Below are 144179 nucleotides of genomic sequence, written 5' to 3' on the forward strand. Positions count from 1 at the left end.
GGTGTGCCTCAGGCTGGCCACTCTAAAATGTTCAGTTTTATCACACAGCACAATGCCACAGATGTCGCTAGTTTGGAGGGAGCGTGAAATTGGCATGCTGACTGCAGGAATGTCCACCAGAGCTGTTGCCTGTGAATTGAATGTTCATTTCTCTACCATAAGCCTTCTCCAAAGGCCTTTCAGAGAATTTGGCAGTACATCCAACTGGCCTCACAACCGCAGACCACGTGTAACCACACCAGCCCAAGACCACCACATCCAGCATGTTCACCTCCAAGATCATCTGAGACCAGCCATCCAGACGGCAGATGCTCGTCGTCCTCATCGGGGTCTCGACCTGATTGCAGTTCGACTTGAGTGGACAAATGCTCACATTTGATGGCATCTGGCACTTGGAGAGATGTTCTCTTCACGGATGAATCCCAGTTTTCACTGTTCACACAGGGCAGATGGCTGACAGCGTGTATGGTGTTGTGTGGGTAAGCAGTTTGCTGATGTCATCGTTGTGGATCGAGTGGCCCATGGTGGCAGTGGGGTTATGGTATGAGCAGGCGTATGTTATGGACAACGAGCACAGGTGCATTTTATTGATGGCATTTTGAATGCACAGAGATACCGTGACGAGATCCTGAGGCCCATTGTTGTGCCATTCATCCACGACCATCACCTCATGTTGCAGCATGATAATGCACGGCCCCATGTTGCAAGGATCTGTACACAATTCCTGGAAGCTGAAAACATCCCAGTTCTTGCGTGGCCAACATACTTACCGGACACGTCACCCATTGAGCGTGTTTGGGATGCTGTGGATCGGCGTATATGACAGCGTGTTCCAGTTCCTGCCAATATCCAGCAACTTCGCAGCCATTGAAGAGGAGTGGAGCAACACTCCACAGGCCTCAATCAACAACCTGATCAGCTCTGTGTGAAGGAGATGTGTTGCAAATGGTCACACCAGATACTGACTGGTTTTCTGACCCCCCCCAAACGCACCCAATACAGGAAAACTGCACATTTTAGAGTGGTCTTTTATTGTGGCCAGCCTAAGGAACACCTGTGCAATAATCACGCTGTCTAATCAGCATCTTGATATGCCACACCTGTGAGGTGGATGGATTATCTGCTCACTAACACAGATTTAGACAGATTTGTGAACAATATTTGAGAGAAATAGACCTTTTGTGTACATAGAAAAAGTTTTAGATCCTTGAGTTCAGCTCATGAAAAATGGGAGCAAAAACAAAAGTCTTGCGTTTATATTTTTGTTCAGTGTAATAAGGTCAGTGACCTTTGGTGACCTCCCCAGTCATGAGGTCTGAATGATCACCTTTGGTTTGTATCACTCACAGGTTTTGACACAGATTTTGCTTCTGTCGGAACACAAGCCTTCTACTAGTACAGTATCAATTTTACGTTATTGTATTAAAACTTTTACCTTTCGGCAAGTGAATACTTGAGCACTGATTTTCTGTTAGAGGTCTCTCCCCCACTGACTGTGACTGCCTTTGACTGTTGCACAGTCAGGAAATGAACCCTGGTTTGGTTTCTGCCTGCACGGCTGGCAGCAGGAGACCCACTTCACCACTTCTGCTGACTGTTGCTGCAGCTGTTGCCAAACAGAGGTTATGTGAATAAACTCTGGTTTCAGCGGACAAGGCTCTTGTTTATTTTTGCGGAGCGCAGAAATGTGTCGTGGACAAGTCAGCCATGAACAGAAAGTACTGCTTTTCTCACCAAACAATACATCATGAGAAGGTTTGGCAGCTGCTGCAAACATACCCCTCCTCTCCCAGAATATGTGAGTTATCGTTTGAAGCAACTCAGTGACTCTAAACTCTTCTTGATTCTGAATGGAGATGGTATTAACAATATGTAGATACATTTAGAGCTTGATAATCATCCAAAGAACCACCTGTATAATACATTTACCAGTTTTATTCTTCATAGTTACAATTTAGTACTTAATTGAATGCTTTTGTTTCCATATGAAGTTGACAAAAAAACAAAAACAAATAGTATTTAGTAGCTTTCAGCTAAACCTTGACAAACCAGCTACTGGTGAAGGTGGTAAAAGACTGTTTTCTTTTGACCATGATTTGAGTAGCATAGTCCCCACAGCTAAAAACAAAGATAAACACCCACATGACATCACTGTCTGGCAACCATAGGTTGTGAAGTTTGTTGACATGTAGTACTGCACAGCGCAGCACAGCGCTACCAGCTCAACTGTTAATATAACAAAACAAATGACAAAATTTGAAACTGGGTTTTTGGACTACCGTTGTTCAAAAAATCACTAGAGATTACCAGTCTATTGTTACCTGTGTCCTCATCTTGGCTGTCGCTGGCCTCTGTGTGGGTGATGGAGTCCAGGTTGCTCTCCTGTTGACCCAACATAATTGGCTGTCTCATCGTTGATGCAGCCATTGCAAATGGCTGGAATGCCGGGTTCACATATTGAGAAACAGGACTACAGAGCCTGGGTCCGTTTGACTGGCAAAACCACACTGAGCAAGCCAACAGTCATTTATTTAAAGATTTGCATACTATTGCCGGTGTCAGTAGAAGGGCACATTCAAGATCAGTAGGCTATGTTTACAACAGTTCAACATCCCCGCTTGTTCTGATATACTGACAGCAAGATCTGACATAAATACACCCATTTTCAACACTTTACCCCAAACATTAAAAACACAAATTTATCCATCCTGACTCTTGTTACAGGTTTAGTTAACACATCTGCCACCATATCAGCGGTTGGGCAATATTTAATACAAATTTTTACATCACAGAGAGCAGATCAGACATACATGACAAACTGGTGCATTTGATAGGGACTAACCACAGATAACTATCCATGCAACCTATTGATAATGTAGGTCAGCAGGATGTTGTATGTAGGACTGAGTAAAAATAAACTGCAGCTTGTGTCTTTATGGCAATGAATGAACTGTCACCAAGTGCAACAGTGTGGATGCTTATGTTTTTAATAGTTTAACAGAGCTCTATAGCACAGAGGGATAAACTAAATCATACTTAACACACACAATAGAATCTTTTCATGTGACTAAAAAAATAATTTATATAAAGAGTTATCATTTAAAGACAAATTGATCAAGTCATGAATTGATCAAATAGCATAGCTAAAGGATCTTGGCATGCTGTTTGGATAGATATCATTCACTCACAACATATGAGTCTCCGATGCAGTTAGAGAAGTTGTTGCTGTCAACTAATGAGGGATCGACTAAATTTGGTATTGTTCAATGAAACTTACTCTTTCACATTTAAAACCTCTCAGCTGCATTCTGCTTTTAGAAAGCTCAGATGTTATCACAGTCATGCCCAGGTCCCCATCTGAGAGGTAACTCTTAGAGTTTAGTGAAAGAAAGTCAGAATTACATTAAGTGATGCAGATCAAAATTTACAGAAGCACATGCACTATAAAAATGAAAAATTATCTTGTCTATTTTATTGCAAAAGGTTGATTTGCATGATCTCACGTTATAAAATAGGAAACTACTGATAAAGTGATGCTGGCAGCAAATAGACATATGAAACTGATCAAATGCATAGTTTGTCAAGGTTGAATGAAGATTTGACCAGAGACTACCTCCTAGCCCATAGTGAAGCAACGGTGAAGCCAATACTGAATATATTTTACAAGAAAACTCCAAGATAGTATTTGTTACACCATCCAGATGGAAAGATAAGGTTTTAAATGTGGTAATACACTACATAAATCTGAAATGTACAAAGTATTTATCTGCTGACTGATCAGCAGCAGCTGGTCCTCCTGAACTCATACCTTTTGTTATGTCATCTAACTGCAAGTTGATGGTCAAGTACGACTGGTTAAATAACTATAAATAGACTGTAGCATGTCAACAATGTCAACAATGCTGGTCAAACTTATGCTGATGCATTAGATGAGCCAAACCTCTTAAAATCACTGACACGCTCAGCACATTCAGCTGCTTCAGTATGGTTCTTTGAGCTTTTCTCCCTAAAATGGTGCATATAAAATACAAATAATTCTAGGCTATCTGTTATTCCCTTATTCATGAATAATATCAAAGAATACAAATGATCAAAAAGAAATTTGCAGCAAGGCAAACTGGCTCTGATCTCTCTGCTCAGCAGGATCCAGAACAGAAAGTCAGAAGTGTCATTCAGGTTAATCTCTCCGTTTCTGTTTCTGTGGTTTTATCCCACATCATCATAGTCTTCTTCAGCCTCGTTTTCATCTTCGGCTCCAATGTCATCGTAATCCTCTGCATCGTCCTCCGATGTATCTAGATTATTGTCTGGTGGCAAAGTCAGGAGGACCTTCTCCTCATCGTCCATCTTCACATAGTCGGGCTGTACTTCCTCAGGTTGCTCATAATCCTGGGTTTCCTCTTCATTATCTGGGGTTGCCTCCACATAGTCCCCGAGGGCATCCTCATAATCCTGGGTTGCTTCTTCATAATCTGGGGTTGCCTCCACATAGTCTCCGAGAGCTTCCTCATAATCCTGGGTTGCCTCTTCATAATCTGGGGTTGCCTCCACATAGTCCCCGAGTGCTTCCTCATAATCTGGGAGTTTCTCTTCATTTTTCAGGAGTGGCCCTGTGTAGTTGGGGAAAGCCTCCTCATAGGATGAAACAGCCTGCTTATATCCAGGCTGGGGTTCCTTACATCCAGGCACAGCCTCTTCATAGTCGTGAATGTCCTGTTCATCGTTGTCACAGCTCTGTCGATAATCATCGATGTTCTCCTCGTAGTTGACTCCCTCAGCCAGGTTTTCGTAACTCTGGGCCTCTGCAACAACGAATTTCACACTCAGAGTTCTGTATAACGTTTAAGATGATAACAGAATGGCTTACTGGTGATATATTGATGCAACAATGAATGATAGCAATTTATTTGATTTATTGAGCAGATCTATTATGACCGAAAAATCTCGATTCGCTTTGGTTGTCTGATCCTGATAGGTTGGGTTGGCTTTTAATGCGGAGCCTTTTATTTTGGCAGGATTTGCAGAAGACACTTGGCAGCCGAGATAGATGACACTGTATCCAATACGACAACTGAAGTGTTTTCTAAGCTTATGGGCTGATTTGATGAAGGATGTGTAAGTGAATTAGTTAATCAATTACACATTATACTGCAATTTAGGAGGGAAATTTTTCTTTTTAATTATGTTATTAGTAATTTTGAGGTTCCAACAGTTTGCATAAAAAGCACAAATAAGGAACATTTCTCACTCTTTTCTGAAGTTTTACAAATCAATCAATTGATTAATTAAAAAATAGCCAGGGAAAATGTAAAATGCTGCTTAGACGTCAGTACGCAAAAATATCACAGGAGTATTTTTCTGCACTGAGCAATTTCACTTTTACATATTCCAAGTTAAATAGAGGGCTTTTATTTGCAATAATGTTTTAAAAAGCGGTACTTTTTTACTGGAGTAAAGGAAGTACCTCTTGATTGATTTGAATATGTGGTTTGTGTTTTGGATCTGAGTCCAGTTCACAGAGGGTTGATTTTCATTACCCTTTATGTAGTCTAATTGTACTGTCATCAGTGGTCATGTTTGTTTGGTTTGTCAAGCCAAATCTTTAGATTTTGGGTTATTGTCAAATGGCAGATTGAATGAGGTTTTGTATCCAGTTCTTGTGATAATGTGGTATGAATGACTGGAAGATATGTGGTTAAGTTAGAACAAGAGGGGGGATTTTAGAGGGAAGTGTTGCATCATATGATCCATTCAAAGATCCAAAATATTCTTGCCTGCTGTGAGAAACTGTGTCTGAGGAGGTAGTGGAGGAATGACGGTGTCAAGTTTTCTCTCCTGGTATTTGTTGCTCCTGAGAAATTGAGAAGAGAAACGTGGTAGTGAATATTTTTTGTTGTCAGGATCCAAGTGGAAACTCTGACTCAAAGGCACAGCTCCATATTTAGGGAGAGATGGATATTTTCTTTCTTGCCAAGTGTTAGATAAGAAGATCGATACTACAGCCAACAGCTGATTACCGCCTGAGCATAAGATAGTGCAGATGGAGATGGAAATTACCTCTAAAATGACTAAACAGTAGCCAAACTGTAAAATACATGATGGTAACACGTTTAATCTCATGCATGTGTCCTTATAAATAAAATAGCCAGGTTCTCTCTTTGACTAGATTTCATAAAAATGCAGATAAATACTCTACAACTGTGACTTTAACTGTTCAGTCAGGTTTATTGATTGATTATGGTGACAAATGGCTTTTTTTTTTTGGCAGACTACACTAAAATGAAAATAAACACTAGCTGAGTTAGCACAACTTCTTTTCAGCTAAACTGTCAGCACGTTTACAGCAGCTGAGTGTGTGGTATTTAAGTGCTCTACAAAGCAAAGGAAAAAAAAACACATCTGGTCAAAACTAAGTTTTTGTTTTGCATGTAAATAAAACAGCTAAATCCAACAATGATGTAAAAAAGAAACAAACATCTGAATTAATCAAGCCAAAAACACACTCTCCTAGCTTAACAGACACAACCACCATCTCTGTACTATTATCATTATTTTTTAAATACTGTTTTTATTAAGAGTGCCAAAACAGACACCTTTCCTTTCATTATAAATTATGTAATAACTGAGAAATGAATTGTATGTTGAACTGACCAGGCAAAGCTGAAGTGAAACCAGGTTTTCAGAAGTAAGAAAACCTAAATCAGAATGACATTTGCAAATAACCTAACATCAAACCTTTATGAGTCTTTCTCAGCTCTATGTTGTGTTTCCTGCTTCATTAAGCTTAACAAGACTTTTGATGAAATGAGACCATAAAGTAATTGAACACTGTCATAAAATGAATAGAAAATTGTTGTTTTATTATGGTTGCTGCATTTTCTTCTTCACTCAAAAGTCACTGTCCTGTTGAGGTGGCCTTTAGCTCACTTGGTAGGCTTCATTCCTCACTGCAGGCGACCCCGGTTCGAATCCCGCATTGGGCAGCCCTTTCCTGCATGTCATTCCCCCTCTCTGCCGCCCCATTTCCTGTCTCTCTCTCGACTGTGCTATCGATTAAAGGCAATAAAAAGCCCCAAAAATCTAGCCTACTAAAAATGTAAATTGTTAGTAAGTTTTAGAGGTGCTGGTAATAGGTGGATTGTGTTGTCTTTGTTTCCTTCTGCTTTCAGACTTACAGTAATGCTGAGCTAAGCTAACAGTCTCCAGGCAGCATCTTCATATTTGATGGACAGGCATAAAAAAGGCATAGGCTACATGTTGTGATCTATATTTACAGGGTATTTCCCACAGAGTCATAGAATTACTTTTCCTATACTACAACAATAATACACAGCAAATCCATGTAGCCTATTCAATATTCGATATGAGAAATATACAGAATATAATTATACATTACTCGATATTGAAGACAGTTCCTCTCTGAAGCTGTGAGAGTTTGTGTTTTCCTGTGGAAAAACGAAAGAGAACAGTGAAAGAAAAACAAATGTTAATGTCACATTTCAAACATTATGAAAGACCAGAAGGTCTTTACTTCAGTGTGCTCATTAACAGTCGGGCAGGCCTGGTTTATGTTATTACAAATTAGGACAAAAATAAATGTAACTGGATTATTTAACACCATATAATGAGCTTCCTCAATTGTTTTCACTGTAAATAGGACACAACCATGAAAAAACCTATATACCAACAAACATTCACATATTAGCACACAGATCATCCATCTGTGTGACCATCACTTATGATGTACACACATGCTTTCAGATATACAATCTCCTTTTTATCTCTACATGCTCTGTTGCTTGTGATTATCAGCTGTGTCTTTATTTGCGACTTTATTTGCTGTATATTTATCCATGCTCTAAACCACGGCTAAGCCCCCCTGTCTTAGCCGCTGCAGCCCAGTTCCCCCAAAGGGATCATTAAAGTTTCATCTAAGCTAATCAATTCCAGAGGGTACCACTAATAATAGCAATTCATACAATTATAATAGTTTTTCCTCTGCTTTGCAGTTAAGCCCTAGGAGTGCTGATTCTTTTCACAGTCACAATGGCTGTCATGATTTGGTTTCCCTTCCTGTGGCGTATGTGCAATGAATTGGTTGTTCAGTTGACAAAAAACAGGTATTGAAAATGAAACTACATACAGGCCCGGTCTGGATTTAACCAGGTGAGATACTGGGAATGCCCCACATTGAGTGCTCTTATTTGATACTTGGATTATTTTAAGTGAGTGACATTTCTCGTTCAGAAGTAATTTATTTGGACTTGTTTTTTTATAAAGAGTCCACCAATGGGCTGAGATGCCAATTCCAACCAACATACAGTATTTCAGCCACGTCAGGCACCTGCTCCTGATGAGGACACCAGAGAGAAATAATTTAATGATGCATTCACTTAACAACTGGGGTTTCCTGTTTGTTTTTCAGATTAAATTTTCACACGAAAAAAAGGGACCATTATGACATACTGAGCCTGACCACTATAAAAAGGATGTGTCTTAAGTCACGCTTCAGACGTCTATTAGCTGTTATCAGTCCCTCTAAAATTACAACGGTTAAGATAAGCTTTATGCAATATCATATCATATCATAAAAAATATGCAGCTCAGCTAGTTCTTATTTTTCTTCCCTCTTTCATTTATCATCTGACAAACACTGCAGATTTATCTTATGACTGTATGTATGTATTGGTTTTATAAACACACACAAATAATAACACAATCAAAACTTGAAAGTGTACTTAAGTGCATTATTCATGTTTAATCTTCTTTTATGTACCATTACTTACAATTTCAGCAATAGTTGTGTTGTATTTTTTGTCATTATTGTCATATCATTATTGTACTATGACACTAAAACAGGAAGGGCTAGTCCATAGACCATATTTGCAGGAAGTGGTTTCTGCTCGTGGAACATTAGTAATATTCTGCTCATTAGTGCTTATCATCATTTAGTCACTGCTTGACAATAACAGCGGGTGTGTTTTATGGTGAAACTGTGGCTGTAGTTTAACATTGTAACAGTGTTATAGCTGTTAACAAAGTTGGCACAAAACCCACAAGAACTAGTCGTGTGATTCCACGCCCAAACACTGGGCTCATTTTTGAGGTTTAATCAGGTCAAGCTTACTGTAAGTCAAACTTAATTTACAGCTTTGAGTTTGTTAATTCACATCTGAAAAATCGTTGGTCAGTCTACAGCAGAGTTTTCTCTGTTTTCACTGGATCGGCTTCTCACCATCGACGTCGTTCCAGGAAAAATTGTTGAGAGTAAAAATCTGCGGACTTTCCAGAGTAATCACATCACGTGACATTGATCATGTTGCTCTAATTTATGAAGTCCAACTTCACAAATTGCCAGCTGTAGCCTCAGAGGGCTTTAAAGTCTATGCAGGGAAACAACGCCCTCTATTCTTACGCCTTATGTTCGGAGGAAGAAAATTCTTCTCATAAAACTTTAATGGGAAGAAAAAGAAATAAGAGGGAATCCCCATCCAGCTCAGACATACTGTACAATAGATGACCTATTTACAGAATGAGAAGAATCAACAATAGTCATCTTCCCACGTCAGACTGAGGATGACTGCACATCCTCCTGAGGTTGGTATTTCAAAGCATCCGTACGTAGACCACAAATAATCTGCACTCAGAGATAAAATGGAAAATGACAGGCAACTTTTAATTACAACGTGATTTCAAAATCTTGATGTTGCAAAAGTCTTTTCTACATTTTCCTTGAAGCCTCGATAAACAGAAATGGTCAGTGAATTCTGCCATTTTGAGGATGTGCTCCACTTGTCAGTTCACTGAAATCAAGTGGAGAAACCTTTGCTTGTTGTCCTTTTTTTGTTGGGCAGGTTTGTACAATGGGGACAAAAAAGCTGTGGCAGAGGAAGCAGGCACTTTATTTCACTAGAAATAGTCCCACACACAACCACACAGTTGACACACTCTGACCTGCATTCAAAGTTTCAGTTAATACTTAAAATATCTAAACTCAATGCACTTCTTGAGCAAATGTGTCATTTTAGAAACAATATAACTGTATATGATTAGAATACAGTTACTGATGCATAAACATTACTTTTATATTGCAGCTGGTAAATGTGAGGCTAGTATATGCTTGCCCACAAAGTTGAAATATATATATGTAATATCTCTTCTCATGAAATGATTGTCACAATGTGTTTATTCTTGGTAGATAAAGTGTACGTATATCTTCTCAAAACTATAGTAATTTATTTAATTAATTAAACCTCAAATAAGCTTTATAATGAATTAAAAGAGGAATGTGTGTGAAAACAAAAATTATTCCAATTTATGGGCAATCGTGTGTATATATATATATATGATATGTGGGGTGGGCCTTGTCAACACTTGCACGGTCCTAAAATGCTAATTGTAGACAATACAAGTTGGCATGAAGGGAAGATAACTCACTTACAGTAAGTGCTATTTATACATATTAAAGACATAATTTTGTCTGTGCGCAGTAATGCATTTCTTACTCATAGTATTAGTAAGAATAATCTTAATCTGAAAGTACAGTTCTTCTATGTAGTGGAGTGGAAGTACGAAGTGGTGTAATACAGAATACTCGAGTAAAGTACTTCACATTTTACTTTCTCTGTGCAACGCACGACCTGGAGGTGACAAGTTCAACATTTTCCTACTGACTGACTGTGTATCATGAAGCCGTTGTGTGTCTGGATACACTTAGAACTTGTAGAAGTTGCTGAATATGAGTTGAAAAACTGTAACAAAGCGCAGGATCCTGGTTTTAGGAAAACTGGTCATGATTCCAAGTTTCCCAAAGAAAAGGTCATAACCCGAAGAAATGTTTTCCACATTTTCTGTTCATTTCATGAAGGTGTTAATGACGTAACCACACTGGCTGAAATATCAGTCTGGTAGGAAAAAACGCTGGCCCTGGTGAGGTGGTAATTACACTCAGTAGGTGTGAAGTAAAAAATGTATTGCCTACTCGGCTGTGTAACATTAGCGACATGATATTTTGCTGTTCGGCTTCCTGATGGTTATCAAGGCGACAGACAGATGTGCTAATAAGAGATCATGCTCACCTCTTTTGGAGATGCACTTGTTGATGAGGAGGAAGATGAGGCTGATCACCACAGTCACAAAAATGATCCCACATATCACCCAGAGCCAGCGGTATTTATGTGAAAGATCCATGGGCTCTCTTCTCAACACCGCAGAAGATGAAGGACAGAAAAAAAAACCCCACATTAAAGCAGATAAATAAATAATAAAGACCTCACACTCTGCACACACAGGACACATCTGAGCTGCTGCTTTTCAGAGACAGCAATGTCTATCGGAAAGAAGACCATTCACCACTTCCCCTTTTAGTAACTATGTTGACTAAGTCCAGGGGTTATTTTGGTATTTACATTAGCATTCTGAGAACACGCTCTTTGACAGTCTCTAGAGACATTGACATCTCATGAGGAAGTCTTTCTTCTGCACTGGCAGCAACCAAAGTGTGGTAGTTTTTATTTCAAGCTGAGACGACACAGATAATTCTCTGCTCGGCTGTCCTTAACGGGATCTTGAAATGGAAAGGCGGCTCTAAAATGAATTCTTGGTGTTTATTTCCTTATCTCTATGAACAGAATGATATAAATACTGTTTGTTTTCTGTTTATCTGTACGCCCCACATCCTCTCTTTGCACCAGTTTCCTGCCATTTTCCAACAAGTCCCATAAATACTGCTGATTCAGAACTGAGTCCTGTTCTTTTTTTTTGACACATGTCGCACATAAAAGTTTAAAATCACTTACACTTTCTTTACTTTTTGTACTCATTTTGTTTATTCACTGCTCTTGAATAACACTATAATGTAACTGTGCTTTATTATAAACAATTTATGATAATAAAGTTAATTTTACATCAATGTCCTTCTTCCAAATACTCAGAATGGGCCTTACCTCTTCAGAAAAGTGCTGATGGAGTGATGGTCTCAGCAGGTGGAAGATGAAAATGAGAGGAGGGTGAGATGTGAGATGACAAGAACAAGACAAGTCATTTTGTACAATATTTGCATGACAGTTTCGAATTTTCTCAGTAAACTAAGGAAACTCAGGGGCTGAGACAGCACTATCCCCACCCTCTACCATGCTCCAGTGACTGCCTCTGTGTGTGTGTGTGTGTGTGTGTGTGTGTGTGTGTGTGTGTGTGTGTGCATGCGCACACATCTGAAACCGTCAAAAAAAGAATAAACCAAATCTTTACAATAGTGCATTAAGAATTGAAAGAAGAGATTGCATTTGTGTGGGTGGTGATGTTCCAGCAATGTAAAAGATATCAAATGAAATATTTTGTAGGCTACATAAATTTGTCAACTGAGTTAAAGTGTCATTTTGAGTAAATCTGTTTTGTCCCCTGCTTGGATTGTGGTCAGTGGGTTTTTATATAATAAGTCAATGAATGTGTCAACTTTTTTTTTTTTTTTTTTTTAGAAATAGGCTAATCTATGTCAAAAAAGAGAACTTAATTTTAAATGTGGAACTAGACACTTTCATTTTCACCATTCAATGTAAATTGATTTTATTTTGAAAGGTGACGCCGGAATTGTTAAAGTTAGTAAGCGTATGACAGGAAATCGGTTAGTCACCTTCAAAATACAAGCAGAAAAACGTCAAATTCTGGATAAATGTAGGCTATCTCAACGCTCTAATTTAATTTAATTTAAAATAAGTAATCTGTTTTTGACTCTGTCTGTATCAAGCTTGAGTGTGTTTTCAGATATTTGGATAATTTGACATCAATTTTTAAATAATTTTCTGTCTCTATGTGTCATCCCATTTCTGTTTGAGGTCTTATTGTGGGCCTAAAAGTCATTTTTAGCCATCTTTTTTTTTTTTTTTTTTTAAAAACTCTGTTCATTTTTTAGACATTATGCTCCTCTGTTTGATTGACCGTCCACCAACAAATATTCAGTCACTTCATATCCAGGGTTTAGGTCAGGTGGCCCTTGAACGTATAGAGCCCATGTCCCTTAATTGTGTCCAGAAAAAACAAAACAAAACAAAAAACCTGTCAGCGATCTTTCACGGTCATAAACCACCATGTGGCTTTTATTTTGAAAACCCCACCGGAAAGCGTCGCTCTCCCCCCTCGTTAGCTTCACACAGCAGTTGTGATGTTAGCCTGTTTTCTTGGACACTCCTAGCTTCTTATCCCACTGCCCTGCTAATTGCTTGAAGCCCCCCCTCAGGAAACCATGGCCGAGCAGGCCTCGGGATCCCCTCCGTCGTCCCAACCTGACGGTAAATGCCTCGTGTCCGTGGGGGTTTTGTGCAGCAGGGGGGTGTTGAGGGTCTGGGAGCCCCGGAGCCAGCGGCCTCTGCATCCTTGACAACATTAGCTTCAGCTAGCATCATCAGGGCGACGTGTCACTGTCTGTCACTGGCTCACACTGAGCGTTTAACACCAGGGCAGATCCAACACTAAAGCTTCACGCTGCCGATTTGTTTCATGTCGATGTGAGCCAGGTGGAGTTGTTGTTGTGTTTACCACTGGTGCCACTTAGCAGGCTAGCTCGTAGCTGAGCCTGCTGGGGACTAATGTGTTGTAAAGGTCGGCTCTGGCCTCTGCCCGCCTGGCCCAGCCTGGTCAGCCTCTAACACGGGTCATATGGGTTTTATCAGTCCATTACTACGTGTTGTGTGTGTGTGTGTGTGTGTGTGTGAGTGTGTGTGTGTGTGTGTGTGTGTGTGTGTGTGTGTGTGTGTGTGTGTGTGTGTGTGTGTGTGTGTGTGTGTGTGTGTGTGTGTGTGTGTGTGTGTGTGTGTGGCGGTGACCTGCACACTCACGCAGGGGCTGGACCATAATACAGGAGGTTGATCCGGCAGGAGGTCTCTCCCTCTGGTTCTCAAGCAGCGGTCCGTGGACCATCTTGGGGTCCTGGCTGCAGGGAGTGAGTGCAGATTTAATCATGGGAGAGATGACAAGAGCCTGATTACAGTTCTCATCTGTACCATAAAGCAAATGGAGGCAAAAGTGGAAAGTATGCAGTGAGAATAACTAAAGGATGTTTATGTGTACAGGACATGTTAGAGCTGAAACTGATCTAATATCTGGATTTTGGATCGCAGACCTCATGAAATATTATGTTGAGACTTAAGATAATAATGCATGTTATTACTGTTTTCATGATAAAAATTATGAAACAGCTAATTGAGAATATAATATAGGTGAGTGGGTAGCTGTAGCTGTATGTTGTTTATAGGTTTAACCTGACTATCTACATGCAGATTTACAGATGCTGGCACAGCAGTAAAGATCTTTACACATGCATCCCTGGGACTAAAGTCCTTTTCTTTCACCCTGCTGTCTCACTGCTGTGGAAATGAAGTAGAATCACAAAATAATGTTAATGGTGACTTTTCATGTAACCTGAAAAAAACAAACAAACTAGAAATCACAATTTCTGCGCTGTCACGTGCGCTCTTAATTCAGTGGCGCCTTGGGTGGTAAAACATTTTATGTCACGCACGGTTTCTCCTTGAAAACATTCAGGTGTCGTTCTAATGAATGATTCATCACAGTTTTATCATCACATAAACTTTGACAAACCTGAAGTGTCTGACCCTTGGCTTATTTTGCAATGGTTTACCTGTGGAGATAGGTGGATCGCTGCAATGAGAATGTATTGGATTTTTTGACAGAATCAGATCAATAAGGAACAGGAGCTTCTTGTAGTAGCCATAGCAGATTGTAATACAGGTTGTGAGGATGTGTGACTGTTATATTAGAACAAACAATTAGTCAGTTGCAAGTTATTTATCCAGAAATAAAAACTAAATATATTCTAGTTTTAGCATTTTAGGGGCACCACAGGCACCTTGTGTTTTTTTTATGTTAAATTCTTCCTTTCTTTCAATATTTTATTGTATTTTACATACTAACATATATTGTATGTATATATTCTGCAAGTGAATTAATGGCAAGTGATGTTAGTTTTGGTTTTGACATGATGCTGCAGTTCATCTCATGCTTCAGGTGACACTGCAGAAAACAGTTTGTGGTTTTATTGCATGTAAAACCAGTATTATCAGTTAAGGTCACACCTTTACACCGATCGATTATACGTATGTGTTACTTTCTATCTTTCTGAAGCTACTCTATTTGGTTTGCATATTGTCACTCAGCTTCAGCATATTGACTCAAGATGTTGCCACATTTGTGTAACTGCTGGAGAGAGAAGTGAGTTTGTGCTTCATCCATTTTTTTCATCCTGGTGTTGAAGCTTTATTGCTTTAAGACTGGCTTTGTTTACATAGTATTCATGTGATCTATTGTGCATTCCTAAACTGAATGACTGAACTGAGTCTTTTTTAAATTCCAGCGTGACACATCAACACGTTAACCATTATTATAAAACTATAGTGAAATATAAGAAAGTTGTGAGGGTGCAACACAGGAGCTTAACAAGCTGGATAGTGAAATTCATGTGGAACATATCTGAAAATGTGTCGAGCTTATGTGGTGGTGGAATTTGTGCTTTAGGGTCACATGACCGTGGTGGTGTTGTGCTGAACTGGCCTGTAAAAGTTTCCATGCATCTGTCTGTGTTTGAGGAAATCTTCACAGGGATGTTGGAAAAACCTGTGACTTCAGGCCAGTTGGGAAGAGCTGAGTGAATCAGTTTAAGCTTTGGAGGATAGGAAAACAAATGTATAAATATTCTTCTTTATGTCAGGTGAATTCATATTTCCTTCCTAATCTGAAGTTTTTATTTGGGAAGATTTATTTCCTCTGGTCTCTAACAAATGATGAACTGTGCTGCTGACGTGTGATTGGATGATCGTTGAAAACTGAGGTGTCAGGTGTCATTATATATCAGCTAGTCAACTATGTTATTTGCAAAACTAAATTGTAATTTTCATCTCTGTACTTTTCAATATGATATTTAACATTACACAATACTGTGTGTGTGTGTGTGTTGATCCAGAGGGATGTTTGTGTTCAGGCGGATGGGAAGTTGAAGCTGTCAGAGCCAAACAGGTGCGGAGTTTCACTGTTAATCACAGAAACTTGGACGAGGCCAAAGTAGTGGATTCCAACCTGGGGATTAGGACGCTTTGCAAAATATATTTCTGCAAGACAAACTAATGTTTTTTTAACACTTTTCTCATGAATTACTGAATAAATTCACATCCTCTAGAGTATAACAATTATTCAAATAAACTTTGTTTTTTTTCTGGGATTTGTGGGGGGAAAAAAAAGTTTTTTTTTTTAACATTTAGTTTGATAATTATGAGCATTAGAGAAAAAAAATGCACATTTTTGAAAGTTTTTTTTTTAACTAAATGATTCACAGAGGAGTTGAAAAGTTGAGTTTACACACACCTTCTTTGCTTGTTTTTAACAATATCTAATTAACAGTTGGTTAATTTGTGTCTTGTGTTGTTTTGATGGTCCAGAGGTGCTCCAGCAGCGAGTGGCCACCCTGGAGCAGGAGAGGGCCGAGTTCATGAAACTCAAGCAGCAGCTGGAGGCCGAGTTCAACCAGAAACGAGCCAAGTTCAAAGAGCTCTACATGACGAGAGAAGGTACGCATCCCATAACTGCACAAGATGAAGTCTTACGTAGTTTATCCTTACTACACTAAAAGGAAAATGTGATTTACACCCCCCCTCACCACACAAACACACATTATTCATATTGTCTCTGATCCGTCTTGTCCCTTTCCAGAGGAGCTGAAGAGGCAGACCGTGGCGCTGGACGGCGCCCAGGCCGAGCTGAGCTCCGTCCAGACGCAGCTGGCTCAGGCCCGGGCCGAGATAGAGACCATCAAAGAGGTGGCCACCGTGTCGGAGAACACCAAGCAGGAAGCCATCGACCAGGTCCGCAGCCAGTGGCAGGAGGAGGTGGCGTCACTCCAGGCCATCATGAAAGGTAAAACTGGCGGCTCCAGTGCTAATCCTACAGTATAGTATCAGTTACAACAGGGCATTATCAAGTTTTATAAAGCCACACTGTTGATTTAAATAGTCAAATCTGCCTAAACAACATTTATCATACTCATATAACCTGTATTGGGAACATGTGCTGCTGGCACTAACATTACACCTGTTTTATTTGTTTTTGTTTTACATGTATGTCCATTGCAAAACCTAATGGTATTTATGCAACACTGTGGGGGCTCTTTCAGTGATTCAGAGAGATGTTTTCTACGTGACATAACATGATACAGGATGACATCACATTACATAGCGGAGGCGGGGATGGAGGATTTTTATCACTCGTACATTATTCATGATGTGGCAGTTGAGAAGTGGCTGAGTGTAGGAAGTAATGGATAATGATACACAGACATGCATCACTGAAGACATATTTACTGTTGCTATAGTTGGAAAACAACAGTTGTTACTCATAACAACAACAACAACAACAACGACTGCTGCGCTCTATTCAAGCCAGACAGCCACGACACTAAGTGCATTTCCATTAAACTGCTTTCATGCTCATTACAGACACGACACTGAGGCTGCGTGTGTGTGTGTTACATTAACGTCACAACTGTGCAAGAGTCACAAAACTAAACGTGTATTGACTGAGCGCTCGCAGGTTGGAACATCTGCATGTTGTCACGTTGCTTCGTGTCTGGTGTGAGTATAGCTGCGAGATGGCCCTGAGTTTTGCAATCCATGCTTTAAAAAAAACAGAGAGGGAGCTGCAGGAATGTGGAGAAAATACAGCACAATACAACTTTATTAATCCTAAAGGCAACTGGTTTAGGGCAGAAAAGATACAGACATTCACAACAACAATGAAACAATGAGCTAGAAGGAGCAATTTGTGCAAAAAAATGCAAATGCCGGTACTTGAAAATAATATGGAAATGTAATAAGTCAGTGATGTACTTGTATATGCCAAGTTTAAGACAGAGGGACAGGGGATTTTTTTTTGTAGAGTTTAAAACTAATGAAAAGAATTTGCTAGAAACATTGTTAAAAAAAAAGAAGCGTCATAGAAAACAGGTTTAGCAAATAAAGTGTGACATCACCAAAAAGACAAAAAAAACTGCAGTAGGATTGTTGAGACATCATGTTTTGTGGAGCAATGATGATAAAAATACATGGAATAAATATAAATGACATATTGCCATCACTATTTCCACTGTGTTCCCATTATTTTACCGACAGTCTTTTACTTTTAATGTTCTGCCTCTGCAATATTTAAATGGCAGCTGACTGGAGAATTAAGGCCACCAGCTGTTAAATCCTAATATTGACATCACAACAGTGAGTAGACAAACAGATTAGTATATATTTTCTCTTACAGAAATATTGGTTACATTTTATTTTGCTTTAATTGTAGTGTTAGTGTGAAGCGGCCTGTTCAGTCCGTGTGCAGTTCGGTGCCGTGTCCCTGAAACCAAAGCAGCTACTTGAGTGTCAGCCATCATCTTATCACTTACAGCTGTGCTTCTCCTGCTGTGACGTGTCAGAAAGCCCCGCTAACTAACAAACACTGTCAGGACCAGTAACGTCGCCTGCCAACTGCCAAGGCTCCTCACCGCTGTGGCGTTTTACACCGTCCCCGATGGAAATTGACGATGACAGAAACGGTGGTTTTGGGGATTATTAGAATTCCACGGTGGTTGAAATGGAGCGTTGAGAGCCGAACACACGCTGTGTAGATGGTGCGACTGTGACAACTCTGCTTGCATCTGTTTCTTCCTTTTGCAGTGACTTCATACTGCTGCAATCTATGGAGGACCAGGGACGTCATGGATGTAAAAATCCACATATCAATAAATACTTCAAAAATGAATTTATAAAAACAACATAAAGCCCTCAAAATTTATTTAATTCAATCTTCATTTTAACTTGTGAAGTCCTCATTTAAAGATAATTAAATGGTCATAAACATAGGAAACTTCTGTGCTGAGTTTACACATAAATGTTGCTGGGATCAAAAACTCAATAAAATCAAAAAAGTGTCAAAAATAGAAATAGAACAACAGTAAAAGCCTTCGGTGTTGGTAAAACTCGGTATGACTGTTTAGGTCTTTATTTCGCAAGCGCATCCTCTCTCTGTGTTCTCCTGTGACCAAACTCATCAATCATATCGTGGTCTAAACCAATAAGAGACAGAGCTCAGGCGGGTCGGTCCCGCCCCGATTACCATTCAGAATACATTAATTTCAATTTATCAAATATGAATTAAGTTATATCAATTATTATATTAATTCTTAAGTGAAGAAATTGGCATCACAGGCTGGATACAGCTTTCTAAATGTAGAGATAGGCTAAATGAATTTTTACATGTAGATTACACTGTGTCTTCTTTGTTTTACTATATGCTTCATTTCTGCTGTCCAACAGAAACGGTGTGTGAGTACGAGGTCCAGTTCCACCAGCGCCTGGAGCAGGAGCGACTCCAGTGGAACCAGTACCGCGAGGCGATGGAGAGGGAGGTCGGTGACCTGAGACGACGCCTCACCGAGGGCCAGGAGGAGGAAAACCTGGAGGATGAAATGAAAAAAGTAGGCCTATTTTATTTATTTATTTATTTTAAATCTTACCAGGGGAATTTACTTGTATCCTTTCTGCTAAGTCTATGAAGCTGTCACATATACTCCTGCGCTCTATACAGGCAGATTCATTTTCTACGGTTTGGTTCAGCTTTTTGTTGTGAGGCTGAAGAGCTGATATTTCGTACTGATATGGAGTCTCAAATATCGAGCGTCGCCCCCTCGAATTTCCCCCCAAGAAACAAAATCAAGATGAATGCCAGAGACCAGCTCGCAATCTGCCAGATGATGAGACGGGAGCCAGCTGGACCGTATCCTAGTCACCGACCAATATTGAATTTAACAGGTTGATGCCAAAATTCATATTGGAGCTTTTAAGATTTAGGCTGAGATTCATATTATACTTATTTAAATAGCAATTTCCATGGCCAACAACAAGAATAAAATGGATTTAGGTTTCCTGGAGGATTGAAACCCTCAGACTGGATCCAGCCAAACTGGACTGGGGATGTGATGACTACTGTGAGCCGCCAGACAGCAGTCGAGTGTCTTTACCTTCTGTAATTGTAAATATGAAGTGATACAGCACTATAGAGGACTGCTGGCCTCCTCCTGCACCGGCTTCAGCTGTTTTATTACATCAAGATGTGGAGGACGATGACAAAGTGAATAAATCAGACAGTAATCCAAAACTTTTGCTGACTACCAGGAAGTGTTAGAGCCAGGTACTTTTCCTCAGAAACTAAAAAGGTTCCTGTGGTCCATTGTTGTCTGCACTTCCACTGCGGCATTAAGTCCCAGGAGGATTATTTAAAACATGCCGATGTCCTGTGGTCAAGATGAGGCTTCAGATCCAAACACACAACTCAGACTACACACAAACTCATGGTCAAGAGTGTTTTATATGATGAAGTACGTTTTTATCGAGGTGCAACGACTACATTGATAAGAGAAAACTATCTGATCATTATTTTCTTAACTTGCTCATTTTATAATCAAAACTACCAAATAAATTACCTGATTTGCCTCGGACATTTGGACATTTGATTCATGTTTTACAGGACAGATTTTGATGTATAAATCCTCAAACTGTTTTTACATTTTTTTTTTTTTTACACAAATCAAGAAATTAAAGGGACAACGAGGAGTTTTGGAAAAGCGAAGTGTTTTCACACTACATTTATGAGCCTCCGCGTGCACCGTGAAATTCTTTGACCGGCGCAAGACGGACTCATGGTTTCATTCATCAAGAATTAAAGTCAGAGGTTTGAAGATGATCACATACCGTCGTAGTTCCGACCATAAACAGCGATTCAGCGGCGTTATTCTCATGACTCGCCACAAAACCAAAAGTAAAGAAAGCTGGTCGGCTCGACCAGCATTTCCGCCACCACTAATAATAACAAAATAACAATAGAGACAAAACGATATATTTATCGAAAATGGGCCCATTAACAAGTGTGGGTAGCGTAGATTCATCCACATTAACGTGAGACTTTTTTATAACCAAATAGAAACTCCTCGTTGTCCTTTTAAATGATTATTGCAAGGAAATACATTTTGAAGACATACATAAAGGATAATTTAACACCCCCCAAAGATTGTGTCTAAAATGCAGGTTTTGAACAGCTGTAAGTTGTGCAGGTGTACTTCATTCTGCTGGGATAATGCTTCATGTTGTAACGTAGGGGATGATTTTTTCCTTGTGTCAGTCTGAATTATTTCTCATGTGAAGACTTGAGAAGAATTGTATCAGCACAAATCTGTTTTGCTCTGATACTATAAGACTAAAATGTCATGTCAGTTTCTGTAACAATGTCACATTATGTTTTTGCAGCAGTGAAAAGGCCATATGTTATCAGAGAACGGTAATCTGTGAATCTATACACGCGTATACATTTTTAATGAGGCTTGTTGAACTCTTTAAAGGCCCAGGAGGATGCAGAGAAGCTGCGCTCGGTGGTGATGCCAATGGAGCAGGAGATCGCGGCCTTGAAAGCCAAACTGACCACAGCTGAGGAGCGGGTCAAGGAACTGGAGGCCTCGAAGGTCAGTCGGCACCAAATCAATGATTCAATGTGGAAACTTAAAGCTTGAGACATCGTGATACTGACCCGACACCACAGCTGCTCCTTCTAAGTCAACTGAATGGTTCATTTTATAACGAGAAGAAAGCCTTTCTTTCTCTTCAAATCTTCCCACATTGTTAGACTGCACCGGCAGACAGAGAAAGTACCTCTTACAAAAGATACACACAGCCCTAGGTAAAACCATCAGGCACTTCTATGAAATATTTCTTTGTCTGTTTCATTTTTAATGTGCTGCTTCATTATTTTTTGAATGCAAGGTATACGCAGGTCTTAAAAACACTGTTATAGTGGAAGTTATTAAGAAAACTAACACATAATTAAAAAAAGATCGTTAATAGTTTTTCTTGCCTGTTGAGGGTCATGGTGTTGGCTGCAGACTCTGTGTCTCACATGTCAAAGATTGTGGATTGTGCAAGTGTATCCTCTTGTGTCCCATATAACATATTAATTATTACATTTTTACTGAACGTTGAGTTTTGCTTCTGTTTAATATCACACCTTATCTAACGTTCATGCTTTTGCTGTTTAGTTTGTGAAACAGATATTTAATTCAATGCCATGCGTTAATAAAATAGGGGAATTGGCGAATGCATCACAGTTTCATGTGGTGATGGGATGTTGTGTACACTCAAGACAAAAAAGTTATTATTATTCAGTACAAGTGCAAAAATAGATAGTTATCATGAACCTGACATATATTCACAAGTTGTGGGTGTGAAACAGACTTGACACTTTTCTCACAGATGATAGTGGTTGTGGTTTTAGCCAGACATACATTACTTCTTTGACTGATAGTTACAGCGTTAACCATATTTTGATAAAATGAGTGTAACATGAGCATGTCATGAGCAGAGGAGGAGAGTCTGAGATGTTCTCATAGATGCTCTATCGTTTTATCACCAGTGTTATCCATTGTAGCTGAGATGAGCTGAAAGTGACCACAGCCTACTACAAATTTCTCATCAGACTTTCTTCCTGCTACAAAAAAGCTCTGTCCTCCTAAAAGCTGTCGCCAGCTTGGTGCAAAATGAACAACACAGGAGAGGATTTACCTGCTGAAGTGTCAACAGTCGGAGGATCAAACCGTAGCTAAAAGAGGAATTAAAATCACCAACTTGCCTAATTCTTTTTGCTGGATGGACTTTCAGGCAAACCCAAATCAATGCTTTGCACCTTTATCACATTACATTCTGTGTTTATAACAGCAGATAGAATGAATAGGACTTTGATTGAAAAAGAGAAAGAAATAAAATTTCATCTTAGTTGTAATAACCTGAAATATCATTGGTTTTGTCTGGTATATCAGTAACAGCCTGTCCAACCTCATTGAGTCTGTCAGTTTTAATAATAACACTAATTGGAGAAGAGGAGGATGAAGTTTTTGGATGGTTTTAAAAAAACCCAGATGGTGCAAAAAATTAGCCAAAATTATTAGAAACTGCCAAAAACAATTTTTACCCTCTCAGTTGGATAAAAAGTATCTCAGCTGGACGGATAATCCCTCAGTCTGGCTACGCTGGATACAATTTGTCCTAATGTTCACAGATCACAGACATGGACTTGGTGCCGTCCCACAGGAGGACGCTGTCGGAGACATTTGGGGCCCTATTTTTTTTCCAAGTCCATTTTTGGGGGCATTTTATGACTTGACAGTGAAGCAGTGAGAAAGACTTGGGGAATGACATGCAGTAAAGATCGTCTCGATTGGAAGTCGAACCGGCAGTTTACTGCTATGGGGCACACTATGCCTTTATGGGATGTGCTCTACCCACTCAGCCACTAAGCACCTGACATTTTGGGTCTTTTATGCACACTCTCTGTACGCCAACTTGTCTGTAGAGGGAATTACCCAATGATCATAGTGTTGTGACATTAAAAACAAGTAAAGGGAGGTCCATTACTCCTTAGGCCACTTTGAGCCCCTGCAGCCTCTTGCACTTACTAGGTGGCGTCATTGAAGTGTGTAAGAGCTCAGGGCTCAGGGGGGGGCGGCAGTGGGAAGGTTAATGCCAGTTTTGTGTTTACAACTTGTTTCCCTACTCGCAGCTTTAAGAGGAAAGAAAAAACATCATCTCTGTGATCTTGTGTCGTAGGTCAAAGAGCTCAATCATGTTCTGGAGGCTGAGAAGTCGTGTCGTACGGACCTGGAGATGTATGTGGCTGTGTTGAACACCCAGAAGTCTGTCCTGCAGGAAGATGCTGAGAAGCTACGGAAAGAGCTGCATGATGGTACAGTGTTAGAGGATACAGGTTTTATACAGGTGGAGTTGTAGAGTCCAGTTTCTGAGGAACATGAACACATTTACTATTTGCTATATTTATTTGGTAAATCTTAATTGTTTTAACTTTGAGGTGTTTACATCACTAAAGGTACACAAAGTTGGCCACTTTAGATAATACACTGTGTACAGGCGGTGTAATAGTTTGGACCTTTGCTCTCTTTCTCACCTCAGTCTGTCACAAACTGGAGCTGGAGCGGCAGCAGCACAATCAGCTGAAACACACGTGGCAGAGAGCCAACGACCAGTTCCTGGAGTCCCAGCGTCTCCTGATGAGGGACATGCAGAGGATAGAGAGCGTGCTGTCGTCTGAACAGCTCCGCCAGGTGGAGGAGATGAAGAAGAAAGACCAGGTACGAACAGCCACATTAGTACAAGTCCTCAGTTCACTGTGTTTGTACTTTGATCATGTTTGGCTTCATTGCAGTTGACCGATATAATATCAAACACTCTTCAGTTCAACATGGCCAACAATTTTGTCCTATTTTGGTGACCTGTTGCACGGTGATGCAGTGAGCAAGGTGGGAGGTGAGACTGCACAGCACAGCACACAGCGTTTTCGCAGAGTATTAACTACAAGTGATCGTTTTTAACCCCCCTGTTGTCCTCCTGGGTCAAGGAAGGAAGGAAGGAAGGACAAAGGGAAAGATGGGAGGGAACAGATTGGGTTAATTGGGTCAAAAAGGAAGGAAGAAGTAAGGACAAAGGGAGGGAAGGAAGGAAGGAAGGAAGGAAGGAAGGAAGGGAAAAAGGATTGTGGAAAGAAGGAAGGAAAGAAAGACGGAGGGAGGGAACAGATTCGTTCAAGGAAGGGAGAAGAAGGAAGGAAGAAGGGAAAGAAGGCAGGGAATAGATCAGGTCAATTGGATCAAAAGAGGAAGAAAGTAAGGACAAAGGGATGGAAGGAAGGAAGGAAGGAAGGAAGGAATGAAGGAAGGGAATAAGGATTGTGGAAAGAAGGAAGGGAAAAAGGAAGGAAAGAAAGATGGAGGGAGGAAACGGATCAGGTCAATTGGATCAAAAGAGGAAGGAAGTAAGGACGAAGGGGAGAAAGGAAGGATGGAGGAAGGGGACAGATTGGGTCAATTTGACCCATAAGGACAACAGGAGGGTTGTGATCATCAGTGAGTAGATGTGGAACAAAAAGTGTATTTTTCCAGCTTTAATCATGTATCTCAATGTTTTTTGTTCACGTATCTCTTGATATTTGCCAAATTCATGTCCCAGTATTATATTTTTACATCTACATCAGTGCTTTTCTTTTCCTGTGAAATGATTTCAAACATTTGATGACTCATTCTGCACTCCAGGGTGTTCTCATTTCTGAGTCTAATTAAAATTGTTAATCGAATGGTTACATCCCTCCCCCAAACTATTAATCCTTCCAGTCACCGTTACAACCTCTGTGCTGGACCTATGAACTGTCTGTGAATAACCGTCAGCTCTGTTGTGTGGATGAGCCTGTGTCTCTCTCCTCTTATCACACAAGTGCCAACTTCGGCTCTATAATCAAACATATAGTCTCACTTCAAAAATGTTTTCAGCGTTTTCATCATCTCCCCCTGTTTCATCCCTGCCTCTTTCATCAATGAGGACTTCAGGGGGACGTGAAAATGATGGAGAGATGCCTTGTTTTTTTTATGGAAACACATAATCATCTGTTTCATGACACCTTTCATTCCAATAACATGTACTTTAATGAAAATTGTTCAGTGATGATTGGCGGCCCAAAAATTAAGGCATCACTAGTTGGTAATTTACATCCATGTTTTTCAACTGAAGCAATGGACAAGTGCTGGGAGGTAAAATTAACCCTCACTATTGGGGAAAAAAAGAAATCCACCAATCACAAGGACCAGCTGCTGTGTCTGATCTGGGTCCACCTCTCATCTGCTCATATTCGGCTACAGCAACAGAGACACAACGGACACGTGTCGGCAAAAAACAATGGAAAAAAAGAGCCAGAAATCACAAGACAAGGGAATTATGGTGGAGAAATATGTTTTGGAAAATGGTTCAGATCTCTACAGCTGGATAAACAGCTGACTGTTGTATGTGGCACAGATATGCAGGCATGAAAGGTTTTTATCACAATGATCACACAGCAAAAATCTGCAGCATTAGCAGCCAAACACATAATGCAGTTTATAAAAGTTAACACAATTTTGAGCATCAGTGTAGCTATCATGTTGATCTTTTGTGTGTTTTTAATATTTTTCTTGCTGTGTGTTCCATATTTTTAATGAAAGATGTGTGGGATGACTGAACCAAAACAAAGACCCTCCCCACAGTCGACCAGTTCAACAGTTATTGTATTGGATTGCATAAGATTTTACATGTCTTACTTCAAAAAGTGGCCTGGAAAAAATAATTATGTGAAGAAATAACTGGATGATTAAGCTTCTTTTTTTTGTTCTTTCTTTCTCCATCCAAGGAGGAGGATGAAAAAGAACGGCTGAGCCAAGTGAAGGAGCTGCATGAGGAGGATGGGGGAGACAACACAGAGCCTTTGGAGGATTTATTCCTGGGGCTGAGCGTCGAGGAGGTAAGAGCATCGTGTAATTCAATATGTCCCTCAGAGAGAATAGAGCAGGCTATTATCGCCTTGCATCATACTATATTCCCTTTGAGCGAAGTCATCTTCAAACGAGGAAACATGGCACCTTCACGTTTGTCCCAGTGTTTTTAAGTCCTAAACTGAGAACCAATGATCATTTTGAAATGTACAATTTTGTGACTTTCAATCATTCCTTTTTTAAATATTAAGATATTTAAATCCTTTGCCATTTTCTCTCCATCTCAAAGTAGCTGGGACTTTATTTTATTATACTTCTTGGTTGGAAACCGGAGAGTTTTTCCTTTTCTTTTTGCGATCAATTATTAATTACATAAAGAACTGGATATTACTGGAGGAACAAATGTCAACAAGATGTAGCAAGTCAAGTGTGTAAATATATCGAAAATAAACACTAGAAAGATATATACACACATACATAAAGTTGGAGAGGTTTTTGATATGAATTCAAGTCTTAATTTGTAAAAATGTAAGCATCCAGATATGATGTAAAAAGAGTGTGCTGGCATCCTGTTGTCTTCACCAAGACCTATTACACTTATTACTGTGTAAATGATCCCATCTTTTTATGACTTACAGTTACTTTAAACAGGCAGACACTGCACAGATTAAGCCCAGTGTTCCCCTTTGGTCCAGTTCGAGGGGGGTCACAGAGCCTGAGGAATTCACTTAATGATTGACGGTCTGGCTGCTGGACAATCAGTGATCGGTTGGGTTTCTGGCGTGTCAGAGATCTTGGCCGACTTTGAGCAGTTCCATGGTCCATGGCTGCTGTTTAAAGTGCTGTAACAAAATACAGTGAGCTGGTTTTAATATTGCAGTAATATTTTACACGTTGTGTCCTCCGTCAGTCTTGACTCTAGAAATAAAACTGCATTTTTTTGCCATTTTGCTGCAGGACACAGAGTCGGCATGTTCCAGCCATCTGTGCCTCCATACGTTTGTTTTCTTATATCACTTTGTAGGAGAGTTACACAGAGGGATGCTGAACTCTCTCTTTTTGTCAGCACACTGTCAGGACACTGTGCCTATTTGAATAGAAATGTATGTGATGGGTCAGTGTACAGAACATGTTTAATATCAGCATATTGTGATTAGTTAATTCAGAAGTACAGATAGATTATGCAAAAAAGCCTATCAAAGGAGCTTTTCTTATAAACAAACAAAAGTTATGATTTATGTTCAGTTTCATTCACCAAATCATATGCATATTTGGTATGATATATTGTGTGCAGATCCCTCCTCATGAAACATCTACAGTTTTCGTTTTTACCCATTGCTGAACAGCTTTCTCCCTCTCTGCTGTTCTTGCCACATTGCTGTGTTTCTTGGTGCGTTACCACCACCTGTAGATCAGTGGCTGTATGAAGAAAACGGGCTTCCAGCTCCATAGAGCTGCTAGGGATTAAAACATGCAGTTTAACTTGTAGAAGATTAATAAAACCACAGTGTCTGCTCAGCTTTTACAGAAAGCCTACTGGGTTTTTGCTCATCTCACTCTCAGCATGAATGAAATGTGAAACAGAAACAATAATGTCACGTCTCTTCCTCTCAGGATGTTATCTGCTCTTTCTCTCTTTCAGCCTCACGCCAACCACAGCGCCCACGGCTCCATGCACTCCTTAGACACGGACGTGGTGGCCGGGGGCCCCATGGACCCCTACAAAGACAACCTGCGGAGAGTGCAGTCGACAGACAGCCTCGGGTCCTCGCTGTCCGCCCAGCAGGGTCTCGGTGGTCAAAACCACAAGGCCAAGTCGGCCAGCAACCTGGACGAGTCGGACTTTGGGCCCTTGGTGGGCGCCGACTGCACGGGGACGGACAGTAGTTTCGGGGAATCCTCGTCCATCAGCTCGATCAAGCTGACGGCGAGCCACTTCCTGCTGACGAAAGACCAGGAGAAGGCCATCAAGGCCATGACGCCCGAGCAGGAGGAGACGGCGTCGCTGCTGTCCAGCATCTCCCACGCCCCCGACACCGCCTACCTGCCGCCGGCCGGCTACCGACTGGTCAGCGACAGCGAGTGGAACCTCCTGCAGCAAGAGGTGCATCCTCGATTTTTACTGTTTGACCTCCCTGCCAGGTCAAATGTAGCTCAGACCATTGAGTTGTTTTGCAGGATCCCTTTACATACACTGCTGCTAGAAAGTTTGTGAACCCTCCAAACAAACCCTGCTTGTGATTATGGCCAAATAATTCAATTTTGGACTCATCTGTCCAGAGAGTGGATGTCCAGGAGGCCTCTGGATTGTCTGGCAAAGTAACAGGGAACTTTGTCCTTCTTGGGAGCAGAGGCTTCCTTCTAGCAACTCTCCCATGAATGCCAAGTCCATTCATTTTTCCCTTGATTATTGACGCGTGTAGTTATCCCAGATGCTGCCAGAGAGGTCTGCTGCTCTCTGGAGTCGATGTGTGGGTCGGCCTTTACCTGATTTATTTTTCTTCTGGTGCGTCTTGGTGAAAGTTTTGATGGCAGTCCACTCCACTTCTGGGCAGAAGTGCGGTGATGCTGAGTGCCCTCTATGTGTAAATGACTTGTCTTACAGATCTTACAAAACCTTTCCTAAGGATGTCTCATTTGATTGGTCTGCTTAATTAATCACTGAGTCTATTACCCACTTGACTTAACCAGTGCATTTGGGGTTTACTTACTTGTGCACATACTCTGATTCCTTTTTTCTCTGCTGGCTACTCACACGGTTCCCTCAAAACAAGTACATGGAATTGATAAACATAAACCTGACATTTCATATATAAAAAACGGCGACAATAAAATTGGAAAATAATGGTAAAATAACAGAAAAAGTGGTGCTGAAGGTTTTTCAGTGATTTTAAGGTGATCAGTCTCCCCTGCTTCCTCAGCACGAACTAAATTGGATTTTAATAACAGACCTGTAGATGATTAATCATCATATGAGGTTTATTGTTCTCCAATGTTTGGATTCTCACTGTAATAATGGCAGAGCAACAATATTCCTTCAAGGTGCATTATCTTACAGAAGTATTGATCCTCTTGTTTTTCTGCATGCCCTCTCAGCGGTCTCCCTAACCCTTTACTGTTCTCAGCCCATTACTGCGGCGGTGGCAGGGGAGGGAAATCTATCACATGCAGCCATTTTCTGCACATTATTTGTAGATTGAGAAACGGGATCCTATTGTGAGATAAATCTCCAGCGCTTGATGCTTCACTCATTGATTTGTGTTTAAAAGGTCTGCGTGTCAGATTAAACCTCCTGGTAAATCGACTGCTTTTACAAACTCAATACCCTGCTGTGTTGATGTTATCTAAAAAATATTTTTTTTTAAACTGCCAATCTCGCTCTAAAATGAATAGCAAGAAAAATGTGCAAGTGAAAAGATGATCCAGGTCATTGCAAAACCAGATTCTTAAGTTTGGACTGTATCTTGTCTGTAGTGGAAGTAGCAATGAGGATTGGAAATGATGCCTTTGTGCCATTAAATGTCCCGAAATCCTGCAGGTATTTCTTCCAAGGAGACAAAACCAGGTTTTGGCAATAACTTCTAGGAAATGCTTACATGACAGTCCCTGGTATTTTAATCCCAGTACCAAAGGAATAATAATAATAAATATTTCATTTCATTCCTTTGTGATCTTTTTAAAAGTAAATTTAAAGTTAGAAAAACTGTATCATGTTAATTGACATGCAGTGACGCTGCTTTAGTTAGGTCTTTATGTGTGTTGAGAAGAAGTGTCATAAATCATAATATTTCACTATTTTAGGCATTAGCCAAATTTTTTCTCGCTTGTCTGTCACCAGGTGAAAAACGCTGGCAGGAAGCTTGGCCGTCGCTGCGACATGTGCTCCAACTATGAGAAGCAGCTGCAGGCGATCCAAGGACAAGAGGCCGAGACACGAGATCAGGTTTGTGCCTTTGCTGTTGTTACCATTTCTTTTTTTATTCATCGCAGGAATGTTTGTTAACATCAAACCATGGAAGTTTTTAGGAAGTTGGTACACACAGTTCATCGTAAAGATTCTTCCTTTCACGCTGTTCCAGGTGAAGAAACTGCAGGTGATGCTTCGTCAGGCCAACGACCAGCTGGAGAGGACGATGACCGAAAAACAGAATTTGGAGGATTCTGTCAAAGTGGGCAACGAGGAGACGGCTGCTAAGGTTTGAAAACACAGAATAATAGCTATAGAGGAAGGAATTGGTATATAGTCATTGTTAGGTTTAAAATCCATATTAATACAAGAACTGATGAAGACAGAGAAAAAAACCCCGATACTGTGAGCCTGTGTCTGATATAATCTACAGTAGGTGTCTGCAGTGTTGAACTGCAGTTGCTTTGGTTGCAGTGCTGTGGGGATGTACACAGGAAGTGCAATTGCCATGGGATCAGTAAGCTACAGTGTGAGCCACAACGTGATTGCCTGACTGATGTTGTTTTCACTTTGTGAGTCTGTGAGTGTGTTTTTCATTATGGCAGAAAGTGGTTTTGGAGATGCTCGTTGCTGCAGGAACTACCACATAGGGGGTTCAGTACTCTGACAGGTGTTTATTAGTTCCTGCTTGTTCATTATGCTGCTGTCTGCTGTGTCTTTTAAAAGTCTGTCTGCCTACGTTAGTGCACTGACTCAGTGGAAAGGACAAAGTGTCTACTGAGTTCAGTACTTTAGAAAAACAATATGTTGACAGTGCTGGCGTTGATGATATCCTGTCTGCAGGGAAATCGATGCACATTTGCATTTAGCTTAGGCTTAGACACTAGACAACTTTCTAATTTTAACCCAGACAACAGACAGGAGGCTGGTTTCAACCAGCTTTTGACATTTTAAACTTTTGACTGCACACACTAGACTGTTCAGTCAGGCTGCGAGGCCACACATCTGCCGTTTGTTGTAGCGATTGCACAGTGGAGATTCCCCCAGACACCAGATCTCACAGAAACTTGCCTGATCAAATGTGACTTTAGAAGAAAATCTTTTCCATGTTGGCCCGACTGTGGTTTGTCTTGCATGATGAGACATGGTGAAGTCACCGGTGTTGTTGCCATAATTCGGCCAGTTGCACTTCTTTCTCTGTTTTCCATTTAGTTCAGTCCACTGTTTGGGAACTTTAGGGAAATTAACAACTTCCTGTTGGTGATGCTTCCAGGTCTGCTCACTCTGATTGGCTGTTGGTGGTATTTCCATCAGAGGCAGTTTAATAAAGAATTGTGAATTTCAACGATTGGAGATCTAGGAAGCTATGACTCCATTCGGGATCAATGAAATAATCATACACAACACACTTTAGGACTATTTTGAAAATATACGTATATAATATATTATATATTTTCTATTTATTTCCAGGCCACACCCTCCCTGATAGTAGGGAGGATAATCAGAGTTCCAAAATTAGACTTCAATCATCCAGTGTGTATCCAGCCTGAGGTGCAGCTCTGCATCATGACCACTTCACTGTCTTTATGTTTCTACCCACCGCTGGTTTGGTATTTTGGTGCGCTGCTGCTGCAGCAGGGTGGCGTACTGAGAGGGAGTTAAACTGGTAATGGAGCAGTGCAAAGCAATTTGATGGTAACAAGATTCACAGTGTTTAGTGCATCTGACCATGCACCCACTTGAACCAGCTCAACAATGCGTCCTGCACAGAGCCTCCATTCTCTGTGCTATTTTTTTTTTTGTCAGTGCAGTTGGTGGAAATCTCCATCAGCCAACTCCAACTTCACACAAAAATCCTTTTTATGTTTGCTCTGCTCAGTTTCTCATTAACTCTTTAACCAGTTGGTGCATTTAATTCACACAATTTATGTTGTGTGATTCTCATTATGTAGGGCTTCGACTGGGAGTTAGTTACATAATATACGATATATCTACAGACAGTCTCCTTTGTTAATTGTTTGCTTAATTGTCTGAAATTAAAATAAAATGACAAATTCAAATTTGTCCAAAACACAAAGAAATTCAGTTTAGTATTGAAAATAAATTTGCTTGAGAAAGTTGCTTGTAAAATGGCTGAAATACCTGAGAGGTTGTGAAATGTGTCGCTGATTAATTTTCTGTCACTTGACTAACTGATTCAGCTCTTAAGTTATGGCGCTAAAGTGAAGATTTATGCTGCACGCCGACCCTCTCCATTCGCTGACGAGCTCCCTTTACAGCGTCTGAAAGCAGTGGGTTTGTGCTCCAGCTGCTGTCTCTACTTTCACTGATTCATTGCATTGTGAAAATGTTACTGCTCATACGAGACCCACTGGTTTAATCTTGAGCAACTAGACCCAAAATAATAGCAAACGTGTGTCTAGGTACAGAAATCCGACTTGGAGGGGGGGGGTTATAACTCAGGTCTCAGGGTAAAAAAGAAAGAAAAAGGGGTAATCCATAAATATCATTTTTTAACATTGTGTCTCACCATCTATTCCCATCGGTCCTGCCTACTTCCCCGACAACGGTAGGTTACCAGGGCAACAGCAGCGTGAATAATCCTCTTTCCAACAGATCTGAACTTTAACCTGAGACATCACATACATATTTTATTATTAGCTGTGCCGTGGGAGCCATGATGAGCAGAATCATGACGTCACTTCATCACCGTGCAGAGGTGGTTAACCCCTAACCCCAGTTTGACTAGTGATATTATTATAGCACAGCTGGATGCACAGCTGGGCCTGAGCTGACAGTTATTGGTGTGTCGTGTGGTTTCTTAAGTGGTTTGTCTGCTTCTTATTTTCTCAATTTAGATGATAAACAGGTGTTATAATTTCATATTCCGAGTTCAAAGTTCAGTTTAAAACCCAAAGATGTTTATCACAGAAGACAAAGAGATGTTAAAATCTCCATAATTCAGAAGCAGGAAACTGTTCATTCTTGGTATTTTCACTTGAAAAAAAATTGATTATCAAAATAGATGCATGCAAAATACATTCTGCAATAAGAGAATATTTTTCTCATACATGCCCCAGCTCAACACAGATGGAAGTGGGCTGCTTTGAAATAGGATGTGAGGAGACGATGTGATTTCCCCTCATTGTTGATAGTCCTCCTCACCAAACCACTACGGTAACTGTTAATGTGTGATAATGGATTCTCCTACGCCCCCACCCCTCAGGATGCACCACAGGCCTCTGATAAAGCAAAAAAGTGTGCTGCCGTACTTGAATGCACTTCCCGCTCTGCACCTTGAGTCGTGAGAGCAGATCCCAGTTTCTGCTTAGGCAGGACTTTTCTAGGTCTTGCATCTAAAATCCTGCACAGTGTGACACCGTGTAGAGGGAGGCAGCGTTCCCACCGGCAGCAGCAACAAATAAAATAATCCTTTGTCATGCTTTATGATCTGATGAGGACCTGCGGGGACGCTGCGGTGCACCTGAGAGGAATACGTCGGCTCCACAGTGTCACAACATGAGCTGAAGCTGTTGTTTCCTGCATTACATAGGTTGTCACGTTGAGGAGGGGGGGTGGCTTACCAAACATGTACAGTTTTCTTTTTTAAATATACAGTATGTTTATTGTTTTTCAGGTGAACAAAGAACACAGGACAAATAGATAATAGAAAAAAACCCTGCCCCCTTCTCCCCACCCTGAAAACTAACAAGTAAAAAAAAAAAAAACATGAACAGAATCAGCACAGCACAAGTAAAGAAATAACAGAAGCCACAGTCATGACAATAAAATAGACATACATATTCAAAAACTCAATTAGGTGTGCAGAGAGTGACATATTAGTCCTTTCCTTGAAACTGTTGCAGTACAGGGTCCCACATCTTCTCAAACATGTCTCCCCTGTCTTCATTATAAAGTCTCAGTCTCTGCAAGTGAAGCATATTTGCCATTTCTCTCAACCACAGATTGTACGTGGGTGCAATGTCCGACCTCCATGTCCAGAGCATTAATTTAAACATAACACTTTATCTATCATGTTTATGGTCATAAACAACAAGTGTGCAGAGAGTTAGTCCGTATCATCAGACCTACATGTGTCAGTGTCATAGGAATGTGCGCGTCAAGAGTCAAACAAAAGGGGGTTACAAGGTCTGGCAGGGACGAGTGGAGGTCTGAGGGGAGCTGGACGTGGACTTCGGTCCTCCAGGAGAACTTGGTCCAGGAGCTCCACTCCAGATGTGACCGGCTGCATACGTCTGTTACCTTTACCCCCACGTATAAGCAGGTTGGACAGCAGCTGTCACAGTTTGCCACAGTGTGTGCACAAACATGTGCTCGCTTTATGTAAATTGCAGTCCGTTGTATGTGTATGTATGTGTCTGAACAGCCGCCGCAGGGTCTCTCCTGTCTTGACGTTTTTTTTTTCCCCCTCTGTGTCGTGTTGCAGGTGTCTGGCCTCATGCAGAGGGTCCAGGAGTCAGAGACGCTGCTCGGCACACTACAACAAGCCTTCAGTGATGCTAAGAGGAACACACAGGAACAGATGGTGAGCAGCATATTCTGCCGTTAGCCTCGCGTAGCCTCTTCTCGACAGCTGTGTTTGGATCTCTAGTTCCCTCTAATGCTGCACAGCCTAATATCAAAAAGGATTTTAGTAGCACTGGCAAGAATGGAGTTCTTCAAATAAGCATATCAATTTTGTTTTGACAACAGACTCCAGCTCTGTTATCCGACGACATGCAGCCTGAAGTGCGGCTCAGGCATACTGCCTGGTAGTGTTTTGGTTCTGCTTTTCTTTGCCTCTACAGCAGTGCTATCACTGCTCCTCTCTTCTTGGCTCCAGAAGTTGTTACTGGTAAAACGTCAAGTTAAATATACCCAAAAGTTGCTCAACCGCCACAACAGAAATGCACAGATTTAAACTTTTAGACTTTTTTCAAAGTGTGCATGTTTCTATTGCATATTTAGGTATTTTCTATGATAATTCTTATTTTTTTATTGTTAATATTTGATCTTTTGATTGATATTGATATACTAAGCTAAAATATTCAGCTATCTGCAGTACTTGTTTCGTCTTTGTTTATAAAAAAGTCATATGTTGTAAATGAAATGGATTCTTTTTCTATTTCTGTAAATCACCATATTGTGAATTTGCAATATTTGAGACTGTTGCATTGTATTGAATTATATTGACAGGTGTTGCTAGTATTTTTGCCCATCTCGTTTATATCATTGAGGGAAGGCTAAATAACAGATGTCCTCCAAAATCAACATTAAGGTGAATCGACACTTTTTACGAGCAGTTTCATCCGGAGACTGAACATCATGATTTTGAACATGGAGGATTTTTTGCAGGACAGTTGTATTAGACTGCATTAGCTCGATTAACCTAATAAACTGACAGCTGAGTTCTTATATTAACTAAATACATTACTTTCGAGTAAGTTTCTGTTTGTTTACTAATTGAATATTTGCCTAATTTAATAATTAGACCTAGTTTAAATCGTCAACTTAAAAATCAGCTTTTAGGAGAGAAAATTGAAGTGTTGTGCAACATCACTGTTCCTCATTACCACAAATATGTGCTGACACAACTGAGCTCTTGGCGGCTTATAAGTTAAATATGTCCACAAGTTGCTCATCAGCCACGGCACAAATGTACAGTTCTGTGAATTGTACATTGCTGCAGCACATTGCTAATTACTTGGTCTTGCAGATAATTGAGGGAGTAGAACAGGAAGATGTGACACAGACGGTCCCAGTAATGAATGTGCAGCCCCAGACTCTATCAGCACATGCACCAGTGCGACTTTGCAGACAGCCTTGTCTGCCAGAGCAATGAGATATTCCTCTGGCTACATGTGGCTTTGATATAAAGAAGCATGAGTCTTCATGCTGTCATGAAATGAGTCACGTTGCTGCACCTAGAAAATTATTAGCTCCATGGGGAGAAATGGATGGAGTGTGGCTCGTGAGTCACTCTCCAACATGCTTGTTCCTCATGACGGGAGGTTAAAAAGGGAGGGGGAGGAGGGACCAACACGCGATGAGATGAAGTGATTCATTTTTAAAATAAATGTATTTATTTTCTCTTTCGTTTCAGGCGGTGCTCGTGAAGTCAAGGGAGCAGGTGGCGGATGAACTAAGTCGACTACAGAGAGACAACGAGAGCCTGCAGGGGAAACACAGGCTGCACGTGGAGCTACAGCAGCAAGAAGACTTCCTGATGCCCAACACTGTGCAAGTATGTCAGACCCGCGTCACCTCTTTTAACCTTTGCATTAAGGCTGGGCAATGAGCTTTAAAACTTTACTGCACATAATGATAATGATAATATAAACAATAATAATATCATCCCCTGATCTGCTGAGATTTAATTGGGTGGTGATGGGAAGCAATAATAGTACAGTAAGATAAGAAAATCAAGCCTGCGATCAAAATATGATAAAGTGCAGTAAGATCAGGATTTGCTTAGCCAAATGCAAATCTGATCACATGCCATGTATTCACCTCTGGTACACATAACACTCAAACATGAATAGAAATACTCTCTGTGAAGTAAATGCCATGCATTTAAGATTACATCATGCATTTATCTGTCTAAATAAATAAACAATGGATGTATTGTCTGGCGCATCCATTGGTTCTGAGTGTCTGACACTCTAGGGGACAAGTTGTACAGCAAACATTTATTCTTTTAAACGCTGCTAGGTTGTTTAATTGACTTTCATGTTTTCCTCAGTGTAAATTCTTGATGTACAAAGTACTGTAGATAGTTGCTAAAATTGGTAAAATGCATGTGGTGGATTAGACGTGCAAAGTGGCACATATTGATGCTCATGTAAAGTACAGGTCAACAAACTGTACTTGCAAATATAGCACTTAAGAAAATATACTTGTGCTGTTTACCCTGACCTTTAACAACCAGCCAGAAACATGGGTGACTCATATTTACTGTGATAGAGGTTAATATGACAAAAATAATTACAACTCAAGCTCCACTTACTTCCTCTTATGAATCTTTCGGCTGAAAATAAACAGTGGGAGTTGAGATTATTTTGTCACATGCATTGACCCTGAGGTCAAGCATGGACGTCCATGATCAAAACTACTTTAGTATAAGAGAGGTTCATTTTGGGAGATGCTTCTTCTGGGTGTCTGCATTTGTCTCTAAACGGCCTTTCTTCTCTGGGCAGGCACAGTCTGCTCTCCCATTTATAACCTGTCACAGCATGAGCAGTGGTCTCCCAATTCATGTCAAAAGGAGAGTGGGGAAACTGACACTAAATTATATAGAAAATAATCCCTGCAGTGTCATGGTCCGAAGCTAATTGCTCCAGTGGTAATGCCTCTGTGACTCCACCAGCTCATTTACAGTGATTAACGGCATCAGTGCCCATTCTGAGCTGCGTGACACGGTGAAAATCCTGTGGTTTTACAACTTTATACTGGCCGCTCTGCTCAGGAGGTTCCCACATCTCCTCCCACGCATTGTTAGTCATCGGCTCTCGCTGAAGTGCACTGCAGCAGAATGAAAAAGAAGTGGGAAGTGGGCCTGTGCTTGAGTGGAGGTTGAGCTAAATTTTATTACCTTTGTGGTGCAACATGCTGCACAGGTAACATTTATATCTGTATCAACACAGAATTTAAAAAATATATATATTTTGATGTGGAGAACAGGTGCAGTGTTGCCTCTCATTATCCATATTGCAGAAATATAGAAGAGATACCCATACAGTGAGGTCCGAAAGTCAACAACCACTTTTCCATTCTCACTATTTGATGGTGTAATATATAATAAGCAGGGATATAATGCTTAAATCATAAGCATTATATCCCACATAAAACCATAAATTACTATTTATTGTTTTTTTTATATCTTGGAAGCTTGTCTGTTTTTGGTTTGTTTTGTGTTTTCCTCCGTTCTATAAGCCCACGTGGACTGGGCACAAAAAGTGTGCATGACACTTAAATAAACAAAAGCAAATAAATCAATCAAACATATGTGTAACAAGCCTTTATTTTAGTTTCAGTAGTATCACCATACATATAGAAGTGTGTATCGTCAGCGTACAGTCAGTCGTTCACCAAATGTTTAAGTAAAGAAGGCCACAGCCCAGCCTGCAGACGGCTTCCATATTAATTGATGATGGTCCCCCACATTGATGTCGGTAATGTACACTGTTGGGTTCCTCCTCAGGAGCTCCAAGGCCTGGTGGTGCGGTTGCGTGAGGACATGGTGGCGTTGCGGACGTCTGCCGATCACATGGAGGAGAAGCTGAAAGCTGAGATTCTCTTCCTGAAGGAGCAGATCCAGGCGGAGCAGTGTCTGAAGGAAAACCTGGAGGACACGCTGCAGCTGGAGATCGAGGGCTGTAAGGAGGAGATAGGTGAGACTCCATGTGAACTGTCCAGTGTGGCCATTGACTAACCATCGATCAGCTGTGTGGTCAGTATCTAACCCAAGGGGTTTCCAACCTTTTCCAACTCGGGCCTGCTTGCAAATCTTAAAAAAATCTGTCGGCCCACATCCAAACCTGCAAACATGTGCAGGCCACATCATTTCCTCTCAGACCACTTTTTAATTCTCCAGATTCTGCCATGGATGTTTGAGAAAGCAAACAAGTATTTTGTGTAGACGTCCAGGCAGATACAACATAAAAATGTCTACCATTTGATTATCAAAGGCCTCATTAAAATAATAAACATTTTTGAGCATATTGATATTTTCACCGTAATTTTGTTTTTAAAATGTATTCATATTGTTTACCATTTACATATTTTCACCCAAATTGTTCTGATTGCAAATGATGTGTTGGCCGACAAACAGATTAGGAACCACTGACCTCACCCATCATTTTAGTAAATACTTGAGCAAACAAACTTTTCTCATGTGGGAAGGAACCCAGCAGACGTGTTCTTTATTTTTTTGACTTTTTTTTTTCATCCTGCTTTTGTTTCTTCTTTTGTTTTTCTTTCTCCATTGATCACTGCCATTCAGACATCCTCGAAGGTACGACAAAAGCTTTGAATGAACTCCCTTTCCCGCTTCTATGTGTGTGTGTTCATGGCATAGCTGTCAGACTAATAAAGTAGTGAGCCTACTGCGTACGTAGCGCTTTCCCTCACAACTGGAATGGCTAAAATGTGCATTAATAGATAACTCACCTCACCGTGTGTTGTGCCACACCACAGATCAGTTCTCACTTGTTTCACTTTGAGTTAAGAGACTATGGAGGATCCTGTCATCCAGGTCATGGTTATCTGAGAGGCGATTAATTGAGCAAAGCTGGACTTGGATAATTTGAAGATGTTTGACCTGTTGCTTACACTGAAGTACAACCCTGTTTCCAAAAAAGCTGAGAAGTTGTATGAAACGTAAAATACGATAAACAAGACCCCAACTATTGAAGCAGCTAAAATCATACAACAAGCAAGAGTGGGAAAACATCTGACTTTCTGAATTACAGCAATCGTTCTCCGCAGTTCCCAGATGCTGACAAAAGACGAAGTGATGCAACAGAGCGGTAAACATGACCTTGTCCAAACTTTTTTGAAACTTGTGGCTAGTATCAACTTCAAAATGGGCGGTCAGCATTTCATATTTATGCTTGTGCTATTTTCGATGAAATGTTTTGCAGATCATCACACTTTGCTTCTATGAATGTTTTAAGCAGCACTCCAGCTTTTTTGGAAACAGCAGGTTGTGTTTGTGGCCATGTGGATCGTATCATTTTGTCTCGACAGAGTGGTTAGCTTAGAAAAATAGAAAGGACTTCTGAGAACTTAAACCTTACAAATGTCTAACTGGTTACTAAAAGACTGTACTCACCTGTTTGCTGACTGGTCAGCTTCTCCAGTATGAGACAGACTTGGGCTACGTCCACACTACTACATTTTAATTTCCAAACGCATCTCTATTGCTACGTTTACACTTCCTGTCCACACACGACACTGGTGTTTTCAAGCACCAAAAACAGCTTTGGAGACTACAAGGTAGACATCTGTGGACCTTATTGGTTTTGCTAGCATCTGTCCAGCAGTTAAAAATCAGCATTTTAACTCTGCAGCTCTCAGCTGTTTCTTGTTCATGATATTTTTTGCAACTAATCAACTCCGGAGTCGACAATCTGCCTCCTGTTTTCACCGGTTTGTGCATGCACAGTGTACATGATATTGTTTCTGATACTCAGCTAGCTCATCTCATCATTTTGGTTAATGAAAACGTAGCAGGGTGGACGTAGCCGTGTTGTCCAGTTTGTCTGTTTTTACATAACAGTTTTGTCTGGTGTAACACTAACGTGACTTTTAAACTATGGCTACAGTTGTTGATTACTGTTGATGAATGGGGGATTTATTCATTTAGATCCCCATTAACCACCACCAAGGTAGCAGCTACTTTTCCTGGGGTCAAAATCTAATAACTTTGTTATATTTGATCTGTGAAATCTTTATCTGCCCAAAAAATAGTGAATATGCCAAACACATGTTCGGAGGCATGTTTAGACCAACCATATGCTCTGAAACATACAATAACAAAATGAAATTTAAAATAACAAATATGGAGACATTTTAGAAACTTGAGGTTTAGATAAACAGCTGTAACAGACAATAGGTCAAGTAACAAAACTACCAATTAATTTCTCGTTATAAACTACCAGGTAAACCAACATTGAATTTCGAAGGATTTTCCTTCCTGAAAAAGCAGTGTTACAACGAAAGGTGTAGCTTGTTTGTATGACTCTGCTTGCTACCAGTTCTCTTGTGTAATGTTGGATTGTTTCGTGGTTGCCAGTCTCATCTTAAAGTTCAACAACACTGGTTTGAAAACCGTCAGTCTGTTAGTTTTTAGAGTTTGTCGTTTAGACCTCTTACTGTCTCTCTCACACAAACCAAACACTCACAGCATCTCAAAAGCAGCTTTGCCTTCACTGAAGGTGCGGCTTTGTTGCATTATTCATAAATTGTCAAATAATTTTCAAGGTAGCACATTATCATTCCAGTGGGAATACGTGGGCTTTGAGATTCAGATGAGCACCGTGTGATCCTTTAATGATGTCTCCTTCCCACAGCTTCCTTCTCCAGTTTGAAGACGGAGCTGGAGCGAATAAAAGCTGAGAAGGAACAGGTACTTCCTCTTTGATATCATGCAGCATTACACCACAGTGAGGAATGGGGATTCAGATAGAGTGCTTTAAGACATGTATAAGATTATACTTACGTTACCAATGTACTCCTGCCTGTTGGTATACAATCATCTGTTGCCCCCATCAAGTCCTTGCTTCTTATCCAGAGTTTTAAAGCTCCACAAAGTAAAGTCAAATTATAACATGTGATGCCAAAGAGCTGCTCATAGTGATAAACTCAACTCTGCAGTTCCCCTGAGCTCCACTGAGCTTGTTAGCCTTGTTGACATTTTAAAGCCTGAACTTTGTTTCCAGCAGATAAAACCACTGGAAACTACCAACTGTGTCCAAACCCCCTCTTTTCATTCAGACGCTCACATTTCCCTGTATAATACACATTCAGTAGTTTACTCTTGTCTTAACTCATTGAGTGCCAGCCCTTTTATAAAATGGTCAGTGCCTGGTGCCAGTGTTTCGGGGCATTTTGAGTTATATTTCAAGACCCACAGAATATTTTGTACTATGACTCTGAAAACACCAAATAGCTCAAAGGAAAGCTGAGACTCTCTATTTAATTGAGGAGAAAACCATTTGTTTGTACTTTGTTCCATTCTTGATTTATCTTAAGTTGAATAGAGCCTGGTTGCACCAAAAAGACCACTTTTTTTCTAGAAAGCTGAGAAAAATGCATTTTTGTGAAAGAGAGTCTCTCAAGAAAAACATTGATTTATCCGTTTTAATTTTGGCTTCAAAAACATGCAAGACATCTGAAAATTTCATTTCACATATTTTTTCATTGTACAAAAAACAAAAAACAACTAAAATACAACAAATAGGAGTCCTACTCTGCAGAGTGATGCAAGATTGTTTGTTGAAAGGCTTTAATTCTGGAAATCTGTATCTATTGTTTTGATACTGTACCACCACTCATCTCTCAACAAAGTTAGAAACCTTCATGCACACCAAGGCTTTAAAAGCATTATGCAGACCGGTTCACCTTAGCACTGTCCTCTCTCCTGTAAAATTTAATGGTGTGTAATACTCGTAGTGTCTTTGTGTACTGATGTGTCACTTTGTTTGTGTAGCTGGAGAGCAGCCTCGCTGAGCGGACTGTGACACTGGAGAGCGTCCAGGGCCTGAGGACCAGCCTGGAGAGGCAGCTCAAAGAGCTCGCCACTGCAAAGGTCAGCGTGTGACACAGTCTCTGCATGGTGTGCCAACACATTACTTTACTGTGGCCAGTCATGTCTGAACCGAGCAGATACTATCGCAGGCTGTTTTACATCAGTCAAGAGGGAAGGATGTTGTCGTCTGTACCAACCAACGAATCACAGAGAGGAGCTGATGTCTGATCATCACTCCCTCTGTTGCATGGTTGCGTCCTGAACCCGTTTACTCATTAAACTGGCTCCTGGGCTTAATTGTTAAAGACATCCTGGTCTTGAAAAGCTAAGCCCAGGAGCCAGTTTAATGAGTAATAAGTAATTTAATAAAATGTGGCACTAAACCATCAATTCGATAGTGCAGCCTTTGCCCTTCAGTGTTAACCAGCAAAAGTGTTTCAGTTAGATATTTATTTGTGTTCTTTAAAGCTTGTATTGCAATTTACGGGCTCGATTGGACTTTTCTAAACAAATTTTCGTGTGTGTGCTGCAGAGTGCACTAGAGAGTCAGGTCCTTGACGAAAGAGGCAAAGCTCAGCGGCTGCAAACGGAGCTGGACGTCAGTGAACAGGTCCAGAAGGACTTTGTCAAACTTTCTCAGACTCTTCAGGTAAGAAACAGTCAAGTGTCAAAGTCCTGTGTCATCTTAATGTATCAAACCCAACCTGCTGTGTTCATGGGTGAACAGAAGCTTTGATGAACAGAAAACAGTCAAACATTTGTCTTGTGCTCGTTTAGTTTAAATGGAATGAGTTCTATTATTTGTTGTTATCAGATACCACTTTGATTATCAAGTAATTGTTAAAGCATTGTAGAAACGCTGCATAAATGTAACAGATTTTTTAATAATTTCAACAATTTAAACAACGAGTTAAACATTAATGACTGTGATGACATATTCCAAATAGACTTAATAGTGTGTGTTGTATATTTTGCTTTAATACCAATTTATAAAAACAGCTGCAAATTTTTTTTTAGAAATTCTCCTGTAATAATTATGAGATAAAGAAAACTTAAATTTACTTAAGGGAAAAACAACCGCAAACTTCAGAACAAGCATGAGGATTAAGCAAAGTAAAATATGTGTGGAATATGGTGTTTAATTGAAGGAAATTGATATGAACGAGATATTAAGCTGAATATCTTTTCTAACAGTATCATGTGGCTCCGTCCTCAGGTACAGTTGGAGCGAATACGACAGGCGGACTCCTTGGATCGAATCAGAGTGATCCTCAACGACACCAACTTGACTGACATCAACCAACTTCCAGAGACATGATGCCACCCAATGAAAACTGCCTTCAGTTTCATTCCCCCCTTTCTCTTTCACTGGCCCAATAACATTATTGATCTGACCCCGCCCTCCCCCGTCCTCCTACTACCTTAACCACCGTGGAAGAGCTCGGAAGGACATGGACAAGGACGGTCACGGCGCAAGGAGCTAGTGTCCTCTTGTGTACATTATAAGTCATTGAACACACCACGGATAGAGTAATGAAGAAGAACACTACTAAAAAAATGTAAATAACTAAATGTGTGACTGTGGACGGAGGCAGTGGAAGTCCATCTGTGTGTGGGTCTGTCTGTGTCTCGTTTCTACTGTAGATATGACTGTCTGTATTAGCTCAACCAAAAAGGTTTGTCATCCTCTGAAGCACTTTCCATCTGCGACTTCTCTTCTCCAGGTAAATAGAAAAACAAACGGATGCATAATGTTTCTCCCTCTGTTCTCAAAGCGGTTGATAATCGCTTCCTTGTTCCACTGACCCTGTGTTTCTAGTTTTTTTTTGTTTTGTTTTCCTTCCATTTCTGGCTGTGTTTTTTTTTTCTGTCGCATTTTCCACCTTGTTCTGGTCACTTCACCCTGTTGAACCTACGATTTAAGACACAATGAAGGATGGAAAATCATGCACGTAACTTAACTGGTTTAAAAAAAGAAAAAGGAACATAACACAACAAGCAATACTCTCCTCTTCTCTTGCTTTGGATTTTGCTCTAAACATGTGACAGAAGCTGCAGAAATACAGTGGAGAAACTTTAATCGTGTTCAAATTGTGGGTTTTACTTGTCGGGCGTCAAGAAACACTAGTTGAAACCCAGCTGATGTAAGAAAAGATTGAAGGATAATTGCTGCATCGACATTAAGGTGTAAATAGAAAATAGTAGATTTTAATACAAACACTCGGCTCCTTTTAACGATCGGCTTTTTGAATTGACTTTTTCTTAATGAAATTCAGAAGCTCTTAAATCATATTGGTCGGCTTTTAATTAACTATAATGGAAGAGCACACCATCACCCAGTACTGGCACAAGGGAGGTCAGAGGTCAGTGAGGGGTACAACAGAGAGAAGTCTTAGCCTGTTTAACTGGGAAGTGGCAACTGAAGCAGAACTGATTTCTCTGACCATCTGAGAGCCACAAAGTCATTCACTCCTCACTTTTTGTCAAAGAACCTAAAAGTGTTGTGGTCAGCGAGTTATTATACAAACAGACCACAAATGATCTATCTGATCTGTGGAGCTGAAAACACAGGAACAGCTAAATGATTTGTGGAAGACGAACTCCCCACTCCCCTTATGATTAAAGATGGTATTTTTGTGTAAAGAACTGACTCTGAGTGCCACTCTAATGGAGGCATTATCTCCAAATTAAAACTGTCACCTCCCTGTGAAGAGCAGATTTTTACTCACTAGTTGAGAGATTCAGACATCATCAGACAGGGCGTCGTACAAACTGGTTCTTATGGAGCATAATCCAGTGTTTTAGGACGGTTAATGTTCCACACAGGCCTCAGTTTGCTTTGGACTAATTTGGCTGCACGACTTCATCCTGCATGCCTACTGCTTTCACTTTGCCGGCCAGAAATGGGCCAAAGGTGAGCCCGAATTGGGCCAGAGATGAGCCAGAAGTGAGCCAGAATGATTGCCGTACCTTTTCGGAAAGTTACACAAATTGTTGGATGCAGATATAGAAGGAGTTTCAGACTCTGTGATGAGCTGAATACGGTTTTGTTTGGCTAATACTAAAAGTTTACAATTGTGCTGTCCCATTCCTTTTTTTTTTGTTAAACTAATCCATATTTAATTTGGGCAGTTGAAGACTAGGATCTAAACCACAGGAGACAGCAGGAATACACAGCAGCGACACTGGGATGTTTTTGGCGCATCATTTTTTTTATTGAATAGATAAATGCCAGAATATTAATAGAAATCAGAAATCAGAGTGTGTGGCTTCATGTTCTATGTCTGGGTTTATTACATATTCAACCAGTTTAGACAACCACAACTCGAGGTGGTTCAACCCGCATTTGTAAAGTTTCCACCGTAGATGCTAGAAATCGAGGAGTTCCACTAAATGAGCACAGACAAATATGATTTAAAATATTCACAGTTAGAAAAAAACACAAACTACTGAGTGAGAAATTAGCCAGAAATGGCAAAACAATAGCTCCAACTGTTGTGAAACTTTCCACTTTGCTTTCTAACATGCAGACAGAGGAAAATTTATGATTTTTTTGAGAAGCGCAATTAGCTGTTTCAGCGTTTCCAAAATGTTCTAAACATGTGAACCACTTCCAGAGCATCGTGTGCTCTGAATAATGACGGTGACTCAGTTCAGGGCTTGTTTGAGACTATTGGCCACACCAGGCTGCAAACATAGTTTTAATGGAAAATATGAGTCTGGATACATTTTCTCCTGTTGGAAAGAAAAAAAAATCCTCAAGTGGAGGGAGGGATTGTCTTTGCATTGCAATTAAAAACAATATACAACATTATATATATATATTTACTGCACATGCATACAGCAGCAATGTATGTTTTAAGGACATGTTGATCACTGTTTTTGTTTTTTGCATGTATTACATTTCGTTATGTTGTATATGTCAATACTGTAGATATCTTGAGTTGATATTTATGATAGTTTCATGCAATGTGTTATGAGATAGTGTGGATGTGTGGGCAAGCCAGCCTGAGTTGCACTGACAGAAAACTGTATGTCTTTTTTGGCTTGTGGTGATTGTGTTTGGCCACGGACTGAGAACTAGTGGGAACTCAATTTTACAGTGTGAATCCTGGAGGTTTTATTTTCTTGGATGGCCTTAAACCGCATCGGCTTGGTGTGTTGTTGTTTTTTTTTTTAATTTGCTGACATTATCGTCCCTTTAATTGAACGTCTGGTCCGTCATGGTAACAGAATTTGGGGCTTATCCTCTCTGAAGATTCTCGCCGGTCACCATGCCATTGCTTAAGAGTCAATTTATTTTTACTGAATAATTCCTAACATTGCTAGATTGTTGATTTCAAAAGGTATGATTCCCTAAAAATGATAGAAGATAGAGATGAATGTCTGAAAGCTCACACTGTGTACTACTTTGGGTTTTAAGCATAAATATGGATTCACTACAAAAAATAAAGCACATTCAAAGCCCAGATTTCTTTCTAACTAACTAGATATGAAGTTTTTTGTAATTTTTCTAAACACGTGTTTACTGGAAAAAAAACAACTGTCTCACCACAGTCTTTTTAGCATCTACACATCAAAGTACACAACCTTGAAATAATTTATGAAGCTGTAATAGTTGTTGCCTCAATATGCATTGACAATAAATTACTTTAAAAAAGTCGTTTCTGATAAATTGATATTAAAATTTCAACTCAAGTGTGACATTTCATCCTGCAATATGGGTTGCATTAAAAAAAAGAAATTAGGTTTAAGTACTATACTTTTAATTAATATTTTTGTTGTAATTGATACTGACTGTGCACAGTTTGAGCTTTCAGCAGCTTGTATCTTTTCATGTTACTGTTATGAACCAAAGCGTTGTGTGTTTTTCATTCGATCTACACCAGGACTAAACTGATGTTTTCATGTGCAATCAGTGATCTTTACAAGAAATTACAACATCCAGTTAAAATTACATATACTTAATATCCATCCAGTCTAAAGGAATTTCTACTTTTCAAGGATCAGGATATTTAAATATTCTAATTTTGAAAAAAAAGAAAAGAAAAAGTAATGATCATCTAGCTTGAATAGTTTTAAACTGTCAAACCAATTAGAGATAAAAAAAAATTTAGTTGTAAATAACTGTAATTTCAGGCTTTTAATTAAGACGCTGTTGTGTCAGCGTCAGCATTCAGAAACCAGTGGACTCCTGGTCATGTGGCGACATGAACTGGCAAATCCACCTGTCACATTTAAACTGTCCAAGAAGAAAAAGGAGTCGTAATTTTACTCATACATGAAAGAGAGGCATGAGCAGCACGCTGAATGATGAATACGATGACATTTAAATGATATGTGCTATGAAGTACAGCCCCACTGCATTGGTGTCCTGAGTTTGAATGAAAAAACAAACAAAAAAACATTTTTAACAAACCACTGGTTGGCCAACTGCACGTGCAGGAGCATTTTGAAAGATTTGTTAAGATGATTAAAATAAAACATACATTCAAACTTTGGTAACTTGGTCTTTGTTGGAATGAGGATAAGTTGGAAATGAAAAATAATTGTCAGATGTGTGGACAATGATAATAATTGGTGATGCAGTTTCCCTGTGTGTAGTAGGCCTATTGCTTGACAAAAAATGGAAGCAGTTTGATGCGACACACTTCATAATTAGGAATAAACTGTAAAATATATTTGGTGCAGGGATCCTCTGCAAGACAAATCTGCAAGGTGGAGGACGTCAGACCCATCACAGCTTATGGCTTTTCTTCTTCAATGGTGCAACTTGGACGGTTGCCCATATTGTCCAGCTGCCGGTAATCCAACCTTGCACCAATCATGTATTAATAGGCTAATTTATAATTAATAGCACCCACTTTGCCATTACTTTTATCTATGTTTAGAGCCTGTTGTGGTGCTGAAGTATCTGCAGCTCATATCATACTGTGAAATCATAGACCCATCCATAAGACAATGGATCTGTGTCCCTCCTCCCCATTGAAAAAGGAAAAGATAAGATAAGGCTTTATCATCCCTCCAAGGAGAAATTTATGAGTAACAGCAACTTCTCTAGGCAATTGAATCAAGTCAACTGGACTTAGTTTTTGTCTTTGAGACGTTTCACCCCTTATCCAAGTGACTTCATCATCGACCAGTCTAGTCTACACAAAATGATGAAGCCACTTGGATAAGGGGCGAAATGTCTCAAAGACAAAAACTAAAAAAGTCCAGTTGACTTGATTCAGTTGCAGAAGCTGCTGTTACTTATAGAGATTTATAGAGATGCCTTTGGCTTGGACAAATGAGAATTTGCACTAACAGCAGCACCAGGTCTGCTTGCCTGTCATATTTTTTATTAGTGTTTTGACTCTTTGATGTTACCTGTGTGAGTCTTTGGCTCTGCTCCGGGGTCTCCTGGCCGCTGGAGGCCCCCCTTTACTTCCCCTTTACTTGGCCTGAGTTCAGCGGTCCCGCCCTGTAGTACCCCTGTCCGCCTGCGGGGGGCAGCAGCCGCTCCGACTGCAGCGTCACCCACCGCTGCAACAGCCACGACGAAGAAAGCGCCTGAGACGAGAAAGGGGTGGAAAAAAAAGAGAGGCAGAGGAAACTACTCCTGTTTACAACAACATAATGGAGCCGAAACGGTCTAATACCGTCTGCAAGCGCGTTTTACTGACTGGATTTACGCTATGTGTTGTATTAGGTGAGTGTCGAAGCCCGACGCGGGTTGAATATCAATGTGGAAATGGTCGCTTTTTGGGCTCGTTATCTTAGGTGGGATATCAGTGTAACGTTAAGCTAAGTTAGCTCTCGATGTTATCTCCCATCTCCTGTCCGGGAGGAGACACCTCACTACACAACTACACAACAGACCCGGACCTCTGCTCACTACATACGACTCATTAATCCACCTTTGTTTGCTTGTTCGTCGTCCTCGGCAGCAGCAGCAGCAGCAGGCGTGTTTCAGCTACAGAGGACGGGGATGTTAGCTTGACCTCCTTTTGTACACACGTCGATACAAACAACGCTGCGGCGTTTAAAAAAGCTTAAATTGACCGAAATGTGTGTAAGGTTTGGTGAGTGGAGGTGGTGGTGGTGGCTGCCGCCCTGGGTCGTGCTGCTGCTGCTGCTGCTTGTGGTGGTGGTGGGGGTAGGTGGGACCAGCGGCGAGGCTAACCAGCTGGTACACGTACAAATGCAGCTGAAACGCGGACCGCTGGGTGTGTTAACTTACATGTGGGCCGATTTAAAGACGGACTCCTACAAACACCGAAACCCGTCAGCGGTGTTTTGCTGCCGTGTGTGTGCTCCGGCCTGCGGACAGATGGGTGTTGAAGTGCGAGGTTTTTAAACAGGTTTCGTCCGTCAGGCGCCTTGTTTCTACTACGTGTCGCCCCCGAAGCGACTAGTTATCTCTCTCTCTTTTTTTTGTTTGGTTTGTTTGTTTACAAATCTGGCTAAAACGCAACATAGCAGTAAATATCACACACATTGTATTTGTATTGCTAACCAACAGTGACTTTATTTAATCTGCACACAAAAAGCTTCAATCCGTGCCAACGCATCGGCTCTGCAGATAGACAGACTTCCTTCCCTGACGAGCTCAGCGTCCCCTCTGCTCAAAGACAACAGCTCACTTCCTCCGCCTAGCCTTTCCCTGACCCAGATTGTTGCCATCATACAGGGTAATAATGATTATGTACAGATACATTACCATCACAGCAACACCACTGCACGCACGTGATAACCAGATTTACACTTTTTATTTTGGGAGCGACCACAATAGTATTGGCCTTGTCTCTTATATGCCAGTGCCACCAACCTTATGGTAAATGCATGGCTGCTTTTAAAAAACACACTATAAACGTATAGATATCTACTATATATATTTACAATCAAGTGTCAGAGCAGCTGTGGTATTAGCTGTGTGCTTGTAATTGTAACAGGCTGTTGCCTTTATGAAATTCTGGGTGGCAATATCCTGAAGTTTGCAAGAATTGGACTGGACTAGTGTTGGTTTTTTTGTTTTGTTTTTTTTGCTTTGAATCTTAGACTTCAACATCAAACTGGAGGAAATGGATGACAAATGCTTCCTTCTGTTCCATGTTATGAAATTATCTTGACAACTGGCTGCCGTCATGCTGGTTTCCTTTTTGCTTTTAATGCACAGTTTGCTGGAAAACTACATTTCTGTCACTGTTCATTAGCAATAGAAGTCACAAGTTAGATAGGCGTGTTGTGTGTTTGCCATCGTTTCACTTGGATTTCAAAGAGGTCTTAGAGTTTAAAATTTAACTTTTATGTTGAGGCGTGCTGTCAAATATTCCCCACTCAGATATGTCAACTTACTTATCAGTAAGCTGAGCAGTTGGTGCTTTTATTTATAAGCCCAGACCATGAAATGTATTTTTTTTTCTGCAGTAAATCTGTACGATGACTTAGCTGATGATGTAATTTGAAGTAAACACAAACTGATTTGATTAAAACCATGAGCAGAGTCACCAATAATGGAAATAATCAACTGCAGCCTTGTTTGAAGTTGAATAAATGTGGACACCAGAGTAGTAGGCTATAAAAAGCAGTAATTCAAACCTGTCAAGAGTATGACACTGATTTGTTGTTCAGGATTGTCCAGAGCACATCAGGTGTCGTTTTGGAAAAGTTTCCCATAACTTTCATATTCCAAAAGAGAGCAGAAACAGATCAAATATCACAAGTTGGGCCTGTGTATGGGATGTTAAAGAGAGCACAGTGTTGTGTTAAGCAGCCAAAACTACAAAATACATCCATATCGCTGAGACCGAGATCAAACTAATGCTGCACCACACCCACTCTGTTTATTTAGATTTGTCCATGATTTGACCTCCGCTGGGTATTTTGACACACACAGATCTGGCACAAAGCTGACCAGCCAAGAGCAACGGAGAAATACTGAAATGAAACAAGATCAGAAACCGACCAACGTGTGATCAGAGTGTAAAATTTAGTAAAGACATAGTGGCGTGAATACTTCCTCAATTGCCAGCTGTCTGTCCGCACGTCTCCAGAAACATCCAAAGTAGCGATGAGAGACAAGGACATGACGGCGCAAATGCAATAAATTAAACATAAAAAACACTAGGAATGAATTCAGTCATTTGCAGGAACCTCAACATGGCTGCAATAACTTAACACTTTTTATTGGACCAAATGAATCCAGTCATCTCATTCTCACAGCACGTGTTAATAATTCAAGGACATCAATTATTAAACTGTGCAGACAGATATTACTTATGAACAGCTTTTTTTCCTTTATGCTTGCTGGTCACCATTAGACCTTATCAGACAGCTGTTCACTAGACCTGAAATGATTGTTTGATAAATTGAAGACCAATAGTTTTAGTCAGTTTTTAAGCAAGAACTGTGGAAAGATGCTTTTCTGTTGTGTAACGTTGCAAACACCTGGTCACAAGGTATCAGTTTTTTTATTGTAGAAGTTGCAAATACAATTTAAAGTTTTTGGTTTGGCTAAATTATCACACGATAGCCACGGTATCACGATTAGTAGTAATGTTGTAATGTTCGGCCTCTGGTGTTTCACACTCCTACTGTACAGGAGTTTTAAAGTCTAAAGACTTTTTTCACTGTAGTTTGAGTTCTTTATCTATAAATCTACAAGTCCATCACTTTTCTTGTACCATTAATTTCTCCAGCTTGGCAGTTTTATTTGTGCTGCTGCTCTCCAAAGACATTTACAGTCCTCTCTGACCTGCTGTCTGACATCTACCTGCCAGCACCTAGGGCTTATGGGAAACTGTGTTTTGTGAAGTCAGCTAAAAGCTTGCACCTCTGTGAAGTCAGCCACTGATTGGACGGAGATGCACGGCTGCAGAAAGGTTACAAACGTCAATCAGGTTTTTGAATCAGGTTTTCTTGGTCTGAACCATTATTTTTCATTCCAGTCACAAAACCCACGTGGGCCATCGACATATACGCCGACTCCGAGGTGATGATGCAGAACGGCACCACGGGGATCCTCCGATGCACCTTTAAATCAAGCGAAGTGGTCAGCAGCGTCACCTCGGTGACCTGGAGTTTCCAGTCGAATCAGCCCGACAACAAGTACGGCAAAGCCCCATATGTGGTAAGTCCTCGCTCGCCGGCTGCTTCTGCTGCAGGAAGGCAAGGCAAGGCGATTTTATTTGTATAGCCCATTTTCACAAACAAGGGAAGGATTCCCACAGCTCCAGGATGTTTTCCTGCGATTGTTTTATCTGCACCGACACATGAAGAAAAGGCCTGAGCTGCTGCTGCCGCTGCTCTTCAGGGTTTACTCCCAGTGCAGTGACGCTGTTTTCAATACAGTTGAAACAATCAGACATTTATACAGACTCAGAGAATTAGATTTTAAATTTCAGTTCCTCCTTCAACCTTATGCACTCTGGTTTATTTTGCCTCCACCTCATGTCACTACAGGATATTCGTGTTCTTGCCATGTTTGCTCTCATCTATTTATTTTGTGTGTCCATCTTGCCTGAACTTTGTAATCGTATCTCTTTAGGTGTTTTACTATGTGTTTATTTCTTACTCTTGTAGCCGACTGACAACGCACAACTCTGTGTAAACTTCACATGAGAGCTGCACAGTTTTCATACACAGTTTATATTTGGCTTTCGCCCCCTCGCAGCAGGGAAATCAATGTGTACAAAGCGGCTGATTATCACACATGAAGTTGTTCAAACAGTTATTATGATCCGTCCAGCACCCTGATTGTTTTTCTCTGTTAGCCTGTATCAGACTCGTGCCGACCGTACGCAACAACAGTAGGCGATCTAAAAGATTCACCCTCAAGGGGTGAGGCTACTGCTCCGCTGTAATCTGCTGTGATCTTCTATAAACATAAAAACAAGGCAGCAGGATTTATGAAGTGAATCTGACTGTGTGACTCTGTGACTGAGGTCTGAGCGCCAGACAAAGATCGAGACAGTTTATTTTATGCTGAATTTTCTTGATCGACTTTTCTTCTTTGATCTCCTTCCTCTTCCTCTTATTCTTTTCCTCTTCCTCCTCCGTCTTCTTTCTCTCATTCTTCTCCTCCTCCTCCTTCTCATGCTTCTCCTCGTTGTTGCATAATGCACACACTTACACGTACACAGTTTGCAAAAACACAGATGAACCAAAACACAACACAACCATTTAAGTTTATTTAATCATTTTTTTGGTGGTGAAAATGCAAATTCTGATTTTGAGCCCGGGGTCAGAGGTCATCTGTTGATACCAGTGGAGGCCTCTGGTCTTTCAAAGGGGAGAAGCTCATTTTTGTTGTTACATAACAAAATTTGCCCATTTATTTATACTGAAACAAACAAAAAAAGACCACAATTGTAGCATTTCCTTAACAGTTTATGATATTTACAATGGAAATGGATTATATCTAAGTAATGAGCTGCTCTATGTTTCAAAATCGCAGCGTTTATCCAGTGACTATCTAGTTTCACTGCAGTGAAAAAAACAATTCCCATGGACGCTGAGCTTCAACAGCTTTAACGTCAGTCGACCTGTGATAAGGAGCTGATTCTGAACAAACTCGTCTTGGAGTTGAACATGTTCTAACACATTTTTTTAGTCAATTAAAACAACACATATTTGACCATTTATTTTTTGACGTCTTGGAGCAGTCGCCTCTGTTTGATGATGTCAGCGTGTACTTTGTGTCACGTTGTGGAAAAAACCGACTCTCGTTGTTTCTCATGCTTACCGATGAGTCACTCAGCGTTAGGCCTCACTGCGCCACCGTTGACATTTTGACATGTCACAGCGTGCGTAATTATCATATTATACACAGCTGAATTGCTTTTAGCTTTAGGTTAGTTTCAGGGTCCCACGAGGACCTGCAACGTGAATAAAATGGGGCCAGTTAAATGTCGGTGTGAAAGAGTGTAACATTGGTAGAGGCATCTGTCATTGGCCGGCGAGGATAAGATTATTGATTATTGCAAAATAAAAAATTGGGCTGAGACTCAACATTAATTTGATTAACAATTCATTTGTCAACAATTTTCTTTTCACCTTTAGTGTCAAAATATCAGATAATATTGAAAAATGTTACAATTCCTAACAGCTTGAGGGGACAAATTTGTTTAGTGTGTTTTATTTGACCATTCAAAACAAGTATAAAACATCGAACATTCACATTTCAGCAGCAGGAACCAGCTGTAAATTATAAAATAGTTCAATTCAATTGTACTTATCTTCCTATTACACAGTAAAATCAGATTTTTTTTGTCTTCCTGTTTGGTGCAGATTTTCTATTTCTCCAACGGGAAAGGATTCCCAGGTCCAGAGGAGTTCAAAGACAGGGTGCAGTTTATCGGAGACGTCAACAAGAAGGACGTCTCCATACAGCTGAGCCTGGCTCAGTTCAGCGACAACGGTACCTTCTTCTGCGACGTGAAGAACCCACCGGATGTGATGGGAACACCGGCGCGGACAGAGCTCAGGGTCGTCCTGAAAGGTGAGTCAGAGAACAAATAGAAACACTTAATTCAACTTCCAGTTAATTTTCAATGATGAAACTCAGTCTTTGTGTGTGCTGAGAGGTGGAGGAATACCAAGATGCTTTTTAAAATGAAGCTGCTACTTGGCCTTGACTGGAGTCTTGTCAGTCGTTTTCATCCACCCACTGACTCTCTGTACACACACACACACACACACACACACACACACACACACACACACACACACACACACACACACACACACACACACACACACACACACAAACACACACACACACACTTGGATTGGATTGGATTGGATTGGATTGGACGGAGTAAGAAAACACTGGAGCAGTCAGAGCCCACAGTCTGTGTCTTTGTGCTGTTTCTAGGCGAAGAGGCAACTTCTCTCTGTCAATGTGCCTCTTTAACTCCAATTCAGATACATTATCACATATAAATTGACTCGGACACAGAGGGTGGGTGGCACCGTACGTGATAAATGAAAACCTTGGATTAAAAATATTGATTTATGTTCAGATGCTGCTGCACCACGCTGTAAATCTGTCTGTACCCAAAACAGAATTAAAATTAAACCTTCTCCAAATCTCAGTTTAGTCGTCTCTAATTCGAGCATCAACCGCAGAGAGCGACAGCACCACATCTCCCACAACTAGATACTGATATAAAAGACCTGTCCAGGGTGTACCCACTACCCACTACCCACCCTCGCTCTTTGTCGGCTGGGATTTACACAGCTGGTGGCGTAGCAGCACGATGAGATCTGGTTTACATAAAATAAAGAAAATAAAAAAACATCTCTGGAGCTGCGAGAGGTCACACAGGTACATTCCTGTCGTCTGTTTTCCAGTTACACGAAGCCCACGTTGTACAAGTGACGGCTTGTTATCTTTTGTCTGAGCGGCTGCAGCTCCGCCCACCAGGTGGGACTTTGTTTCTGTATCAAACATTTGTGTCTAAAAAGCACAGACGTACTGAAATAGAGCAGGTTTGTGTGTCTGTCAACATTTGTTTGAATCTGACTCTTTTCTTTTCTTTTGAGCTCTCACTGAGCTTTTCTTGGTGTTTTGCCTAAACACACACAGACCATTTGTTTGCTGCCAGACACCAGCGACACTCCCAGCTCGGCACTGTAATCACAGGGGCCGGCCGCCTCACACCTGACCAGGAATTTAGACGTTTTCCGTGGATTAAAATTGTATTTATACAGAATGTAGAGACGAGATGAGATTGAAAGTGCCGGGGTGGGGCTTTGACACAGTTTCTCATTCTCGTCCGTGGACCAATTATTGTCAATTATTCATATTGTCAATAATTCATAATGGCAGAAGTAATCTTTTAATGAAAAATGCATGTACACCATACAACATCTCAGACAAAGGAAGTGGGCCATGAATGGACTAATTCAATTATGACTATTCATTATTTATTATCACCTTTCATTGTCATTGTTGTTGTTGATGTTGTATTATTACCGATGGAGGACAAGTGAATTTGGCCTATGGAAAATTAAAGTAGGCTATGTATTTAAATAAGAAAAAAACAAGTTTGGATAAAACCACATTTGATTGTAGTTGTTTCTCCCAGCTGGACTCGTATTTATTTTCTAACTTGGTGAAACTATGTTTTCTCAATAAGAAAACAAAATTATGAGCTCACAATTCTGTAGGAAAAGGACATAAAAATGAGATTTTTTTCCCAATTTGTTTTGCTTTCTGTCTGCAGTGGAAGATCATTATCAAACTCTTCTTTTCAGTTGGATTCAGTAAAAAGGAAATAACTTGTTATTTTAGCCCAGAGTCAGCGGATCATTTTGGGCTCTGTGCTCATCCAACCTTGTCAAGTGCACAGGCGTGTTTCCCTCCTCCACCTTGTTTATTTATTCATTTTTTTTTCTTTCACTGCCCCCAATTCAAAATGAACTTTTGTATAACAATATTTTGACTGATGATTTGTTGTGTTCTGTGTTTTGGTACTCAATGTATGTTACTGAGATTGATAAAATGATGAGTCAGGCTTACAGATGAAGGTTTTCTGAAAGGAGACACTGAATATGGAGTGTGGATGGTTCAAAAAAAAACAAAGCAACAAAAAACAAAACAAAGACACAAACTCTGAAGTCCATGTTGAATGTTGATTTCGTATGACACATTTCAAGCTGTCCACACTCCACCGGCATCAAAGTCACAGATGTTTGAAAAGCACAAAGTCAGTAAACAGTAACTGCTCCTCAAGTTAAAACCAGTCCTGTTTTGTGTTTGTGTGTGTTTGTTGTGTCTAGAGTCGCTTCCTCCGAGTAACACTGGCCTCATAGTTGGCGTAGTGTGCGGTGCTTTAGTCCTGCTCATCCTCATCGCTGTGGGTGCCTGCATCGTCATGAGGGTGCTTCACAACCGCCATGATTACGAAGGGTGAGTGACACTGAAGTTGACGGTAACACAACAACACAACAACACAACAAGAACTGGATTCAGAAAAAAACTGGATACAAACAACAAAAATACAGTTATTACATAGAAAGGTGTAATTGTTGACAACTACTACGACTATACATTAATAAGCCCCTGAAAAATCATTTTATATGTTCAACTACACTATAGTGTGTTGTAGTGTTATTTATAACTTGTATATGACCAATAACAGTTTTATATGTTTTTACAGTCTATATCATTTACTTGTTGGTTAAATTAAGAAGGTATTCATTTTACAGTTTCAGTTTACAGGTATACATTTTTAATTTTTTTTATTTTACCACTCAGGAAATGTTATTAGATGTTATTTTAATAGATAAATGAAAAGGACACCAGTTGCAGTGCACAAAAGATATAAATAACACAATAGTTGTTAGATTATTATTAAATAAGATTAGATTATAATAGATTGTGTTGGTGATGAGAAAGCTACTGCAGAGAATCAGTTATCAGAGTTATACCAAAGTTCAGCAGATAAATCTCAAGTGTTTTTGAATTGTCAGGTAAGTTTCACAGACTGAGCAGGTTGTCTGAATGTTTTTTTTATTTTCATTTTTAGACCTTCAGAGATTTAATCATCTGACAGTAACACCTGGCTAACTCTCTGTGCATGGGTGCAGGTTTCACCTGTCCACCTCTCTGTCTGTTTACCTGTGGATGAAAAAAAAGGCTTCAACGACCTGGTGTTTTTACTAATTATTAACATGTTTGTTGAAGACGTAAACTAGACTGTGTGTGCTCGAGGTAGTTTGAGCTTGTCTACCTCACACGCTCCAACCGCTAGACTAGAGAGTAAACTATAAACCCAATTACAAACAGAGGAGATTGTACATGTGATGCATTAGCATTGAGTCGGCCGCAGCTTGGCTGTTGGATGGTTTGGGCCTGTGACCTCAGGTGGTCTCTGTTTGCACTGGTGCCAGTCACGTTTCCTCCATCACACTGTGTTAACACAACTAATTTCACCGCATCTCTTTCCATTAACATCATCAGTTAGCTTGTTGTCGACTAACAGCATGTTGCCCCGTCATCGTCCACTAACACCCAAACTAAACACCTGTCTTCTTCAGCTGTTTCTGTCAGAGCACCGTAACATCCATCTCCCGCTTTATTCTATGTCTTTGATTAAATATTTTTAGTCAACAAAAACGTGTCGATGTTTAGTGATCAGTATTCAGTCACTTTATAAACAGAACCAACGTAACCACAGCTCAGGTTCCTCAGGTAAACCGCCTCTCACTGTGTGTGCTGATGTAAAGTGTCTTTGCTGGAGGTGCATCGCAGGTCGACTCGTTAACAGAGGTTTAATGAACCAGTTGGTAACCAGGTCTCTGTTGTCGGCTCAGCTGAGAACTTTATCCCTAACAGACTTTTCCTTTTGGGACATGATTAGCAAAGGTAATAAATTGCAATGCTATCGCAATATGTACAACACTCAGGATATCGCAGAATTATGGCAATTAAGTAAGTATGGTAAAAAATATTGTATTGTGGCACCTCTGCGGTGATTCCCACCTTTAGTTTATCCAGACCTTTGTCTAACTCATGGGCCTGCCTGAAACTCTAAAAAATAACAACACAGAGGCCAAATAATAACTTTTGACATTCAGGGCCAATTTAATTTAAATTCAAAAGATAAATGAAAGCAGGTTTTTGAAAAAAACAAACAAAAAAAAAAACTTTTATGGCTTTAAAAAATGATGATTCTGTTTTTTATATTTTATAATTATATCAAAATTGTACCATTTGGCAAATGATTCATGATTTAGAGACTAATCTAAGACCTGAGATGACCGTTAAATCTTTTCAGGTTCATGCAAATTGTCAAGTCTTGATCCAGTGTTTGAAATCCTTTTTTGCATGTTTACATTATCAGGACTAAAAGTTTATTAAATCCTGACTCCAGTTTACTTAAAGCAGAAGTAAGCGGAATTTTTGTGTTAATTTAAGTCTTAAATAGTTATATCTTCCGACGGCAATCACTTACATAGAGTGTTTGGTCTGAAACACGGGTCTGTCAGTCACTCTGCTCTGCTGTAAGCCGAGGAGAAAACTTTTCTTGTATCCTACAAGTTTTATCCAATGAGGAGAGAGAACGGCATGAAGGGCTGTGTGTGCAGCCAAGGGATGCGCCTGAATGTGGTGACGTAGGGATGAGGACCAATAGATCCATGACGAGGGCGGGGACTGCTAACTCCATCGGCTGACAAGAAGTTATGGTGCGTTCAAGGCAACCAGTAACTCGTGTTTTTCCGACCTGTGAAGTCATACCAGTTCGATCTGGTACGAGTTCACGGGTCGGAAAAACACAAGTGGCCATTATAGTGCCTGGAACGCTACAAAGTCGTAAATTGTGACTTGAAGCCGTAACTTACGGTTTCAAAAGCCTGCCTGGAACGCAGCATTAGCCAAAACGACCGGATCGCTTACTTCTGCTTTAATTAATGCTATTAATGCCCTTCACCCCATACTTGTTCAGACCTATACTTTATTGGAGTGTACTTGGAGCACTCGCCTTGAATCCCGTCGGTGCACCTCCAGTCACTTTCATTGTCTCTGTCAATCCACTGTCAGTTGCCACTCACTCTGTGCTCATCTCTCATTGTTTTTATTTCTGTCCTGTGTGTCATTATTTCTTTTGTTGACTGTGCACCAATGGTCGTGGCAAATCGTAAACCTAAACTAGATGTACGTCCTTGGAAAGCGTGAGCTCTCAGGCTCCGCAGCCACGAAAGAAGGTGGAGTCTGGCCCGGAGGGCTCCAAGAGTACCATTCCCTTGGGTCCACTACAGGTAGGAGCCGGGAGCCTGAGAAATCCACCTGCTGCCACCTTGTCACTGGGATTGTGTTGCATTTATGTGTTTATCCAAGCACATAAACATTTATCCCATATACTTTACAAGACAATAAACTGTACTCAGCTCAGATCAGTGTAAAAAAAGAAAAGAGAGACTAAAATTTACATATTGTGCATTTATCAAAAACAACATTACAAGGTGCTTTATCAAAAAGAAGAAATGGTGAAATAAAAATCAACCAGGAAAAAAAACAAAACAAAAGTATGAGGAATAAGAAATAGAATAGAAATGACAAAACTTACTAACTAAAAATTTATTTATATCGTATATTGATGAGCAAATATATATTGTTTGTAAAAGAAAAAAAAAACTTAATTATTTTCATGACTAATTAATCATCAGGTTGTCTTCTTAGTCATTAATAAAGATTAATATTCATTTTGTATGAGAAAAGTCAGAAAATACACTTTCTCTAAAAATGTTGATTGCTTTTAGACCAACAACTCAAACCTCAAAAAAGATTCAATTGTATCTCCACGTGTGAAGCTAAATCCACTTGTTTGGTTAAATGACAGAAATAGTTAGACAATGCTGATAAAGATCATTTGAATTAGTACAAATGCACAAAATGCTTTACAGTGGTCTGGCATAAAGAAATCATCAAGTGTAAATTAAAATTTTAAAAGCACGTGGTAGTAAATTACAAATACATACTGTACATGTAGACACAGATTTCTACATTATGCATACAAACACAGACAAAATCTATAAATAATTAAAGTAGTTTTAATATTAATTTAATATTGGTGGTTGACTAATAGATTTAACAAACTAACTGCTCTTGTTACTTTACACATTCACCTGCGTGCATGAAAAGTTTACTGTTTCTTTAAAAAGCTCTTTCACTACATAAAATAACAGAAATCTACCTCTCAATTGTTCTGCTAATTACAGACTCTAGATTCTATCATTTATCATAAAGCTTAAATCACAGTTCATATCTTATCTTCTTGTTATATACAGTATCTCTTGTCTGTTGCATCCTGCTTTGATTTATCTGGACGTTGTTTGTGTCTTTTACTGACAACCTTTCTTTTCGATGTTTTTCTTTCCAGGGCCCGGTGATATACGCCCAGTTGGATCACTCAGGCAGCAAAAACTCCTTCCATAAGATGGAGCCAGTGGTCTATGCTGACATTCGTAAAAACTGAAGAGGAACTGGGGACCAAAAAGAACCAGAAAATAAGTAAAACACAGTAAAGTATCAGACCTCTTTATCAGCTGCTCGATGGGATGGGTGGGATTATTTCAACAGGGACATAATTGATGCAGTTTTATTTTAGTTTTTTTTTTCTTTCTTCATCTCTTGTCCTCTGAAAGCATGATGCTGTTATGATAAAGTAACGTTTCTGTGTACTTTATTGTAAAGACAAAAAACAAAAAAAGGAAAAAAAAAAATAAGAGAAACAACACTATATCATTCCGTCACATCAGCTTTGAAACTCTTCTCTAGCACAGGGATCAGAGTAAAAAGACAAAATGCCTTCATATAGATCACGCCACACGGGAAAATAGTTCCTTCTAATCGTTGTAACTCTGTGCCTGAGAGGCGGCTCTGCAGGCTGTTGCACCAGCTGGTTGTAAAGTCAAACTGTCACAGATACAGTTGCGTTTAGAAATAAGAAAACATTCCAGTTCCTGCTACGGAAGCCCAGAGAGACAAGTGCAAAAGCTTTGTTTTTTCTTCCTCCATTTTTTTTTCTTGTGTTCTTGTACTTATTTTTGTTAACTCATACTGGCCACTAGAGGCAGAAGTGCACCACTACCCCGTCTCGACAGGACTAAAAAGGCATTAACGTTGGTTTTTCTGGGTACTTTTTAAATATCCTCATGTACTGTAAACAACAAAAGGTGCAGATGTCCTGTTGTGTAACATTACTGTCATGGTTTTCCCTAGATATAGTTTTATTTTCTGTGTGTTACAGAAACGAACACTAAAGCTGACCAAAAAATCCTTTATTTCCACTTGACTCTCCGGGCTTCCGTACAGGCTCTTTGAAGAAGTTGTGACTCGTATCTTAATTACAACAAGTAATCAAAGCGTTGGCAAAACGGGACAGAAAACCACTGCCGAGTGAGAGGACGTTCCTGTAAAGTTCCTGCTCCTTCGTGGAAAGAGACTATTCCTTCACATGTGAAGTTCACATATTGATATATTGGTCAGACTAACATCACCACTTCATTTATCAATCTCTTCTGCTGTAAATAGCAACTTGAGTGACTAACGAAAAATATGTAAAATATTCTACTAAACTAAACTGTTACATACTGTTACATATTGGTGGTTAACTACGGTGGCCCGACACAAACGTGCTACAAATTAAGAAAACGTCTTCATCAGCCAGGCTAAAAACTAATGCTAAGCTAACAGAACATATTTGCAATAACATCTGAATTATTGTGATACTGATGGTATAATAAACCAAACAAACTCCTTATTTTCAAACGACACAAACATGTAGCTGTTTTTAGAACCTCTGAGGTCAAGAGGCACTGAACTCAAGTCCACTCTGGTCTGCCACTTCCTTCCAGATGCACTTCCTTTTGTGTTGTGAGGTTTTGCAGCTCATGTATTGTCTAATTGATGAAGTTGTGTTCTGAATTACCAGAGGGTCGGTGACTCAGTGGGTTAAGCTTTCAGGCCCAAACACAGCGGCTGTGATGGTGAGGAAATTTATATCTATTTATCTATCACGGTTCAGTCTAGACTGACAGACGCCACAACATGTGAAGTACTGACAAGGTTATCATGACAGTCTGAGCTCACTCCTCATCTCTGCTTGAGGCCATAATCAGTGCAGTGTCCAAATCTAAACTCATGTCCCAACACTTAAAACACCTTCCGACCCACAGCTGGTGCAACAGTGAGCTGATGCCATGGTGGGAGGGGGGGTGGCACTTCCATTCACAGGGGCGATTTTAACGTAGGGTTAGCTTCCACACCGCCTTCACTAACTTTGCATGCAGTTGTGAGAACATCTACGAGCTGAACTCGGTACTCGTCGAAACTAGTCGTGAAGCAGAATGAAAAAAGCGTCTGATGTCGTGTTACTGTGAATGCTTCAGTTGTCCCGGCATGTTGTTAAGGTACCTTTCTAAAGACACTGCCTCCCTGTGGTCTTCACCTCTGTTGAACATGTTCGTTTTCTGTCTTTTTATTTGTTTTTAGCTAATTAGACTGTATTGTAATACAGATGGCCGCAAGTGCTGAGATTTTTCTTTTCCAAGTGCGATTTCAAAGGTGATTAATGCCTGTGCAGTTTATTTTTCTGATGCATATTAAAACAAAATGTTCAACTGAGGTGAAACACGTCCTCCTAAATGCTAAATACACTGTTTGCATGCAATTTACTAACGTAACACTCATTATTATGAAAATATCCATCCTTTTTTCATCTTATGAATTATGTAAAGCTCTTTTTCCTTTCAAAATAATGGGCCAAATATCTAATATCATCAGTTATATTAGGTAAGTTCTTTTCAGATGCTTTTAAAGCTTTAACATGCATTCCACATTTGTATAGATTTTTTTTTTTGGAGCATTTACAAGCCAAATGTTATTGTTTTGTTAATGGTTTGATTACCTATGAGAATTATATTTGTGTCGCTACCAGTCTTACAAAAAAAAACACCTTCAGCTTCAGCGAATGCAGTAATTTTTCATGATGACCAGTATTTGTATATATTTCTTGCTCATGTAAGATATAGTGCTGTTTACTGTAACTCATTCCAGTGTGCTATGGCTGTGGGTGTCTTTCCTGAGAAGGAAAGTAGTTTGCTGTAGAGGTCTAGACAGTTGGCTGGCGGCACGCCTCATGTTTTCTCTCTTTTTTTTAGTCTTAATTATCTGTCACCAGACGTTTGCATCATATCCGGTGCCTGCAGGAACCTGTCGAGCCCCTCGGTTCAAAATGATGCAAATTAAACTTTCTTTAGTCAACAGGAAAAAAAAACAAACACTAAATAAATGTGACACTTCCTGAGCTTCTTGAACATTTTGAACAAAGTACATCATAATATACAAATCCAAACAAGATGGAGTCCATGTTACATAGACCGTCTGAGGTCACAGCTGCTGCATCAACACACAACTCTCACATTTATTTGATCATTCAAGTTTAAAGGAGGTAAAGTAAATCCACTGTAACTCTCTGATTCAGATTCTGAAGGTCAAATACACGACAGACAAACAGGAAGATCTCACTTAAGTTTTGCTGCTTTTTTTCCCCTACATAAAAATAAAAGTAATTTAGATTTAGACGTTTTGTATAGTTGTATTTGAAAAAACTTAAACAAAATGTCTTTGTATAGCCAAAACAGTTTACAACGCTTCAACATTTTGTATTCATAGGAGAATACAGTAAAAAGACTACAAAGAGATAAAACAGACTTCCATGTTAATTTGTGCTTGTAATCTGAATTTACCAAAAAACAGAAAGTAAAGATATTAAATGACCTCAGAGTTACAGTAAATTAACAAATCAACAAAGAAAAACAAAAAAAAAGAATTTCCCTACATGTTCTCATGCAGTTTTAATGTTATTAAACAAGAATGTGAACAAGCTGACGTCAATAATTGTTCAATGTCACATCATTTAAGCCATAATTATGAGCAGCCAAGCAGGAAGAAAACATCACGTCAGTGTTTGACTTGTCATTCCCAGTCGGGAGTTTTGGGACTTTCTGATGTTGATGTTATCTCCGAGTGCCGACGTGTGGGAAAGATGAATGCCATGATGGACATTTACTTTACAATTAAATCCAATGGTCAATAATCAGTTCCGTTATATTTATTGGCTGCTTGAATCATGACACTACAAAAGAAGCTAAAGCTAATTGAGTTGATCCGTTCTCAGGTTTGAGTTTACAGTCATTTTCTCAGTTGCTAAAGAAAGTTTCAGTTTAGTCCATTTTGACTTGACTGTGGCTTCGACACCTGACCTTCCAGTTCCTGGCATGCTATCGTCCTCCATGTTTTTTCTATCTTTGTCTTTTCTGTTGGATCATGTTTGTTATTTTATTAGTTAGCATGTATTTCAGTGTATTCACCAAAACAAAAGAAGAAAAAAGAAGAAGAAAACAACCTGTATGATATGGACAAACCTTTACTGCTGGTCGCTTCGCTCCTGTCTGTGACTTGTTGCCGTGTTTAGTGCTGTTGTAGAAATCGTGTTGTAATCTATAAATTATGAAAGATTTCCAGTCCGACCGAGCTTCACACGCAGTGTTTGGTGTGATGTTGGAGTCTTAGAAGTCGGTTGCGGTGTTCACTCCGCTCATGATGAGTCTTAGTGTTTGTTTGTTTTTTTTGTTTTCTTTTGTTTTCTTTTGTTTTTGTTTTTTTGGATGGTAAATAGTTGTGTGTTATTTGAGAATTGTTTGGTATGTTATGTTGTAAAATCTGCACTATGTCTTGCATATCAAAGACAACAAAAATGCCCTGTGATGTTTGTTTTTGTTCTGGTTCATCTCTGAATGACCTTGGCCTCTGTTTAACGTCCTTAAAACTGGAATGTTGTACATTTAGTGCCTTTTTACATTTCATCAGCTAACTTGAACATCCGCTCAAAAATAGAAAAGATAAGATTCATTTATTTTCCTTTTATTGTATGTATTTTTTTATACACATAATATCGCCTCTGTATCCACTGTTCAAATTTTATATAAAACCTATTCCTGGCCAATTATCCGTGTGTCTGTGTGTTCTGATGTTTTAATAACTTCATATACAAAGCTGTTTTTCTTCCCATTGAATAATGTAACGTAGTTGTCACAATTGTATTTTGCATGGTCAAATAATCAAAGAAGCCCTTTGTTATCAAACAGTCTTTGTAAAAACAAGGACAAAAATGCCCTTGCCAAAATGAAACACAGGATGCAGTGGTGGGTAAAGCACTTGGGTAATTTACTTTAGTAAAAGTAAAAATGCTACAAAGCCAAAATACCCCAAAGGAAAAGGTCCTGCATTCACTTAAAAGTAAATCAGTATTTGTTAACTAAATGTAGCTTTTTATTATACAAATATGCCACTTTCAAATGTAGTGAAGTAGAGCATAAACCAACACGGAAACAAAACACTCAAGTTCCTAATATTTGTACTTGTTAACAAGCAGAGCATCAGTAAATGTGATTTTTATTTTCTTCCCACTACTTGAATTTGAAGGTGTAGCAAAGAGCGGAAGTATAAAGCAGCATGAAATGTAAATGTTAATATGAAGCACAGGTTCCTGAGCTTCCACCACTGCATCCATATAAATAAACACAGAGAGGCAGTGATGTAAATTACTGGAAACAGCTGCACAAACAGCTGCACTGACTGTAAGTGAGCAGCAGGAGGCAGCGTAGATCTGAGGATGAGAGGAACATCAGCCTCACGCCTCTTCTCCTCCTCCTCCCTTGTTGAAATACTGATTAATGCATTGGAATAACATCCCACTGATCTCACTGTTTCCCTCCAGTTAAAAAAAAAAAAATCTATGCAGATAAAATACACACACATTCACACACTTAGTGCTGAAGTTGAGCTGCACTGAAAAGAAAACAGAGCCCGGGAATCCCGGTCAAAACAAAAGGGGGCAATCCCCCTTTCACATCATGTGGTGTGCTTTGTAATATGAGGCGTTGAGGTGTGTGTGTGTGTGTGTGTGTGTGTGTGTGTAGGTGTGTGTGTGTGTGAGAAAGAGAGAGAGAGAGAGAGAGAGAACATGACACCATTGATAAAACATATTGAGGGATGAAACGATGGTGAATGTGAAACTAAAATGAACAAGACGCTGGAGACAAGAGACCAGGTAAGTCATCTTTGTATCTATCAACTTGATTATTTAGAATATTATTAATCTTCTGTCACTTATTTTTTAATCTATTGACACTTAAGCACATTAACTCAAGTACAGTATAGTTTTGCAGTCCTTCTGTATTTGACAATTTTCTAATCCAATGATTAAATTAAACATTATGTATCAAGTACTAATTCATTCTTGGTGACAATATTTTAACAAAGTTACAACTCAGCCCTTTTCTTGAGCTTTCGACCCTGTCACTTAGTCTTCATCACTTGGGACAATTTGTCTGGTTGTCATGGAGACAGGTCGTTTGACTCAGGATCAGTAGCTTTTCTGGTTTGCATCCACAGAGCCTTGTGTTTGGTCTTAACTTGTAAATGTCAGACATCTCAGTCTTCTTCCCAGATGTTACCAGAGCTTTCGGCCATATTAGATATAGATGGACAATTGTCTTCATCTCCACTGCAAGCTGATTCTATAGATAATCATCTATAGACATTTACATAGTAGGTTCAATAGATAATCGTCTATAGATTTTTATATTCCTTCCAAAGATATTAATCTATTGACATTAACTGTATAGATTCTATGAATAATAGTCTATGGATACAGTATTTAGATCCTATTGATAATAGTCTATAGATGATGATGTTAATAAAATTAAAGTCCTCCTGCCTCATGTCAGTGTCGTCAAACATCACTTGTAGTTTCACACACCAGTCGAGATGTTCACACACAGACACTTGTCGTTTACAGCTGGTTGTGTGTGTGTGTGTGTGTTAACTGGTCACTTACTCATTAGAGTTACAGTGGTGTTTGTTTACAGTGTGGCCGACCAGAGGAAAGCCGCATGACGGTCCAGCCTCACTCCCACAGTCTTGAAAAGGATGTGTGAATTTTCAACACACCCACATTGTCTCCGATGGGCGGGCGGCTTCTCTCCGAATCCATCAATAATAACGGCTGCTGACATTTTTTCTGTTCTCTATGGGTGGAGATGTGGAGAATCCAAACATTGTCTCTTTTCACAAAATGCCTCCATAAAAGGCTGTTTTTTCCATTGTAAAAACTCCCAGACTCAAAGATACAAATACATAGATGGAGAACTGAGCATGTTCTGAACTTTTTTACCCTTGAGATCAAAGATATTGAAATAACCCAAATTCCAAATGGAGAGTGGTCTGTGAGAGAACATTTCAACTATTTCTAAAGAAATCATCCAACTTCAGGATTAAAAGCGGGGGAAGTTTGGAGTTTAGGGGTGGTGTGGGTGGTTGGGTGGGTGGGTGGGGGTGTACTGGACGTCCCAATCCCTTATAAGGCATTTCCCACAGAGCTGTGGGAGGGGGGAAGAGGGCCGAGCGGTGCAGGATATTCTCACAGGATGTGATGGCTGGACAGCAGCCGGAGCAGAGCGATGTGGAGAGGATAGAGTCAGCTGAGGGGAGCCTGTGACCTCGTCTGGGTGCTATCTGCTATCTGGGTGTGTGCATGCGTGTGTGTGTGTGCTGAGGATGTGAGATCAAGACGATCAGGAGACACTACCACACTAGTCATCAGCTGAGAGTGAGGTAAATGTTCAGCTTTACCATAAGTCTTTATGCTTCATGGGTTGTTGTTGTTGTTGTTGTGTGGTTTTGTGTGTTGAGCCTCTGGGCTGGAGGGTTGGAGCAGATGCTGCAGAGCTGGAAGAACTATGTCAAACAACAGCAATATATATTCAATAACAAGTAAAAACTCTGCAGCTTTAGTTAAGTTTTACTTTGCAGGGGAGACTGAACTTATAAAACATGATATCAGTCATAACTGTGTTGCACAGTTGTAACTGTGTTTCTACCAGTGGTTGTAAACACAAAATGAATCTGACTGAAAAGGAAAAAAACAGAAAATAAGCTGTTTGGAGGTTAGAAAAATATGCAAAGCTGTGAAATTCTGAGTGAAACTACATGCTCCATACGCAAATGATTTTTATTTTGTTGATCACACAATCTTTTAAAAACAAGCCTGTAGAGCCTGACACTGCCAAAATAAAGTTTTTCTGTTTAGTGCAGCTGAGTATTGAGGCAAAAAAGCAGAAAGCAAACATGTTAAAGTAACAGTGTCCTCCCTAGATTCATACTGATGCATCAGACTTTCAGTAGCACGTTCCTGTGGGAGACAGAGTTTGTCTTAATGACTCAATATAAACTTCAGTTGTTTAGTCCTGAGGTTCCCAACAGAGGGGTTGGGGCCCACCGAAGGGCCACTAAACAAATGTGAGCGGTCATCAGATGATTAACGGGAGATAAGTTAAGAAAAAATCTTTTCTCAAACCTGGACTTTATCACAAAATATTGGATATATTACAGTAGTTTGGCACAGCTATTCAAGTCAAACATCTGGGTCTGGCATCTGAAACGTAATCAGGATTATCACATGTTTTTCATGTAAAATCATGAATCTGCAAAGTAGCTACAGCTGTTAAACACACGTAGCGGTGAAAAATATCCAACATTAACCTCTTGAAACCTGAATATGAGCTCAAGCGTTGAACTTTCTGGCGGCTGATGAATAACCACTGTGTTTTATCAGATTGTAAATGTTTAAATGTTTTGCGAGTGAAGCTGCAGTAATCATTACTCAGCCTTAAAACAGCAGAGTCACCTCAACAAAACTGTCTGATTCTCAAGTCGCTTGTGGCACAAAAATTAGTTTTGCACTTAGTCACTTTGTTTTTTGTTAATTATGACAAATCCAAATGATTTCCAGAGGCATGGCACAGATGTTTGTGTTTTCTGCAGCTGCTCAGAGCTGGCATATAGTCACCAGAGAGCAAGAGAAGACGTCAGTGTGTGGGTTTAGTGAATATTTAAATGCTCTGAATTAAAGATTTGTCATTTTAACTCAGTGTTGATGTTATGAAGACTTGTTGCTCTTGTACGTCATTATTTCATGTTAATTGTCTCCTCTCTTTCACCTAAATTTCCACATGTTTATGAGCCTCGTGGGGTATTTACCATTACTGTGATACTAATTACTCCCACATTGTCTGCATGTCTGTGTTGTTTTTGTTCTGTTCTGCGCTGATCAGTTTTAGGTTTCCGCAAAATAACAAGACACAAATCTTAAGTCTCATTATAACGATGACTCACTGATACTGACAAACACATCTTCTTTTTTTTCTGTTTCCAAACAATAACGCATAGCACTGAATTGATCCATTTACCCAGAACCCAGTGTGCTTAGTCATCCCCTCTCAGTCTTACCAGTTCTGCAGCTGTATATACTCCTGCACACGAATAACAAAAAGCCCCTTTTTGCGCTCTACAACAGGGCATAGATAGTTGTCGAAGGTCAGCATGTCACATAGTAGGTAGGGCTTATTCCTCTTCCTTCCTTTTTTTTTTTTTTTTTTTTGCCGTATCACCTCACAGCATGTTTCCTGAATTCATGAGCCTCTAACTTGTGTGATCTGGACTTTCTCTGTGCTGCAGCACCATGGCCGCCGTCCAGCTGCTCTTCCCACTGTTGGTCAGCTGCGTGGTGGCATCCGCAAGTCCTTCCAGACACCTCCCTCCATGCCAAGTTGTAAGTAAACCCTGACACACACACACACACACACACACACACACACACACACACACACACAAGCATTGATACTAAATTCAGGTTTTATTCAGAGTTGCGTCTTCTCCTCTGCACATTCCTCGGATCTCCAGTTAAATAAATACAGACATGAGACACTTCCATCAGGTGCTTGAGGTATTTTCCAATTCACTATAGGCAGATGGTTTATTTGAGCATGTCTAGTGTATTAGTTTTAGCTCTTGAACCATGCTGCTAACAGACCTACAAGCTTTAATATGTGGACAGTGAAACATTATTTAGGAACACTGGAGGTTTTTTTTTTGCTTTTCTTCTTCTTTTGGGAAATACATTACGTACATTGCATAGTCACTTGTCAATCAGCTTTTACTTGGAACTGAATCATGATTCAGTTTTGAATGATGGTGCAAACTGGCTGCAGAGGTTTCTGTTGTAGTTATGTAACAAACTGGAAATGTAACGTCCATCCATTCCTGTGTGCTGGAGGATTTTTTTTTTTTTTTTTTCAAAATTATCCCATGAAACACAAGCAAATGTGAAAAAGAGCCTCTGGCTAACAGTGTCCACAGACCCAGCCGGTTGTTGTGAATCTGTAAAACACTTGCACATCTGATCCATTAAACTTCAACAAAACCAACACATGGAAGATGAATTAAAATGAAAGAAATTGTATTAAACAACCTCTCACTCTGTTTCATGTGATCTTTTTTAAAAATAGCCTGACACTGAAACTGAAGGTGCGTCATCTTTCTTTGATGTGGTAGCTGCTGTTGCTATAAATATCCACCCATCAATCACAGTTTCACTCTTGGAATCAGCTTTGTGTGGGTGGAGGCGTATGTGGACAATACATAATGAATTTGGTTGTCCGTGCTTGTATTAGAATTGAATATTATGAGTGCAAATGGTGATTCAAATTGTTACATATAAATATTTTAGGAGAGCTGTACTGAACTAGGTGGAGGGATGGGACATGATTGGAAAGGAAGCCGATTCATTTTAGGGGAGATCTGGATCATACTGTTCTCTGAATTTGACTTTCCTGTTTTCTGGTGAGGTCTGGTGTATGTTATTTGACATTGGCCTCGGCGGAGGTTGGTGCTCTCTAAGCATGCCTTTAATTTCCTAATAAAACATTCCCATGCCTGGACAGGACACTGAAAGAGTTATGGTCTCTGTAAACAGTCTTACTTCCAGATCTGTACGTGAACTGCTCCCATGTTGATTTCAGTTGGTGACAAAAAAATCCACTGCTTTTGCTCTGCAGTCCAAATTGAGAGAGTACCTTCCACTGATATTTGCCTCTGTTAGAATCAGAAACCAGAAAGTCACATAAGGAGTTTACAAAGGGAAATGAGAGGATACAGATGGGGTGTGACATACTACAACACAGGCTTCTGGGGTTAAGGTGGCAACATCCTCTGGACCCTGTTGACCTTTCATTGCTTGTCGTCCCATTGTTCATTTCCTGTCATTTCTCTGTTGTCCGTCACCTTGGCTAATAAAGGTATAAAACATCCAATAATATCAAATGCAATCAGAAGGAGAAACAACAGCTGCAGTTGAGCCACAGATAAAGTGAGTCTTCTAGTGTTACTGTACACTTCAATAGAAGTTTCACTACATTAAAAACACAGTTAAATGAAAAGACACTGCAGAGGAAACACTAAGCGAGAGTACAGTGAAAGTAACTTCCATAAAAAAAGAAAAGAAAATCATGTTATACTGACGTCCACTATATCCACTATGAGTAATAATTAAAATCATAATCACACAAAGTCTTATCAGTACAAAATTGTACTGATAAGACTTTAACTTTCGAGAATTGTCTTTATTTGTTGAATTGCTTGAGCCTCATGTAGCCTTCAGCTGAACTCAAGGACTTTTTTTGTTTTCCACCATTTTTGGAGCAAGAGTCAGCAGAGGTCCAGTCTAGAAATGACAAATGACCAGCAACAGGTCATGTGAGCATTGTTTCACCCTTCAACTCTCAGATTAGGGTTTTCCTGTTTATTTCGTTCCTTGTAGCTACTTGTTTCAGTCGCACTATGACTAAACCACTACACACATGAATCACATGTTGCACCACACTAAGATGTAGGCTCGGATCGCCACCATTCTCAGTAATGTGAGAATCCACAGTCCACACAGGTCATGAAGGCATCACTGATAACAGCTCCATTACTTAGCAAAGTCACAAAGGAGAAGGCCGTCTTCCTTCTGATGATTTTCGCGCATGAGTCGTTCCTCTGCATCTCGTAACAGATGCAAGATGTTTTACCCTCCAGTACTTCTTGAATAAATGAACGTGTTTGTTTTCAGCTGGCTTGTAAGCAGCAAGGAATGCCACTTTCAGCAAATATGCCAAGAGGCCAAATATACACAAGCCTCTGAGAGAAAGCTGAGCACAGAGACAGTTTTACGAGCTGTTTAGGACAAGGGGGGTGGTCTCATACCCATGTGGCTTCAATTATAAACTACACTTAATAAGTTAAATATTTGAATCTGTTGAGGGGAAAGGGGGAGAGGATGATGGAAACTTTGGGCTGGTGATAAAGGTGGGAGGTGTAACTGGAAAATCTGTCGTTGAAAAGATTTACCCAGGTTGACGAACTTCAGTAGAATGAGAGTTGACTTTTTTGATAAATTCAGAGAGAGCAAGCCTTTGTGAAAGGTTTTTTGTTATCAGAAAGACTCACCATCATAAACTTTAGACTGCTGTCCTCCTGCCAAGAGCATACTGTAGATACACTGGCTCATAAATCAGCCCAATTTAAACATTCGGTCTGTGTTGTGTCAGGGTCAGGCGATCCTGGCAGAAGGCCGACATAATCAGACTTGTGTGTTTGTCTTTGTTCATAGGTCCAGATGGATGTGTTCTGCAGCGACCTGAGCCTCAGAAGTGCACCGCACAACCTTCCCCATGGCGTCCACATGCTGGATCTTTCTCGTAACCAGGTGCAGAACCTCACCCAGGAAACCCTGGCGTACCACACCGGCTTCCATCATCTGAACCTTCACTCGAATAAGATCCACTTCATCCAGCCGGGCCTCTTCAAAGACATGACTGATCTACGGGTTCTGGATCTGTCTAGGAATCACCTGAATGTTTTCGCCCTTTCCAGAATCAACATCGGGCCTCTCACAGCTGTGGAGTCACTTGATCTCTCCAGCAATGGGCTGTACACAGGGATGTCAGACTACTTCCTGGCTGATTCTCCATCACTGGCGAACCTTTCTCTGAACAGCAACAGCATCACCAAAATAGCACAGAATGCTTTCAGCGGCTCCTCGTCTTTGAAAAAAATCAATCTCCACAACAACGTCATCTTGGAGATTGAGGATGGAGCTTTTGACTCCTTGCGTAATCTGACTGAGCTCGATTTGTCCAAGAATTCAATCACGTGCATCACAGACTTCAATCTCTACAATTTAAAAGTGCTCAATCTCAGCAAGAACAGCATGGAGCTGTTCAAAAGCATGAGCTCAGCTCAGTCATATGAACTTATCTATCTTGATCTGAGTGAAAACAAAATGCCTTACTTCCCACTTCTGCCCAGACAGAATGTCCTTGAATACCTGGATGTTTCAAGAAACCATCTTCAGAGCATCAATGTCTCAGGAAGCTCTGAAAGACGGCCATTTTTAAATTTAACCCGCCTCAGATACTTGGACATGAGTTACAATCAACTCAAAGCCATACCAGAGTCCTTTTTCTGCTTCATGGGATCACTTGAGGTTCTAAATGTAAGTAATAACTGTATTGGTTCATTTTCTATCTCAAACAAAGGCCTTCTTCCCAAAGTGAAGATTATCAATCTCAGCTACAATTCACTGCAGAGTCTCACATTTGGGGAAAACACTCTGCAATCACTGGAGAAGCTTTTCTTACAAGGAAACGACCTCACCACCCTGGACCATCAAATATTTCAAAGGCTTCCAAGAATCCGATACCTGCAGCTGCAGCAGAACAACCTGAAAGTCTGCACCACGGAGCAAAACCAGCATGAACCAGCGCTGATGGACCACCAGGAACCCCCTGACTGTGTGTCCTTTAGGTCCATTCAGAGCTTGCGCTTCCTGTACCTCACTGAAAATAACCTGCAGACCCTGCCTGCGAATGCATTCATCAACACTCCTCTGAAGTTACTGGACTTGTCCCTGAACCCAGGCTTGGACATGGACAAAGACTCCCTCTCTGGTCTCGAGCACTCCCTGGTTCACCTCCTCCTGAGGGAAAACAACATTTCAAGGCTGAACTCTGATCTGTCCTTGCTGACAAGTCTCAGACACGTAGACTTGTCCACCAACCAGTTGACCTCTCTACCTATGTGGAACAAAGAGTCCTCCATTGAGTCATTAAACCTGCGGAACAACAACTTGGTCACGCTGGAGTACAGCACCATTGCCGCTCTGGAGCACTCTCTAAAAACCCTCTACATGGGCTCCAACCCTTTAAACTGCTGCAGCAACCTTGGCTTCCTCCAAATGTTGCAGCGCTCAGCTGTGGTCGTTCCCGACATCGAGACCGTGACCTGCGTTCACAATGACTTTTCAAAGCCAGTCAACATCGAGAAGTTGACGGAGGGAATGTGCCAAGGCTCAGAAACCCCACTGTATGTTATTATAGCCTTATTAGCATTGTTAGCTGTAATGACCACACTGGGGCTGCTATTTAAATATTGCCACTCAAGGAGACCAAAGGGCAACAGAAGTTTTAGGGCATAACATGAAGGATTTATATTTGCTTGGTGGTTTCTACCTGAAACATGAATGTAGTGTCTGTGGTTGATTTGGGTTTAGCATCTTTCTCACCGGAGTGAACGAATCCAGATTTCAGCAATGTGGATGATGCTGAGTTGGGTAAGCCCAAAGGCAACCACCATGGCTCACTGATAGGCAGAGACACCTGTCAATCAAACAAACACGTGCCTTACTATCCTCAATAATGCAAAGGCTCTGAAGAAGAAGTGAAATGGACTAAAGCTATTGAAACCAGAACTTCTTGTGGAAACTATATTCACCTTGTTTCTCTAAAGAGAAGTTTGGACTTTTTGGATGGATGTGTAAATGTCAGAGTCTCGTGCAGAATCTTGTGGCTTTATGGTGGCGTCAGACAGAATGCAAATATTATAAATAAATATTGTAATCTACTGTTTCAATATACAAAGACAAGAGGAGGGAGACAGGGGATATCAGAAACAACGGGGGTTTCTGGTGACTTCAGACATCAGTAAAACAGAATAAACAAACACTGTGTCCAGTGATCAAAGTCAAGTATCAGAGTCAAAGGGGGGTAAAAATTAGTTTTGCTTTCTGTCTGAAAACACCACAATGATCACGTTCCATGCTTGGTTTCGATATCAAGCCACTTGCTGCACATCAGTTTATTGAATGTAAGGGGGAAATCTGCCGTAAAACACCTCATCACTGTAGACCATTTCCTCCGGCATCAACCTAAATGAATTGTTATTTTCTCACTCTTGATTTTATTTGTCCCTGGAGGACAATAGGTTTAGTTAATAGGAATAGTCTGAGCTTTTTTGGAAAGATTTTTTTTTGCTGCAAGTTAGACAAAAAGATCAAGATGAAGATTGGTACCACGTTTGTATTATAAATACCAAGTTAAAGCCAGCGGCCAGTTAGCTCTGCTTAGCGCACTAAGGCTGGAAACATAGCGATACAGACAGTCCAGGTTTCAGAAGTAACAAAATCCCTGTTAAAAGAAAACAAGTTGTGGTTTAAAGGGTGGAGGGGTCATGTGTCTGTCTGCTTGTTGGCCACATGCAGTGACTCCAGGAAGCTGTAAACAACATATAAACTGTTAATGCTTTAACATTAAATGTTGAACTTCATGGTTGCCACCTTAACTCCAGGACACTATTGCTAAGAGACATGTAGAGACTGTGTGAATTTTGGGTGAACTCACCCTTTTAAGGAAGCATGATCTAGAGTTAATTGGTATAAAAAGTGAGATAAATGTGATGATAGCCCACGGACTGAGCCTGGCTAGCTGTTTCCAGTCTTTGTGCTAAGCAAAGTTAAGTGGTATCTTCAGATTGAACTAATTCTCAGCAAGAAATAACATATAAGTATGTTTTCAATTACTCCTTAAAGAGTTGAATGAAACAAAATAAGTCAGATGAAGATAAAACTGACAGAAGGAAGTGGATAGCAGATCAGAGGTGTGTGTGGGGTTCAGATAACTAACAGTGCAAGATTATCTGAGTGGAAATTTCCTTTAAGCTAAAATCGAAGTACACAACACTATGAAAGGTCTTGAAACAAAATGCTCTTTATTCGTGGATGATGAAGTGTGATCAGAAAATGAAGAGTGGGAGTCATCTGAGATGACGCCGCAGAGTTTTTTTTTTTTTTAAAGCAGTACAAACTGTCCTCTACCCTTCATGTAGTTTGCACTTTATGTTTCCCTTTGTGACTGTACCATGTTTTTGACACTAAGAAATGAATACTGCTGCAAATGCAAGCAGACCAAATGTTGATATAATTTATTATTATTTCTTTTTTTTTTTTACTATAGAGACTAAGCTGGACATTGTAAACATTATGTTTTCTGTACTGATCCCAGGCCTTTTATACTCCCCCAGTGGACACAGTATTGATGAATTTGACATGAAGATGTTAAAAGTCAAAAGCTGTGATGTGACTCTGATATATAAGTACAATATACAGATTGTATTGTTTTATCATAAACAGATGAATATGAACTCCAGCGCTGTATTGTAGTGGCCTACACTGGGATCCACAGTTTCATATGGTTTTAATGTGCCTGATTCTAAAACTATTCTTTTATATTGATATTAATATTATTTTTGTTATCTGCAACTCAATTGAACTTCAATTTGTAACATTTCACACCCTGTGAGCAATATTTTGTACCAAATGAAAAAAAAATCTACACGTAAACACTGTGTGAGAAATGTATTTATTTGTTATTTATTCTCTTCCTCCGTCCGTGTCCTATTTATTCAATATATCATTTGAATCACTTTCTGATAATGAACCATTTATCATGGTGTATGAGCTGTAAACCATGGCTATTTTAATTGCCATTAATAGTAAGTCGTCAAAAGTCATTAGGTAATGGTTTGTAGTCATAAAACATTAACAGCAGCAGCTGTCAGGTTTCCAGGAGAATCCTCCTCCATAGCTGGTTTGACCGCTGAGCTGCAAGACAAACCTTATTCATAAGCAACTCTTGAACATTTACAACAAAATTCAATTGTACTTTGCTGTTTCAAAAACAAAATCAAAAGTGATCAACTCAAGCTGATTAATATGTAAGCAGTATCTTTGCATTAAAATTATTTCACAATAAATTGCAGATCATTTGAAATTATAATTGCAGACAAAAATACTATACATTATTACAACCACTTAGAACAAATAAATGTATATCTATTTAGAGCCACATTATAGTAAAGTGTACAGTGTTACATGAAATGTTGACGACCTACATCACTTATACGTGAGTATTACAGCTCAGCCCCTCATGCAAAATACACCAAATGCAAATGATCACTGATACAGTGTTGTATTTCAGGACATGCAAAGCTAATTTTGGTTAAAGGGATTCCCAATTCCCCCTCTCTCCATTTGTTTGAAACTCACTGCAAGAACCTGCGATGGTGACTTTTCTGTTTTCTGATATTTTACCAACTAAAATACACAGATCTATATTTAACGTGTCAGTATTTGCTAAACTTCATTACCCAGAGAACTGCTCATAGTTTACTGAGGTTCATATACCAGCATGACATCTGATGATAGCAGATGGTGCTCTTTGTTGTACTTTCACTTTGTAGTGGTGCATTTGGGTGGCCTCTGTGAAGTGGGAAAATTCTGAGCTTACCACCACGACACGGCTCGTCAAACAGTCAACAAAGTGGTGAATTTCCGCGGTGGACGTGGCCGAGGATTGTGGTACAGGCTTTCACTCTATCACACATGATAAACATAGTAATCTGCCAGGTCATTAATAATTACATCCACATAAACTTCCCCTTATCTGCCATGCTGTGTGTGAGGCACTGACAAGAGCAAACTACATATGAGTTAATACTTGACCTGTGTTGTTGGCATGTTACAGCGGCTTTGCATCTTTGTAAATGTCACTGACCAAGAGAACTAATCCATTTCTTGGCTGGACGCAGTGACTTATAGAATAGCAGAACAACCTCACAGAGATGATGAGACACAAATGTAAAATATGACACACATGCCCCTATAGCAACAGTGATGTTGCTCTATGTACATTATACGAAGGCATTTATAAGATATACAAAAAACCTAATAGTAAAATTGGTAGGTATATTGAAATCTATATAATGATTCTTCATAATGACGTGACATTTTGCAACCATAAATGTTAACAATATACTAATTCAAATATATTTTCATTTTATGAATGCATGTTTATTAAAACAGCAAATGTATTGAAAAATCGATATGATTAAATACTGTATGCTTTTCTTTTTAATTTCCACATTAATTTTGATGTGCTCTATTACATTCTGGGAAACTGTTCACAGACTTTTGAACCCACTATTTGGAAGACAAAATATACGTATATAGACAGATAATGTATATCTACAAAATAAGAAATATAGAACTATACCTAATATTTGTATGGGTTATACATACTGTATATGAAATTGTTCCAATTTCTTTCTTTTTTTTAATTTCAGTTTTATTTTATTATTAATGATAACACTTTTCCCCCTCTTATTTTATCACATACATACATTTAATATTTGTACATAGGCTATATTACATTTACAGTTGGGTCCAAAGATCAGTTTAACATATTTTATTTCCTATATTATGAAACTACACACCAAAACTGTCGGCCTGAACACTAAAACTTGATGTTTAGGAGCTTATCCATCAGAGAAGCATCTGATTGGTCCTGTATTCCCTCTGGAGCAGGACAACGCTGAGTCCAAAACATACAACTGGTGTCATGAAGAAGAAGAGTTCATGCAGCAGATGGTCTGACCTCTACACAACCTTGAATTTCAACATCATGGAGTCAGACTGAGATCACACGAGGAGACAGAAAAGAAACTGAATCCACAGAGGAACTGAGGAAACTTGTCAAAAGATGCTTTCAACAACCTTCAACCTGTCAAACACCTACCCTCTTAAAAAAACAGTGTAGGTGAACTGAGGATTTGTCTGTTTATTGCACTATGTGTGAGGTTGACAGATAAATAAAAACTAGTCATGGTGTTTTTGAAATTTTCTTAAACCTTTGCACAACTTCCCAAATGTTTCCATGCCATGGCCCTTGAGTAGATTTAGCCTCAGGCCTGGAACCCCTTCCACAAACCTTCCGATAAAACTGTAGCAAATGTAAATTATTTATCAATGTATTTTCTTATTTTTATGAATGCAGTTATAATAATAACATTGGTCACAGTTGGGTATTTTCCTCGTCTAAACCATGTCCATATTTCTAGTGTTAGCTTGCTACACGCTGGCAAGCAAGCTACTGTAGCAGGCACAGAGGCCAACACTAGTTTATACAGTATATATACAGTTATACATACACACACACACATAGAGAATGTTTTATACAGAATGTTGTAAAGATGCTCGAGAAAATGTTGTGAATTTAATAAAAATATCAAAATAAATGTCAAAATATTACCCTATATAGCCTATTGCAGCATATTATTTGTGTATTTTTATACTGATGCATGACTTTGTACAGTTTACTGTGGCTGTTTAATGCAGTTAGCACACTTTCTTTACTTACTTTTCTTTAAAGCATCAGGTCACCCATACTACAACAATGCTTGTTTCAAACTGAATGAGTTCTCACCAGAGTCAGTGAAATTGGACACAAAAATAGAACATGTGTTGAATTATGTGTGAACTGAGCTTTTAAAGTCATCATTAGCCTACATTGTTAGATCTGATCAAACTCTCACCCTGAGCCGAGGCTTTTAAAATGACAGGTCTGACTTGAGCTCCCCTGTGTTTACGATTGGATTAAGGCTTTAAAGTTGAGAAAGTGCTGCCCAGCATGAGGATCTTTATCTTCACTGTCTAACCAAGGCTTTTTATATGTGGTGACTCAGACCCTCCATCCACTCCTCCTCTTCCTCCCCTCACAGTCACTGGAGCTAATTGACTGTCCTGGGTGGTACAGGAAGTTGTTGATGGTCCGTCCTGTTTTACATCAAAGGGAGAAAACTCTGTCTGATCACTGCAGACAGAACAAGGAATCTCACGGGTGCTTGGCAAAATATTTACTCAAAAATCAGCTTTTGTCTCAGTAACGAAGCAAAGCATTCATATTTCTTCAGTCATTTTTAAAAAGGCACGGGATGTTTGATTCTAATCTATGCCCTGCAATGAGGAGACACTCACTGTGAAGCTGTTTAACACATTCAAGTGATTAGTCAAGTCAAGCAGATCCTAATTTCAGTTTTCAAGCCGCTCCTCTGTGCTGTGAATTGCTTAAATAATAAATATACATCTTTGTCTGTGTATTTTTGTGGAGTTATACTTTAGGTTTGAGACATGAAAAAACATGAAAAAAAAATCATAAAAGATTTTCTTATCTAAAGATGTTCTTTGTTCCAGAAACACAGTGAATCATTACCGTATATATCTTTGGATGCATAAATGAGAATTTACTTATTTGCTCTGTGGAGTTTGAGGTAAGTGGAAACCCCAGTGGTAATCTACACCCTTTTTCTTTTTTAAACTAGTATCTGAAACTGATTCCTACATCAGATAAATACAATCAACTGTCTAGACTGTGTTTATGTGGCTGAAGATGATGTCTACACACTGCTTCAATTAACGAGCTCCTCTGCTGTGTATTTACAAGTTACATAACTGACAAGAGTGAAGAGTGTGTGTGTCGCACAGCCTCATCCTTTTTATCTGAGGCGTTCATGGCCCTCAAGTAAAAGAATAATCACATTTTCGTCCTGAAGTGCTGCTGTTACTATATATAAATGAGATGTTTTCTGAGCCCCTCAACAATTAACAACTGACACCATGAGTCAATTAGTTCATCATATTTATCTGTCTGGTGAATGCAGTGGAGGACATGTATCTCAAACTGCTTGGACCTACTGGAGTAGATGTACTAAATTTCTTCCCACCAGTGAATTCCAGTATAGTCAATCTGTTTTGCTGTACAGAGAAGATCTCATGGCAGTCTGCCCATTAAATTATGAGATCTTGACATTTTGGCCCAATGAAGCCCCAGAGAAAAATCTGGAGTCTCTAAGATGGAAAGTGCTACATCCTCAGGGGAGCCTGAATGTGCGCTATGAAGTTCATGGAGTTCATCTGTCCTCATGACAGCTGGGTCATTTGATGAGAAAAAAAGAAAAGAAAACGACAACATCATCTGTTTGTAAAATACCTTGAAATGACAAACGTTCACCATCAGTGACAAACATCTCTGACAGCTCATCAGGAGGTGGTGGGGGTGGGGGTGGGGGGTCATAGTGAATAAATAGGTCAACAAAATGTTGGACATTAACTCTGTTTGCTCCTTGTTTGCTTTCATCATAATTCCCGAGCTTTAACTGAGTTGTGTTTGGGCCTAAAAAGAAACAAAGCTTAACAACAGCCGCGCGGCATCAGCAAAGAAGTGATGTATAAGGTTGTTTAACCTGGAGGACTCAGAATGTCCACTTCATAAGGAACAAAAGTAGAGATACTGTTGCACCATAAAGTCTGTACATGCATCCATTATATAGATGAGAAGATATGGAAGCACCAGCACTTCACATGCACCTCAGACATGGACCAGCTGTGACATATTTTGTGGTTAAATTTGGAGGAGTTGTTGCATAATTCCTCGAGTATTGACCTGAACTGGGACACACTTCTCCACTCTTCCAACTGCAGACACAGTTTCTCTTTCCAGTGTTTATTTGCAGTCAGTGAAGCAGCACTGGCGGAGAATGAGGCCAACACTAATTCAGGTCTGGATGGATCATTGGACACAAATTACAAATGACTGAATTACTGAAATGCTCCAAACTTTCGCCCCCCACTTTACCTACACGGTTCCAGGAAAGTGGACTCCTGGGAGATCAAATGAGGCTACTTTACTGACTTTATTTATTGTTCCAGCGTGATATGGCCTCTGCAGGGCCAGCTGAAAGATAGACAGCAGTGGACAGCAGCTTCTCCTCCATGGGGGAGACGCTGGTTTCCTCTCAGTTTAAATACGCACTCTTAAGTGAATGCACCAAATTGTAGCTTCACCTTTAACACAGAACAGGGTTCTGGTGGATTCCTGCCAGCGCTCGCAGCTGTACCACCCTGCTGAAAGGCATCATTTCCTCTCAAAGACTTTTCCTGTTCGTCCCTTTTGTGAAATTCCACCGTGCTTTTTTTCCTTCCTTGTTTATGAGATGAGCGCAGATAGAATCAGTGGACGGCCATGTGGACTGTTCGACCGTTCCTTAATTGGAAACAGACGTCCGTCCGTGAGCGGGCACTGAGTCACAAATGAACATTAACCTTTGTTTATCATAGTTTAGTCACGCAGAGATAAAAGGAAAACGTTCTTCAGAGGTTTCACCAAATAGGAGTAAAGTCACTTAGTCACAATGCGGCGTCAACAGGTTTTTGAAAAGAAAGTGAGAAGGAAGAGAAAACTTGGTCTGTCTTGTATTACAGTACATCCGTCATGGGAAAGTTTGGGAAGTTTGTTTATAATGACCTGAATGATAGAGCTCGCTCTCTCTCAGCAAAAATTTATACATTGCTCTTATTAAAATTGTTAAAACCTATTGGCTCAGGCACAGACATACAAGGTTGACAAGTAAATGTTGCAACAAATTATCTAAAATATTAGATTTGAGGTGGAAATGCATGAGTATTGGACTAAACAGTAATGGTACCTGCTGCTACCTGCAGGATTCAATAGCCTAGATTATTTGTAGCAGTGACAGAACAACTGCTTCATTAATGTCTAAAAATAATGTGGTTTGTGAAGTATTGGAAGTGCATTATATTACTACTTAACTCAGTTTTCCCCATTCCCCAAAAGTACCGTATATTTTTGTCTTGTTAATGTGTGGTTTAAATCAAGAAGAAAATAAAATGGCTTTGTTTTTTGGGGGGGAGTTGTGGTTAGCTGTCTGTGTTCTCTGATTAAAAGCAAAAAATGTACATGTTGTTTTTACAAAATGTTTTAAAAAACCCATTTTGCGAGTCACAAAAATATTAATGCACATGCGATTTGGAGTGAGGATGCATGGAAATTGAATTTAACAGTAAAACTATACTTTAACTAATCCAATTACCAATAATAAATCATTATTCAAAAGAAGGAGATATGAAATGTGATATGAAAAGTAGTCAAGTGTATTACATTACTAACGGTCTCAGTTTATCTCAATCACAAAATACATATTTTTAGGCTTGCTATTGGTCTTGTGAACATACATAAATAATTAAAATAACTTTGTTTTTTTGTTAGTTGTGGTTTCTAAATGAATTATTTCTTCATCATGATCACCAGTTTGAGCATTAATAAAAAATAATAAAAATACATTTAGACCAATATGTAAAACTTAAAGACAGTAATACTGGAGAGTTAAATGAGTTAATACACCCACACACAGTTGGCAGTTTTTGCTATGATCTGTTCACACATCACCCTGGACAACGATAATGTAAATATGTGAGTGATACTGATTCAGTCCTTTTTCCATCTGTTTCAGGTCAAAAGACTTTTTTTGGGAGTGTATCAGCGGAGATGTATGTGATGTGCCGTGCCGTGCCTCGCTCCATGAGCTACAGGCTGGCAAAACGGAAAGCAGACAGCATCCTATTATTCATCCACTGTAATCCCAGCGCTCCCACACAGTGCTCGCTATCCCGATTTATCGGCAAGGATCATGGGAAAGGTCAGAGGTGACTGTTTATTTTCCGTAGTTACATGAAAGTGACGTAAGGCTTGTTTCTCTGCGTTTTCTACATTAAACTCTCTCGTTGTTTTTATGTTTTAAGTCATTGTACCACAAAACAGCTGTTGCGTTTTAAGTCTGTTTAAACACTGAGGAAGGCAGCAGACAACAGAACACACACTCAGGACAATGGTATCATACATCCTGCATCTGCTGTTTGTGAAAAGAAATAAGAGGCAGACTTACTCCACCTGCTTTGAGGTCTTTCCAGTGACATTGTGTATTAAAGTTGAGTTGATTCAGGCTGTGATGTGAGCAGGGACAACATCTCGGGCATGTGGCTTCATGTGATATAAACACAAATTCGAGCCAAATTTCCTACTTTATTGTTCATGCACATGTGAGGAGTTTATTTATTGAGTGATGTCAGACTACGATTAAAGCTAAAAGTGAGAGGATCATGAGTCTGCTTGGCAGCTCAGGAGGATCGTGAGTTTCTTCAAAGGGAGGTTCACCCAAACACATTTTTAGATTCACCACTAATCTGGCACATACTTTTGAGTTTAATTGTCTATTGAGATGTCAGACAAGGATAATTCACCAAAAAGACTATCCTGGATTTTAGATACAACAGGGTCATAAGTTCCCTTCCAATGCAAATGTGTATAAAAAAGTATTTTTCTTTTATTTTTTATATTAGAAAAGTATGACACCAAAATATTAAAAAGACAAATTAGTCTAGTTTTTCTGCCCCTGTTTATTTCCTGAAGTACACACCTGCAGCGCTACCATTGAACTATCATATGTTCTTCTAATAGATCCATGAGTGCACTGACCTCGGTCCTCATGGTGACCCCAACAATCACATCACTGTAGCTCCACTGTTACCATGCTTACTGAAATAACAGTGGCGGTTTCATGAGGTTTAGGCAGATAAAAGGAGTTGGTAAAGATCATTATTTTGGTTAAAAGAGTAGAGTAACCATGCCCTGAATTATACACAAAATATAGCAAATTAGCGGCTGTGTTAGCTGCTGCTGCCATTACAGAAACTGCAATTTTTGGCCTAAGTGAGCTAACAGGTAGCCTAATTGTTAGCTAACTTTTAAAGCGTTTAAACTTTATAATTTGATAATAGGATATGTCTGTGTTTTAGTTTTAGCTTACAGCTTTAAATGATTACTGACTTACCTGAATTCTATCGGTTCAGAAAAACTCCTCAGAGTTTCAGGTTGTGTTTCGACACTAAACCGCAATGACTTCAAGAACTCTCAGATTTCATACAAGCTAATCAATCACAGTAAGAACCCACCGTGGCTCCTCTCTAGCATGATCAACCTGTGGGAAACATTTCCTGATGGTTTTCTTTTTTAAAAAACCTCTTTGTTCTGTTGAGCACAGACTACACTTTAGCCTATATTTTCTAGACAGGAGGAGCCAGTGTGTCTGAAAAAAAAAAAGACTGCGAGTTTTCCAAGTAAGAAACATCTAAGGCCTGGAGTCACTCTGACTAAAGGGCAAAAAAGAAATGAAATCAAGTAAACTCAAGCTCAAGGAATGCTGCTCCGGCCCCCGTGATAGATGACAGACATGCTGGAGGAACTTCCACCCGGCCCTTCACACCCATAATATCTCCGATAGATTTCAACTGACTTCAGCGCAGTTAACAACAATGCAAACAGTGCAACCAAACACACTGTCTCTTGGTGTAATGCAACAAAGGGTCTTAGTCATCAGGTCAAGGTCATCAAGTATCTACTCTCCACAGTCGGGAACAGCTGGACTTTCTTGGTTTTCAAGGGTGTTTCATCACTCACCCAGAAGGTTTCGTCAGTGCTTTTTCTACTGAACTGACGAAGGACTGATGAAACCTGTAGATGACAGCATAATGGTAAAATCCAGGACATTCCATTAAAAAAAAATAACCAGCAACTCTCCTGAAAACGCTGTTTCAATGAAGAATGACGTTATTATCAGTAAAGATAATGCAAGTCCCCCTTGCATTTGCTAAAAGACGTAAAAGACAGAGGAAACAAATATGCAGATTTAAATCATGATGGCAACAAATTTACTGTGCAGAATAATTACAGTGAAGTGTTTTCATTTTAGCATGGATGACTATTGGCTGACTTGTTCAAGGTAATTAAAGCAGAAGTAAGCGGAATGTTTGTGTTAATATAAGTCTTAAATAGTTATATCTCCCGACAGCAATCACTTACATAGAGTGTTTGGTCTGAAACACGGGTCTGTCAGTCACTCTGCTCTGCTGTAAGCCGAGGAGAAAACTTTCCTTGTATCCTACAACCTTTATCCAATGAGGAGAGAGAACGGCATAAAGGGGCGGTCCTCTCTGTGTGTGCAGCCAAGGGATGCGCGTGCATATGGTGACATAGGGACGAGGGCGGGGACTGCTAACTCCATCCGCTGACAGGAAGTTAGCCAAAACGACCGGATCGCTTACTTCTGCTTTAAACACAAATTTAATGGACATATTGCAATGTAATGAGTAGTATTAGTTTTTCAAGTCAACACTTTAACCAGTCTTTCCTACCTTATACCTCCCATTGCTCAAAGGGGTAGGGGTATAAATATTGAAAATTAACTCTGTGACTCAATTTCTATTTAAAAACATTAGATGTAACTGCTTTGAATGATAGATTTTGGTGGATGTGGGGCAACTGCTAATTAAGCACTTTTGTATTGTGAAGCTGAGTTGGATATGTCAAAAAAATTCCCTGATGCAGTAAGGACTTTATGTTGAGGGTGCAGAAAGGTACTTACAGTAACTCCAATATGACATGAATGTGGCGTGATATCAAATATCAGGTCATTACTTAGGATTCATCCTGAAGGGTGTACAAGTATCTTGAGATATTTCACTCTGCAGATGATTAAATGCAGATGTGATTAAATAACTTTATATGTTTACCCTGAACACAAAAGTGACATAGTTGTTTCTCAGTCAGGTGACTCAGCACAGCAGGCCAAACTGTGTTATCCTGTGGGACTTTTGACACCATTATCCGGGCAGACGTGCGGGGTGGAGGGATGGTAAGTCAGCACGCTCCTAAACAGAGCCACATGTCTTTAGGTCGAGGCCAACCAATCAGACTCTGCAGGCCTGATCTGACGCCCCCCAGGAGTCCACTGGATCACTTTCAACATGAGACGGGAAAAAAAGTGCCAGAGTGGAGCTGGACTCTACCAGAGAACGAGCATTAAAGAGTTTACAAGTGTGCAGAGCCAAGAGAAAAACCTCAAACACCTCAGCACAGTGTCCTATAAACATCAAATCTGGCTCAGATTCTCATTATAACGCAATAAATATGGTTTTATGCTTGCCAGTAGGAGCCGCCATAAATTCCAGACACTTTTTTTGGGGGGCTGCCTGTGCCGGTGTCAGGCCAAGTGTAAGTAAATATATAATCGTTGTACATGGCCAAAAAATGGCTCTGGACACTCATAAACCCTGATATATGTGTTTGGAAAACCTCAATATGTTGTAGTGCGAGAGATGTGCAGTCGTTTCACTCTTTTTTTTTTAAAGTGGACAATAGAAAGTTTGATCCTAGCGACGGCAGGACGAGAGTCCTGTGAAAATGCTACACACAACGTCACACACTGTGACTAAGGCAGCGCAAATACTAATCCACTGAAGCAAATCTGTATGAAATGTAAATTAGGTACACTATAATTATGGATTACTGATGATTTAAGATACTGTTCTAGTATTTAATGGTTCCAAATCTGGTTCCTTTGATATGTTTATTTTTGTGTAAAGAGTCAATGTCCAGCAATGACTTCATGTTTTTTTAAGTCTGATATGTTTTTATTCCTCTGTGCCGAATTTGGAAATATTACAAAAACCACTGGATGTTGAAGACATTATGCGGTGTCTCAGATAAGATTCCCACTTCAAAAGGTCTACTATGGATTTTATATAATCTGGCAGCCATTTTTGACTTTTGTGGTGGAAGTGGAAACCAACCAAGAACATGATTCCATAATATTTGTAATGCCCCCTCCGAGTCTGGTAACCACCATGACTGACGTGGATGGGTAGTGGGTTGGGTGGATGGTCAATGCTCTGCTTGTGTTTGTATTTTTCTACTTGGCAAACTGAATTTATAAAAAGTTAAATTTGAGAATTTCACTGCCCTTGACACAATGCTAAAGTGTGGAGAAGAAAACAAAGATTCAGTTCTGAACGTTTTCAAAACATGTTCTTTTTTATATATAATTTATTATGGATTATATTTATTAATTTTTTTACTCTACTTATTGTCTGACTCATGTATTTTGACCTGTACATGTTCTGGGCAGTAGAACTGAACTCTCCTCTGGGATAAATAAAGTCATCTGAATCTGAATCAAAAAGCCACTCTCTTGTGAGTCTCGGAGCTTTATGGGTGTGCAACAATTAAATGTTCATGTGTGCCCTTGTAACAAAAACAAAACAAACTACAATAACATCCTGACAGTTTCAGGTGAATCCGAGTACAAAAAGTACACCGCAATAGAATTTCTAAACCAATGAAACTACATGAACGGACATGTTCTACTCAGCCTCAGATTTATTGTGCAGATTAAATGATTTCTCTCAACTAGTCGTCTAGTTTGAAAAGGTATAAAAGAAATGCATAGTTTAAAACACACTATGCAAAAGTTAATGCAACTCACAGCAACTTCTTCAACTCCAGAATATATCTTACAAAAATGGCAAGTTTCTTAATTCATTGTGTTTCTTTTTTTTTTTTACATTACACTTAGAATGAGCAGTAACACATATGTTGGACTCCGTCGATCTTTCAACAGGACTCTTGTGGTTCTGCTTTACGTTCCACGCAGCAGCAGCTCCCTCTGCTCGAGCTCTGTTCTCTCTCTCTCTCTCCGCTGAAAACGTAAATCCCACAAGCATCTGAGTTTTCACTGTTATGAAGTCGCTCAAGAGCAAAACAAAAAAAACAGTCCATCTGATGATAAATTCTTCAAGTCATCAGAAGATGTTCATTACCAACAGGAGAGTCACTTTGTACAAAAAACAAACAAAAACGTGTGACTGGGAAACGTGTTCTTGAAATACTCTGGACGACCTTCAACATGATTGCAGGTCCTGTAAAAACCGTGTGTTTGTGAAATGAAGCAGAGCTGCACAAGGCACAGCACCAAAACATCCAAATTATCTAATTTCATAAATGTGTAAATGTCTCGCAAAGTCCTGCAAGTCGCAATGTAAACAGACTGGAACAATTAAAGATGTTTGGAGAGGCTGCTGTCCAACTGTCTGGGAATGGACTAAAACTAATCCTTTCACCTCACCCCCATATTTTACATCCAGCTCTCCTCGCTGGCAATAAAAACCACATGTGCATTAGTTGTGGGGAAGAAAAAAACACTAGGTTTATTATCAAGTAACTAATATTTTACAAAACTGAAAACATTCTTGCTCCTGGGATTAAAAAAAGCAACCAGTAAGTCTTTGTCCGTGGGGCCTGAGGCCTCCAACAAATCACTGTCTGCTTGTTCTGCTCCCGTCACTCAGTGTCTGTGGTGTGGGCGGGGCGACTACGGCTGGTCGGGGGGGCTGGCCGCCGCCGCCTCGTCGTTGCTGCTGTCCACCTCCTGCTCCATGGGGCTGTCCTCCTCCAGCTGCTGGCTGGTGTAGTTGGTGATCTCCAGGAAGCCGCTGGGCTCCACCACCACGTTGGACTGGCTGGAGTCGGGCAGGATGGAGTACTGAGGGATCACCTGCAGGTGGTTAGTCATACCAGGGTCTCTGTCACTTCACCTCCATTAATACTCATGTCCACTCAGCGAGCACTTTATCGGGACAGTGATGACACATTACCTCTACGTGCGCAGTTAAGTTGAGCTACAGTTGCAGCTTGACCAGGCCATGCGCTTGGACGACTGTCCATGTCCTGGTTTACAAGCACAGGAGGGGAACTGATTTATTTTTTGGCGCGGCCTGTCTGTCTCCACTGAGATAGGAAGCCATGTGCCGTCGTTCAGCTTGTTAGTAATAGACCTCTTTCTGACCTATTTCAGGAACAAGTTACAATTCTGTTTTTCCTTCCAGCAATGTATTTTAAAATCTTATTCCTCCTTGAGCATGAACTGTGTTTCCTCGCAGGAGTAACTCAACTCCAAACTGCATTATTTGGCTGAGTTAGTCCGACTTTGAGAATTTTGATTTAGTGCGATTTCAGTCGACCCAACATGTTTACATAGTCAAAGTCCAATTTAAGTCGGATGAACTGGAGCTCCTGACCACAGACTGTAAATAAAGATGGATGTAGCCTCTGTGACGTCACCCGCAGGTTTCTGGCTTGGCTTTGCTAGTACCTGACTCCGCCCCTTTCTTCCAGGCTAATCAAAAATTGGCCAAAGAGGAGGGGCATGTGTGGAGCCGAGACTTACGCTCGCTAACCCACCTGTCACTCAAAGAGGCCACACTCACAGTTATGCAGAACTTCCTTAATAATTTAACAGAGGTGAGTTACATAAAACTTCACCTACATACAGTCGTTATAAAGGAGAAATGTAGCTGTAGACACCAAAACTGTTTTTGTTTAAGATTGTAAACATGTTTAATTTCTGCTATAATGTTGGATGTTTTAACGCGGGAATTGATCGACCACTGGAACCAGACTTTTTCAGCTTTGTTGTTGCAAGTTGTATGATATGAAAATCAAACACACGAAAGGATCAGTCTTCTGCCTTTTCTGTTATCAGTGCAGTCTCTGTAAGATACCATAGCATCCAAGGTTCACAGTAATGATTTATACATTTTATGTTGTTTAAACAAAGAGGTCAAAAGTCGTACTGACGAATCTCCATATCGCTCTGCACCTGGACCTCTGTGATTTATAAGCTTAATACCTCTGTAATAAACATCTTACCTCAATAACCTCCAGGTCTTCCTTGCTCCTCTGCGCGGTGAGGCCCTGCATGCAGCCGAACTGCTGGGACTTGGCGTGCGAGTGGTGCATGGGGGCTCCGGAGCTGCTGATGAACTGGCCCGAGTCCAGCGTGCCCGACACGGCCTGGACCTCCAGGGCTTTACCCAGGGGGCCGCAGTCGCTGGAGGAATCCACCACCATGGGCTCCGTGCTCGGATCGATCTCCGCCTCCATCATGGAGATCTTCAGGATGTCCGACACCGAGGGCTTCTCCCCCGACGGCCCCGAGCTGGACTCGGGGATCAGCTTGGCGGTGGCCTCGCCGCTGCTGAAGACCGGCGACGAATGGTGGGAGCTGCCGAAGGTGATCTTGGTGACGGTGGCGCTCTGTGTGATGATTGGCTATTGAGGTGAAGATTTCAGAAATTTAGAGAATTTAAATTGGTCTTTTCTGTTTTTATTTATTTATTTAGATTTTCTTTTCTTTCTTTTAACTTTTTATTGTGCAAGTTCGGTGATTAACAAACACATATGACACAGGACAGTAGAAACAAGAGGAGCAACATAACCAAACAATAAGACAACATGGACAAAACCAAACACACACACAAACCAAAAAATAAACTACTACTACTAATAATAATAATAATATTAATAATAATGGTAATGATAACATTTCAGGAAGTCAATTCTGATATAATTCCATGTTCTAGTTTTTTCTATTTATCATCAAACGTTGTTTATGTCCAGTGTCGGTGTGGAGCCGCTCACCTGGTTGGTTGTGGTCTTTTCAGTGCTGACAGGGTGGTGCGCCTGCAATGGAGGAGGGTGGGACATGGGCGTGTGCAGGGGCCGGTGGTGGGACGTGGGTGCTTGCTGGAGCTTTGGGAGCTGCGGCGTCACCAGATGTTTGGCCGGTGTGCCCGCCGCGGCCGTGAGCTTTGCCCCGGCCTGAGCTGGTGCGGTCAGGGGCCTGTCTTTGGGGCTCTGGGTTAAGGTCTGGGGCTTGGGCTGAATCTGCCCCTGTAGCTTGGGGAGTTTCTTAGTCAGAGGTGGAGTGGAGGGGAAGGCGGCGACGGCGGCGGAGGAGGAGGAGGAGGAGGAGGAGGAGGGCTGGCTGATCTGAGGTTTACTCTGCAGCTGTGGCGGCGGCGGCGGCGGTAGCGGTGCTGACGGTGCTGGGGTGGAGGTGGAGCTGGAGGTGGAGCTGTGGCGGGTCTGGTCCGCCTCTGCCTGGCTCAGAGGTGGCGGGTGTGCGCCTGCGGAGTGGGAGGTTGGCTTCACGGTGTCTGCAGCTGGTTGGGTGGAGCGGTAGAACAAGCCCGTCTGAGGGTCCAAGGTGTCGCCCTCCAACTCGCCGACCTCTGGCGCCGGGTCGGTTTTACCGTGGCTGTCGGAGGCCTGAAACAGAGAGGCCCAGTGAGGGCTGTCATCAATAGGACGGCCACACTGACTCATCCACACTGAACTAAAGGGGTCCAGTGTTTCATTAAGATGAAACACATAACAAATATTCATGACTCATGACACCAGTTTGTCCAATGAGTCAATTGTTTATCACGAAAAAGTTAAAGAACACGTTTCTTTCGTCTAACTATAAAACAGTAATTGGCTGCTACTCATGCAACATCACTTAGATCTAGTACTAATTACATCTATATATATATATATATATACACACCGGTATGTATATATATATATATATAGCCCAAGCCCCAGACCTTAACCCAGAGCCCCAAAGACAGACCCCTGATATATATACAATATATATAGTATATATATATATATATACACAATATATATAGTATATATATATATATATACATATATACACACATTTTATTTATTCAGCTCTTTTCATGATACTCAAAGTCAATTTACATCATCATCTTGAACCGACAGAAGACGTTAAGGACAAAAGAATCTCCATAACATGTTTGTAATGGAGAATAAGTGAAGCATCACCAGAGATTAAAAGCAGTTCTGAAGAATTTCAGGTGCTGCTGACGCCATGTACACACGTAGCTGGGTACGTGGGTATATTTTTCTCCTCCGTTCCCAATAGGAACATCACACACACCAGATCATTTTCCTAAAGACCTTCATTTACATGAACCCGGATAAATACACAGTCTCTATAGTATCTATATGCAAGATCTCACAGTAATAAAAGGTAAACATGTGGCATCAACGCATTTTCTGTCGCATGCGTTGACGTTAGGGAACCTAAAACTCTGTTTTCCCCTGTAAACACGCAAACATGAAACTGGAGTTTTCCAAAGTGTCCTTTAAGGCCGGAGTTTTCAGTAAACCAAAACGGAGTTTTCGTGGGGATGAAAAGGTAAAAACGCATTAAAAGATCTGTGATTTTTCGGATACCCAATTACATGAGCACATGGCCTGAGATATGTTTATGTTACATATGGTCATGGTGATCAGACAAGATGCCTCTGATGGTATGGTAAAAAAAAATAACTGGACAGGTTCACATACTTGCATTATATTATTATTATATAGTAATAAATAAGCAACGGTAATGTTACTTTTTTTCCCCCTTGGTCATTTCAATCGAACTCCCCCACCTGGAATAAACCTTCCTCTCACTGTGCCCTCATAAAAAACAACAGCAACATTGCTGTGACGAGGTTTCATTGAAACTATCCTACTTTCAGCTGAAGAAACAGTTCCTATCACCAAATGCTTTTAGCAAGAGTCGAAGTTCAAGATATCAAGACCGATGTTTGGAGAGGATTAATAGATAACAACAGGGGTGTCAGAGTGAAATTATAGAGTCAGTGTATGTGACAGTGTAGACTCTGTTTGGACTGTGTGCAGCTCTCTACTGTATCGGCTAATGTGTCTGTCCCAGTGCTGTCACTCAAAGAGCAGGTTGGTCACTGTACTTTTTTGTGTACAGGAGTATTAGACTAATGTGTCCTCACTGTGTGGCTGACGTGTGAAGCTGCAGCTGCAGACGAGACGGCCGCCGGCTTGTAGGGCTTCCCCAGCTGCTGACTCGAGGACATGACCACATCATCGCCCTCCGAGGACACGCCCACTCTGCTGACTTTACCTGGCAGGGGGAACCACAGGCATGCCGTCATACTATCATATCAAATAAAGGGAAAGCTGAACAAACACACAAACACAGACACACACACACACACACACACTCTACCACACAATTTCTTCCGTCGAAAGATCAAAAAGGGAAGTGTGTTTCATCATGCCCAATTTGCGGTTTTAGTGTGAATTCAAGTTACTTCCACTGAAATTGAGAGCTGGCACCCAAATGAAGGAAGTACAAAAAGCTGCAGTGTCATGTCTCATGCAGCACGTCATGCAGCACGGTGGACAAGCGGAGGCGTACCTGCAGCGATGTACTCGGTGCTGGGTTCAGCCTCGGAGGTGGAGGGTCTGGGGGACTCGGGGTTGGGCTTCTTCTCCTGAGCCAGCTGGATGGGCACGGCCAGCTGGCTCAGGTCGATAGTGTGCTGCCTCGGTTTGGACTCGCCCTTCTCCTTCACTAGAGGGAGAGACAAGACTCAAACTCAGCATCATGTACCAGTTCAGTTGTTAATGGCTATCCCACCGCTGGTCCACCTGCAGCTGGTTTGCAAAGTGCAAAGAAATGCTACGAGGAAGTGCAGCAGAAGAGAGCTGGAGAGCAAACATGGACAGAAACTTAAAGAAACCTTGGTTTCAAGGATACACATGGACACTGAGTGTTGATGAGAACAACAAGATAAACTAATAAACTCCACAGTGCATGTTTCACATTTAAGTCCAATTTACATCTCTTGTTTTTTATTTTCCAGTGCAACCTTCACCATCACACACAGTGCACTCAGCAGGGGGGAGGGAGGGTTCATTGGGAGTGCATTCTTCCTCCTGTTCTTTTGTGTGAATTTGTGTTTGAAACTTTGTTTTCCCTCATAAAACACACGTGACAAAACATGAAAGGATGTAAGAGAGGACTTTTTGTTAAACGTTAAATATGCCACAACATTGTTGTGCAATGGTATTATATGTTGCATTGCTAGAGAAACAACAAATCATGTACTCAATATGTAAAAGGGACACGTATGTTTGGTGCAAGACCCAACAAACATCACATCATCTATTTTTCCAAGTTGAACTGAAGCAAAATGATCATTCAGACTTAAATCTAATATTGCAGTATCTGACCATATAATTGCAATACAATGGGTTTAAAAAAAACAACAACAAAAAAACTGTACAGCTCTAAAAAAGGTAGAAGAGTATTTTATCATTATTGACATATGAATTCTTTGGTTATGGCCAAACATGTGTTTTGTGAGTGCACGGTGACCTTTTATCACCATGATGTGTATTCTGCCAAATATAAAGACAAAAAGTCTTGACGTTACTGAGATCAGGCTGCACACAGACCTGAAAACTTCCCGCTCGAGAACATTAAAGTGGAAAATAGAACTTAAACTTGACACAACTCTATTGATGTTCTCCTGGAAATTATGTACATTACCCTGAATCTAGCATGACAGCACGTACACAGGGAGGAAGTTTCAGATCAGACGACAGGGGAAGCTTCTCACTAACATATGTGAATCACACTCTACACGATACACGAGAAGACTAAATTAGGAACATCTGGCACTAATAAAATATCTCTCTGCGGCTGAGGTACGACATAGGTTTCATGCACTGAATCACAATCAGCTCATCTGGGATTTTATTATGGGTGAATCCATCAAAAAAAAAAAAAATTCCACTCAACAACTCGTTCCACAGGTTTGTTCTGTGAGAGCAGAGCCTCAGGCGAACATCATGGTTACTGTGGGTTGGCAGAGGGCTTTCATATTTCTTTGATGGCAGGTGTTCAGTAAAAGTTTAAACCCTTTTCGATGAAACTACCAAAGTAAAAGAGCTGGAAATTAAAAGCTGTGGTAGGAAAATATGAACGTCTTATTAGTCTTTTAGACAGATCTGATACCAGAAATATTTAGCTTGACCTTGCCACGCTGCTGTAGTCACTATATGTACAGGTGATAATTCCCTGTCCCGCCCTCCGCCCCCTTTGTCTGCAGCCGCTTCAATGACATAAAAGCTCACCTGTTGTCTGCTGCAGCTCCAGCAGGGCTTTGATGGTTGAAGTGGCCGACTGGGATTCCCCTCCCGACACCTCCTGGTAGATAATAGTGGGGCTGGACTCCACCGCCACTTCCTGCTCAGTCCAATCCTGCTCCCTGGAGGACACCACATGCACTACAGGCTGCGGCTCTGAGGAACGATGGAAACCGAGTGGGATGGATTAACAATCGTGTGGAACTTCAAAGGGATGTTTTCACATTAGGTCGGTGCACCTGGATAAGGAGAAGAGCCGTATATACCTTGAGCGCTGCCGTGGGAGCCCTCGCCGGCCAAGCTGCTGGTCTCCGTGAAGCTGGCCACCTCGTCCTTCGTGGACCCGTCCGAGCCCGAGGGCTGAGCCTGACCCATGTCCACGGAGCGGCTCACCTGCTGCAGCGTCTCAGTGACCAGCTGCCTGGTCTGCTCGCTCACCATCGTCTGGAAAACCGGCTTAGGTTTGATGAGAACCTGGAGGGAGGAGAAACGGACAGTTTCCTGTGAAGCAGCAGAACAGCAAGTTGAATGAACAGACCACAGACTATCTTTCATCTCATCTCTACATTGAACCCAGACAGTTTGCAGTTCATCTACAAAGCGTGAACTGCACCTCCCACCCCCCAAGACAACATCCAAATCTTACATTCCCACAGTAAAGCATCATTAACATCTGAGTACTGGTCCACTGTAGCCTTGCAACACCAGGGTCATTGTGCATTAATGCATTCAATAGATTCTTAGCTGTGATGGTCCACCACCAGACGCCTCAACATAAGGGCTACTGGTCCAGTACCAGTGTAATCCAGCAACGGCGACCTACACTTGAAATAGGTATTAAATCAGTAATAGCCTACAGTTCATCTATTCTTTTTAATCTATCAATATTTTTTTTTAAAGTTTTTTCCAAATTCAGCTGAACTGCTCCAAAATCTCTCTGTGTACACCGTACACCCTGACAACTACAGACGTACCTGAGGAAACCAATGAGCTTGCCAATAAATTCAGTTTACATGACGCTGCATAGTGACATTAATTGAGAACCCAGTCGTCTTCACATGGTTTCTTGTTCATAAATAAGACAACTGAGTCATATTTTCATCTGCTTAGTAGCGTGACTCAATTTTGCACATCGAGTAAGTAGGTCATACGTGTAAACAAGTCAAAACGCTGCATGTCAAAAACGGAAAATGGGAACAATGTTTTGGGGACAGTTTTGTCACTGGAAAGTGTTTGATGACTTCTGTGTCTAAATTGTGCCCAAAAACACCATGTCACAGCCCTGACTGATCAACACTGTGGTTTCACTGAAACTGTCAATCATAGCTGTGGGTGTTAACTACAGATTTTACTATACGTGTTTACAATGTAAAAGACAAATCTCTGTCTGGTATCAGTTTCCTCTTCAATTACTAAAACTGAATTCAGATTCAACTCAGGTGAGACTGATACTGAAACAATGACATGAAGGAGGCAGCAAAAACATGACATTGTGACCTTCACAAAGGGAACAAATGATGCTGCTGCTTCTCGTCCTCCCTCACTACTTCAAGTCTATGAGGCGGCAAAAAACCATCTGGAAACAAGAGCAATGGGATTTACCCTCTGGGAATATATTCAGATACCTTTGTATGTTTTCAAGTTAAAGAGAAAAAGAAATATTGTCAATTCATTTGGTTTAGTCTTTTTTTTTTTTTTTACAGAACCAACCCTTTTCAAAAACAGACTTTAAAATCCCCAGGAACCAAAATCACACGCACAGTGGTGTCTGCTTTCATTATACAGGTCCAACACGCCAAAGAGATCACATAACACAAAGAAAGAACAGACAGAAACATCAGTCAGACCAGTTGCACAAGATTTTTGGAGAAGATTTCCTATGTGATGACTTTCCAGTGAAAAGCCCATTCTTGATCTGAAGCATTATAGCTGAAACATATGGCATTATTCGGCAACAGTGCCATATAATTAATCAGGATATACTGTATATTTTTCTACTTTCTTACATTTACTTTTCATCTGTTTTTCTCTGTCTCATTATTATATTTTGAATTAAAATTGCATGATTCAATTCAAACTTCTCCTCTTTTTTAATAGAGGGAATGAACACATCCAGCTAAAACACCATCTTCACCTTACTTTGATGTGTGCATTTCAAGAGTAAGGATTGAAATGAAGACGCTGCCTCAGTGGATATATGTATATGTATGTGTATATATATATATATATATATATGTGTGTGTGTGTGTGTGTGTGTGGTAAGAACATTTCAATATTTGTTTATTTATCACAAGACATCTACACATCGCAACACTGACCAGTGTGGTTGCATGTCGAAAATTTTTACTAAAACCATGCGGGCTGAGTTGTAAATATGATCATCGGCTCCTGGTTAACCACAGGCCTATGTCATGTGACTAGTGACAAACACCAAGTAGACATTCATATGACACGTTGTCTGACATAAAGTGACCAAAACCAAGATGTGTCAAAACACTGCGTTGCGACTTGCGTGTGGGCTGTGAAGTCAGTGAAAAAAAAAGAGGAATTTCTCTGAAAATGAGAACAAATTGTTCATTTTAGTGTTCTTCAGAAGTAGCAGTTCTGTCTTCTGAGTTGTGCATTCAGTCATTAACCTGGTGACGCCTGCTTGAGATACTTTCCAGAGAAGAGAGCTTCTAATTAGATACAAGGTTGTAAACAAAAGAGAAAAATCCCCTGTTTCTATAGGCTTAAAATACCTACGGTGACCTTAAACACACTCTTCCTCCCTTTACTTCCCTCATTCAGGGAGAGAACTGAATCTATATGGAAGCAGACAGACTGACTCCTGTCTGTCCTGTCAGTTTCTGCCACACGATATTAAACCTGTATTAATTGATCATAGAGGAAGCAGAGCAACAGGCTGGAACCACAACACTGACATATCAAGTTGGCAAAAAGTCTCGTATGACAAACACAACTGTGCTACTTGAAACAAGGCCAGGTCAAAATAACTATGTCTGGACCGTGTGACCTTTTAACTCACAATAAAGCTGTTGTCATTTAAATGTTTTCACTTTCTAATGTTGGACACTGATTATTCCCCAGATACAAACATAAGTGAAAGGGAAAGACTGTGCTGTGTTCAGATACTGTGTATAAAATGATTTTTCAGAGAAAGAGAGAGACAGAGTTAAAGGCTTATTCATGTCTGTCAGCTGCCCTGTGGTCGGTATAAAGAAGGGATACCTGAGGGAAAGCCCCATCTCATTATAACTGTACAGGTCAGCACAGGTGACTCTGCTATGAAAAATTCCTTAGGACTGTCCAAGAAGTCTCTAGATTTGTTGCTAGGTGCTTTTTGAAAAAGGAAATAAATAAATGTTGCTAAATATATATGAAAATTGCTAGCACTGCCTATCAAAAAATCCCAAATGATATGATAGGAACTGTTCACACCAAACTTGTTTTTTTGGTTTGTTTGTTTGTTTAGTAGTTTTTGCTAGCTCCAGTAAAAAGTTGATGATCTTAAACACCAAAACATGAAAAGTTAAAAAGTTGTGTGACTGAATACTGTATGTAAATACAACTCTATTTCCCAATTCATCACATTTCAGTCTACTGTATTTTTGTGATGTGTTTATTGCACATGTTCGTCAAAATACGATTTATTGGTCAGCACAATTTCTTTAAATGTGGATCATGTCAGAGCTGCAGATTGTTGGAATAACGGTAAAATATAATGGAACAAATACAAGTAACATCAGAGAAAGGATTGATCAGTTATTGGGGAGCAGGTCTTTACCTGTGTCTTGCCCTGCTGGCCGTACACAATCTTGGTGGGTATGATCTTGGTGGCGGTGGCCTGGGATCCAGAGCCCATGCCTTTGGGCTGAGTGACGATCATCTTGGTAATGGGCCTGGAAGCAGTAATAATCGCTGGTTTGGTTCCCTGAACAGCCTGTAGGCTCTTCTCACCCTGAGGCACAGCGATACACTGACAGAGTTAAATACAACACACAGACATGGTCATTGAGTGAAAACAGCGGTTTGATTTGCAGACCTATTCCTTTATAACATAAACACAGCATATTAAGTATTAAAAACATTAAAACAGCGAATTGAGGAATTTCAATATTACAAAGTGTTTATGAGAACAAGCCAGCCAGGGTACGTGTAGGGTTTAAGTTTCTAACTTTGCGTCACCAAGTGGTTGTAGACAATGTCCAACATCCACACAGAGAAATGAAGCAACAGACAGACAGCAGCAACTGTCTGTGACACATCCCATTTGTCTCTAGATAAAAGCTTATGACATCACTATAAATTCATCTAATTATTTTCTCAAACTGATAAAAATGCCCACCCAAAGTTTCCATGACGGCATTTTTCAGTGTAACATCCAATGAATGTAAAGCCATACCAACTAATCAAAAAGGTTGCGGCTACATCTTCTCTAAAAAATATTGTAATAAAAAGGTTTTTTTAACAGTGCAAAAAGGCTCCAGTCTTATGTTTCTACTCATGATCAGAGAATCAAATATCAGATTTTGGTAACTGACTGACCCCGGCATTTAAAAGCGTGGTGACCACGTTCTTGCCCGGCAGCCCCTGGATAGTCGCTCCCTTTCCTGTTGTTTTCTGCACCACGATGACGTTTGGTTTGGACGTCATGGGGATGGTCGTGATCTTTGTGGTCGTGCCTGTGGAGGAGGGACGGCAACAATTCGTCAGGCAGTAAAACAGACCACCGCTCCTTTAGTCCGGATGCTACAGGAGCGTAGGTGACTCACCAGACACGATGTTGCTGCTGATGATTTTCCCGCCCAGAGTGGCCAGCGACTTGGGCACAACAGTGATGATGCTGCCGCTGGTCGTCTTCACGTAGGTGGTGCCGCCGCTAGACGCCGTTATTCTGGCACCGATGTTGGGACTGACAGTGGGTCTTGTGTAGGTGGTCTGAGTAGCTGCACACACAAGTGTAGTGTTACGATTTAATAGTTAGGCCAAGGTATTGTGAATCAGTAAAAATTGCACACTATACCCGTTCTGTGTTGACACTGGTGTATTTTCTATTTTCTGTACCTTTCTATTATGTTGTATGTTTGTTGTTATGGTGTATTTTTTATATATTGGGTACTTAAGTCAGGTGCTTCTCAATCTAGTGGTCAAAACCTCCAAAAGTTTCACTTCTGAAGCAAGTTACCAAGGTGAAACTATTGAGAGGTTTAGAGGGAAAACATCTCACTGATAACAACTAAGACATTTGAAACAATATGTAGTTTATTCTTTATCAAGGAGGTATAGTATTGTATTTTCTAATCATAAAGTACATTTTTCATGAATAAAATCTGAAAACTTGTAATAACAGTAACTGCTGGCAACATTTGCATCCCAAGTGTGTTTAATAAGTATTAAATAGCATAAAATGGACACAAAAATCTAAAAAGTACCTTAAAAGAACTCACTGTAATGTCATTGTGAAGGAAACGGTAAAGGATCAAATCAGATCATTGCACAGCGACAGCAGTGGATTTGATTTTACAGTGTGTCAAGTAGGGATGTCACGATTATAAATTTTCTTGGTACGATTATTGTCAGAGAAATAATCACGGTGTTAATGATTATCACGATTATTATGTATTAATTAATTTCACAACACTATGAATGTGTAAAATCAAATATAGTCAAAATTTAATTACATTACTCATTGTTTACACAAAATATTTCAAGTATCTATTAATATATGACCAATTCTTAATCCCCAGGGGAAATGTTTGAAATATTCAGGTCATGAATTGTTATCTATACCAAATGTTTGCGTTCATTTTAATCGTTTTTTGTTTTGTTTTTGTTTTTTATTAAAAATGACACGCTAACATTTAAATTGTGGCGTTTAATACCACGATTAATTGTGAAAACAAGTAATCGTGACATCCCTAGTGTAAAGTGCCGCAGATTTTCTGATCACCCACCTGTGGGCTGAGTGACCAGTTTGGTGGTCATGATGGCTCCGTTGCTACTGACGACCATGATGGGAGAGGAGCTGCTGCTGGACAGAGCCACGGACGAAGGCTTGGGCAGGATTTTGCTGGGCTGAACCTGCTGAGTGATGATCTTCACTCCTACGGAGAAGACGGAGGATTAAAAAAACAGAGGAAGAGATGGAGGAAGAACCAAACACCAAGTGCGAATCCTCACCAGACTCCTGTTTGATCTGGATGGTGGGCTTGTTTCCAGGTGAGGTGGTGGAGGCCTGGGCCTGACCGACCCCGGAGGCCCCTAATGGTGAGCTCTGCTGCAGCTGTTTGGGCGACTGCTGTTTGGGGAACTGGGCCAGGATTTGAGTGGGCGACCCCACCAGCGTCTTGGGTGAAGGAAGTCTGGCTGAAGCCACCTTCACTGCAGCCGAAGCAGCACCTGGAACAGATGTGGTGAGATGTACAGACCATGTGAGACGGTAGGAGAAGCTGCTGGTTCTGGTTCAAGACGTCCTTTTGTTTACTGCTCAATAGGTCACCATACCAGAATTTCAGTAGTCGAAACCAGTACCAGTGAATTTCTATGATTCTCCATACTTATTCGATACCACGACTAAAAAAACAGAACCCACGTGCTTCTAAATTCACTAGGCCTACTTAATTTAAAACTGTTTCACATGAAACTTTCTTGTATTTAAGCTTCACTGTGATTCAACAGCTTCTCAAACTGCACAGAATTTAAAGAGCTAGCAGCAGTAGTGGAAAAAAGCAGGTACCAACGTATTTCTTGTGTCACTGCCTCGACTTGGTGCCGAAGTATCGATTCTTGTGACAACCCTACTGCTCAAACTGACACAGTCCGTCTGCTGCACTAATGGGCTGTAAAAGAGTAAAAGACCGTCACTGTGGCGGTTATCTACAGAGGTGGAACGTACTTGGTGCGACTGTTGACATGACAACTGAAGGTGTAGAGGAGACCACTGTGGTGACGGCGACGGTGTTGGGGTTGGTGGCGGGGCTGGAGCTGGCGGGAAACACCACCGTCTGCTTCTGGGTGGGCGTGGTCAGCATGGAGGTGGAGCAGAGCTTGGACATGGCTGCGTTGTTGTGGGAGTGAGACTTGGACAGGATGTTGGGCACAAAGTTGGAGCTCGGAGACGTGGTCACGATGATCACCTGGTCAGATATAAGACTCTCAGTTAAAGTCCCCCTAGAGAGGCATTTTAAAATATTTTTGATAAAAATTGCTTTCCCACAATAAAGTTGTTTAAGAAAGCTCCCAAATAGGCTAAAAACAGGTCTACTATTTCTCCCTCATTGAAAAATCCAGATTATATGAATATTCATGAGTATGCAAATGTGTACTGACTCGCACCCGCCCACCGCCACCATGTTGCTAAGTAACGGCGGTGCGCATTAACGGAGCAGGGGAAAAGGGAGGAGTGAAGTTGAAGGTGAAGGTTGGCACTGAGGTCCAAACCCTGGTCTACCCCATCCAAGGTGGCGACTAAACCTCTGGGCCACCGCAACTAATGATAACATGTTTGAACATCTAGCTATGTAAGTAGATCACATCACAGTGAACAACAAATGAGACGCAAACAAAATCAACGGGATTGGTTGCTAGTTTCGTGACGCATGAAAACTGACCCCAATTTGAAAACTTGAATGCAGTGTTTTCAGACTCTGGTTTTGAAACTGCATTTTCAAGTCTAAAATGCTCAGTTGTGGCGTGGATTAGCAATTTTGCTTCTGAAATGCCTTGTAGCAGAGCCCACACACTAAATTGACATGTTAATAATTTAAAAAGGGGCATTTTTGGTTTAGGGGGTCTTTAAGTTCCTGTAGACGTGTGTTCAAGAAACCTCAGAGTGTGTGAAGAGGTGTCGCTCACCTTCTGAGTGGTGGTGTTGGTGGTCTGGATGGTGGGCTTGGTGAAGGTGATCTTGACCGGCGACAGGTGGGGCGGCAGGGAGTTGGCGATGCTTTGCATTATGTTGCTCATCTTGGGGCTGCCGCTCACCGGCACCGTGATGTTTTTGGACACCGGCGGCGACACCTTGGTAACCTCCTTCAGCATCACTGGCGACGAGCTGGACGAGTTGGTCCGCCTTCGCTTGCGAGGCTTCTCATCTTCGTCAGAACAACTTACACCTGAGAAGAAAAGAGGGTAGACACTCAGGATGTCTCTAGTTCCATCCAGGAGAGCAAACTAATGATCATTTTTTCTCTGTTGATAACTTGGAGGTCTATTAAAATTGGGACGTGAAAAAATCTAAAACAGTCCAAAACACAGTGATTATATAAAAAAAAAACAGTGAAGCTACAGTAAAGCTGAAAATGTACCAATCTACTGATCAATTTTCTGCTGATATGAATTAAAGGACAATTCCAGGCGAATTCAACTCGGGGCTGTATTTTCATATCATTTTAGGTCTAAAAGAAGGAATCTGAGGATTTTCAGTTTAATCGCTCCTGTTTTGCGGTAGTTGCGTCTGTCCCCGCATCGCCACGCCCACGGCAGCAATGAATGGGAGTGGATGTAAGTTCCGCTGTTTAGGCTGTTTCCAGCCCTCAAAGCCGCAATTTTTTTCCACAGACAGCGTCAGATGGCTACTCAAACATGCACCGAGAAGTTTATTTACTTCAAGCAAGCCGACATGTTTGTAAAACTAGATCTAATTCAAAGTCTCCCGGAGTCTCGCGCGAGACCCAGTTGCCGTGCGCGGTGTGTTCAGGTGCAGTGGGAAAGCTCCCGTTTGTGTCATAAACACAGGAATATCAACTCTTGACTTACTTCAAGTAAAAAAAACTTCTCGGCGCATGTTTGAGTAGCCACCTGACGCTGTCTGTGGAAAAAAATGTACACTTCAAGCAAGTAAAGAGTTGATATTCCTGTGTTTATGACACAAACGGTAGCTCCTACTGCGCCTGAATACACCAGCACTGCAACTTCGGGCTCGTGCGAGACTCCGGGAGACTTTGAATTAGATCGACTTTTACAAACATGTCGGCTTGCTTGAAGTAAATAAACTTCTCGGTGCATGTTTGAGTAGCCATCTGACGCTGTCTGTGGGAAAAAATTGCGGCTTTGAGGGCTGGAAACAGCCTAAACAGCGGAACTTACATCCACTCCCATTCATTGCTGCCGTGGGGACGCGGGGACAGATGCAACTACCGCAAAACAGGAGCGATTAAACTGAAAATCTTCAGATTCCTTCTTTTAGACCTAAAATGATATGAAAATACACCCCCGAGTTGAATTCGCCTGGAATTGTCCTTTAATCAATGAATCATTGGCACGTGATACATTGGCACATATGAAAATCAAACCAGGAGCATAAGCAATTGGTAAAGTTGATAGAGTAAAATCACTGAATGTTGCCTTTAAAATCTAGAAATCCAACAAATGCAACTCTAAGACCAGTTCTGCTGTGATGATTCTCATTAAATCTTTAGTTAATAATGTTCACACACAAGTCTCATTCCTCTCCTACATTAGCGTGACAGTGACACTGTTTAGTGTAGAGCAACAAACTGGCAGCAGATGCTCCTCGATCATCAGATCTGATCCAAAAGATCCCGAGTGACTTCATGTTATGGAAATTCAAATCACAGCCTGAGCAAATCCTTAGTCATGTGCCTGAGCTTCCTGAGTTTCCATCAAATTATCAGAGTTGAAGACGTGCCATTCTTATGTCTCTCGAAGAGTAAACACGTCTCACAGCGCCCCCCTCTGGCTGATCAGTAGATCTTACAAACATCTGAGCACAGCAACAATCTTTGAGTACTGATCATTCCAAAACATTCTTGTAAAAAATCCAATCAATATTTCAATGTCACTAAAGTTGAGATCACAGAATGAAACATAACCTCCTCAGTTAGTATGTCATATGAATATTACAAAAGATACTTTTACTATCCTCTCCAATAAACACATCTTTCAAATTTTGGATGTTAAAGTGAAATAATAAAACATTAAATGTGTCAACAACTGTGGTGTGGTTCACTTTATTGAAAGATATTACCAGGATTTCATCAAAGATGAATGCACGGCTGTGCTGTGTGTGTGTGTGTGTGTGTGTGTGTGTGTGTGTGTGTGTGTGTGTGTGTGTGTGTGTGTGCGCGTGTGTGTAGTGGCACCACCTACTGACTGATCAACTCATTCACACATTAGAGTGGTGTTTCCCATGTGTGCTTAACATTTCTGTGTAGTGCAACATTATTCTGTGTGAGATGTGAGTTAGTGGTAATAACTCAGTAATTAGTGAGGCAAATGGAAGAGCAGCTTATTTATTTCTCCTACAAGCTGCTATAGTCTCTTCTGATAAAAAAAAAACTATTCTATAGCTCTACTGTATTTTAAAAAAAAACGTGCAATAATACATCTAATGTATAACATATATATATATATCTATATAATAGTCTGAGGAGAGTCTTAGTATTTCCTGAAACGTTACTATCCTTCCGTATTTGATGTCATCACTCACTTTTCACATAGACCGTGCTCCCGCTGGGCAGCACCACCACGTTGGATGAGGGGCTGGGTGGTCGTGGTGATTTTACCGTGGCCCCTATAGTGCCGCTGGTCGCCGTGGCGCTGGTGGAGGTGCAGGTGGTGCTCGTGTAGGAGTAACACACAACCACTGCAAGGAGGAAATTAAACGTGTCATTTGATGTGGGATCTGTTTTGTGAACACCCTTTAAGTGGAGCGAGTGCGAGTGTGGTCTACCTTCTTTGTTTCCGGTTTCAGCCGGCAGCAGCAGGGAGGCGTTCTGATTGGCCGTGGCACTGGCCACAGCATTAGCAGTGACGGTGAACGCTGTCTGAGGGACCAGCCTCGGCATCAAGGGGACAAGTCGGCGTCCTTCAATCGACCATTCAGACGAGCTGTTTGGACCGGACATGCTGAAAAACAGGTGAGTTCTTCAGTCGCTGCTTTTAAAGTTACAACTCCCAGAGTCGAATGGTGAGAAAACAGGCGGTAGCGAGCAGACCTGGCCTACTTGGTCTGACAGGGAAGGACAAACTATTACAATCACCTTACAAATACCTCTACTTATTTTCAGGATTCATATCATCCGTTCCCCTTCTACCTTCCATTTACTTGTCTACTGTTTAAAACAGTAAAACAGACTCTGTAAAGGTAAAAAGCACTTGCAGCCACACAGTGATATAAACAGTGACTTGCAAAGATCAATAAAAAATTGTTGCCCCACCACACTGACCTTCCTGTCTGCCTCCACTATCCTTAATTAATAAAGGGGAGGTTACCCCCCAAAAATAAATAAACCTGGTTTCTGGGATGGTGAAAATGACATTTTTGGAGCGTTTCATTTGGTCATGAACTGAAATGGATGGTGACACTTGGAGTGACAGTACATGATAACTGAAACTCAAACGTCACGAATTTACTCACTGATATGCAATGGTGGTGAGGCGCTCATCGTTGACAGCCCTGCGAACTTCTGCACGATGGCGCTCAGTTGAGATACTGATTGGATGGGGAGAGATGGGTGGACAAAGTAGAGTTAGAAGACAAAACATTAAAGAAAAATTTTTACTATCCACCATCAAGTTTTAGAATTTGTGGTAAACAAATACCCGAGGATCTTAGTGAGTTCTCCCAGGAGATCCTTCTTATCCTTTGTCAGATCTCCTTGAGCTCGCAAGGCGCTGATAACCCCGGCGTAAGCCTCCAGCTCTGGGAGACACAGATACAATCGAGTCATCAATTATGCATACGAAACACATGAAAGACCAGTGCATCCGATGTGTTTATGTCCAACGTTTTACATTCAAGACAACTTTCTGACAATCAAAAAAGATTCTTACCCAGTTTACGGAGAATTCTCTTGCACTCATCCCTGCCCAGGTCAAGGATGGTCGGCCATACCACCGGCATGGTGCCAGCCAGCACTGGTTTCTCCAGCTGAATCATGGGCTGAGTGGAGAGATGGCAGATAATAAAGCATTCATGAACACATTTTCCATAAACCACACTGCTACTTGCTGCTTCTCCCCTCTCAGTGTAAAAGAGCTTCATCAAGGATGAGAGCCAGCGAAAGCTCTTGACTACAGCAAAACATGATGCTATAAAAGTCTCGAGCCTCTTGAGTCACATCGGAGCCATTAACTATAGTACCAGAGGAGCCTGACTGACAAGATAATTACAAGATAATTATGAACATATATAATTACTGTATTAGCATCAATCATGCAGCTTCCACAGATGTTATTTTGCCTTTGTCACAGCTTTTTATTGCATTATTACCCAGCTTATCTTTTAACTGTGAGGATGTTTGTTATCCAATCGGCTAAAGGAAACAGTTACAACTTTCACATTTCTGCTCTTCACTGCAAAAAAACGCCCCAAACATTGAAAACGGTGTAAGAAGAAGAGTTCAGCAGCAGATTCATATACTTGTGGTGCTCTAGTTATTCTGACAGTTGTTGTCTGGCTGCAAAATGACCTTTGAGGCGATCAGACACATAATCATATTAATATTACCTGACATCTAAATATCTAAGGAGCTAAAAGCTGCACAGTAATGTCCATCATATTAATTCAAGTTAAACGTCAGAGCCCATGTTCATGATAATAAAGGACCATGGGTTTTGCAGAGCTACAATCCTAAACGCATTCAATACTGATTTGGCACTTGAACTGCTGACAGCAAGTTTCCTCACTCCACAGACAAAACAAACTGTTTAATGTCCAAGTTTTAATGATACAAACAACATAACAAACCAGTATAGGATCATGTCAGCAGCTCCACGACTACTTACTTAGCCATGCAGAATATGTTTCTTCAGGCCCATTTTATATGATAATAAAGTCCTAACTTTCCGTAGTTTGCACTGAGAGTACCGCCCACCACTGGGCATCTCAGTAACTACAAAACACCGGGAGCAGAAGGCCAGCGACACTGAAAAATACCATTTTATTTAGTTCAAATGCTGCACAGAGGTCAATCTATGTCCCGATCATTACAGAAGCTCCTAGCAGGTACAGACCCATACATGTTTGCGACCTAGTTCCGATATTTAGCGTGAAACAAAGACACATCAAGGTTTTTACATTTTCTGGGTCAAATTGTGTTGATACAACGGGAAACGGAGCGTCCTCCATCCCACCATCTAACGCCCGACAAAAACGTGTAGTAACATCAAAGTATGTGCATAAAAACACCCTGAACGCGACGAAAGATGTTAATAGCGTGGATATTCAACGAAATAACGTCATATTTATGTTTATCACGCATTGAAAACCTTTGCGATTGATAGTGTTAGCTTCTAGCGAGCTAGCTGCTCCTGTGGGGCAAATCAATGTCTTACCGTCCGTGAGCAGGGAAACTTCAAGGCCTTAGGAAACCCGACATCCACACAAACATGGCCGAGCACTACGCACTTAGCTCAGCTACCGCATCTTCTTGTTACTGTGCAACAAACACAGACTCGGAAAACAAAAGATAAACCGGTAAAATCGCCCAAGCTCCCCAAAGATGCACCAGTGTTTATGTTGTCAGCTAACTAGCTGCGGTTGGTCTGTGGATGTATTGGTCTCCTCTTCTTCTCCGCGGGAAATATGGAGGCAGTAGGCTCAGTGCTGCCCCCCACAGGCCGCGGAGGCAACAACAGCTGCCCCCCACAGGCCGCGGAGGCAACAACAGCTGCCCCCCACAGGCCGCGGAGGCAACAACAGCTGCCCCCCACAGGCCGCGGAGGCAACAACAGCTGTTGCTCTGTACTGTTGTTTGTTGGGATAGGCTATTTAATTTAAATTTGTTGACACTTCGTTGTAGTTGTTGTAAACCTACTTTATAAATGTAATTTAAATACATTAAATCAATGTAGGCTACTTTAATACAAATTAAGTGTGGTGCATTTACGCAAGAGCTGTGTTTGAACTTTACCTCATTTCACTACTAGGCTACTGAATTATGTAGGCCTATAGACTGCTTTTACGCTGCTCCCTCTTTCTGAAACCTTTAACTGAACATTACCTACTGCTAATAAATTAGTAGCCTACGGTAATACATCATTTAGTCAAACAGTAGGCTAGATTACAGAAAACAATAGGTATTTCACAAGCTTCTAAAGTGATTCAATTTCGACGCACCTTTACAAGTCGCATCATTATGATAAATGATTTTTGCACTTGAATGCATCATTATTCAGAAATGGGTCATTAGCCTACATAATGAGCACTTTCTCATCTGGGTAGGCTACTTTATTATGATAGCCTATTGTAGCCTACTTTTGTGTATGTTTTTTTTTTTTTTTTTTAAGCGCACAGAGTTTTTTCTTTGTTGTGTTTAAGCCACTAGTAGCCTAAATAATAGCCTACACTAAAATGTCTTTCAATGCTGTCGAAATTTTGTGAAGTACGAGGAGCTCTTGAACGCAACTGAAGGGAAGGTGGGTTTTCCTCGTCTTTTTTACTCCTTTTTTGGGGGGGTGGAGGGGGGGGACAAGCATTTCCTTTTTTCCATTTGCATCACACTACGGAGCAAAGACCGAGGCTGCTGCTGCAAAAAATAGTGGAGATTAAAGCGAGCGGAGCTGGATGAGGATGCTCCATATCAGCGCGGGGGGACACCGGACGTCGCGAGAATAAGAAAGTTAAAGTTGATTTTGGATTCAGCTGCCAAAGTTTGACGTATTCCTCCCCCCGGACATTGGGAACAGGCTGGAGTGTCATCATGGAAGTATTTCCCAAGGAAAAATAAGAGATTTTCTCATGTTGGCCTAGGAGGAGGTAATTTGAGAAAAGTGCAAACTGTAGGAAAATAACTAGGCTACAACATTAACAGCAGTGATATCTCTCCGGTTTTCTACATTGTCGCTTTTGTTGTAAGCAAGAAAGTAGCGCTTTTCTTCGTTTAAATATAAGACTTTTTTTTTTTACTGACCTGGGATCTTTCAATAAACACTCTTACAAGTCCAACGGGATTTAAAGGACTTTGTGCTGGATGTAACGACTCGTAAACGTCTAAGGGCATGGACGGACACCGAGGAGACAAAGTAAAGTTTTTGTAGCCTAGGAATAAAAGTAACGGGACGGTAACGTGAAAATGTTATTTGGGTGAAGTCCTTGGAAACTCGTAAGGGAAGCCCAATGAGTGGCACACAGTCAACACTCACTGACAGGTAGGCACGTCTCTCTGTCTATGTTTAGTCTTTATCTTCTCCGATTGAAGACAGTTCAGTTCACTGGCCACAGTTAGGAGTAAGAAGGCTTTTCAGGTCTGTTTATGAATGGAGAGGAGACCATAACCACTTCAAGCCAAACTCCATTGAAAAAACATCCAATTTAAGTTTCTGCTGCTTGTTTGGAAATAAACAGAAGCATTAGAGCACAATATGCTCCATCTTACCTTTTTATTTTGGGTTTTGTGTAAATTCGGCAATAAAATTATTTATCCAAACAGCACCAGTTTACCACCAAGTGACAGTGTTTTAACTCGATTATACCAGTTTGCCCTCCTCACGCCTCGGTACGGCAGGAGACGATGGCGTCTGAGGGAAGTCAAACCAGAAGTCAAATTTTAGGAAAGTTTAAAGTGTCTGATTTATATGCACCGAAATGTGAACATGCCCATGGTATTCTCTGTGGGTCCTTCAATCCTTCAACTTTTTTTTTTCTTTTTCTTTACGTTTATCTTTGAAACTCAGGTCAAGTTAGGATTGACAGATTTTTCAGCGGGTTCCTGAGACCTTCCCCTCGAAAAACCAAAAATGGCACAGAGCGTTTTTCCTTGGTCCCTTGATAATGTGATTGGCTTCAGTGTTGATGACAGCCTCCCCTTGTCAAACCAGCAGGGGGCAACTTCCTGGACTTGACCCGTCTTTACTAGTAGCCCCTGAAAAGCTCCTGCACAACTTTCTGCTCCCTATAACCATAGAGGTCAGGATGCTGACATATCCCACCTCAGGTAAAAATGTTTTGTCAGAAGTCTGAGACAATTTCATGGTTGTCTGGCATTACTGAGGGTCGACTCATTGAAATGTCCCAGTGTAAACATAGTTTTCTCAGCATGTGCCCACAATCGATGAGTCGTACCGACTGTCTGTAGCCTACAACAGGCTGCAGCATGATACACAACCTTAACATAAAAATCACATTAACCTGCGGACGAAAGACTGTAAGCTTACTTCCCCTCCATCTATCACACACAACACCAGAAAAAAACAACATTTATTTAGTGTCCTTTTTTGTCTGGTTCTTGGCAGAGAAGCAATGCTCCAGATAAAGCCTTGATAAAGTCTGATAAAGTAGTGCAGCTCTGGAGATCGTTAGTACCAACCTGAGACATTTTGGCCAGTTTAACCTCGTCTGTACGAACCATATGAGGTGAAATGTCAAAGGAACGTCAACGGCTGACTTTCAGCTTTTCAGATTCCATCCCTCATAAGTCACTTGTATATTTTTACACTTGGTAATCAGGAGTTTCCTCTGAGGAAACGCCAAAATAAAGGCACACATGACTGCCTCGGAAAGTCAAACAAAGTCATTTAATTTCTTGACCTTCAGCCTGCAGAAAGGACTGCGCCGTTCGTCTGCTCTGCTGTTTTTTTAGAACAATGGACCTTTTGATTCTCTGTAATGTTTCCGTCAAACTTTAAGATCTTATACAGTTTCAAACCATAAACAACAGAGGGGCAGATGGTTATTATATTTCTGCAGGCACATTTGGACAAGATGCTGTACATCAACCAGGACAGCTGAGCACAAAGACTGGAAACACACCTATAAAGCTCACTCATTGACTCTATCTGGTTTGTTTGATTTTGGGTTGCCAGATGCAGTCAGTGAGCAAAGGTTTTGGCCTCTGCACAAGCACAATGATGCCAAACCTGGCAACCTCACCCTGAAGATAAGACTCCAGGAAGCTGCCTATGATTAGATGATAACAGCGCTCGAATGTTGTTTGTCGGGGAATAGTTCCGGCACGTGACGCAAAGCTAAACACCACAAATGATTGTCTTTACATTTTCGTTGGTGTAGAAATCAAACAAACCCAGATACAGGGTGTTAGATAGTGAGCATTAGAAGTCTATTATTGAACTGTGGACAAAGCCAGACTACATGTTTCCTCGTGTATCCAATCAGAGCTCACATTAAACAAGTAATTTTCATCACTGACTCAATTTGTTTAACAATGACGCAAAAATCGGAAATCACTGTCTGCCATCTACCGTAACCACGGGGTGTGTCAACCTTCCTCCAAGTGAGTCCATGTCCTAAAGGTTGCCAGGTCCAAGACAGAAGTTCCCATTGACACTACATTAATACTCTATGCAGGGAGATTGTCCGTAAGCAGCCTGGAAACCAGAAACAAACTAACTTAATAATAATCGTAATAATGATCATTAGGGCTGTAAAAGTTAACAAATCAATAAAGCATTGTGGAAAGTCCTTTCAGATCTTTCTCCTTGATCCAAAAACATAAATGTATCCAGAAGCTGAAGTTTCAGAGAAGCAAGTGACCCATCTTTACAGTTTTTAATTTGGATAGTATAACTAAACCTAGGGGCGAAGGTGCTGAGATCATTTTAACTGTTAAAACAAGACAGGGTTTGTATGAAGGACTTGATGATTTTAGGATGAATGATTGGAGAACAGTCACACTCAGTGGGCAGACCGTCACTTCACTGACCACATTTACTGTGGGAAAAATGAATGTGCTCACATCATGTGTCACTGAAATCTTTACTGATGACACGAGTACTAGTGTAACAGCCTTGACTAGGAGAAGAAATATTTTTATAGTCCAGTCTGTGCCACACAATTGGAACTGTGGTTTTACTTGCAAATGAGTCAATTCTGAATGTCACAGCTGCTGTTTAAAGACTAAACCCTGTCCCATCCTTGTGGTGAAGCCTGAACCCCGTTCACACATTTCATCCTTTAGTTTGCTGCTCTTTTATGATGAAGTGATGTTTCATTATGCAAACGCCCCACTTGTCTAGATGGGGTTGAAGGTTGTTGCCTGAGGTTGTGCTTAAACAAGGGAGAAAAAAAAAAGGTTCAGTTCAGTTACCGGGCAACGTTTGTGCCAACTCCAGCCGTTGGTAGGTCACACGTTGGACGTCGTTCAAGGGTTTCTCAGTGAGAAGAATTCAGCCTGAGCGGCCTGCTAGGTTCCTCCTATAATGTTTGTGATATTTTACTGTCAGGATGTGACAACCCCCAGCGTGGGACATGTTCTCCTGTCTGCACAGCCTCAGGTTACAGACTAAACCCATCCTCTCTCCTGAAGAGCACTGTACCAGTCTGTGAGGCAGCAGCCGGCTGTTAGGCCTTTAAAGGAGAAAACTGTGGTTTATTACAACATGAGGTTTTATTTTCATAGCCCATTGTCTTTATCAGTACCGATAACATTGTGTGCACCAAATTGCTGAGACCTGAGAGCACAGAACGGTCGCTAAAAATAGGTTACAAAGAGGGAAAGAAAAGGCAGATAGATGACCAGACAAGTTTTACCTCTCAGGTTAGATAAATAGTTTGGAAGAGAAAACAAAAGGCGAACAGATTTAATGCATCACAGCTCGACTTTGATTTACCTTACTTACCCTTGTGTTCAAGGAAGGATTATTAGAACATTTCATTTTTTTTACGGTCCGATCATCTGACTGCATGTGTTTCACCCTGGGGATGTATTCATAGCAGTGTCCTACTTAGTAACATCTCTGAACTAGCTTTGAGGAGTTTTATTTGATCAGTCTTTTGTTTTATCTAACAGATTTTTAGAAACAGATGATCTGATAGTCATGGGTGTTGAGTTGAGAACGCCTCCAAGAAGAGAAAGTGTGTGTGCTGCTTTTCCCACGTGTACAGTTCAACTTAGTCTATATATATAGTGCCAATTCATGATAAACATTATGTGAAGGTTAGGGTGAGGTCAAAACTTTACTTTAGTGAAAGCAACACTTCCCTAAACTCCCTCTATCAGGAAGAAACCTCCAGCAGAAACAAAACACAGATTGGTGACTGTAAATTGCCAGGAGGTGTGAGTACGAGTCTGAGGTTGTTTGTCTCTATGTGTCAGCCCTGTGATAGACTGGCGAGTACAGGGTGTACCCATGACCCTGCATGGGCAAGAGGTGTAGCTAATGGATGGATGGATGGATGGATCCTAAGGTACCAGGTATATTGTATGTTTGTCATTTATTGTTATAACCCTAATACTAATAGATAAAAGATTGATAAATAGTTGAAAAATTAATATTCATTAATTGTGTCAGCACTAAAACAGCACATTACAGGTTTATTAAGGCTTTTCTGCTTGTTTTAAGGTGTGGATGTGACACTCTGCTGAATGTATTCATCGGGTGCAGCAGGTTTCCTGGGAGAGAGGGTCACACATATATCAGATGGAGACATGTTGTTAACAGAGTGGACAGTTGTGCATACTGCTGGATTTGTGTCTTGTGAGGATTAACATTGATAGGATGTACAGGGGGTCAATGGCAAATAAAAGGCAGATAAAAGGAACACAGATTAAATACAGGCCAGGATAACTGTATAACGTATAACTAAAAATGGATTCAAAACAATGCATTTTTTTTGGGGGGGGGGGGTTGTGGAAATTTGACCTTGAAACCTGCATATGCCTCGGTTGTAACATCCCCATCGACAGCATCTCCACCTGCTGAGCTGGTGATGACCTGTCTCTCCTGGAGCCCAGGTGGAGATGACTAACTGTTGGTTAATCAGTGTGATGCAGCCACTGTGTGTCTCATTCTGTGTAAATGTTTTTGCCTCAGTAGTGTCTCAGTGCGAAGTGTTGTTCGACTGTAATGATCTTCCCTCCATTGTTGGCTAACTGTCTCTTAGTCTTTAGTTTATGTAGACATGATCCAAACCTGCCAGACTCATCAGTTTGTTTTTGTCAAAAATCATGAGAGCCAAATTCAAGTGGAACAGCATTGCTTGATACACATGATTGGCTGCGGGCTGTGGACCAGCTCTTTTGCTCTTTGTCACACAGTTTTGCTGATCTGTGTGTTTTCCCGCACGCTGACCCTCCCCCCCCTCCCCCCACTCCACCTTACCCCGGGCTCTGACGGGAAGTGGTGACATCACTGTGAAACAATGTCTGTCAGGCCCACCAGGCCACCGGCCCTTCCTGGCTGACTGACCGACAGAGCCGCTGCACAGTGACACATCACTGCAGGACGGACAGACAGACAACCAGAGAGAGCCCACTGTCAGGCTGCTGCTCACACCGTGACACTGACGTCGGCAGCATATCAACTAACCTATGTTATTATGCGTTTTTGTGGATCATCTGATTGCAGGAGGCTTCTTAAAAGTGTCAGTGCACGGCCTCTGTTTGCTGGGTGGATAATCAAATGGGGTCTGCTGGTCATGGGTCCCTGGGCCGTGACATCAGCATGAAGTGACTGCTGATATTTCTTCTTTAAATGTAGTGGAGCTCACGGGTCAAAGTTCAAACAGACTAAATGAAGACTCAAAACAATCAGAAGACACAATGGACTTAAAACAACCACAAAGTGACTTAAACCAACACAAACAGACTAAAAGCAACCTCAGACAGACTCAAAACAAGCACAAAGAGACATAAAAAAACATAAAAGCTTCCACTTTCTTACTGTGTGTCTGCAGTTTGAGGTTTACTTCAGGGATGTCAATTAAAGTTGAGTAGAAGACAGAAGGTCTGTGTTGTGTTTGGTATGTTGTTGTTACTGGCTGTTAAGGTAGAGTGAAGACATTCTTGAAGCGTTTATGTATCTTTGTGGTTTTGGTGTCACTGAATACAGATTTAAGTCTGTGTTTTATTGCCCCTGTCTGACCTGAGATGTTCACAATGATTTTTGAGATTTTTCTTTTTCAAGATTTGTACAAAATGCATCAGGTCAGAGGCAGAACCACCCTACACACTGAATGTGTGGCTCTGTGCAAGAGCCACACATTCTTGTGATGTGATAATATAGGTTAAAGTGAAATTCCGGCGTAAGTGTAAACCATGGTCAAACACACCGTAACACCGAGTTAGACCCCCCCTCGAGAGATCAATTTGCCCGACCGCTACATTCACGAGATCCACCAACTTCAGCAAATACCGCAATATCGCCAGACACGGCGCTCTCCGGATCCACTGTCTGACCGCAACCAAAACGCCACCATTTGCCCAAAATAATGCTCAGAACTGCACCAAATGTCATCAATAGTACACACAGGGTCCCAGCACGTAGTACGAGTTGTCAAACATCTGCTAGCTTTGCCTGTTTTCTTTAGCAAGGAGATGCAACTCAACTCACCTACTTCTCCTCCGGGAGCCGCTCGTTCGTGAGGAAGCCCTGACGAGTCGATCACCGAGTGCACCGGAGTTCCGCAGCTCTTAAAAATGCTCATTTGCGCCTATATCGTGGCCAGCACTCGATAATAATAGTTATAAAGTGATATGCAAGATATAAAAAAAAAAAACTCTGATTGTATTTCCATGAGGTAATTGTTGATTGAGCTGCGGAACTCCGGTGCACTCGGTGATCGACTCGTCAGGGCTTCCTCACCAACAAGCGGCTCCCGGAGGAGAAGTAGGTGAGTTGAGTTGCATCTCCTTGCTAAAGAAAACAGGCAAAGCTAGCAGATGTTTGACAACTCGTACTACGTGCTGGGACCCTGTGTGTACTATTGATGACATTTGGTGCAGTTCTGAGCATTATTTTGGGCAAATGGTGGCGTTTTGGTTGCGGTCAGACAGTGGATCCGGACAGCGCCGTGTGTGGCGATATTGCGGTATTTGCTGAAGTTGGTGGATCTCGTGAATGTAGCGGTCGGGCAAATTGATCTCTCGAGGGGGGGTCTAACTCGGTGTTACGGTGTGTTTGACCATGGTTTACACTTACGCCGGAATTTCACTTTAATTTATTCTTTATTGAACAAATGTCAAGACTCAACATATTGTTTAAACAGATATGTTGAGATTGAACGCTTTATTGGGAACACCGTGCTAAAAGTGTGAAGCTAAAAAAAAAACCTTAAATTGGCCACACCCTCAATTATGCAGAAATTCAAGCCTTAAAAACGGGTGACTTATATAAACATTCGTCCCCGTAGTCGTCACAAAGGAGGAAATTTGTTTTAGCAACCAAAACCTGTTTTTGTACAAGACTGTAAACATGTTTATTTCTGCCAAAAAGTTTGACATTACCCTAACCCTTACAGTCCATGTGAGTGGGACTAAAGTTGGAGACACACTCTACTGGTCAGTGGAGGAACTGCAGTTTTCAGCCCTTTGGTTCCACCACATGATGAGGGTGGGGGAAAACCACTGAAATTCATGAGATAGAAGTCAAACAAAAGACAAACAAAACTTTATTGTTATGACCATGTAGAACATGTACGGTGAGCACTCTTAGCCTTTCACGCTGAGCCCCACATTTTAAAGGTTCTCATGAAGATCTCCAGCGGCTGCATAATAAAGAGTGTTACGTGACTTTATTCTGGGATAAATCAGCCCGTGTAAGAGGAAACAGCCTCATGAGCTGAATTACATGTTGTCACGTTATCAATATGATCATGTTTTATGAGCCTAAAGAGCTTATCAACACATCATCTGGTTGGGAATTGATTGAAAATTAAAGCTTTATTTATGTTACAGACTGTTCTGCATGCCAGTGATGTGATCCATACCGCTGGTGATGGGAGACATGACTTTCAAAAGGTAGATGTGTTGAGTTAGGATTGGTCGACAGTCTTTGTTGTACAAAAACCTTCACCCACTGTTTGGACGAGTCCTCCATGTTTCACTGTAACTTGATTAGATAATTCACTGGAATTCACAGGCTAATATTGAATTTGGATGTTTGTTGTTATGTTGCGACAGGAGCCAACTGATGTCAGATGCAAGTGATTTATTAATGAAGAGACATGAAAATATTCGTTCTGGAAAAAGCTCTAATTATTAACCAGGGAAGTTGTCGTTTATTGACATGTTAACAAGTTTAGTCTCTGAAGCCAAAGTGTGATATAATTTCTCCCTTAGAGACACACTGATGTGTTTTGTGATCCCGCTGCTGGAAATACTTGGCGGTCCATTGATGTTTATCTGTCCACTGCTGAAAATGGTGAAAAGAATACGAGGCACAAAGATATTAAGACAAAATAAAAACCGTAACAATAATTAAAATATTAAAATAACAGTGTACAGATCTGCTAAAACAAAAATGCATTGGATTTGTTGAAAATAATACATTTACAGACTACAATAAGCCTAAAAGGTTAATCTGCAGGAAATTCAAGTTTATAAGAAGTTAAGTTAAAGCAGAAGTAAGCGGAATATTTGTGTTAATACAAGTCTTAAATAGTTATATCTTCCGACAGCAATCACTTACATAGAGTGTTTGTTCCGAAACACGGGTCTGTCAGTCACTCTGCTCTGCTGTCAGCTGAGGAGAAAACTTCTTGTATACTTCCTTGTATCCTACAACCTTTATCCAATGAGGAGAGAGAACGGCATGAAGGGCTGTGTGTGCAGCCATGGGGTGACGTAGGGACGAGGACCAATAGATCCATGACGAGGGCGGGGGCTGCTAAATCCATCGGCTGACAAGAAGTTAGCCAAAATTACTGGATCGCTTACTTCTGCTTTAATTTGTAGTTTAAACAGAAATTGGCTGCACCTTTTCAATTGGAGAAATTGAATTAGCATGGTTTCCATCAGTCCATATAATATCTGAGGGTTTTTTGATATAGGTAGGTGCATTATTTTCTGCAAACAGCAAACAAATATCACTTAATCAGACACCTCATCAAAACTCCGTGGTAAAACAACAACTTACACCATTATCATTTGGTCTTGGCATTTTTCCAAGTGGACGTTGAAAGAGGTCAAAAGTGCATATCAAATAGAAAAGCCTAGTATATTTCCAGTGTACATGGAGTTTAACTTGTTTCTGGTTTAGTTCTTGTGTCCAACCCTCTGGAGCTGAGTCCTGAGCTGTTCTGTTATCATCCCAGAGGAATTGTCTGGTATTTCTGGCACCCAGTGAACCACTGAATGTTTTTTTGTCCTTCTTTGATAACTGTGCATGAGGCAAGTAAAGAAAGTCCGAGCAAATTAGCCCGCAGACATGTATCCCAGTTGAGCGACACTAATACAATAAGTAAATTAATGATTCCCCTTTTATCGCGGTGCCAGTGAACGTTTCACAAGGACGTGAACACTTTTCCTGTGTGATCCTGTGTTTGTGAACTTGTGAACCCGCGGTACCTCTAAAGAACTGGGCAGAACAACAGAAAAATGAGATCAGATCATTATGAACCGTGTCGCTGCAGCGTTGGCAACTTGGCGAGTTTTTGTGACGTTTAGCCCCTTTCCCACTGTGTTCTCTGTAGAGCCACGAGAATCTATCAAGTGGTGTCAGCTGATAGCGGCTTATTCCATTGATACTGAATATGTCAGGTCATAAGAGACAAGAAATCATTAAGAACATTAGTCTACTTGTCATCTCATTAAAAATGGCAGGTTCAGTTTTACCTCATCGTTAAAACACCTATTTTTGATAAGCCATGTAGAAATTTTGATTCATGCTGTTATTCACAAGATGCTTACAGGGCATGTAATGATTCCTGTTATTATACCATTATTGTTAATTTGGTTTTGATACAGACAAATCTCTTTTTTTCATCGGTTTGGTTTTGGGATCTAACATTTTACAAAAGAAACAAAAACCTGATCTTGATCAGAAACATGAATCAGAATCAGCTATACAGTATGAATCCCCCAAGGGAACGTGTTATGTTACACTGCTCCATTACAATTTTATGAATACAACAAAATAATAATATATAACTGACCCATATTCAAAATATTGAAATATGCCCCGTAATAAACAATATACACGCTCATCACCCATGTCAGTAAATCAAATTAATCAATTATTTGTTTGCCATTTTTTATGAAAAACTGACAAATTGAATTTACAATGTTTTGTTGTTCCCATTCTAACAAAACATGGTGTCATATGTTGACTTCATCCAAAAAATTAAGAAGAGAATGAATCCAAGAACTTCCAGTTCTTTGGCACAATGCACCATGGGAGATGGAGTTGATTTATGAACAAGTAATTGTGCTGTTTTTTTTCTCTCTGATCTAAGCCACAGATTTGCTCCAGCTGTGAGTCACCTAACGTCGTCTATGTGACTTTTACTTACATAAGTGCTGCTCTGAAAATAGCTCCACCAACTCTGTGCTCTTTGTTGTGTCTGAACAAAGGTCGAGTCATGTAAATGAGAAGATAAACAGCAGGAGATTTTGAATAAGTCACGTCATCATCTTTGTCGCTAATGTCGGGTGCAATCGTGCACACTTAAGTATCCAAATTCAAAATAGGACAACGACTGAATACGTGAAGCTGAGAGCTGAGTTCCTCTCTTATCCAGCAGCACTTACCGAGCTGCCACCCACTGAGCAGGATGCAGTCTGTCCTCGTCTCGCCATGTCTTATCAACGACTAATCTCCTCCAACCGCAGCGAGGAGGCTCCCCTAAGTGGGCCTTCGAGTCACAGAGAATGAAAACACTATGTTTTGACGCTAATACGTGGCGTGATTTCACCCTTTTCCCCTCTAATTGTGAGAGTGTTGTTGTGTCTAAGAAGGTGGAATTAGTTTAGTCTGGTTCATTTTATATTTTGACATCTCAGGACCATGAGGACAGTTCAGACAGGACTGTTCACACAGTCTTGGAGCTAAGTTGAAGTTTCCTTTTCCCGGCCTTCTGTCTTCCCTCAAAGACACTTGTGCCTCCTCCTCCTACCCACCTCCTCCCTCCCCCCTCCTCCGTTTCTTTCCCAGCCTTCTCCCACATTCAGGAAACTGGAGCTGAGCCAAAAACCCCTAGTCTCCGTTTCCGGGAATCTGTCCCACAAAGCCACAGTATAGTAAGTTGGCCCTGACGTGGGAGCCATTGTTAAAAGCCCAGGGCCCCCATTGTCCGAGGGAGGAACAGCAGCACAAACAAAACCCCCTCTTGCGGAACAAGTAGGAGGGACGAGGAGAGGGAGCCTATGCTATTAATATATGAAGAACCAGCCTATAGTTATACTCCCATGAAGCTCATGCATCTAAATCAGCTGCAGTGCAGTGGTTCAAAATCAGACAGTGACAACGTTGTCATCCCTCTTGCATGAAATATGAGTGGAGAATAATGCACTGGTTGTCTATGGGGAGGCATTCATTTCAAGTGCTCATACAGCATGAATGAATTATGTTAAATGTTGCATGTCCTGTTGGGCTGTTACAGATAAAATGAGACTCATTTTGTTTCCTAATCCAATTTTTATGTTGTGTTGTGCAGGGATTTGTTAAGTCAAATAATTGCAGATGGATGATGCTCAAAGATGAAACTCGCTATTTAACTAAGAAACATTCAGACCAGTTCATTACCTGAAGAAAACATAGCAGAGGAGGGTTTTTAATTATTATATGATTATGTCTTGCCTTCTGGCCCCCAAAATGCCCCCAATCTGTAATTTGCAGGCTCCCTAGATTGAAATCCATGTGGTTTTACGAGCTGTTCCCTCAGTTGTCTTCCAGTGATGTAACTAGGTTTTGAATTTGCATAACCCCACCCCTACCTGGTACCAGTAGAAGGGGTGGGGCAAGCAGTGGTTCATTTGCATTTAAAGGGACAGGCACTGAAACCAGCCGTTCTGAACAGGGCTGTTTTGAGCGGATGAAAAGAGCTGTGATGTTAGATCCTTGGGGTATTTTGACCACAGCATGTCACAGACATGTCTTTAACCTGGGAACTATTTTAATTAGTGGAAAAGTGGCATAATATGTCTCCTTTAAAACCTGCATTGTTGGGTTTCATTCATTTCCCTGGCTGCTACATATAACATATAAGAATTTCCCAGTTTGTGATCAATGAAATCGATCTGTCTATACAACCTACAACCACCTGCTGTATCATGGACATGGACACCTTCACAATCTGCATAGCATAGTTTTGATTGGATTGATCAGCAGAGCTCTAATCAGCTGACACTGATACAAAAATGTATATTTCAGAAAGTACGGTGGATTCAATTTTTGATGTTAATGTCTCACCATGGATACTTCTGTATGTCAGACATGATGTTTTGGAAATCACTTCTAAGACCTCACTGTACCTGACTCTTATTGCTCATCATTGGGTTTTGGGTTGTATATTTATAGTGACCAGTAGTCTGTAGCTTCTTGTTTCTAACAGTGAGCCAGTAAGGAAATATGTGGATTTAGGAAAGATTTTATATTCTATATAAAAAACTGTCTTTCAATTAAATGAATTAATCTGTTTTGAAGTCATGATGGTTTATATGCGATATATATGTGTGTTTCTAGGACCCCAAGCATTCTCAACAAGGACCCGACAGACAAGAAGCCAAAGAATGACAAATCATCCGTCTCCCTCAAACATGAATTTGATCCAACAGGTAAGAGACACACCTTTATTATTCTCTGGTTTTTGGATCTAGTTTCCCAGTCCTGCTTTTAGATACTCTTAAATAACGTCATCGGTCTAAGGTTTGTTTTATTAAGAGTCTATTTGCTTTGGTGAGGAGGGAGAAAAAGGCTGGTGAGGATGTAGGCAGCTGCTCAGAAACCAGTTGTCAAGGTGGTTGCCGGGGTTGCCGGGTCGACATTAATCCTTCCTGGCCTTTTCTTCACCCTGGAGTCCTGAGGCTCCTTCATGGAGGAGGCCAGAAGACAACCAATTATCCACTCAGCTCGCTCAGATCATTCTTTGAAGTGGGAGAAGGAAAAGGACTGTGAGTCGCTGAACTTCCTCAGCAGCTACAGGAAGAGCGTCTCTTGATCTTGGCAGATGTTCTCGGCAGATTTCAGGTTTTTGGAGACATCCAAGTGAAATGGACAAGTGAAACGGAGTCACTGATTTCACAGGGTCACGAGGACATGGCAGATTTACACAGATACTACTAGCTGTGCTCCTGGCACATGGTCGTGGGATTGTTTTTGTGCTCCTCTTGCATAACATTCAGTTTTAATAGGACATATAGACTGGCTGTTCTAATGCCCACTAGATTAATCCATGTTTCATACAGGTCACTCTATTATTGATCTTAAACCTTTTGCACAGAAACACGGGAAAAAGAAAGATTTTGTAATTAGTTTTACTCATACCACTAACCTTAATCATAACCCAATCAGCACAGTCACAGTAAACACAATCATAACCATAATCATAATTACAATCGTAATCATCACACTCACAATCATTATAAAGCATTTACATTTTTCATATTTTTGTTTTTATGCAGCTTTATAAAGTGGTGAATGACACCTGACACACATATACATTTTTTCTAGCAACATATATGTGTGTATATACACACACACACACACACACACACACACACACACACACACACACACACACACACACACACACACACACACACATACATACAATGTAACTATATTTTATAAACAAATGTTATGGAACATGAAAGCAATTCAAAAGGGCAAAAATGTAAAATACAAAAACAAAAACCTTCAACTTCAACATCAACTTTTATTCATTTTGTTCCCCGGCAGTAGACAAGCAAAGGACATGGGGATAACACAACCCCTGAAACAAACACATACAATTACACAAACCACAAGTCAACAATAGAAAGATGAATGTCAGTAGTACAGTATAATCAATAACCTATAGAGAAAGAAAGAAAAAAAGAAAACTCACCTAGTGGGATCAGTGTATCAATCAGGTGTATTTGATATGATAAGTTACTGTCAGTTTAATAAGCTGGAAACACCTGATATATAACAATGGTACTGCTCCCAACCCAAATGATGCTCTTCCACTTTATCAGTGAGCCTGTATGCGATTGCCCCAGTGCAGCCAGGTGACCAGAGAAGTGTACCATGAAGATGATGCTGGGGCCGGGGAGGGTTTAAGATGGGAAGAGACAAGAGAAGAAAAAGGGATCTTTTGTTGTTGTGTCCAGTTTTCCTGGAAGGAGCTGGCTGCTATTTAAAAACTGCTATTTTCTCTTCTTGATTTGTCACTTCCTGTGTGGAGAAACTTGACTCCACCAGTGCTCCAGATAATCTGAGCCGAAAGGTCCGAGGCAAAGATTTCTTTATCAGTCCACACATACAAGAACACGATATTCAACACTGATGTGAAGAATTTTCTGTGTGGAACAGAAACACAAACTCATATTATTATGTAATGTAATGCTGTGTATGTCTGTGTGTGTGCGTGCTGACAGGTCTGGTCCAGCGTTGCGTGATAATCCCGAGAGATGAAAATGGCTTCGGGCTGACCGTAAGCGGAGACAACCCTGTGTTTGTGCAGCTGGTCAAAAAAGGTGAGGCTCACACACAAACCTCAAAATCACAGCACACGCTCAAGTATCGACATCTCTGACTCCACTCTGTGTTTTCCTGTTACAGATGGAGCAGCGATGCGAGCTGGAGTCCAGACAGGAGATAGGATCATCAAGGTGAGTCTTAGTTAATTACCTCATTATGTTACAGAATCAGCAGAAGGACGTACTCCTCCTTTTAATCAGAGAATTCACTTCTGTTGGTAATTTCTAGAAGCAGCACAAAACCATTTTTTATGGTTTTGTCGTTAAATTGTTCAACTCCACTGGATTTCTTTAAGCTGTTTTTATGGTTTTATATCTTAATATTGCACCTTCATATACTGTGCATTTTCTTTCTCTGTTTTTGGACTTTATTTTGTTATGTTATAATATTATTCTATATTATTGTTATTCTTTCTCTTCACTTAAGTTAATGAAATGTGCTGTATAAATGAAGGTAATCATTATTATCATTATTACCATTTAAAAAAAATCTTTATCGATGCTTTTTGTTTCCTGACAGGTTAATGGGACCTTCGTTACACATTCAAACCACATAGAGGTTGTAAAGCTGATAAAATGTAAGTACACACATCTTCAATATGCTGCATCACACAGTTATTTTCATGGCATGTTGAGAGTTTAGTTTAGTTAGTGTCTATAACATTGGGCATTTTTCCCTCATGATGAAAAGGACTTTGCACCAGGTGTTATAATGTTACACCGCACACATCAAACAAACATGTCCTCTAACATACAGCTGGGTGTGTGTTTTATTATTAAAGCTTCAGCTTTGTGTGGAAAACAAATAGTGAGGTTTGATTTCTGAAGAGAAGTCAGGGGGTTTCCAGCTCCCTCCTCTCCCTCCCTCTGAGCTGGTTCTGTTGACCACAGCCTCTTCACAAACAGCTTTTATACATGTATCAGTATCATTCCTCCCCTTCACCCACCCCTCATTCCTTTCCCATGACTCCTCTCTGGCAGCGGGCTCCTATGTAGCCCTGACGGTGCTGGGGAGGCCCCCAGGGCTTCCTAACATCCCCCTGGAGGAGGAGGAAGAGGATGGGAAGAAGGAGGGGGCAGAGGTCAGCGCACCTTCCTCCCTCCTGATGCCACACTCACCTGCACTGCCGGGTGGGGAGCAGTGCAGCCCCCAGGAGCACATCGTCCTCCCTCCAGCTGACGGGGTAAGGAAGAAATAAAGAGCTTCACTTTTTCCACCAGGTGTGACATGTTAGTCAGTTAATTGAGGATAAAAACTTCATAGTAATTAAACTCAAGTTTGTACTTCCCGATGCGAGTTCAGTCATGCCTACCATGTTGTAATGTCTAGGGGATGTGCTGTCATTAAATAAAGAAAACATACTGGTGACCATAGGAAATCCAAAAAGTTTATATTTTATGTTGCTATTCTATTTGTATTTCGTATGTTGTGCCGATGAGGTAGTTGTTTTCCTATAAACCTTTCAGATTTGGATTTCTATTTGTGGTGAAGGGATTTTAGAAAGTGAGTAATGTGGTTATATGTCCATATACAAACCTACAGCCTCGCCTTTCCGCAAGAAAGGGGAAATAAAACATGTTAAATGTGCATTTTCTTAGAGTTTGAAGTTTAGAGAAAGTCTTAGGGAGCATTATGTAATTAGAATACAGCACCTAAAAGGATTACGTTTTAAAATTAAAGGAGATGTACTACCATGTGGTAGACAGACGCACAATATCACAACAAACCAGCACATGATACCTTGATTCGAGTGAAATCCTATTATAAAATAGAGACATTAAAACAGTCACCAGTGGCTGCTGGTGAGAAAACTGCTTCGACTGTGTGGACATTTGAGCATCATGTTCTAATTTGTTTACTTGGGACTGAGGTAATCCGGCTACATTACTTTAATGTTATGATAATTACATTTTTTAACAAGTAACCAGTAACTGTACAGGATTACATTGTTGAAGTAACCTTCTTGACCCTGGTTGAAGACGTCACAGTCTTTCCCCTGAGCTTCAGTCTGCTGCTGGAACTCTGTGGTGAGACTGAAACGAGAAATGCTCTGCATGATGTTGTTTCAAGCGGCGATAATGTTCCTGATATCAGAAGTTGATCTGTCTGGCACAACCCACGCATTATTACAGCTCATTATTTTTGATTGGTCTCATCGTTTCAGTCCATTACTGCTGCAGAGAGAAACAGTCAACAGTTCATCATCTTTGTTACACTGCATGTGTCAAACCAGAGACCGTGACAGAGACCATGACAGTGCAGTTATTTGTTGTTCCTTCAATGTGTCATTTGCCGTATTGGTTTAATTTATTAATTCCCCCATGTTCCCCTTTTTTCTCTCTCACTTTCAGTCTGGACAGTATCACTTCTCTCTTCCCATGTGAAGGAATAATTACGTAATGGTGTGTTTGGTCATGCTCTTCCTCTTTATCTCCTGTTTTAGGATGAGAATAAGAGCGCGTCCAACCAGAAGATCGACAGCCTGCAGAAGATGCTCACCAAGCACCAGCTGGACCTGCAGGTATGTGGAGGAGTCGTGACACCAGGATTGTTTATTTCATGTTTGGCTTCTTTCTGTCACACTTGGGTGTATTTGTCGGTGTTTAGGCCAAGGAGGAGGAGTGCAGCAGACACACTCGACCTAAGCTAGTGAAGGAGATCCAGGAGGCAAAGAAGCACATTTCACTGCTGCAGGAGCAGCTCAGCAAAGCAACAGCAGCTTTACAGGTGAAAGAAAAGACAAGAATCTGTGTACGATAATGATATTGTAGGCAGAGAACAAGCAACAGGTCCCATGAGGAAGCTGTTGTCATGGGTACTTCACATCATTGTGACACGGTCCATGAAACTCACCAAGCTCTCTTTAAATCTTTAAATAAATTGTTTTTTTGTTTTTAGCTTTCTAGCCCTAATCTCTGCCTAGAGGCAAGTTTCTCTTCTTAGTCATAAATGACAAATACACGAATAGATAAATAAGAAGTTCCACCATAAATGCGAGATGATTTAATAATGTAGTGTATAACCAGCCTCTGCATGTAGGACTCTTGAGTTTTCCTCTGAGGACAACACTGTAAATAAACCTCCTCCTCTGTGTTTGAAGAGATTTATGTTTATGGAAAGTTTCACAGGAATCACTGCTCAAACTTGTTTCCCTAACAGAGTTACATTTCCTGAATCTCTTCAACAGACTTGGAGAGTGAAAACCCCATAATATCCAATGGCAAAAATGATGAGAATATCAGAATCAGAGAACAGGGGAAATTGTATTACCTTACAGCTGCTCCAAGAATAGAGAGAAGATTAAGTGGATACAGATGAATATATCTTTTGAAAGGAAAATCACGTTACAGCTCTATCCAGCTGGTATTTTTTTTTATATATTCTGTTATTCTTTTTGTCATATTATATTATATGGACATGTCATGTCTACCCTCGATCATCTTTGAGTTTACAAGTTAAATAAGTATAAATTACACAGCAGAGCTCATTACCCGACATGACCTTTGTTAACTGCTTATGAGATCATCAGTTAATTCATTTCTATGTTTGTGTTTCAGGAAGGAGGAGTCATTGTGTCCAGGAACAGTGAGGACGGGGACGTCGGGCCTCTCGTGAGGGAACCAGCCTCCTCCTCCTCTCGGGGTGACGCCGCTAACGACCGGCCCGCGACTAACAACAACTCTGTGGGTATAATGACAGAGCACTGGTGACTAGTGTGGTGAACCGCGTTACCCAGAAGTACTTTGTTCTTATATGTGGGTTTGTGACGGTTTGGTGCCACATGTCTGAGCGCATACTGCTGCCAAAAACTTAAATTACATGTGGAAGGATGAGAGTTAATCAACAGCAGTTTTTTTTATTTATTTATTTTTTTTACAATTAATCATTAGATTGGGTCATTTATCAAGCAAAATTGCCAGATACTCTCTAGTTCCACCTTCTGCATTTTGTGCATTTGTTACTTTTCTCTGTTTAGATTTTGGATGACGTTTCGATTTCAGTAAAAAGAAGAGAGAGAGATAGAAAAAATACAAGAAAAGGAAAAAACATGTTATTTTCTGTATTTGAATCAATCCAGGAAATATCACAATTATCATAAAAATGGATCACATATAACAAAAAAGAACAAATGCTAAATTATGCACATTATGGCACCAATCCTTCCTTCAAAGACATCTGATACTTTTATATCTTTACTCTGAAGCGCCTGGTGTAAAAAAATAAATAGTATTTATGAGGTAGGACAACCTGAGAGTCAACGTCCAGGCCAAAAAAGTCTCTCGTCTCTTAACACACTCCTGCTTGTTAACTTGTTGCATCATACACTTGGAAATACCCAAAGGTGTCACATATCATCATATCAACATTATGATCAACTCTGAACTCTGGACCTTAAAGGGATAGTTCAACATTTTGGCAAATTGGCCCATTGCCATAATCGCTATAGTCATAGTAGTAGCCTAGGTTCGTTACCTTTAATTGTCGGTGTAAGCGATTTTTAGAACGGCAGAGCGAAGCAGCAGGCTGCTCAGAGCTATGCTATGGAGGCTAAAGGAATTTCTTGGTTTCCCTCATCAAACTCATCAAATACACAACCCAACAACTCCAAAACGCTGTCGTGGACAAGTTGTGACCTGCACATTCACCACGCTATGAGATAATAACGGAACGTTACGAGACGGAGCCATTTCAGAGGTAAATTCATGCAAAACCGCTGATGCATGTTGCGTTCAGGGACAGTTTTTCAGCAAGCAGACTCTGTATTTACCCTGTATTTACCTCGAAAACGGCTCCGTTTCGTAACGTTCCGTTATTATCTCATAGTGTGGTGAATGTGCAGGTCACAACTTGTCCACGACAGCATTTTGGAGTTGTTGGATTGTGTATTTGATGAGTTTGATGAGGGAAACCAAGAAATTCCTTTAGCCTCCATAGCGTAGCTCTGAGCAGCCTGCTGCTCTGCTCCGCCGTTCTAAAAATAGCTTACACCGACAAATAAAGGTAACGAACCTACTGCTATGACTATAGCGATTATGGCAATGGGCCAATTTGCCAAAATGTTGAACTATCCCTTTAACCAACCTCATAGACTAAATAAATTAAGATCAGACCCCACAGGAAATGACGCCATCGGTTGGTCAGCCCAAACAAGAAGTCTGAAGATGTCATCTTGAGTAGCACTTTTCACAGTTTTCTTACAGTTATTTGACTGCATATACAGAGATCAGTCAATATCTATGTACATGTAAATGTTCCCCAACAAGAAGTAGCTCTCAAACACAATGTAGTTTGTGTTTCATGGTGTTCTGGGAAAAGAGCTAATTTACCACAGATCAGGTGCTGCCAACTGGTGACTGCTGCACCCACGCTCTGATGTCTAACACAGACAAAACAGAGAACGCTGCCCACACAACACAGACTTCCCTGTAATAACAAATAATCTTTTTTATCGCCGCTTCTATAAATAGGGATGAAATGGTCTTATTTTCCAATCTCTGGGGATTTCCCAGAATTCAGCACTAGACTAAACAATCAATTTAACTTAAGTGCTGTGTTTGTGTGTGCGAATGTGTGGTTATTAATGTGTATGTGTTGTGTGTGTATGTGTGTTTCTGTCTGGGTGTGTCTCAGATCCACAGCAGCCCCCTCCTAGAGATGCCCAGTCAGAGCCTGGACGTCCACCGGCGAGACGGAATCAACTCCTGCTCGTCGCCCGACACGGAGGACGGCACCGACACTGTAAGACACACGCTTCACACACACACATACACACACAGTGACATGCTGAAGTCACATATTTAAATACGTTTTTGTAATATTGTTTTGAAGTGACATTTTCTAGCGACAGTTTAGTTTTTAGTGGAATAAGATTAAATGCATGAGCAACAGTTTGATGTTTGTTTTTTGTATTTAACCCTGAATCTGTCACTCAGGAATCCAGTGCGCAGTGCATTGTGGGTAGCCCTCCCTACCTCCTCCATCCCCAGATTATTGGAGCGGAGGACGACTACTTTGACTCTCAGCAGGAGCAGGTATGTGGAGGAATAGTTGGACACGAAGTTGACAGTGAACTGGCTTGAGATCATGTGTTAAACTAAGAAAATATGGAAACAATGGACTCTCTAACTCTTTAACCTTTAATGAAAAGAAATTTGATGGAAATTTACTGTTCTTTTTGACAGATTGTTTTCATTGTGTGTGTGTGTGTCATGTGACTTTCTGTCTCCTTCCGTCAGATCAACGGACAGTGCAGCTGTTTCCAGAGTATAGACCTGCTGAAGTGTCGGCCAGCTCACCTGGCAGTTTTCCTCCATCATGTCGTCTCCCAGTTTGACCCCGTGCCTCTGGTACACAAACACATGCGCACACACACGATACAATTATTAAACTAACTGAGATGTCAGTGTTGTGAAGCTCTCACCGCCTTCTTGCCTTTACAGCTGTGTTACCTCTACGCTGACATGCACAAGCAAACCAACTCCAAAGAAAGTCGACGTTTCTTCATGGAGTTTCACTCACTCTTCATGGATCGAACAGCCGTGAGTCACTGAATCCTGATCTGGATCTTCTCCTTCTCCTCTGCTGTTTCCTTTCTTCTCTACAAAGTTTCTAATTTAATTAAGTGTTTTTTTTTTTTTTTCCAGAACCTCAAAGTCCCAGTGCCAGACACAATTGCAGCTGAACTGGGTATGAAAGGCAATAAAATATGTCATGGTTGATTATTGTATATTCCAGATTTTACTTGATGTATAAAGCTTTGTAACACTGCGCGTAGCATCACATCACCCACAACATCTACACCAATAGGCTACAGATACAATCTCTAAGTACCTGGTGTATCATTTTTTAAAGATATGAGTGTTTCCATTTCAGTCATTTTTCATCAGTCACAGTTGATTTTGAGCTCAACAGCAGTGGTGCAAAAAAAATGAAATGTTTGTCCCTGAGGGTGCTGCATGAGAAATAAACCCATTATACAGTTATATAAATGAAAAGTGGATTTCCTCCCGACTGCTCTCTGCAAATATCATGGCAGCCATGATGGATTATGAGATATTCTGTTGACACTTAGTTTCTGCTGCACTTTTCACCAGAGGAAAGTTCATGAAGCGTCCAAAAGGGAAAGAGTTCATTCCCTGTACATTTATCTGCTCTTGAGTTGTTACTGCTCCTTGTGTACAACATGTGGTTAAATTAAGTTAGATAGGAATCTGTTGATGGTATCGGACATTTATGATATGATCAGAATTTCTAAGAAAAGAAAGTAAATGGGTCATGAGTTAGGGATTCGCTGCTCCAGGACAAATTATTTGCCATTATCTTTTATCTTTATTTAAAAATCTCTGCAACACACTGTGAAAATTTCTGAATTAATTCATGAAAGCAGATATTGCAAAGACACCATGATCCACTACGTGTTAACTGTTTCATTCATTTTTTGTATGGCGCGTTAAAGAAAAAGGGTTTACAAAGTGCTCTGATATAAAAGTAAAAAACTCACAAGAACAATGGCAGAGGAACCAAAACTACAGTGACACGGAAATCTATGAGAACCTGAGCAACACAAAACCTAGCGACATAAACTGTAAGTAAGATGTAAGATGATGAGTGGGACAAATGAAGACACAGAGGTAAAGGCAGAAAGAAACAGATCACAATAGTTTAATGAGAAGATGCAATAAAGTCAATGCAAAAATTGCTAAAAGGTGATGTGAACAATAGAAAGAGATTTTAAAAATGCTAATAGACAAGACAGCAAGGAATAAAATAAAGACAATAAGGACAAATGAGACTCATAAAAACAATGAAAGACAAACAATAAGGGTTGTCAGGCTGCTGCGCCTCTACTTTGAATTTACAGTACTTTACCACAGTGTAGAAATCTTGCCCATAATTCACAGAGTTGCAGAGATGGGGGGGGTTGTCAGTGGTTTGGTTAAAGAGTCCCTACAGCATGTTGACTGATTTTGGGGCCGTTTGTTTTTGTCCACACAGAGAAGCGGAGGCTGGAGTTAATCCCAGAGGAGCTCTGCAAACAGTACACCCAGACGTTACAGGACACGCTGCTGCCCGACCTGCACAGGAACCTGGAGGATTTCAGGTGACAATGACGTCACTGTTTAACCACTATTGTCAGAGTTGTTGTTGGTCTCTATGTGTTTTTGTAATTTGTGTGTGCGTGTGTGTGCAGACAGAAACGCAGCATGGGTCTGACTCTGGCTGAGGACGAGCTTTCCAAGATTGACGTCGATCAAGCAAAAGACCAGCAGCCCTCGGAGAAGGAGTGCTCCTGTGCCGAACACATCATCTCCAAGATAGAGGATATCCTGTGAGTCTGTGAGCGCGCACGTCAACACACAGATAGACACACATGAAAACGCACTTCCTGTATTCCTAACATGGCCGTGTGTGGGTGTGGTAACTGATTTGTTTTGTTACAGGATGACGTCACAGCCCTCAGAAGACGAGAAGTGGTAAGAGGAGGGTGTTTTTATACTTTTACATCTTCAGTTTGCTGCACAGTTTGGTTCCTGTTGTTGGGGAAGTGTTATACTTTCTGTTCAGGCATTTTACTTTAGAAATAAAAAAAAGAAACCTCTCACTTTTCCCCATCCTGTCGTGTTGCAGCCAAACGATGCAGTACGTGCTTCTCACCTACATGAAGCACCTCGGGGTGAAGGTGAAGGAGCCGCGAGGCCTCGAACACAAACGAGCACGAATCAATTTCCTGCCCAAGATTAAGGTGCGACCCCAGAAACACAAGTGTACAACAACAACAACAACAACAAGTAAAAGTGCAAGTAGTAGATTCACAGCGAGGCTTCCTCTAGTGCATTACAGTGACAGGACACAACACTGAGCTCCAATTCAAGGTCCAAAGCAGATATCAGCATGCGTGACTCCAAAAGCAAAAAAACTAATAAAGAGTTAAAAAAATTATAAATAAATAAAAGCCAGATGACTACTATGACTTTTTAAAACTTCTACAGATTTGATCAAAAGTAGAATATTTTCCCTTAATCATAAAGTTAAGCTTTAAGAGTTTAAAATTCCAGTGAGCCAAACTTGTTCCTCTTTTGCCTAAATCTCCAGAATTTGGCTGTCAGTGTAGTTTGCTTGTAATAAGCAATAGATGGTAATTTTCTTATCTACTTTGCTTAGTTTGCAGTTTCAACAACAGATTCCCAGTAAACATAATTAAGGGAAAATTTGCAATTTCACACCAGGAATATATGGATAATAATCAGATAATCAGAAGTTACACAAAAACGTGTATTTATGGAAAACAATATCTACCAACAAAAATGTATACATTTCACAAGCAGAAGAGCATCAGGCCTGAGAAGGAGGGGGAGGAGAAAGTGAAAAAGCCTCGGTTTCCCAGCATCCTCGGCCCTCCGAGGCGCCTGAGCAGAGTGGATTCAACTTCAGGTGAGAATAAACTTGCAGTTTAATGTTACAGATATAACAAATCTCATCACCTTGTCATGCTGTGTTAAGTATTCTGCCTCCCTAGTGTGTACACCTACATATTATCAGTGGTTTCAGTATGTGCTTATATGTGTGTGTGTTTGTGCAGTCGGTAAGGCCGTGGAGATAAACAAACAGCGCTCACCAAAGCAGCTCCCCCAGCCCCCGGCCTTCAGCGCCCTCGACCAGTCCGACCCCTCTGCCTTGAATCCGGGGTCACGGACCCGTGTGAATCTGCTCAGTGAGAGTTCAGACACCAGTGCGCAAGTTTTGCCCTCACCAACACACAGCTCCCCCGTCGGTCTGGCCTCAGACACAAGTGGACAGGACTCAGACTCCAGTAAGATTTTCCTGTTGATTTACGTCTTTGAATAATTTTTCCCAAGAAATAAAAGAACTGAAACATTTCATGACGACCGAGACACTGATATAAACCGATATGATTACTTATATAAGCTCCTTAAGTCATTTCATGAGTTGATGAAACACAGACCATCAGACTTTTTTCTTGTCTCTGTAATCTCATCATTCTACCTTTCTTCTCTTCACTCCACAGACGTGTCTCCGTTCCCCCTCCAGCCCCGCCCGGGCGAGGGTCTGCAGTCTGGAGAGCAGCAGGACAGCGTCTTCAGTCCAACCGGCACCCAGTTTGACTTCAGCCCGTCCAACCTGGAGCAGCTACAGGAAGAAGACCAGGAGACATTCAGGTACTTACTGTACAGGCTTGAGAGTTATTGTTAGTTATTGTGTTACACACTAAGAATCATTCATGGTATTTACATTAGTTGTGCACAACTGTAAAACACAAAACAAGAACACATGCGAGCTGAACACTGAAAAAACAAAGAGAGAGAATTAACAAAATAAACATAATGACTTGTTTTCATTGTTTTCACTGCAGTAAATAAAGATGTAACATGACAGCAGTGACTGTAACAGCCTGTACAATCTCCAATCTGCCTCTGTGTCTGTGATCGGCAGCAGGATGGACGTGCAGTGTGCAGTGACTTCAGCTGACGTCCAGAGTGAGGACGACCAGGGCGGTGAGGTGGAGTGTGAAGAAGACCCTCTGAACTGGCAGAGTCTGGTCAGCCGCGGCGTCCTGGCAAGCCTCACGCCACAGGAGATCAAACGGCAGGAAGTCATCAACGGTGAGTCCACAGCACTGAGTGTGACATGAAACAGATCAAACAGTGAATTTGCCTCATGCTGTGTGTGTGTGTGTATCTGTGTGTGTGTGCCTGTGTGTGTGTGTGTGTGTGTGTGTGTGTGTGTGTGTATGTGTCCTCAGAGCTGTTCTACACTGAGCGCGCCCACCTACGGACGCTGAAGGTCCTGGACTGTGTTTTCTACCAGAGGCTGAACAGAGACGGGATCCTGCCCCCGGACGACATCAAACACATTTTCATCAACCTGGAGGAAATTATTCAGCTGCACGGTAACGTCTCTCACACACACACACACACACACACACACACATGAAACACACGCACACACAAACACACACTCCACTTGCTCTGATGATTTCAGGCATCAGACGACTGAGCACGGAGCAGAATTTATTTAATTTTTCTTTGATTTTCTCTCCTCCTGTTTTTCCATCTTCATAAAAACATTCTGGAAAGCCAACGTACAATAAAAATGCTTTCTGTATCAACACGATGGGCCCAAAGTAATACAATAAATAAGTTATACAATAATTCAATAGAAACTAACAAATTTCTGCTTTGTTCTAATACTGAATTTTAGGTAATTTAAGATTATGAATGAAGTTATGAAGATGATAACAACATCTTCAACTTAATTTCCCAGCAAAGACAATCCAAGTATATTAACCAAATGTTGTAAAAACTTACATTAAAATATCATCATCATATCATCATAAAACAGAAGTTACCTATATTGATTTTTTTGTAACATGGGGGAATAAAACACACAAAAATGAATAAATTAAAATTCATAAGATCTTAAATAATATATAATGTTTTGTGTAATAATGTTTTAAGAAGAGTTTGAAGATATTGAATAAACCCTGAACATTGAATCGGTGGATCGTCATTGAGGAGAACAACAAATGTTACATTTCTCTCTCACTTTGCTCCACAGTTTCTATAACGGAACAAATGACGGCAACCAGGAAGAGGAGCGAGACGTCGGTGATAGGTCAGATTGGAGATGATCTCCTGGCCTGGGTAAGAGCAGCTTCAGTTCAGGAAGGAAGGAAATGAGAAGCACACACTTCAATGTTTAATGTTTGCACAGCTGAAATATGGGGAGAACATAAAGTCAGATTGTTTAAAAAAGGATTTAGAGCATTAAAGATGCTGTAAGATAAATTACCAAAAATACAAGTGGGGTTTTTAAATAAATCCAGAAAGTAATCATTGAATGAAAGGAAAAAAATATATAAATGAATATAAATAAATACAAAGCCAGGTTTGAAAGTAGGGTTTGAATGTATAATATAAATATAATAATATAACAGTTTCTGTATCCAATCAGACAGTAACTGTGAATTTACACTTCCAATAAGATCCAGATTAATAGATAATACAACACAAAAAATACTATATTTATATAATTTCATCTATATGATATGAATATGAATTAATTAAGAAGTTTATCATTATGTCGAATATCTAAATGTTTCTGTGTACCTGTTGAACGTGTTGATAACTAATGTTTTTATATGGGTTGTTCAGATTAAATTAATTTCTGATCCAGAGTGGTTTGCAGTGATTTAACACTGGATACCATCACCAGTTACTCAGGTTTAAATCTCATGTGTCAATGTGTCAACCTCAGTTCAGTGGTGATGAAGAGGAGAAGATAAAAATAGCGGTGGGAACTTTCTGTTGCAACCAACCATCGGCGCTGGAGCTCATCAAGACCAAGCAGAAGAAAGACCAGAGGTTCAACTTATTCATGCAGGTCAGAAAACACCACAGACTGAGCTGTCAGGAAGGGTCGGGGGGGTTGTTTGTTTTGGCAAAGACAGTGGTGACATTTGAGACGAACAGCAGATGATGGCTGGTATGTGAAGAGTCTGACTCGTTTATTTTGCAAGGCTGTAAACGTTGATGCAGCAAATTTATCATCGTAGTTTGCAAAGACATATTTTTCTAATGATTTATTTTGATAAACTGAGGAAGTTTGGTCAGTTTGACAGGCAATCAAAATGGAAATGGATTGCCTAATGAATGTTGAAGCTCATTTCACAATCAGAAATACTTCATTATTATGTTACAGTGGCCCAATTCTACAAAAATAGATGTGGAATTTTATTTATAATAAATTAACCTCCCCCTTATTTAAAATATAGCATAAATACCTTGTTAGTAAGTAACAATTCATAGTTAATATTCACCTACCATTTGCAGTGAATTTGTACAGAATGGTCAAGAAGGTAAAGAAAGAAATTTGTTGCAGCTATGAAATGATATATCAACAACAACAACAATATCTAAATAAGTGCTTGTTTTTTAATGTAACTAGAGTACTGGTTACCTGCAACCAGCACTATAATTATATATCATTGTGTTGAATTACCTGAGCTCATTTGGCAGCGAAGTATTTTAGACCTCAGGAATATTTTATTCAATGTGTCCAGCTGCATGTTAATATATGTGTTTTTTGCTTTATGTGGGTATATGTATGTTTATTGCATGTATTCAGCTCCATAGGGGAACTAAGCCTGGGAGAGGTTTTGTTTGTGTGTGTATTTGTGCTGATTTGAGGTGTGCATTGTTGTATTCTCTGTATATTCATGTTCAAAGACCGCTTTGAAAATATTGATATAGTTCATGATGTCATATGTTATTTTCTCTTCAGGAGGCTGAGAGCAACCGCCTGTGTCGCAGGCTGCGGCTCAAAGACATCATTCCTGTGGAGATGCAGAGACTGACTAAGTACCCACTGCTCCTGGACAACATCGCTAAATACACAGGTCGGAACAGGACTGAACACAGTTTTACTCGTCATCCACCAATTTTGGTTTTTCATCACCTTTTTCTGTTTGTTTTGTTAATCCTCCTGCAGAGGATCGCGAGGAGAGGGAGAAGGTGAAGAGAGCAGGCGAATGTTGTAAAAACGTCCTCAACTACGTCAACCAGGCCGTCAAAGAGGCAGAGAACAAACAGGTACAGGCGTTAACATTACAGCAAAATATATGTCAGTACATTAAAGTCAACAGGAGGTTTAAGTTGTACTAATTTCCAGTTGTGTATTTTCTCTGCAGAGGCTGGAAGAGTATCAGCGAAGGTTGGATCTCTCTTCACTCAAACAAAGTGAAAACCCCTTGATCCTGGAGCTGAAGGTAACAAATACACAAACAATCCAAAACCAAGCAATTTCAAATATATTATTTCAAATATTGTAAATTGTAAAAGATGTGACAGAACTCTGGCTTTTACTGCACAGAGTGGATGAATGATTGAGTCAAGGAAGGTTCAAGATGTCTTTATTACTGCAGTCACAGCCAGCAGTCCTACAGTATAAAAAACATATATGTGCAATAGCAAATGAATAAAATGAGGTTGTTGCAGGTTGTTAATGAATATGTGCTGTTTGTTGTATTTAAAAAATATATTTGTTCTGCAGAATCTGGACCTGACCAAGAGGACGATGGTACACGAGGGACCTCTCTCCTGGAAGGTCACTAAAGACAAGACGATTGGTACGTGAACACACCGCCATAAGAGAGTTATATAGAAAAGATGCAGGCATGCAGATTAAAAACGATCAAATGAATTAAATTATATGTGCAATAAATAAAAAAGTCTAAAAGCCTTAATAAGAGGATGCCTGTAGCTGATGTGTGTAGCGGTTTCTTTATATTTTCCTTTCAGAGCTATACACGCTTCTCCTGGAGGACATTCTGGTTTTGCTGCAGAAGCAGGACGAGCGTCTGGTCCTCAAGTTCCACGGCAAAAATCTGGCCAGCGCTGCCGACACCAAACACAACTTCAGCCCCGTCATCAAGCTCAACACCGTGCTGGTTCGTCCCGTGGCGACCGGTGAGAGCCGCACCCACTACAGAAAGCTTTTACTTCCTTAACACTGACTCTGACTTTGATGACTTTAGCACTTTTGATGACTCTAGTGCCACCATGAGGTTGATATTTGTGGGTTTGGGTAAAAGTCTTGACCATTATTGGATTGATTGCTGTCAAATTAAACAAATTTATGCTCCCAGCAAGATGATCTGTAATAACTCATCTTTTCAAGTTTCGTCTTCTGCCATTGTTGGAATTTCTTCTTGTTTACACATCAACTCTCATATAACATGTGTTTGTATGTTCTTCTCAGACAACAAGTCTTTCTTCGTCCTGTCCATGTCAGAGAACGGGGCTCAGATCTACGAGCTGATGGCTCAGACGGTGTCCGAACAGAGAGCGTGAGTCTCGCCTCACAAACATGGCGACGTGTTGTCTGTTTGTCGTCTGTTTCCTCATCCTGCCATGTGGCCTCTGTTTGTCCAGGTGGCAGTGTCTGATCACACAATGTGCCGAAGCCATGAAGGCCAAACCTCACAACGACACGCCTCCAGCTCAGACTGAGTGAGTCCAACTCTGTGCTCACTGATATTAATATTATTACATTTTTCTTTCACATTGTATCTAAAATGATTGTTTTTCATTTTCCAGCGCTGTGCGGGACGCCATTGAGATCATCAACTGTGGGATTCCCAGGCCGTGCAAAGATCCCAACGGGACATCAAGTGGAGGTATCTGCCCAAGAGGCAGCTGTGTGTGGAACAAATGTTTCAACAGTGTAGAAAAGAGGAGTTGATTAATGGTTATTTATTAGCTGCTAAATTAGTTGTTTACAACCTTTTTATTGCATTATTTATATTTTCAAACGTACATACGTATATGTCAGAATTTAATCTTTTCTATTGTGTTGTTGTTTTGTAAATGATTTTTGGGCCTACTTGAAGTACATGAATCAATATAATAAGAATTAAAATAGATGATTAAGTAAAATAAGTTTATTTGTATACATCTAATATAAGACCCCAGCAGAATATTTGAACTAGAAATTAACATGCAGGATTAAAAGTTTCATGTATTTTACACCAGTAATTTAAGATGTCACATACTACTAATAGTTAAAAATGTTTTTGAATTTTATCTCTTATTGACATCAAACCTTTATTATTCTAGATAAAGATGCCACCTCTTCTCCAGTTGTAAGTCTCAACCCTTTCGATGGTATGAAGTCGGATGAGGAGGAGGAGGAGCTGGCCGAGGCCGTGGCCGTGGCTGACCGACGGGAGGAGGTGGAGGAGGATGAAGAGGTGGATGAGGCGGAGCTGGAGGCTTTCCTGGACAGGCTGCCCTTCCTGCAGCAGGAGGGGTCACGACGGGGCATCGCCATCGAAAACGAAGAACCCCACCTATTCAGTGTGGCGTCCTCCAAAGCCGAGGACGCTCTGCAGACATGTAAGTTCTACTTTAAAGGGTCAGTCTGCCCAAATTATTAAAAAGATCATTCTCAGTTACGTCTGGTTTTGGTTTCATCCGCCCACGTGATGGAATATGAGTAAAAAAAACAAATGTGTCTATTCCAGTGGCGATGCTCAAGCAGGTCCTTTTCAACCACATGATGGGCAGAGAGACCGAGGAGGAGAAAGAGGAGATGGAGGGGAAAAAGCAGAGCGGGGCCCCTGAGTGTCAGTCGCCGGGGAGCCCTGAGGCGGCTTCGGCTGCAGCCCCACAGAGGGACGACCCACAGCTCCCTCCTGGACACTCAGGCCTGTCTGACAACAGTGAACGCAACGGTGAGGAAATCGTTATCTAGGTTTTCTGTGGAATTAATAATGAATAATTCCATCCTTATTGATCCCACCTCGTCCTCTCCGTCCAGGTGGTTTCGTTGTTCTGGACTTGGGCCTGGGCTCTGAGGAGAGCTGCACCGATGACGACGGGGTGTTGGGTGGTGACGTGGGGATCGACATGAGGAGGCTGCTGTCCTCTTCCTCTCAGTCAGGGGGCGACGCAGGCCCCAACCTCAGCCGGCAGCTCATGACCCACCTGCGGCTCCTCCAGGCCGACCTGCAGTACCTGAAGGTACCGCACACGCCACTGAGCCAGGCTGTTTTTACGTAAACTGGACCCACAACTACAGTAGAAGTTGTCTAGTCTGGTATAATATTCTACCAGAATACAAGAATATTTCAGATTTTGCAGTTTTACTACACTTTGTCCAAGGCCGTTGTATAGGGGAGAAAGGTGATGATAATTCTAGGGGCCCAGCGCCCAGTAGGGCCCATAAAAAACCCCAGTAGTCTAATCTTTGTATGACTGATTTATTCTGCATAAGACCCTGACTAATACTCATAGTAATGCTGCATTAGCATCAAAACAAAGTAGGCTAAATAAAAAAATGATAATACATACGTAGTCTAAGAAAAAAAACTGGAAAAGTCAGGGGGTAGGGGCCCACTTTAGTATTCTTTAAGGGGGCCCAGAATTCCTAGCAATGGCCCTGCTTTGTCCTGAGATGATAAATAGTGTGTAAAAGGGAACTGAGGTAAAGAGTCTCTGTGTGACATGATCACTTGATCCTTGAAGTTCCTTAAAGGAGTACTGAGATGGTGTCCACTAGAATTGGACAGACAATATGGTTTCAGCTTTGACATGAAAGCAGGAAACAACCGTTGTCTTGTTTTGTTCATGATCAACAGCAGCAAATGCAAGGCTAACTCACAAACATATAAAACACAGAAGTTGCCTCATGTTTTCCAGCATTCTTGAGATGTCGGGGTGATGACACCGTAAATCAGACATGTACTTGAATGAAATCTTCTGTCATACAGTATGAACCACATTGTGTTGTACTGATCTGCTTCCAGGAGGTGGAAACGAAATACAACGAGCTGCGACAAACACACAGCGACACGGCCACGGACTCCGACGACAACAACAACAACAACAACAGCAACAATGGTGCGTCTCTTGGTCATTTCAAACAACCCACTGCTCCACTGCTCCACCTCAAACACTTTTGTCTCTGATGTTTTCCAGACGGGATTCAGTGATGACAGAAGAACGCCTTCCTCAGGATCGATCCTCAAACGCTGGACACTGCTGTCGCTCAGTCATGGAGGCTTAACGTCCACTCTCCCACTTTATAGGCACATATAAAAACCAGTGGAAGACTTCATCATCTATAAACTCAGAACCCTTGAACCAGCAGGAGCAGGTTTGCTCCTGAGAAGAGACACTGGGGGATTTTACCTGAGGATGATTCAGTCACTTGTTGCTATGATAATGAACATAATAATCAACTTCATAAATTATCTTAAACACTGGATATATGAAATGGAAAAAGGGCAAGTCAAGTGTGTGGAGTCACACAGATGCACAGCAGAGCCACATTCGGAAATGAAAGAATACGTGAAGACTTTGACTGTGTCGGTGGCCAGACTGTCAACTCACTGCTGTAAGTATCATTTAAATGTCTGTAATAAGAGACGAGCTAAACCTCCTGCTGCAGAGTTGAATACGCTTCAAGGTGCACGTCCTTATTCTGTTACAGCGCTGAGCAGCAACACAACACATTGATTGTGTTTTCACATTCACCATCAAATTGAAATTGTCCAAACATTCCCAAAATCTCCAGTATGTTTTAACGTCTGTGCATAAATGGAATTAAGGAGGAACAAGAAAATCTGAGCGACCAACACGTCTGACATGTCTGACTGTTGGTTCAGTAATTAAAATGTCGCT

General features: G+C 40.7%; 6 protein-coding genes across 14 annotated transcripts in view; 4 read left to right on the forward strand and 2 right to left on the reverse strand.

Annotated features, from left to right (window-relative positions):
• Nucleotides 1-3745: 3745 nt before the first annotated feature.
• Nucleotides 3746-12116, reverse strand: scimp (SLP adaptor and CSK interacting membrane protein). Of its 2 annotated transcripts, XM_085796851.1 has the most exons (5): nt 11946-12116; nt 11079-11195; nt 7397-7445; nt 5775-5851; nt 3746-4802 (listed from the first exon to the last, which is right to left on the reverse strand). In XM_085796851.1, exons 2-5 carry the CDS (start codon nt 11188-11190, stop codon nt 4207-4209), a joined length of 834 nt encoding a protein of 277 aa, XP_085652977.1. In that variant the 5' UTR covers nt 11191-11195; nt 11946-12116; the 3' UTR covers nt 3746-4206. The 2 variants fall into 2 exon arrangements, with proteins under 2 accessions (XP_085652977.1, XP_085652976.1); XM_085796850.1 differs by lacking the exon at nt 11946-12116 and having other exon boundaries at nt 11079-11450.
• Nucleotides 12117-13112: 996 nt separating this feature from the next.
• Nucleotides 13113-44540, forward strand: rabep1 (rabaptin, RAB GTPase binding effector protein 1). Of its 2 annotated transcripts, none has more exons than XM_085798266.1 (18): nt 13113-13286; nt 16446-16574; nt 16717-16920; nt 19356-19516; nt 21434-21553; nt 23688-23823; nt 24048-24226; nt 26308-26418; nt 28032-28493; nt 30228-30332; nt 30469-30585; nt 34744-34842; nt 36400-36540; nt 38497-38698; nt 41369-41424; nt 42508-42606; nt 43079-43195; nt 43763-44540. In XM_085798266.1, exons 1-18 carry the CDS (start codon nt 13241-13243, stop codon nt 43862-43864), a joined length of 2586 nt encoding a protein of 861 aa, XP_085654392.1. In that variant the 5' UTR covers nt 13113-13240; the 3' UTR covers nt 43865-44540. The 2 variants fall into 2 exon arrangements, with proteins under 2 accessions (XP_085654392.1, XP_085654393.1); XM_085798267.1 differs by having other exon boundaries at nt 38497-38686.
• Nucleotides 44541-49087: 4547 nt separating this feature from the next.
• On the forward strand, nt 49088-61535 carry mpzl1l (myelin protein zero-like 1 like). Its single transcript, XM_085798268.1, has 6 exons — nt 49088-49237; nt 52476-52657; nt 54817-55027; nt 57313-57442; nt 60189-60294; nt 61416-61535. The coding sequence occupies exons 1-6, from the start codon at nt 49165-49167 to the stop codon at nt 61509-61511; spliced, it is 798 nt and encodes a 265-aa protein (XP_085654394.1). The 5' UTR covers nt 49088-49164; the 3' UTR covers nt 61512-61535.
• A 5487-nt stretch (nt 61536-67022) lies between these two features.
• lrrc32 (leucine rich repeat containing 32) lies at nt 67023-77669 on the forward strand. 2 transcript variants are annotated; one of them, XM_085798270.1, is made up of 3 exons: nt 67023-67151; nt 70619-70712; nt 73593-77669. In XM_085798270.1, exons 2-3 carry the CDS (start codon nt 70623-70625, stop codon nt 75456-75458), a joined length of 1956 nt encoding a protein of 651 aa, XP_085654396.1. In that variant the 5' UTR covers nt 67023-67151; nt 70619-70622; the 3' UTR covers nt 75459-77669. The 2 variants fall into 2 exon arrangements, with proteins under 2 accessions (XP_085654396.1, XP_085654395.1); XM_085798269.1 differs by lacking the exon at nt 67023-67151 and adding an exon at nt 68553-68716.
• An 11499-nt stretch (nt 77670-89168) lies between these two features.
• Nucleotides 89169-110185, reverse strand: emsy (EMSY transcriptional repressor, BRCA2 interacting). 5 transcript variants are annotated; one of them, XM_085798275.1, is made up of 20 exons: nt 109957-110185; nt 108454-108562; nt 108223-108322; nt 108038-108112; nt 107351-107526; nt 107108-107263; nt 104512-104771; nt 103553-103793; nt 102838-103056; nt 102612-102761; nt 101430-101603; nt 101203-101339; nt 100442-100615; nt 96921-97128; nt 96643-96810; nt 94919-95074; nt 94491-94621; nt 92320-92949; nt 91549-91950; nt 89169-90382 (listed from the first exon to the last, which is right to left on the reverse strand). In XM_085798275.1, the coding sequence occupies exons 2-20, from the start codon at nt 108557-108559 to the stop codon at nt 90212-90214; spliced, it is 3834 nt and encodes a 1277-aa protein (XP_085654401.1). In that variant the 5' UTR covers nt 108560-108562; nt 109957-110185; the 3' UTR covers nt 89169-90211. The 5 variants fall into 5 exon arrangements, with proteins under 5 accessions (XP_085654401.1, XP_085654400.1, XP_085654397.1 ...); XM_085798274.1 differs by having other exon boundaries at nt 89169-90394; XM_085798271.1 differs by having other exon boundaries at nt 89169-90394; nt 100442-100633.
• Nucleotides 110186-111370: 1185 nt separating this feature from the next.
• arhgef12b (Rho guanine nucleotide exchange factor (GEF) 12b) overlaps nt 111371-144179 on the forward strand; it is a 33793-nt gene continuing 984 nt past the window's right edge. Inside the window, exons 1-38 of one of the 2 annotated variants that reach the window (XM_085798277.1) lie at nt 111371-111771; nt 123979-124070; nt 125874-125972; nt 126058-126107; nt 126496-126553; nt 126957-127159; nt 128420-128497; nt 128584-128703; nt 129534-129659; nt 131608-131715; nt 131910-132008; nt 132213-132323; nt 132417-132515; nt 132621-132663; nt 133972-134077; nt 134168-134305; nt 134418-134450; nt 134605-134719; nt 135303-135408; nt 135557-135787; nt 136004-136154; nt 136429-136598; nt 136739-136885; nt 137554-137639; nt 138253-138378; nt 139279-139393; nt 139486-139586; nt 139685-139762; nt 140047-140122; nt 140295-140462; nt 140755-140842; nt 140928-141005; nt 141093-141172; nt 141612-141890; nt 142019-142228; nt 142315-142517; nt 143303-143396; nt 143475-144179. The exon at nt 143475-144179 is cut by the window's right edge and continues 984 nt beyond it. In XM_085798277.1, the coding sequence (XP_085654403.1) occupies nt 111740-111771; nt 123979-124070; nt 125874-125972; nt 126058-126107; nt 126496-126553; nt 126957-127159; nt 128420-128497; nt 128584-128703; nt 129534-129659; nt 131608-131715; nt 131910-132008; nt 132213-132323; nt 132417-132515; nt 132621-132663; nt 133972-134077; nt 134168-134305; nt 134418-134450; nt 134605-134719; nt 135303-135408; nt 135557-135787; nt 136004-136154; nt 136429-136598; nt 136739-136885; nt 137554-137639; nt 138253-138378; nt 139279-139393; nt 139486-139586; nt 139685-139762; nt 140047-140122; nt 140295-140462; nt 140755-140842; nt 140928-141005; nt 141093-141172; nt 141612-141890; nt 142019-142228; nt 142315-142517; nt 143303-143396; nt 143475-143488 (4311 nt within the window). In that variant the 5' untranslated portion in view covers nt 111371-111739 and the 3' untranslated portion in view covers nt 143489-144179. The remainder of the gene's footprint in view (nt 111772-123978; nt 124071-125873; nt 125973-126057; nt 126108-126495; nt 126554-126956; nt 127160-128419; nt 128498-128583; nt 128704-129533; nt 129660-131607; nt 131716-131909; nt 132009-132212; nt 132324-132416; nt 132516-132620; nt 132664-133971; nt 134078-134167; nt 134306-134417; nt 134451-134604; nt 134720-135302; nt 135409-135556; nt 135788-136003; nt 136155-136428; nt 136599-136738; nt 136886-137553; nt 137640-138252; nt 138379-139278; nt 139394-139485; nt 139587-139684; nt 139763-140046; nt 140123-140294; nt 140463-140754; nt 140843-140927; nt 141006-141092; nt 141173-141611; nt 141891-142018; nt 142229-142314; nt 142518-143302; nt 143397-143474) is intronic. The other variant, XM_085798278.1, reaches the window with a different exon arrangement.

Source organism: Trachurus japonicus, chromosome 14 (assembly GCF_045865225.1).
Source record: "Trachurus japonicus isolate A0001 chromosome 14, Traja_1.0".
Lineage (NCBI taxonomy): Eukaryota > Metazoa > Chordata > Actinopteri > Carangiformes > Carangidae > Trachurus > Trachurus japonicus.

What these genes read in the sequence shown, in the direction of transcription:
- scimp (XM_085796850.1), bottom strand. Translation starts at nt 11,298, where the DNA reads ATGTGTCCTGTGTGTGCAGAGTGTGAGGTCTTTATTATTTATTTATCT. An exon ending in CAAGTGCATCTCCAAAAGAG is followed by an intron (nt 7,446 to 11,078) that starts GTGAGCATGATC and finishes GTTTTTCCACAG; the next exon opens with GAAAACACAAACTCTCACAG. An exon ending in GGAACTGTCTTCAATATCGA is followed by an intron (nt 5,852 to 7,396) that starts GTAATGTATAAT and finishes TCAATTTCTCAG; the next exon opens with GAGCAACAAATACCAGGAGA.
- rabep1 (XM_085798266.1), top strand. Translation starts at nt 13,241, where the DNA reads ATGGCCGAGCAGGCCTCGGGATCCCCTCCGTCGTCCCAACCTGACG. An exon ending in TCCGTCGTCCCAACCTGACG is followed by an intron (nt 13,287 to 16,445) that starts GTAAATGCCTCG and finishes TTGATGGTCCAG; the next exon opens with AGGTGCTCCAGCAGCGAGTG. An exon ending in GGAGATAGGTGAGACTCCAT is followed by an intron (nt 38,699 to 41,368) that starts GTGAACTGTCCA and finishes TCCTTCCCACAG; the next exon opens with CTTCCTTCTCCAGTTTGAAG.
- mpzl1l (XM_085798268.1), top strand. Translation starts at nt 49,165, where the DNA reads ATGGAGCCGAAACGGTCTAATACCGTCTGCAAGCGCGTTTTACTGACT. An exon ending in ACGGCAAAGCCCCATATGTG is followed by an intron (nt 52,658 to 54,816) that starts GTAAGTCCTCGC and finishes TGTTTGGTGCAG; the next exon opens with ATTTTCTATTTCTCCAACGG. An exon ending in AACCGCCATGATTACGAAGG is followed by an intron (nt 57,443 to 60,188) that starts GTGAGTGACACT and finishes AACCTAAACTAG; the next exon opens with ATGTACGTCCTTGGAAAGCG.
- lrrc32 (XM_085798270.1), top strand. Translation starts at nt 70,623, where the DNA reads ATGGCCGCCGTCCAGCTGCTCTTCCCACTGTTGGTCAGCTGCGTGGTG. An exon ending in ACCTCCCTCCATGCCAAGTT is followed by an intron (nt 70,713 to 73,592) that starts GTAAGTAAACCC and finishes CTTTGTTCATAG; the next exon opens with GTCCAGATGGATGTGTTCTG.
- emsy (XM_085798271.1), bottom strand. Translation starts at nt 108,559, where the DNA reads ATGATTCAGCTGGAGAAACCAGTGCTGGCTGGCACCATGCCGGTGGTA. An exon ending in GAACTCACTAAGATCCTCGG is followed by an intron (nt 108,113 to 108,222) that starts GTATTTGTTTAC and finishes CCATCCAATCAG; the next exon opens with TATCTCAACTGAGCGCCATC. An exon ending in CCACGCTTTTAAATGCCGGG is followed by an intron (nt 100,634 to 101,202) that starts GTCAGTCAGTTA and finishes TAACTCTGTCAG; the next exon opens with TGTATCGCTGTGCCTCAGGG.